The sequence below is a fragment of the Sphaeramia orbicularis genome, chromosome 21, assembly GCF_902148855.1.
Source record: "Sphaeramia orbicularis chromosome 21, fSphaOr1.1, whole genome shotgun sequence".
In the NCBI taxonomy this organism is placed as follows: Eukaryota; Metazoa; Chordata; class Actinopteri; order Kurtiformes; family Apogonidae; genus Sphaeramia; species Sphaeramia orbicularis.
Window position 1 is genome coordinate 48,409,366 of NC_043977.1, and position 144,179 is coordinate 48,553,544.

The following is a 144,179-nucleotide window of genomic DNA, read 5'->3' on the forward strand; positions in this document are numbered from 1 at the left end:
TCTTTAATATATCTTAAAAAAATGGATATACAATCTGAGAAAGAAAAGGTTGTGGATTAGAAGAGAAGAGCAGGTTGTCAATCTTCTCCCCTGGCCCAAAAAGATGGAGCAAGCCCAAGCAAGAGACATTACCCAAGAAAATCCTGGGGAACACCGCTCACTGCCAAACTAAAGGACAACAAACAGTGTGTCCAAAAGGAAGCTCAAATGAGAGTATTAGTAAGGCTGAGATCAGAGACGAGGGCTGGCGTCTCCTGGAGGCGGTTACTACAACCCCAATAACCCACCTGGTTATTACATCAGTTGAATTGTCAGCATTAGCGTTTGAGGGGAAATCAAATGCAGTGGAATACCCATATTCACACTGACTTTTGTCGTGTTATCAGTTCCTTTACTTTGGCAGAGGCAACAGTCGTCTGTTGCCAACTTTACTTTCACAAAGAAAACATTTTAAATCCTGGGCTGAAGAAAGAAACAAAAGAGGTGTAAGAAGAAACAAAAGCATGCTAACAAGTTACACTACATTGACATTTCATACTTTAACTGCCTACACATGTATGCACGCACGCACACACGCACCCACGCACACCTCAGACAGACGACCTGAATCTTCACAAACCACATTTCTGACATCCTTGGTTAAAAAGCACCACTGGCAGATAATAAAGACTACGCCTCATGCAGACGTGTGAACACAAAGCTGAACGCAGTGAGAACAGTCCGAATGTGTTGATGGCTCAAAATACAGCCTAACCCCCCACCCACCCAAAAGACACACAAACATATGCTAATGCCTCAGCTTCCCTGATTCTTTCTTGACCCAACACAACAAACATCATGAGCGTGAGTTATGTCCAATTTACACCAGCTACATTTCACACAGATGTTTTAATGTAATGGGTGTGAATGTCCAGACCGGACCCTCATCATCAACTCCACAACAGAAGAGCTGCCCTATCAACAGCCAAAACCTAGTTTGTTCGATCTACATGCAAAAATGTGGCTACTTCCTGTCAAGTATTTCTAGGCAATTAAGAGTAGTTTCCATGTATAGAGCAGTCAATCATTGGCCATTACCATTATTACCATAAGTGTGGCTAGGCAACTTTATTTCAGTCTGTTTGTAGTGATTCTTCAGACTGTCAGGACTAAGCATGTTCAGTTTGCTCACTTTGTCCTGCAGATCTTTGTGTAAAATGTTTCTGCTGTGAAGTAATGTTGGTCTTAAATGAGTTCAGGTCACGTTCAGTTGTAGATGATTGTGCAACTAGTCTAGACAAGTTGCAGACATTAATCAAACTGTTACGTTCATTTTGCGACATGTCCTATGCTCTGTTCCTTCTTAAAGGAACGTATGACGTTTGTCACTAATTTTTCATCAAATCTGTAAAACCCGAGTGATAGCCTAAGTATCATGAATCCGTTAGTCTTTCCGTGATTATGCACCTGAATCGCTTCCCTCACAGTGAAGAACTTTGAAGTTGACTCCATTACATGCAGTCCATTTGTTTACATACCAAACTGATATGTCACTTTGGACTTTTTGGAAATTTTGTATGTAAACAAACAGATGGCTTGTGATGGAGTCAACTTCGAAGTTGTTCACTGTGAGGAAGTGACTCAGGTGCGTAATCACGGAAAGACTAATGGATTCGTAATACTTAGGCTGTCACTCGGGTTTTACAGATCTGATGAAAAATTGGTGACAAATGTCATACGCTGCTTTAACCATTGAGTGTGCTATCTACATGTATGTTCAATAACTGAATGTGTGGCACTGTGATGCAGGTGTGATTACAAACCTTTAAGTTCACAGACAGGCATGAAAAGGTTAACAGTGAATCTAAACAATGTGGAAAAGACTAGTGCTGGTACTAGTTTTTCTAGAGAAGTTGCCCAACTTAACAGACTGACAGTGAAGATCTTAATTTGCTAGCTCAAGAATGAACTGGTAAACTCTGTAACCAGCATTGCTAATCCACTAGTAATCATGGTCACTAAGTGGGTTTTCTTCATCTTTACATCCAGCTTTTCAGGTTGCACTGAAACATGTTTTCTTATTTCCAAGCCTTCTACAATGTACAGATGTCAGGATCTACACACATCGCTAAGCTCACCAATTAGCTGTTTCTCTGGAGTGGATGATGACTGTTTTTTAGCTCCAGCTAACAGCTCTCACCTCGATCACCAAAAACTACATAAATACACAATTTTGATTTCATGACTGCCCTTTCTTAGCAGTCAACTTTCCCAACACATGTAGAGAACGACCATGTAGTGATAGTGCAAAGTGCAGTCATAACATTAGGGCAGTGACATGTCTTTCATTGTTTTGGCTCTGTTCCCCAAAACACTGAGTGGAAAATGTTTCAGTGATGAAAAGGTTTGTATGGGCGACAAAGGGTGTTCACATCAATACTAGATGAGCAGTGACGGTATTTTAGGAGTCTGTTTTAAAGCCCAATGGTTTGAGGGATTTGCATATAGATCTGTTCAAATATGCATCTAAGTTTTGTTTAGTTAAAGAGTTAATGTCCCATCTTACCTCGGAGCAAACAAAGGTTTTAGAAAACAGAGACTGCATATCTCCGTCTTGCATCCAGCCTTGCACATATGCAGATTTTTTATTATTATTCTTTAATCAACATCCAATTTGATAGACTAGATCACAAAACACACTCAAAACAGGTTTGTCCTGGTACATTCTGATTGCATTGTGAAGATAAAAATCCCTCTGCAACTTCAGTGGGAAAAGGTTCTTGTGTGAAACAGAAAAACAAAGTGGATGGTGAGATACAGAAGAAGTATTTAGGCGAAAAAATCAGTACAATACATTTGGCTGTGGCTTTAATGGTGGTATTTGCAGTACTTTTGGAGCTGAAAACACACGGGGTCAATGTATATGTTGTGTGTTCATGCAAGAAGAATGAGGGCACAATGGGGCAGTGTAGTACTATAGTAGTCATTCACATGCTGTCTCGTGGGGCTTGTCAACAGGACTGTATGTGAGTAATGAATCAGTGTGTGCATACGTGTGTTCACCTTTAACCACAGCAATGGGTGTGTGTGTTTGTCTATATATGTAAACTCACATGCATTTTCTCTTGAGCGACACAAACATGGCAGGCACTGCAACAGAGAACTCAGTAACAGCTATTCTTTCTGCTGATTTGTCAAATTTTAAAAATAACTGCTAAATATGACTATATACCTTTTACACTGAGGTACCACCTCAGCTGAACCATCACCATTGGCTGCCATGGCTGGTTGGGTTTAGGGCCACAATCCAGCAATCTGGCCGCAATCCGGCCGTTGTGACACTCAGATTGATTGGAATAAAATTAAAGCGTACTTTCATTTCATAGGTAAAGTCTCCCTCAAACACGGCATTTTTTCTTTTTTATTACAAGGAAGTGGGGAGGAGTCGGGTGCTGACAGGAAGAGGGTCCAAGTTGGTCGGAGAATCAGCGACGGGATTCACACAGATGGAGGAGTTGGCCAAAATAAGCAGAGGCAAGGTAGAGCTGTTTGGTTGTTTGGTGCAGGCTGATGTGTTAGCCAGTGCTTCTATCATCTGGCGTAATGCTTGATGTAATCTTGAACCTTATTTCGAAAATCCTCCTGGAAGAAGAGACAGAAAGACAAGAGGGGTGACAGTTAGACAGGCCAGGAGGAAGGTGCAGAGGCTGGAATCCTCCAGCAGGTACATTTACCAGAAAGTCACTGGTTCTGATCCAAGACAACAGACAGAAAAGCCATCCCTCTAATACATAAGACGGGCTTCCATGGGTTACCAGTGACCTGAAAAACCTACTGGACATCTTCAGAACCATTATTTTCAGAATTCAGCAACATTCTAAGCATTATACTGTGTGTTTGGTTGCTGTTGCTGCGCACTCCTCACTTCTTTCTATCCAAAATGGCCCTATCCATCACCACAGGGGCCTGGGACGTAAAATCCCATACATTCCATGTGTCCTGTTGGGTGATGTCTATCCCAGGCTGACATCATTTCACTGATTACACCAAAGCACCATTGGTCGGTCCATCATGCACTACAGGGGCTTTAGTAAAACCACCAGGGTATGAATGGAAGACTGAGAACGTGACAAAACACAAGTCAGGGGAAGTGGAAAATGAAGAGAGAAGAAAAATGGTATCTGTGTGGACTTCAGTGAATACTGGGGGTAAATGATGGGAAGAAGGTGAAAGTTTGTGTCAGATTTAAAAAAATTCTATCAAGTTGTTGCTTACTTATTGTAGTAATGAGAATTCCAGACATGAAGTCACTGTGACTGTGACCTCGGGCGACCAAAATAGCCTCACCCTTGTGAACATAAATATTTATACCAAATGTAGTAAAATGTAAAACATCTTATTATGTTGTACAAAGCTAAAGCCTCTTTCCACTTGTCATGGTTAATATTTTTTTTTTAGATTTGATATATATATTTATATTTGATTTCCATTGAGATATTGGCAAAGGAAAGAGAAAGCATCATCTGAAGACAAAACACCAAGAAGACTGGTCCATGGAATATAAAGAACACGGGCCAGGAAAGCATAGCTGTTATCTGTATATACAGTTATGGGGTCTATTAAAAAAAAGGGATAATTACATGAAAACATGACCCACCATCTAATAACACAGCGTCTGCCGGTGCCATTTAAAGATTTTAGAAGGTCACTATTCTGATATGCCATGACTTTAGTGAGAGGAGGGAGGAGAGTGTTTAACCAAAGCAAAGATGCTTTAAAAAATGTGGATTTGTCTCCATTAGGCCAAATAAAAGTTCAACAGGTTCACTAAAAACTGACACAAGAATTAAAAAAAAAAAGATTACTTCCTTGTAAATGCATCATTAACTTGTATACATGCACCTCAGTATGATGGTTATGTGGTTTTTGAAGTCTCTCATCTTTCTTTTTGAGAAACCTGAATATTGTAGCTTAAGTATTCCAGAATTATTCAGGATTCTGGTACATGCATGCATCTTATCCTGGTTTCTGAACCCGGTGCTAAGTAACACAACAGTAACACAAACAATGATGGCACCAATGAAAGTGTTTCACCTTTGGATAAATGCAGAAACTGAGTTTTGTCTTTCAGTGCTGAAATAATTAAATGTATTTGGGAGTATAGATGTTATAGATATAGGTATAGATATTGCAATATTGACCTGTTGACATCCATAGTGAAACAACCAACTTTCCCAGGTGCAACAAGTCAGATCATAGTGGAAAGCTCCAACGTTACTCTGTTCATTAGCATCAAAACCAGTCACTGAACTGTGTATCATCATTCTCTTCCTTGTCTCAAATGAAGACAGTGGTGGAATAACAGGAGAGAAAACCAAAACAGCCAAACATTGTGTGGTCACAGTGTCCGGCAGGACATACTGAAATGTTGATTAAATTAACCTGATTCGGTCTGTGTATTCCATGTAAATGTCTTCCTGAATATGATCAAAACTGGAATAAACCTTCTAACCCATATACTGGTGTGCATGTACATAGCCACATGCAGAAGCACTGTGACAAACCTGTTAACATCATTTCACCTTTTTTTACGCTGCATTTTCTTTACTTCAACATTCACAGTGTAATATAAGTGGCAAAATTGCAGATTGTACCAGTATTCCCACACCTTGAGCCCTGCAGAAAGCATGCACATCCCTTTTTAGAGCCGTGTTTGGCCTTTTTAGGTAAAAGGATGTTAAATCTGGCCCACATTCAGAAGTAGTAGGTGACAATAATACACCTTAATACATGATTTCATCTGTGATAACCCGAGCGGTCTAGGCGCGTTTCAAAAGGAGCATGAGCCCAGGATTGTAGTAAAAAAATCAATTTCCTTTATTTTCTTCAGCATGTCAAAACAACGCAACCTTCACCGACCACCTCCAACACTAAAATGACCCCTATATATACAAAGAGGCACTGTGCATGTGACTCGACCAAACCATTTTTTCCACAGGGGAAACAGAATTTACCTATCCTATCAACAACAGTTTTTTTGTAATTTTAAAAACACCACAAACTCATAAAATACACTATTTACAAAGATTAAGACAAACCAAATATACAAACACCACTATACAAACACATATATACATATTTACATTTATCCCGCCACCAGAACACCCCTCCTTCAACCACCCCATATGTGCTCCCCTCCTGGAACCTTTAAATAGCGTCCAAGCCCCCCGGGGATTCATTTGGCCGGACGCACCGGAAACGGAAGCCCACATGCAGGTAAGTTGGCGTCTACTACTCCCTTTCATATTCTAAAAAAAAGTATCAATACCTTAACTTTATAGCAATTTACTGTTGTTATACACCTTTAATGATTCACCATGCACATACTTCGTAATACACAGGCCCCTACGCACGCCCGGCAAAAGAGGACCGCCGCACACACGGCTCACCCTCCCTCGCTGGACCTGCTCCACCTCCGAATCACCCTCCAAACAATACAATAACCAATAAAACATATTTAACCCGAATGTGCGTCTATTTCTTCATGCTTGCTTACATAAGTTATACAATACACTAATATCATTAACATCCAACGTAACGGTGACCGGATGCAACGACGCCCCACCGTTACAATCGGATATAAAATGGAAACAAGACTCAGAATCACCTTTTTAATTTGGTCTTGTCTTGGTCTCAGACAAAGAGGACTTTAATTTTCCTTTGTTTTATGGCAATGGCTACTGCCACAGTACTGTGGCACAAAATATCAGCTTGTCTATTGCCAAAGAGTCAATCAAATGTTAGCGTTTGTACTAGAGCCAATCATGGATACTGTTACACGAACTCATTAGCCTTTTGTTGCCACAGTACTGTGGTGATATGTGGTGTATAAATCAGTGCATTCTTTGTGCATTTTGCTACCACTGTACTGTGGCAATTGATGGAAGAAATGACAAATTAGCGATAGTATAGAATAGGAATTATTGTTGTAAATGCTCTCTATATGTTGTTGTTTTATGGTGTTCTTTGCTTTGTGCAGTCAGTGATATTGCAGCTGGAGAAGGTGGGCGGAACTGTATGTTAGATGCAGCAGTGTGCTGTGCGGCTTCTTAGTTCTGTCAGTCCTATGTCAGTTGTGTATCGAGTGCTGTGGTCCAAATTTTGCACTCTGAACATTGTCCCAGTGGCTGATTTAAAGCAATGTCTGATTTTATCTGCCTGCACCCTCGGCACTGCGCCCCCCCATTTGAAAATCTGCAGGGGGGGGTGCTACTTTGACCGGGAACTGAACCGGAGTCTTCAGCATTGCAGTTAGAACCATTATTGACTGAGCTAAATCTCCACTGTCTTTAAGCTTGACCTATTTGCCATTCTGATTGCCTTGGTACTTTTCAGGATGTGACAAGTTACCAGTCTAGACATGATATAACGAGGGCACTGATTGGCTGTGATAATAGACAAATTGATATTTCATGCCACAGTACTTTGTCAGTAGCCACTTCATTATCGTGTTTTATTTCAAGACTGGTGGAGACCAAAGTGTAGCAATAGCATCACTACAATTTGAAGAAGACTCATTAGTAGGGACAGAGCTGAAAGGTGAGGCCCTCTCTCTCACAGAGTAAGAGGCCTTGCCTTGAAGCAGGGCCCTATTGTTTTCGTTCGTTTTCATATTATTATTCTGTGATGTTTTAAACTGGATTTTGACCCCTTAACATGCTCAAAAAGTCACCAAAGTCGCCAAAGTCTGGCGAAAAATTTCATAAAATGCAAAAATTAACCCCGTAAATGCCAAAATGTGCTCTCTAGCGCCACCTATGTGAAAACAAACCATAACGGCTCTAGTGGCCAGTAGGAATGTCGTAGAGACATGAAACCAATGGCAAAATGTTTGTTGTATGAACCGCTACAAATGACACACTGACACTCATGACCTAATTCCAGCAAGAAGTTTGCAATATGCCTTTCAAAATAAAATTTCTAAAACAAACTCGTATGACACCGTTTGTCATATTGGCTTCTAAATAGCACCAAAAGATAGAGCAAACCCTTCTCAAAAAAGTGATCTCATAACTTAGTCTTAACTTCCTTAGTTTTTTTTTTTTTTTTTTTTTTTAATAAGCCCGGAAAAATGTGAAGTCTGGAACTCATTTTTGACCTCATACTTTTTCCCCACATGTTATATATTTATCCGTTAACAAGACTCACCATGACCCTCACATGCAAAAATTTTTGAGATAGGATGTATGGTTATGGATTTATTAAATTTTGTTTATTTTCATACTTTTTCGACTTTAAACTGCCATTTGACCCCCTCATCATGCTCAAAAACTCACCAGATTTGGTATACATGTCATGGCTGGTAAACAGATTGATACAATATCAACCAAAATGGACTCTGTGGTGCCACCTATGTACTAAAAGCACACAAAAACTGCCCTAGCGGCCAGTAGGAATGTCACAGTCACATGAAACAAACGCCAAAATGTTGGTCTCATTGAGCCCGACAAATCATACACTGACACCTATGAGCTAAATCCAACAGGAAGTTGATAATCTGCCTTTCAAAGTGACTCCACGTTCCTGCGATTACTGCTTATTCAATTCAGACTTTTTTTACACTTATACATCATTGCATTCACACAAGTCTGCAGAATCCACAAGTGAAAGAATTTTTGAGACAGGACCTACGGTTATGGAATAATCGCGATTTGTTTGAAGAGTACTTTTACTTTCGATTTTAACATTAACAGATTCACCTCTCTGTTAAAAGGCCTAATAATCAGCCCTTGACTGTCTGGCTGGATAGTGTGATTGTTAGAAAACAGCGCTGTCACATTGAGGACTGGGATTCGATTCCCAGGTGGATCTTACTTTTTCCCCTTTATATTCATAATCAGATGTTTGCTGGTTTTCATTGTGGGTATGTGACAATTTGGACACAGAGGAAAGAGTACACACAGTGCAGTTTTTTCCAAAAATAAAAGCCCTATTAAAAATAATAAAAAATGAGTATTAAATAACTTCTTTTCATTTTTATGACCAAATGATCGACTGTTTGAACAATTTTATTCATTAAAAATTATTCTTTCTGAGGTGCAGCTGAGCAGCGACCTGTGAGGATGTGTTCTTGTGAGCTCTGCTTAGATTGAACATTTAATTTAATATTCATCCTTTCCTTCTTGTCTTTCCCGGTGCAAATGTGTATGTAAAGCACCAAGCTCCTCAAATTAGTTGTGTTTTTTCATTCAAAGCTGTCGAAAATGCCTAAATCCCAAAAACTGAAGCAAGGGCCAGAAGCCTCAGACTCGCCTGATGTGGATCTGGCCGCGGAAGCGGGGTCAGGTTCGGATCTTGACGCAATCACGGCTGCTATAAAGCAATCAGAGCAGAGGATCGACTCATCTGTGATGGCGGCTGCAGACAAACTGCACAAGAAAATAGACAACTTGGCCAGTAATTTAAGGACAGATATCCTGAATGTGCGCACAGAGCTCACGATGGTAATTGAAGTGCAGAAAGAAAACACCACATTCTCAACCCGCATTGGTGATCTCGAGGAAGAAGCTAATGGCCACGCTAACTGGGTTGTAGCACTTGAAGCTAAAGTTAATATGCTATCTACACAAGTCATCCGGTTGGCAGATAAGACAGATGATTTGGAATCCTGGCAACTGCAGTCTAGTTGGAGTGGAGGAGGGATTTGGGAATATACGACCGGAGAGAGCTGTGGCTGAATTGTTGAAGGAAGCGCTGGCACTTGACTACACGCCGACCCTGGACTAGGCGCACAGGAGCCTGCAGCCGCGACCAAAGGATGGAGATGCCCCCAGGCCAATAATCGTTAAATTTCACTACTTTCAGGAGAAAGTGGATGTTCTCCGGAAGGCCATGGGTGTGAGCCCCATTACCTACAAAGGCAAGCGCTTCTACATCTACCCTGATTATTCAGCCGCCGTCAGAAAAAAGAGAGCAGCCTTCACCAAGGTAAGAGGAATGCTTCACCGGTGTACGGGCGTGAAATACGGGCTCCTGTATCCAGCCATACTGAAGATCACGGCCCCAGCTGGCGAGCAGGTATCGTTCGAAGACCCGATTAAGGCAAAGCACAACATCGAGACTAATCTGCACCCATGGGAGATGGAGGGAGAGTGACAGTTAATTCACGGGACCATAACAGGTATCACACACTGCGTGTTAACATTGCAATTGTCTGCACATGCGGACTTACATACTGACTGGTAAACATCACCACACTGCAGTTGGATATATTTTATGTTTGGACTATGGACAAGGCTAAGTGACATTTTTCAGCCATCTGAAGTTCCATGATGAACAATTATGTATAATTTACTACAATATGTGAAGGCTTTAAGTAGACACCACGTGGCCTTCATCTTATTTAAATATGTTAATAATATTTGTTTTTCTTTTTCTCTGCCACGTTATTGTGTTTAATCCTCAGTCCCAGCACTATAACCCCAGCAGTACTTTTGTCTTTACCTTTTAATGCTTTTTTTGTCTTTGTTTTGTTTAATTCCCTTACCACCACCATTAATTCTATTTGATTTTACTTTTTTTTTTTCTTGTGGATATATCTTTCAGCTGTACGTGTTATCAGCATGTGACCAAATAAGTTCCAGCATACATGCAGCAATAATAGTATGGAGAGGAAAGTCCTTTTATACTATGTTCTGCCTTTGCAAAGTTCATGTTAGAGTTCAAGTTAGTGTAGACGTGTTATATACTTAGAAGAGAGAGGAGAGTTTTTAGGGCATCCTCAGGTTTACGGAAGACCAGCCCAGGAGTCCAGGATGGTAAGGGGTTTATCTATGTCCACCTGTCTGTCTTTGTCAGTTTCCTTTTGGTTTTATTTGTGGTTTATGGTTCGATTCAAACATGCACTGAAGTAATCAGATATAGCCAACATGTAAGACCTGTTCTTCACAAACTGTTTCACTATGATTGTGGATAATGTAAATAATCAACGAGGAGCAATTTCGTTCATAAGCTGGAATGTCAAAGGGCTGAATAATTTGGTTAAACGAAGTAAAATATTTAGTCATTTGAAATGATTAAAACCTGATGTAATATTACTACAGGAGACACATTTAAATATTAATTCTCAAAAAAGGCTAAGTTGCAAGTGGATTGGACAAATATATCATTCACGTTTCAACTTTAAAGGCAGGGGAACAGCAATTCTAATTAGGAAGGAGATTCCATTTGAACATTCTGAGGTAATATCAGATACTAATGGCAGATACGTTATTGTAGTGGGCAAACTATTTAATACACCATTAATATTGGCTAATATCTATGGACCGAATTGGGAGAATGCACAATTCTTTCTTAATTTTTTTTCAACTCTTCCGGACATTAATTCCTATAAACTAATTCTAGGTGGAGACTTTAACTGCGTCCTTCATGCCCAGCTAGACAGGTCAGGTGTAAGGTCAAACAACACTCTATCGTCAGCTGCAGTGGCTATTAATTCCCTCCTTCACTCTTATGGCTTATCGGACCCCTGGCGTATAAAAAATCCAACTACGAAGCAATTCTCCTTCTTCTCCCCCGTTCATCATTGTTACTCAAGGATTAATTATTTCATTGTCGATAACCAACTAATTCCTCTAATTTCCAACAGTAAATATCACAGTATAGTATTATCAGATCATAGCCCAGTGCAGATGGATCTCATTTTTCCAGACAATGTAGCGCCCCAACGCACTTGGCGGCTAGACCCTCAGTTACTGTTATGTAAAAATTTTAGAACATTTCTCAATAATCAGATTGACCTCTTTTTGGAAATTAATGACACTCAGCATGTATCAAGGGGAGTTCTGTGGGAGTCTATGAAAGCCTTCATTAGGGCCCAAATTATCTCTTATATAGGGACAAGGAGCATTCCAAACAACTTAAAGAGCTTGCTGAAAAAATTGCAGATACTGACAGGTACTATGCTCTTTCGCCTACACCAGATCTTTTTAAAGAGAAAGTACTGTTGCAAAGTGAATTTAATACACTTATGACATGGAAAGTCGAAAAAAATATTTTTAAATCCAGACACGCACATTATGAACATGGAGGTAAAGCGGGGAAGCTCCTTGCACTTCAGCTTAAACAAGTCAGCTGAACAAATGATCCCAGGAATTGATACAGGTGCTGATTCAATATCTCACAATCCCCGAGTCATTAATGACCAATTCAAACAATTTTATTCCACTCTATATAAGTCGGAGGTAGATGGTAACACACCTGAGATTTTTTCATTTCTTGATTCACTGGATATCCCAAGGCTCTCTCCAGATGCTCAGTCATCTTTAGAGCAACTACTGTCAATTGAGGAAATAGCAAATGCCTTCAGGTCATCTCAAACAGGAAGGGCGCCAGGTCCAAATGGATTACCCATAGCCCTTTCTCACAGACACCCACATGCACACTTAATAGAGTTTTTCAAAATAAAAACCCTAAATGTGGTTAATCATGACTTTTATGCTCAATTACTCATTCAGTTTCAATTCATTATTCAAACTGATTCTGTCTCTCTCTCACACACACACAAAGTAGGGTTTTTCAAAATAAAAGCCTCATTAAAAGGTGATGGTGGTTTCAGCAAAGGGCCGCTGGTTTTCTGTAGGGATGTAAGGAGGACGGGCACAAAAGCGTGGGAGCTGATATGGGGACGGAGAGGTGTGAGTGGAGCTGAGGTGTCGACGGCCACAGGAGGTGGAATACATGGTGTGATGTCCCGCCCAATAATGCTTGCAGCTTTAATTATTATTGTTTTTGTTTTTTTCGTTTAAAATGTTTTGCCAAGTCTTGATTTGGCTACAGACTGGAGACTTCAGAGAAAAATACATATTTAGATCTACCACCTTTAGAAGAAGAATCACTGTCACTCTTGTTCTACACACACTCAGTTCATGACTTGTATCTGTTTAGATGGTCTTGACAACATGACCAATCCTTCTGTCATGAAAAATAATTATGACTATAATATTCCATATCTGCAGTTAGAACACCCTAAATCTGAATAGACCTAAGACCTTTAAGACACATTTCTGCAGCACTCTGTTGTCCAAAAGCTGTTTCTTCTGCAGAATACAATGGTGTCACATTGATGTTAACCAAAAAATTGTAATCAGTCCAACCTTAACTCAAAATGCACAGTGGTGTAAAATTTGAGGAAGTTCCCTAAAGGCGTCCCAGCTATACTGCATACTGGATAATGAGAAGGAATACCTGAAAACATCGTGCCTCCTCTGACCATGGCTGGAGGCAGAAAACCTGGATGAAACTACAAATTAATTGTGTTCATTACTGTGAACTCTCAGCAAAACTTTACGTACTTTTTTGGGCTCCATTTCACACATGAAGGTAATTAACTTCCCTTTCCCCAGCATTCAGCACCAGTACATATACAACCATCAGAGGCAAAGGGATGCAAATCAAACCCTGTGGGACAAAGTGCTGGCTTTCAAATCAGCTCAAAGTTTTAAACTAACCAAGAGGAAGCTCCGGGACATACAAAGTAAACAGACCGTAAAAAGAGGAAATGAGAGGAGAGGTGTGAATAGGGGAGGACTTGGAGAAGACATGGAATAGAGTCCAGAGGGATACCGAAAGAAAACCTACAGACTGAACTGTTTCCACACTTGGGTTACCGCGCACACGTGTCCGTGAAAGTACTGGTGGGCTCAAACTCACAACACTAAAGCAGTGGTCACCAACTGTTTAAAGTCCAAGATCTCTGACCTCAAGAACCTGAAAGAGCTGAAAGAGATCTACCTCCTGAAGACCTAAGAAAAACAAAAGAGAGCCCAGATTGTACACCCCACATGAAGGCTTTTATTTAGGCTTAAACACATCAAATAGACACTGACTGTCAATGAAAGACCAACAAGGCAGACAAAGTCTTCAATTTGTCCTGAGATTGAATTAATGCAGGAAAATTTAGGATAGACCACCAGATCACTTCTCAAAGGGTCCAAATAAAAGGACTGAGATTGGAGTGACAATTGGCAGACATTTATTGACACCATATTTTTAGAGAGTTCAGTGTAAAGGCCCATTTATGTTCACTGTACGTACGTAAATAGGTACATCTGCTTCAAATGGTGTAAATGTTACTGCCTTAATACTTCCACACATCCATTGGATTGGAATGAATGTTTAGCGATTAATCCACCACAGGGTGCCACTCTGAATTAACATACTGACCATATACCACAAAGAAGAGTAGAGATTTTTGAGAGAGGAAAAAGAAAGTCAATAATAATAAACATGGCAATGGCACAGGTTTTAACTAATGTTGATATTGTGAATGTTAGTTGTAAATATGTCAGTAGTTTTTCAACAACTCACAGTCGCTCTTTGAAAAGTTCAGTCATTTCTGGAAATTATTCTCATCAAATCTCAACACTGCCCCCCATGGTTCCAGGTGGTACTGCTCTGTTTGCGTTAAACTTGCAGAGGATGAACAGAAATACAAATGAAATGAGCTCTGAGGATGGACATAATGCTTCGTCCATATACGTATGAGTATTTAACATTGAGAATAAATGGGCCTTAAATCTCAGGTAACCAGGTCTCAGCCACAAACAGTGGCTGTCAGTGTAGGACTGCACAATTATTTGATTTTAAATCGAAATTGGATTTTTTTAATTAGGACAACTTTTAAAAAAGGGAAATCATCAAATCGATTTAATCTGTCTCCTGTCTCTAAGCCACGTGCCTCCAGGCTACTGTAGGCTCCTCCTCCTAACTGTGAGAGCGGTCTTTCACAAAAATCTGTGTAATGACCACAGACCTTAAATCTGTGATGGGCCTGCAGTAGTGATACCAATGTAAGCCATGGTCCACGCACAGATCCTCCAATTCAAATATAACTGCATGGGGATCACTCATCTTACGTTGTCCATGCTTCAATCCAGGTCCAGGTCGTGGGGGCAGCAGCCTCAGCAGAGTAGCCCAGACAGCCCTCTCCCCAGCCACATCCACCAGCTCCGGGGAAATCCCAAAGCGTTCCCAGGCCAGCCTAGAGATATAATCCCTCCAGTGCGTCCTGGGTCAGTCTCCTCCACACACTGATCCCACAATTTCAATATAACCGCCTGGGGATTACTCATATTACGTGGTCCCCGCATGCAATGCATGCACACACGATTGATGCCTGTCACGGACTTACATTGGTATAACTTCTGTGGGCCCATCACAAAATTTTCAGGGATTCCATGATGCCATCACAGATTTCAGCTAAGGAGCAGTGCTTTGCACTATGGGCTGCTCATGAAAATGACATGCTGACTTCTGATGTCTTTTGTAATTTTACCCAAAAATTGAAATCAAAATCAAAAATTGAGTTGTTAGAGGAAAAAAAATCAGGATTTTATTTTTGGCCAAAATTGTGCAGCCCTATGTCCGAGGTATTACAACTGTATGTTACATCTACATTGAAGTCATTTTCGAGTTCCTTGCCATTTTAGCTAGAAAAAGCATGGAAACAGTTCAAGGGAAATGGTGCTTGAGAGACTAAGCCTTTATCAGGCATTGTACATTTCCATGTTTATTTGCCTGCCAATATTGGAGGGAAAGTGATAAAGATCTACCAGTTATTCACAACCAATGGGTTGTTACCCTGGAACTAAACGGGTTCTTTCAAATTAGTAACTCTAGTGTTGTCTCTGTGTTTTTGACAGATATCAAAGTTCTTGGTTTCATACTGAATCATATGACTGGTTGAGCAAGTGAATATGGCTTTCATTATATAAATCAGAAAACATGCATCAAGTATTTTAAAAAGTTCAATTTGTCCCATACCTTTGCATCATAAACTAAGCCCAGTTGAAATTTTGTTCCAGCTTTTGAGATATTCTGTCAAGTCATTCTGGAGATGTGAGTTTTGTTTTAAACACACAAAAAAGGAAACTGTTATGAATCGACTGAGTATTGGTGAAAATCTTGATTTTTGGACTGAGCCACAAGTGACTGTATCTGAAGATAGGATGAGAGATGACGGATGATCCCATGCCAAAATGTTCCAATCATTTTGGCACTTGATACACAGAGAAGAAAAAACAAACAGCTCTCCAAACAAACAAACAGAGCCAGTTTCCTCTTATGTCAGTAGTATGAAAAGGAGAGTGCATTTGGTAATAGTAGTGAACTGGAATCATGGGTGTTCCTGTGAAGAAAAGGGAGAATTAAGCGAAATATTACCCTCAACACCAATTAGGACTCTCTCTCTTACTCCAGTGTACTTTAATGGTGTGGATGCCTGTGGCCCATAATTATGAAACTCGCTCAAAACAGATCAGTCTAGATGTTGTCCCACACTACTGTTTAGACTTTAAATGTGAGATTTCTAGATCCTCCAGTTGCTCGGCTTTAGAGAGACAGACTCCGGATCACCCCCTGGGATAAATGTTCACAGACATCAAATCTCTAGCTGAAGTGACCCAGAAATTCCATTCTCTAGTGCAGAGGTAGAGCACAGTTTAGTACGGTGGCAGAGAAAGACTAATTCTCAGGCAAGGTTTACTCTGGGACCTAAGATGTCATTTCTGATTTCAAAGGGATGTTAACAGAGACATAGATCAATTAGACAGACCTACAACCAGTCAGAGCAATGACACAAGGGATGTTAATCAAGCTGGTAGATTTAACTCACAGAAATATAGGAACACATGCCCGTTTTTCAAATAAGGCTTTAAGTGCAGCTGTTCAGTCTTCTTTTATGGATAAATACTAGGGATGCAACAGTACTTGGGAAAACCGTTGGGTACGTCCTGCATCAGACAATCTGCCCTTATATATCGCCATTTTTTGGTTTTGCAATTGATTTTGCGTTGGTTCCTTATATACTGCTTTACAGGCAACTGAGTGTGTGTGTGTGTGCCTGTCCAGGCAGGCGAACCCCCACTAGTTAATGTCCAATCACTGTTGTGCCTCAACAAAAGAGATTGAGGGAGTTTGGCTTTAGAACTCACGAAGGTTTAAATCGTTCCACTGTCTCATCTGTGCAGTAACTACACACTGTAGATACGGCCGCAGCTTGTACCTCTCTCTCTCTCTTTAAACATACATGTAAGCGTGCAATGTGGGGAAGCCCTTGGTGAGAGACCACAGATAGAGAAGGGGCTTTAGACTCAACACACATCCGAGTCCTGCACAGGTCCACTTTTCCAAACCCACACCCACTTCTTTTTTCATGTCCACTCCGTACCCACGTACACTAGACCTACAACCCAACCTGACGTATGATTAAACACATTGTTTACACAGTAACTCACTTTGAAGTGCCTGTGGGTACCCAACCCGGTGCAGGACTCTGACACACATACAACACTGTGACACAATTTGTTCCTACTGTGAAATGTAGTTTTTGCTGACAAGCAAAATAAAAATATAATTTTGGGAGAAAAAACACTGTTCTCTTTACGCACAAAACACGTACAGAATCCGAACCAAAACCGTGGCCCAAAAACCGCTGGAGTGTACCATGTACCTGTACCGTTGCACCCCTAATAAATACAATACCTGAACCAGACAGGAGGATTTGCTCATGTTTCATTTATTTTTTCTTTTTTAGCAATCAGAAAATGCAACAGCACGAGTTTAAGTGATGGTCGTGACCTCATTAAATGCAAAACAATCATGGGGATATATTTTGGCCATTTAAAAATCATAACTCATCTGCATATGATGAATATAGCCAATGACAAACTGTTTTACTGCTGACTTCAGCCTGTTCTCCTGAAGTGAATAAAGATTACAGAGTGGGTAGCATTAATAATAATAATGGATCAGATTTCTATAGCGCTTTTCAAGGCACCGAAAGTGCTTTATATTATTGATCCATTATTCTTTCACTCTAATATTCACACTCTGGTGATGGTAAACTATGTTTGTAGCCCCTGGGGCAGGCTGATGGAAGCATGGCTATCAATTCGCACTAAACGGCTCCTCCGACCACCACTGAACATTCATGCGAGTTCATAGACCAGTGTGAGTGACACTGGAGGCAAGCTGGATGAAGTGTCTTGCCCAAGGTCACAATGGCATATGACTAGGACAGAGCGGGATTCGAACAGCCAAATCTTCGGTTATTGGATGACCCGCTCTAACTCCTGAACCATGGCCGCCCTGAGTTTATGTTGTTACAGAAAACTGCATCCAGGTCCAGCTCCATCCATCCTACTATGAAAGGATCTTCAATACAAACCTAAGTCAACAAAAGCATCAACACCATATAAAACCACAATGGACGTGCCCCATTGGGAGATGTATGGTAGTGATTGTTGGAGAACTTTATGAATGGAAGACCAAAGATGTCAAATTTGTTTAATTTCATAGACTGTCTTAAGCTTTTTGATAGTCTGTATTATGTTTAATGCCTGAATCTCTCTCATTGTCAAACGTTTCTTCCTTCTTTATTTCAATGAGACTCTACAAGGCCAATGTTCAGTGTTCATAGACAGAAAGCAGATCAGAGTACAAGCTGGATCAGAACTATTGATTACTGACTGAAAAGACGTACCAGAGAAAAGAAGAGGGTGAGTTTGAGAGACAAACAGGGAAGGAAATGGGTTTTCTTAAACTGAATAGTAACAAATTGCCAATCAGGAAAACACATAAACAGATGTAGATGTAGATTACAGCTCTGCTTTTAATACTATTCTACCCAGCAGGCTGTTCTTCAAAATGCACAACCTGGGCATACGCCACAACATCTGCCTGTGGGTCAAAGACTTTTTGACAAACAGACCACAGTCAGTCAGGATGGGCACTCATCAGTCCTCCACTCTGACGATGAGCACAGGGGCCCCACAAGGTTGTGTGCTAAGCCCCTTCCTTTACTCCCTGTACACACATGACTGCACCCCATCACACAACACCAATGCCATCATTAAGTTTGCAGATGACACAACAGTGGTGGGGTTGATCAGTAACAACGATGAGTCTGCCTACAGGGGGGATGTACAAGGGCTGACAATGTGGTGTAAAGAACATAATCTCACACTCAATATCAATAAAACCAAAGAACTTGTAATTGACCTTAGGAAGAAAAAGGATGTACACAAGCCAGTGGGCATAGATGGTGAAGATGTGGAGAGGGTGGCAAGTGTCAAATTCCTGGGCACCCACATCACAGAGGACCTCCAATGGACTGTTAACACCAACATGCTGGTAAAAAAGGCACAGAAGAGGCTATACTTCCTAAGAACGCTCAGGAAGATTAGCCTCTCCCAACATCTAGTTGTGTCTTACTACCGCTGCACAGTTGAGAGCGTCCTGTCCTACGGGATCCTGAAATGGTATGGGAGTAGCTCTGCAGCAGACAAGAAGGCTCTGCAGAGGATCATAAAAGCTGCACAGAACATCACTAACTCCCAACTCCCTGCCCTGAGTGACATCTTCTCTTCTCGCTGTATGCAGAAGTCCTGCAACATCCTCAAAGACCCCTTCCACCCTGCCCACCACCTCTTTGAACTCTTGCCATCTGGAAAGAGATACAGATCTATAAAAACATGCACCACACGATTCCGGAGCAGTTTCTACCCCACAGCCATAACTACACTGAACAATGAACTCAACCACTTAAGTACAGACAATTTTTTAATTGCACTATTTTGTACATTGTACTGTATACACTGGCACTGACGGGATGTGTGTGTGACATATTGCTGTGTGATAAAGAAGGAGGTGGATGTGTGAGGAAATGAATGTATGGATGTTGATATGTGAGTGATGCATATTTTATTTTTATATTTTGTTTTTATTATATATTTATATTTTATAGTTATTAATACTATTTATTACTATTGCTATTTTATGAGTCCGTATCCTGATAGTGCACCTGAATTTCATTGTACATTCTGTATAATGACAATAAAGTATATTATCTTATAAGGTTTTAGCATTAACAGACACAACTCTGCCATTCAATGTACTTTCTTGCATACAGCATTTAGACATCTGTGTTTTTAGTGTATCTAACCTTACAATATTCATTTCAGTGACATGCTTAAGGGTTACTGTTACATATAAACCATGTTTAAACCAGTGGCATGCAGTGAGGTTCATAGCTGGTGAGGCACTGACTCTTTCAGAGTCAGCTCTACAGAGATATGAACCCAAAAGAGTATTGTTACAGCTGGCTCGTGAGCTGAACATAATGATGGACACAGGACCACAATTAACTGGCAAAATAAGGTTCATTGAAACAATAGAAAACTGAATCAAACCAAAGCAAAGATCAAACGTCTCGTTACAAGCACCTAAGTGTGCTGGTGAAGGTGGTGGTTTGTAAACTGGAACTGAGAGAGTGACTGAATGAAACAAAGGGCCTGGTTATATAATCCCTGCCCTCAAGGTGGCACAGGTGGACTACCAGGAACCCAACAGAAAGCTTTCAATATAAAGCTGGATGTAACAGTATCTAATTCACCATTTGATTGGCAACAGTTAACAGGCTATGTTTCATACATCATTTCAGCATTCTTTACATAAGTATGTAGCATTCTTTACACATACGTATGTATGTATAAAGAATGCCAATATATTTCATTTAAGGTCAAAATGTAATTTTCAAATTATGTTGGATATGTAATCTTCCATTTTGAGATTAAGGCGGGGTGAGAAGAAAAAATAAACACATCGCTGCACTTGACTTGCAGCTTGCACAGTAGCAAGAACCTGTGGGCTCACGAGCACCTTCTGGCATGAGGCAGGAGTACTGGCTGCTTCACTGAGTGCCTTTTTTATGGAGTTTTATGATTGATCTGCTTGACTGAACAAGTTACACATACATTTTTTACGTTAGCCAGACTATGGAAAGTCAGGGCATATAATCAAAGTGTTTGAAACCATTGTATTGGCAATATACAGAGAGACAGCAACATACTCTAATTGTATGGGATGTCAGCATAGTTTGTGAAGGTTTACACAATCCAAGGGAAGTTAGAGTTCGCTGCTGCCGCACCCCATGTCTCTTCCCTATATTTGAAAATAAATTCTGCAATTTTGAATAGAAAAATGATCAAAACTATTGGAATCACACAGAAAGTAAGTTCATTGTACATATGAGCGGAAAAACATCAACATTTATTTTATTTTTATCATTATTTTTTTTCTCTTCATGATGACAGGTGAGGCTCTGGCTCCTCTCCCTCTCCTGAGCACGTCATTGGTATGAACTGATGGACAATAGATTAGTTTGTATAGTTAAACAGAACAAACAAGAAACTAGAACACTGTCCCTTTTATTATTAAGTGTAAATATGTGGAATTGCCTTCACACTTCCTGTTCTAAGTTATAAATCAGCATGTCTTTGCAAAGTATGAAGCAAGACTATTACTAATTTCCTACATTTAGTTTTATCTTTGTATATTGACCAGATAACAATGATGGTCAAAGTGGAGCTGGATGGGGTGATATAGAGTATGATACGATATTATGATCTGTGGTGCATGGTACACTTCCCTCCATTAATGTTGAATTCTTAATTATAATGGTGTGGCTCCAAAACTGGTGGGAACACAGAATGGTTTGTTCCATTGCAGATTCCAATTTCTAAGTCGGTCTGGGTTTAATCTCTCAAGGAATTATGTCTTTCAAGTCTCAACTTTACCTTCATCCTGATTCAAAGTTGAAATCAGTTTAGTCTTTATGGACAAAATATGACAAACACTTTCCCCTTTCAAATGAAGTCTGACAAATACATTCTGGTCTCACACTACTCCTCTTATAACCCTTATTTTAATCCTAACCTTCAGCAAAACATTGTGGAAGATGATGCAGGTTAATGTTGTTCTCCTTCTGTTGTCAGGGTAACCAAGTCTTTGCTATTCGTGAATTTAAAAAATCTTCATTCACCAGAGACATACATTTTTGCAGTTATAATGATGATGTTCCCGGGGTGAAGCTGTTGTGCTTTTTCCAATGTATTCCCATCCTCACTAACTTCGTTTATAGTACAAGTATTTGTATATACACACACACACTCACAAAACCCACTTTCAACTAACAACGGCACAGTGGGAACAGTCACAGACCATCCATACACACTTTGAATTGCCCATGAGGACGCTGCATTCCAGCCACTCAAAGCAACAAATGTATTCTGAGAAAACAGTCACAGGAGGGGTTCCACTTCAAACCCCAGCGCTCACAAACGTCCACATCCACCATCAGGCTTGGGCTGACACACTCACACTCCCACGACTACACCCACCGGTCGCTCAAGTTGATTACAACAGGCTGTGAAGCAGTAGGAGTGGGTCACGGCTGGATGGCTTTATGTTTTAACTTGTGACAGGAGCAAACACAATAGCACAGTGAAGCAGCAATTAAACTCCTGCACAACTGTGTTGTTCTGCAAAACGTTAACATGCCTGTTCAAAGCTTTCAGAGTCAAAATAAGGCCTGAGAAAATGTTAATTCGGATATATGGTTTGTATGTTACGGCAATTTCGGTGCAGCTCATTCAGGCATCCACTATATTGTCAAAGGGTTGCAGATATAATGCACCCTATAAGTATGTATCTATGGATATATCACACACTCATGCATATTTGTGATTTTTTTAAGTACTCAGGTAATGAATAGGGCCTCTACTATGGGAATGTCATGCAGATGGTTGTGGTTCCTGCCAGGTACGTTTTTATTTTTTAGCAATCCCATCTTTCAGTCTATTCCATCAAATCCAAGACCTTCTCCTTGATAGACCTTTTGGTCTCATGCTTTACCATCCAACAGAACGCAGCAGAAATAAGCTTTTTCATCTTAATTTCTCTTGTCACAAAGTCAGTGAGCTTTTTCAAAATTGGTTTTTAGATTAATAAGAGAAAAAAAGTGTGGAGTGAACCCATGACTAAGAGGATTTAAGGTTGTGCTCACATAACCCAGCCATGAATCTCCAACATTTCACTTTTTTTTTTTTTTTTTAAAGGTGTGCCCAAATGAACCAAAGGTTGTTGGGAACATCAAACTACGACTCACTAGCTAAACTGGGCCATGTTAAGAGGAATGGTCAGCATGGATAGCGTATTTCCAACTTGGAATCTTAGTAGTAGTACTTCCTAACTACACTGCAGTGTAGTTTGTTTATAGATTACTATAAGGATGTAGCCCAGTGGTTTAACTGAATGTCTGTGCACTTTTGGAAACAAATTTGATATTTGGCACAGTTATACATATGACCATTGCGAATCATTCTGGATAAGGAAACACCTCGACAGCTCCCCATGGTGGCAGGTGGCACCACCTACATATACAAAATTGCCTCTAGTGGCCAGTAGGAATGTCAAACAGTCATGAAAGAAACGCGAAAATATTGGTCTCATCGAGCCCGACAAATCATACACTCACATCCATGAGCTAAATCCAACAGGAAGTTGGCAATCTGCCTCTGAATGTATTCTAACATCAAAGAATTAACAAGACAAGACTCTTTCCACCATCACTGCTTATTCAGTTCAAACCTTTATAACACATTTTATATATTAATAAGTTCTGGAGACTCTCTGCTTTCCTCTAGTCCAAGAATTTTTGAGATAGGATGTACGGTTATGGATTAATCACAGTTTGTTTCACAGGATAGCTGTGTTTTTACAGAGGGGATTTTTGTGCGTCTTTTTGCTGAGTCATTCTTTTCAGACTGTGTAATTTGAGCCGGCAGGCTGAGTCTGAAAGCTGATTGGCTGAAATCCTTTCCTGTGGAATGCATACAATGACAATAGCAGATGGTGCTGTAACCACATGAATGGAATTCTCCACACGTGAACATTTTAACAATACAAAAAAAAATATTCTCTACCAGAGGCCTGGGAGCCTGAGGGTTCTGCGCAGGATCTTAGCTGTTCCTAGGACTGCGCTCTTTTGGACAGGGATCTCTGATGTTGTTCCTGGTATCTGCTGGAGCCATCCTCCCAGCTTGGGGGTCACTGTCCCTGGTGTCACTACTGGTACCACTGTTGCCTTCACACTCCACATTTTCTCTATCTCCTCTTTCAGCCCTTGGTACTTCTCAAGCTTCTCGTGGTCTTTCTTTCTGATGTTGCTATCACTTGGGATTGTTACATCTATTACTACTGCTGTCTTTCGATGTTGCATCCTCATAGATCTGACCTTTTACAAAACCCTCGTCTTATGTGTTAAGAACAGCGGGCAGGAAGTGCTCTTTACAACTTCTAACACTTCCCACTGGGACGTCTGTATGCGATTTAGTTTGGATGACTTTAACTCATATTATCTTCTTTATACACAGAGATATGTGTGACAACTACCAAAGAAATGCGGGTTTCTGATGGTACAAATGAGGTCTTCTTTGTATTTGCTAAATGGCAGGTTCCCAAATGACCCCGTCAACATTCACTCTGTCTCTTCAAATCTAAAGGGCTCAGATGGCCATGGTCATTATGACACACTACTGGATCTACCCCACTTCTTCATGAATATGTACATGTGCCAAAGGTCTAACAGTGTCCTTTAAAAAAATGCTTCAGCTGACTACAACTCAGGCTTAACTAATAACTATTTCCCTTGGCAGAATTCTCTATGCATGTTTAGTTTTGTCTGACTGGAAATCCAGGACACGTATTACTGGAGGCAAAACACTGGAAACATTAGTTTCGGAAGACTTCTTGATGCTCCTGGATGTTCTGATAAAAAAAAAATGAACTGACAGAGAGACAGATGACGCAAAAGATGGAAATTAAGTGGAGAGGGTATGCTTTAAAAAATCATTTACCTTGACTATCACTCTCTATGGTATGGTGTTGCCCTCACGCAAGAAACCACTATTTTGACTCACACACTGCCAATTTTTTTTTTTTTTTTTTAAGTAAAACATCACAGGAAAAGTTTGATGATAAGTTTGTGACCAATGAAATCTGAAATTGGTGTGGGTTTGACATTTCATCTGTGGATGGAACAGTCCTTTTTGAGACCAGAGCCGGCTTGGACACACTGCTAGCAGAAGGTAAGACAAATTTCACTTTTTATTATGTTTAAATTTAAATAACTTTATATAAATAATATTAGTGATGTGAACAAATATGTGAAGAAGCATATTTGATTGAGTAGAGACACTTTTGGTTTTTATTTATGTACTAAAATGGTAGTTTTTCATTCGTTGCCAGAAAGAGCAAAACCAGCAAAAATCTGGAGAGTACGAGAGATCGTCCCAGTTCCACAATTGCTGGAGAGTATGAAGAAAAGAGGAGAAGACGATCCACTACACCCATTCCTGTCTGTGATGTGCATTTGGACACCACAGCCCACTGGATGGACATGGATGAAGGCAAAGGGAGATGGAAGGTACCAGGATGCGTAGGTACCCCTAAAGCCAAGTATCGAAAAAGTGATGTCTATCTGTTTCACATCTACCAATAACTGATTTCTGAGGTTCTATACAGAATAATGCAAACTAACAGGAAAAACACTGATTAGGGGCTCGGGGCCATAGGCCTGAGCACCTATTGTTGTTGCTCCCATTTAAACTTATTATTCTCCATCTTCCGGACAAAATTTCGCCGATTAATGTGGCCTAGGGCGCTGGGAGTACCCCTGCAAATAATACATCAAAACGTGTGGTTTCATTGGGAATAGTGTGCTTTTACTTCTGGTAGAGATTCACAAATTTTTCACAGTTATTCGCACAAAACATGCGAAAAAAGTCCCATAGAAATGAATGGGAAGAGGAAAAAAAATCGCCAGAAAAGTCCACTTGTTTCCGACTGCTACTACTTCGCCATACTTTCACCTACAGACTTCATTTAAACTTTACAACACAGGCATTTTTGTTGTCTCCACAGGAATATACGTTGTTTGAGGATGTGGTTTACGGTTTTTGATAGATGGATCTTAGAAAAGTGTCAAATTTGTCAGATCACAGGAAAACGGCACACATTCCTGACATTCCTGTCTCGGCAGAGTGTGAAACCAGTCAAAAATCACCTCAAAATTTTCTGGATCACTCGCCCTCCCGGCCAAACGATACATAGGCAAATTATTTTTTCCAAAAATGTAGCCACCGTTCCTGGGATTCATATGAACCTATGTTTGAAGACCTAGCTCTTTCTAAAGTGAAATGGCAGGCAGTAGTTTAGGGGCACATCTCTCCTGGGCTCCTACTCAAATCAATACAAACGGATCATTGTTCTCCTGATAAGTTGACTGTTTTTACACTGCTGTAACTCGGTCACTTCTCACAGTACAAGCAAGAAAACTACATCTTTGTGTTCCAGAGCTCTTCGTGCCAGTCACGATCATTGTAGTTTTCACCTATCTTTTACGGTTTTCCATAATTAGCAGCTGTTTGGGACCTATTCCAGAGCTCTTTCTCTGCCTTCTGAGCACACTTCTCCCAAACAGCCTGAATGTCACTGTGGCAATGAAAGGTCTACTAAGGGTCACTGGAGTCAAATTACGCTGGTGCAGGGGTATAGGTAGAATTTAAGAGGGCGGGGGGGCAAGCTGTAAATACTGACTGAATGAATACCGGTTGATGGTCCAGACTTGAATGAAATGATAGTACATTAGGCTGATACTGCCACTTAGTGGTCCCCCACGGTAGCTCAGTCATTTTCTGTCCGATCCCCACCAAACTTGACCTGGTTGATGTTAGTCCTTCCTGAATGAAATAATACTGAATCTGGCTGAGCACTGCCACCTAGTGGTCCCGCATGGTAACTCGGTCATTTTTTTGTCCGATCATGACCAAACTTGACGTGGTTAAGGATGTTCCCACACTGAACAAAATACTGAATCTGGCCTACAGTGCCATCTAGTGGTCCCAGAAATTTTCCTCGGCTGTGAGCCGCCTCGGCCTGGACGTGGATGCGACCTTGTGATCGTGAGCGGAACCTGTTGTCGTAAACGACCTCGGAATAGAACCGATGTGTGTCGTCCCCCCCCCCCCCAAGCCCCTCTCACGATTTCCACGTGTGGAAATTGTCTAGTTCAATCAGTACCACACAATAACACACATTCAGAAACACATACTGAAGCTAATTTCTAACTCACTGATTAAGGAACCTGATTAATGAACCCTTTGTGGCTGATGTTTGTTGAAATAAAATGTGTTGAAACGGTTGGTGTTGCTGTACTTATTGCTTATTTATTCGTCATCCCACTTAATATATAATATAGAAAATCATGGCATTTTAGTCCCCTCATTGCATATTGTTGCCCTGTGGCAATAAACCAAACTCTGGTGGGGGGCTGGTGGAGGCACATTTTATGACTGCTATATCATCAGGAACTCCCAATCTCCCAAAAACTAGGGTGTGTCATTCCATCCCTTATCAACCAGATTTCAGAAAGTGCCCCACATGACCCCCTCAGAAAATTTTGAAAAAATTCACACTTGTTCACCTACCAGATGAACAAACACATCCAAAATTTTAATGTCATATCTGTAATAGCTTAGGAGATACAGCCCTTTGAAAATTAATGTTCTTTTTTTGTTTTTTTTTGTTTTTTTTTTAAATTTTGCAAATTTACTTTTCGGCCAACTTTGAGGAGCTCCTCTCCTCTCCTTAGGTATTCAACCCACACAGATGAAACTTACTGTCTGGGGTGAAATCCCCCTGAAAATATCATGTTTTGCATCAAAATAATTGTAGGTGCCTTCATGTTTGGTCCATGAGGCCTTGAAATCAGGCGAAAAGGCTAATTCTTCAAAATGTCCTCTGTCTTCAGGCTTGCACTGTGCCATAATGGATGACTGTAGAGACCTAATTTTTTTGCATGGATTCTTATGGTCAAGATGCAACAATGTACTGCAAAAAGATTACATTTCAATGAAAAGTGTTGCTGTGAGGCAATGAATAAAATGGGTCGATATCAATTTTTCACAAAAATACTCTTTATTTGAGCACCCAAATTACCATGTGGCCAGTTAATGAAAATTTAGAAATTTTTACCATGTCTTCATATATGTTTCAAGGTGTTGTGGACAAAATTTTAGCTTTGGGATAGAACTGGTTCCTATTTTCAATATATTTTTTACTGCATGACTATGTTTTCTTCAAATTGTATACAAACGTAGGTGTAAATGGCATTTTAACAGTATAATGGCATTGATTATTGCACAAGTTATGATAATACTTGAGATATTTGAACTAGGGTGTGGAACTGCATGATGGTTCAGATAGATACACACATACACACACACACACACACACTCACACATTACATATAAGTGCTGTCACACGATTAAAATTCTTAAATCAGATTAATCACAGGGTTGCTGTGACTTAATTTCAATTAATCATGATTAAATATTCATTTTTAATTTATATTAATCACGTTTCATTTTGTGTGAGCAAACAGACTCAAGCAAGAAGGGACTATATAGGTACATCTCAAAAAATTTGAATATCATTAAAAATTTCAATATCTTTTGTCCCTCATTCCAAAAAGTGACACCCATATATTACATAGACTCATTAGACATAGAGTGAAATATTTCAAGTCTTATTTCTTCAAATTTTGACGATTATGCCTTATACAAAATGAAAACCCAAAATTCAGTGTCTCAGAAAATTAGGATATTGCTTAAAACCAATTAAAAAAGGATATTTTAAACAGAAATGTCAGGCTTCTGAAAAGTATGTTCATTTCTATGAACTCAAGACTTGGTTGGGCCTCCTTTTGCATGAATTACCGCATCAATGTGTCGTGGTATGGAGGCGATCAGCCTGTGGCACTGCTCAGATGGAATGGAAGCCCAGGTTGCTTTGATAGCGGCCTTCAGGTCATCTGCATTGCTGGATCTGTTGTCTCTCATCTTCCTCTTGACAATACCCCATAGATTCTTTATGGGATTCAAGTCAGGTGAGTTTTCTGGCCAATGAAGCACAGTAGCACCATGGTCATTGAACCAGCTTTTGGTACCTTTGGCAGTGTGGGCAGGCGCCAAGTTCTGCTAGAAAATGAAATCAGCATCTCCATAAAGCTTGTCAGCAGAAGGAAGCATGAAGCGCTCTAAAATGTACTGGTAAATGGCTGCGCTGACTGTGGACTTCAGAAAACACAGTGGACTAACACCAGCAGATGCCATGGTAGCCCAAATCATCACTGAGTTGGGCTTCACTTTCTGAAATGAGTGACAAAAAATATTGAACTTTTTCATGATATTCAAATTTTTTGAGATGTACCTGTATATGCACTTAACGTGCTTATTAAACACCTTCAACAGTTTCAACAAACCAACTTGAAACAACTGTTCCATCTTGAGTTTTTTTATACTCATATGTCCCATCAAGAGGGCCAACATGCTGTTTAATGTCTTCCATTTTTATCAGCTGGTTTTGCTGCCTGTCACTACCAGACCACCTGCTCATTTGTGCATGCGCAATGCTAACTCAACTTGGGCAAACTGCCTGAAATGCGTTGGCAGAGACGTTCAGAGTCATTCTGCACTGCTGATGGGTTAAAATTTTTAATCAGATTAATCATGATGATGGATTAATCCACAGTAACGCGTTAATTTTGACAGACAGCTGTGCACACAGTACATACATAATAACCAGTAAAATAAAACACAGATAGGGAGTATAGCGAGGGTAATGGAAATTCTGAGACCTTGGTTTAGGCAGCCAATTTGACTTACAAATTTTGGACCCTGATGTCTCCTGTAGAGACACAACATTAAATTATTTGCATGAACAAGTAGAGCTATTCTAAAACCACCATATGCACCTGGTGCCTCTTGACTAGAAGATTTCAGCTCAGAGTACAGTGTGCTCTTTGTCTTCATCCCATTACACATAACTGGGTAAAGTACTCTCCACTGATTATCACATAATACCACCTACTAAGTAAAGTCATGCCACACACACAGACAGACATCTGCTGCACAGCACTTTAGTTTCAGATGGAGCTTCATGTCCACATTTCATTTCCACATACTTACGCAGGTTATGGACAGAACCTCAGGCCTGGATGGAATCAGGGGCATTAACAAGGTTAAGGGTTCACACACATTTTTGTAGACATAATTTCTAAACTTTCCCATTAATATAATTTCTATTACTATTTGCAAAGAGCACTGTATTTCATAAGCAATCTTTTTCTTTTTCTAATTGGAAGCTTTTTTCTTGTTCATTTCAAATACTCAATATACGTTAAAAACAGGCAGCCAATGCATTACTGAAAACATTTTGTAAGCACTGACAGTAATGAAGTCTGTATGTCAACTAGAGATGGACACCAAAGCCTGGTATTAAATAATTAAAGGCCAGAGTTCCAGTAGTCTCAGACGTTATCGGTTTGCCTAACAGTATTAGACAAAGACAAATAGATTTCCAGTGTATTAGGCTACAGGTTTTGACTAAAATGTTCGTCTGTAATGAATTTTTGTGATTTTCAATCCAGATGAGATGCCTGCAGCTCAGTGTCTGCATCTCTGAGAAACTAAAACACACACTCGACTAAACACGAAAGCCTTCCCTTCATTGTCCAACACTCATGTCCAACAAGATTTTACATACAGTACTTGTACAAAAACATAAGCACAACAGCTGCAGTGAAAGTCTGCCAGCTCCATCTTTACTGTATGTACCACTACACCAGAAGCCTGGAGCCCATGTATCAACACCAGTTAATAATTAAAGCTGCAAGCAGCATTGGGCGGGACCTCACACCGCGTGTTCCGCCTCCCCCGACACCTCAGCTCCACTCACACCTCCCTGTCCTGATACCAGCTCCCACTCTTTTGTGTCCATGCTCCTTACATCCCTACAGAACACCAGCGGCCCTCTGCTGAAACCACCATCACCTTTTAATGAGACTTTTATTTTGAAAAACCCTACTGTGTGTGCATTTGTATATGTGAGACAGAATCAGTTTGAATAATGAACTGAAAGTGTATGAATAATTGAGCATAGAAGTCATGATTTACATTTAAGGCTTTTATTTTGAAAAACCCTATTGTGTGTGCATGTGTGTGCCTGTGAGAAACAGTAATTCTTAATGAAGAAAAACTGTACAAACAGTCAAGCGTATGGTCATAAAAATGAAAAGAACTTATTTAATACTCATTATTTATCAATTTTAATAAGGCTTTTATTTTGGAAAAAAATGTACTGTGTGTACTTTTTCTCTGTGTGCAAATTGTCACATACTCACAATGGAATGCAGCAAACCTCTGTTTATGAACATAAAAGGAAAAAAGTCAACTCCCTCTGGGAATTGAACCCCGGTGCTCTGTGTGACAGGCCTATTCACTAACCATTACACTATCCAGTCAGACTGCCACCAACCGATTATTACGTGTTTTAACAGAGATGTGAATCTGTTGAAGTTAAAATCTAAAGTAGAGTACTCTTCAAACAAACTGCGATTATTCCATAACCGTAGGTTGTATCTCAAAAATTCTTTCACTTGTGGATTCTGCAGACTTGTGAATGTATTCACCTATAACGTGTGAAAAAAATCCCTTTTGGCGCTACAGAGTCCATTTTGGCACCCAAGGGGTTAATTTTGATATTGTATCAGACTGTTCACCAGCCATGACATGTCTGCCAAATTTGGTGAGTTTTTGAGCATGTTAAGGGGGTCAAATGACAGTTTAAAGTGGAAAAAGTATGAAAATAAACAAAATTTGAGAAATCCATAACCGTACATCCTATGTCAAAAATTTTAGCACGTGAGAGTTGTGGTGAGTCTTGTAAACGTATATATATATAACATGGGGGCCAAAAGTCCGAAGTGAAAAATGAGTTCCAGACTTCACATTTTTCCAGGTTTATAAAAAAAAAAAAAACTAAGGTAGTTCTGAAAAAGTTGCAAGATCACTTTTTTGAGAAGGGTTTACTCCATCTTTTGGTGCTATTTAGAAGCCAATACGATGACTGGTGTCATACGAGTTAGTTTTAGAATATGTATTTTGAAAGGCAAATTGCGAACTTCATGTCGGAGTTAGGTCATGGGTGTCAGCATATCATTTGTAGTGCTCTATAAACCAAAAATTTTGGCACTGGTTCCATGTCTCTATGACATTCCTATTGGCCACCAGGGCTAGTACCATTTTTTTTTTTTTTTTTTTTTTACATACGTGGTGCTAGAGAGCACATTTTGGCACCTATGGGGTTAATTTTTACATTTTATCAAGTTTTTCACCAGACCTGACGTGTGCCAAATTTGGTGACGTTTTGAGGATGTTTAGGGGATCAAATTCCAATTTAAAGTGGCGACAGTATAATATAAAAAAGAACAAAATACAATAGGGCCTTGCGTTCAAGGCAAGGCCTCTCACTCTGTGAGTGAGAGGGCCTCACCTTTCGGCTCGGTCCCTAATTAGAAGTAACTGGTACCACTGATTGTTTTGCTATAAGACTGTTCAGAAATTTAATCTGAAAAGGTCAGAATATGATTTGAATCCAGCTAAACTACATAATAGTGTAACATAGTATAATTAACATATTTCTTTGTTTCTGTTGTTAGACAGCTGAGCAAATATGAAATGGTCATTTACTTTTGGCTTTTAAAGATTTTATGTGAACCAGTATCCACTTCTAAATCAAGTTAAAAAAAATAATTTTATGTTTATTTTATATATATTCTAATATTCATATAGCTGTAACCAATTTCTAGCAATTATCAAATAGTATTTTTAATTGAAATAGCCTTCCCTACTACTATATTCTTGTAGATGTGTCTTATCTGAATCTCCAGTGGCTCGGTTTGTGCTCTGAACAGGTAGATATGAACACCAAACAGTTGTTCATTTAAATCCAGTTCATTAATATAAGGCTGCCTGCTGACAGGTTCTTCACAACAATATCAGGTGCTCCACTTAAAGAAGAGTCAAAAAGCTGCTGCTCATATTTACAGAATGAAAATGTGGCGCATGTATGGAACATTAGCAATTGTATAAAACTGTAAAACTGTATATAGTAATATTTATCATTACCTGGGCAAGTGTTGTTCCACATAGACACAAAGTAACATAAAGGAGGTTGAATGTGACACACAAGACGGTAATCCTGAATGTAAAAAGTCCAAAATAAAAAGCAAAATATTCAAATGTGATGGTGTTAATTATGGCTGTTACTTGCATTTCTTCGAGTAACAATGGATGAAAATCTGTGATGGGTGTGAGATGACTCTAAATGTGTCATTAACCGTGACATACTGTTTCCATCACGGAAACAGTCGAGATAGCGTTTATATTCCCCCAGTAAGGGTTCGGGCATATTCAACACATTCCTAGGAACCTTTTTCAAGCACTCGTTTCTTGTCAGATCGGTTGGTGATGGACCTACATCCGGCTAATGGAAGCAGAAGCTCCCAATTATGACACACGTAAAAGGAGGCTGTAGAAGTTGAGCAATTTTTGTGCATTAGGTAAGCTGTGCCAAAATAAAAATACTCAGTAGTTTGTGTGCTTCTACAGTGTATGTATTAAAGTAGATTACAAGTGACACATATTTTCAAAGTTATTTTAATGCTTCAGTTTGTAATATATTAGTGACATGCGGCTATAATGAAACAGTGCTATCTGATCAGTGCTATATTTAGATGGCCTTCATCACACACATTTTCTTTAGGAAATGCCGTTGTAGTTCATTTCTATAATCATTATAAACATAAAACTTGCACATTGACCTGTGGAAATCCACGGGTTCTAGAAGCAGTAGAGTTGATAAAATGGGGAGCTGAGCTAAATTTACTGTAATACACAGATTAGGAAAAGTACAACAGAAGTAACAGAAAAGAATGAATTCAGTTACCTTATATATTTGTTTGAAAGGGCTTTACATCATTACTGTATGACTTCATCACATTCACATTACTTGATGACATGACTAAGCTTATTGGTTTAACACATAGACTAGACTAAATTTAGTGGAGTAACACAGACTAAATTTAGCGGTGTAACACAAAGAGTAGGAAGAAATATAATGGCCCTTATTTTTTTTTGTATTGACATGGATGTAGACCATAGAGTTTTACAAAGGACTAAGGTTTAATAATGCGACTCACTCCATTTTGTGATTTGAACTCCTGTCCAATTGTAGTCTGCGCAGTCTGTAACTGCGTTACAGCTGGGGGGGGGGGGGGGGGGGGGGGGGGGTCCAGTGGGAGATGTTAACGGGTCGGGGAGTGGTGGAGCACAACCGGGCCGGCCACAGTAAGAAAAAGACTGACCTTGTTAGTGTGTGATCACAGCCAGATCCAGATCCTCGGTCGTGTCCCGCTGGTGTTTCAGTTAATCCGGATCCGGACCCAACATATCGTATCATATTGATATGCATTTTTCGCCTGTCCCACACCGACCTTGTTATTGTGTGAATGCACCTGGACCTGGTTCTCCTGTGTTTTCCGTTGATCTGAATCCAGCCGCACCCCCCCCAGCGGCAGTGAATGGACTTGCCCACAAGCTGCCTGTAAACCCATTGTAATTTAAAAACTAATAACTCCAAAAGTATCGGTTGTATCAATATGCTATTTTTGGCCCCCCTGATCCTTGACCCACATCACATAAGTACTGCAAAGCGCAAAGGCTCTGTCCAGTTTTTAGTTATAAAGCTGATACACATACACGCATGCACGCACACATGCATGCACAGAGGTCACTTGGCTTTTATAATACAGATGCTAGAATATAAATGCAATTTCTGCCCTTTATTTTTACACAGACCAGAATGAATGCAACAAGGTTTTATGGGAAGCAGATTGGTGGACTTCACACAAGAGTGTCACCGGATGAGAGTGAGGAGACGGGATGGCAGCGATGAATAACATAATCTACCTAAACAAGGGGATGGATATGGCAGTAATAATGCTCTAACTATGTGTAGTTACAGCTTTTTTTGTCAACACAGTGTGTATGTGATGCAATTAAAAATGTCTGCACTTTTCATTCAAAACAGAATTTAACATGTGTAAAGTTGAATGCTATATTTTTCAGTTCCAGATGGCTGTTTCTAAATGGTTTGTGCATTTTCAGATCCACTGTGTTCTGTAAGTTATAATGTACATGTGTAAATGATAAACTGAGGTATATGATTGTTAAAATTGCACTTAAATTGTTCATGGATTTTGAGGTTATTCATATTTTTTATGAAAGGATAGTTGTAAGTGTAAACATTTTTATAATGTAATTTTGCTTTTTTGCACTAAAACAAAGACAAAAATTTGGAGTTATTATTTATAGGTTATTGTGTTATTATTTTACCTTGAGATAAAATTGGTCTGTATGTGGAACCTGAGCTAAAATAAGTTTGACACCAATGTTCCAAATTAAAAGCTTGAGCTCTGTTTGTTTGGATAATAATTGTTAAAATAGTTGGTGCTACAGTCAGGACACTGAAAATAATGTGGCATCAATAAAACCATCTACATGCCTGAGAACGGAAAATATGTGTTTTTAGCTTTATTGCCTGTTGTCGCAAATATGCAACATACCCAAAACTCGATGTATTTTATGTGCTATAGTCAAATTAACAATCCCCACTTAATTTAGCATCTACTAGAAAGCAAAAACACAAAAGAATTTTTGTTTTAAATATACTTGTACATAAATTCAGGTGTTACGGGGTTAATCTTCCTGCTCGATGCCTCGTCTCACCTTATCTCTCAGATGATGTTCTGCTGCATCGATGTTCAAAGGGTCATCGAAGTTCAGAAGGTCCTAAAATCAGAGGCCAAAACAACATCAGTGTAGGAACAAACACAGCAACAAATACAACTGAGCCGTCATGACCAGGAGAGATTTAAAGTTTTAATTGGCTGTGAGAGGACTTGACTGTGCATCTATTGCTATCCTCAACAATAACAAACAACTGCTGACAGAGATATTGCTCATTTCAGCACTATTTGCTGCCTGCAGCCTTACCCTGTATTCAGTAAATAATGTGGCTATCAGACCACTGTCACCTTAGAGGTGTAATATTTAACAAGCCAAGCAATAAGTTAAGTATTAGCGAGATAAAAAGCAGGCTACAGAGGTTGTTACCTGATAAAGAGGTAAGGATTAGGACATGATCATCCATCAATGCAGATTACCATCATTACCATCATATGCACTCATATTTCAGGAGAAATGACACGTTCAAATCGTGATCATCCGACTATTTATACAAGTCTAAAAGCAGCTGTGGAAGCACGTTTTGGTGAAAACTGCATCTACCGCTGTTGTTAATTATCACTGTCTTTGTATTCTATATAAATGATTAATATTCTTTGCTGGCTTAAGGGGACATCAGGGGTTATTTTCCCATCTCAAATTATTCTAGATAACAATGGAGTACGTCATTTTCCCTCAGTCAATAATTATGGTCATATTACAACTGCAAATAATAACAAATAAAATGATTAAAAAAGCAATACTTTACTCACTACGTAATAGTGTCAAATAAGTTTATGAAATACAAAATCATGTTCAAGGTAGCTGTGGATTTTAAACAATGTATTTGAGTTAAGTGAGGAAAAAAGTCAGCACTTACAGTAAACAAGGAGTTCAATCCCCAGACCACATCCTAGGGAAACACAAGAAGGAAATGCATTCAATTTAAAACCAACAAAAAGATGTTTAGTGTTTAGGTATGTCCTTATCACCAGCAGATCCAACTGGAGATATGAACTCTTAACAATAGACATATCATTATGAGCCCATTAACAGTGTGGAAGCAAAGATACATTTACGCAGACAACACATCACACGTCAGTGTTGACACCATTTGGAAATGGTCAAATTGTTCTGTAAACACATAGTGAACAGGAATTTTTTTTTTTTTTTAATTTTTTATCCTATTTGAATTGTGTCATTTACATACATGATGTTTGTCAATCAAAAACACATTTTACCTGCAAAGAAAGTGGCAGTTTGTGGAAAACAAAGTAAAGAGACATTTAATTTTGTGTGTCAATAGACTGCAGCTCATATACATCACCAATACCACAACGACACATACACATACATGTGTTACATTTGACCTCAATCTCTGAGAGCAAGGTGGAAAAGTCTTAAGAGGTGAAAATAACTACAAGTCTGGTCCCATTGATGCTGCAGACAAATCTTCAAACTGTGAACACATATGGACGTATAATGTCTGTGAAGGTTCTCATTTGCCAAGTCATTGTTCTTGGTAGCTCTTCTCGGTTCTACTGGACTGGTTTAGCCCTTTTGAAAATCTTTACTTCTGCACTGAAGAAGTCTCTTGGATAAGAGACTAAATGTTTTCAAAAGAGCTAAACCAGTCCAACTGTACCAAGAAGAGCTACCAAAAATAACATGTATAGTTTTGTGTATGTGCGTATTTATAAAACAAACTGCAACTTTATTGACAATTGAAATCATGTTTTCAATAGACAAACATCACATGTGTAAATGGTGGAATAATTCAAATGAATCAAAACATGACTTGTCCATTGTCACTCACTGTAACACACCTGTTGTCAATACGGGTGTTCTGAGATTTATTTCAAATAGCTTGAAATTGTGGAGTTGCTGTCAGTGTTTTAATCAAGTGGTGAAAACTCCACAGTAGAATTTATTTTTCTGGTCAATGTCATTTACTTCAAGTTTCAAATGCATATGTCTGAAGTGATGTGCCACAACTTGCACAGATCTCGCATTTGTCCCATTTGGATCTGAAAATGCTAAATTTCACCAATGAGTAGGCCAAACACATTCTCATCACTAAAAATAGGACCAGTGGCCTTGTATCTCACCGGCATGTTCTATCAAGAATCAATAACAAGTTGAATTTGCAAGGTTGTCAGGTTCTGCCATTATGTTAGTCCTTTGGTCTTGATGTAGGAGATCAATCTTCCAATAGAAGTGGGTGATCCTTTCACTAGAGAATAACTCAACAAATTAAACTGAAGTCCATATATAGGCCCTTTCCCACCGCAGGAACTTTTGCAGGAACTTTCTGTATTACGCTGAACTTTCAAAGTTCCTGGTGCGTTTCCACCGAAAATTACCCTGGTAACTGACCCTCCCTCGGCCCCGAATTTACCCAGAAGTTCCTGGTAGGGAGGTAGTACTTTCCAGATTACCAGGAACTTTAAGGGGCGGAGCTGTGTGTTGGAGAAGGCTGAGTGGTGGACTAGACTCACAGCGTTTCCGCATTCTGTTCACCGCCAATATTTAACTCATTTAATTTCCACAAGCTTTGTATTTTGATAATTTGGAAAATGGACCAAAAGAGAAGCTACAGCAAGTGGACGGACGACGAGGAAATTCACATGGACTTTGAATCGCCGACACGAAATGAGCGAGTAAAAGCTGTTGGAGCCAAATATAAGACACAAGCCTAAAGAAATACAGAAGAAATTTATGCAGGATTATAAGAAACTAAAGGACCACAACAGTCGCAGTGGATCCGACTGTCGAACAAACCAATTGTATGTATATCAGAAATATTCACTGTTTAGTTCGTTCCATGCTGTAACAGTAGTCAGCGGCATCAGCTGTTTAGACAACAGTGAAGTCCTGTTAACCTAATACTAACGCTAATACTAACTGGTCAACAGTGTGACACTAAACCTAAATCTGAGAACTGGATGTATTCGTGTTGTCACCGTGAGCTGAACACTGATTTATTCAGTATGTTTTGTGACTTCCACCTGAACTGGACCGGATGGACTCGCCTCTTTCTCCAAACCTGCAGCTCATTTGTGCACTGGTCCATCATCTACTGCTGTTTACAACGGCCCAGGTCAGACATGTCACATGTCACATCACACTGGTAGGAATCTGTCATCATATGTTCTGTAATTCATTTTAACATTTTTATTACTTTTCCTGTAGGAAAGCGAAAAAGGGACCAGGACCATGGAGTTCCAGACCGGCTGTCCTGGACCAGCTGGACCAGACCCTGGTCCAAAAGCCTGAACCTTTCACACGTGTTTATTTCCCTTTTAATCTCAAAGCACCTTGTTTTGTTTCAAATTTTAATTAAAAAAAATCTAACCTAATACTGTCTGTTCATTTACAAGGCATCAAAATATGAGTATTAGTACTTTTATCAAGTCATTTGCAGTTGAATTAAATGCAGGCATTTGAGTACAGTAAATCTGCCTGACTTTAGGGTTGAACCTGGACTATCACATCTGTAAACAATAGAAATGAAACAGAACCATCCATCACACATAAAGTTAGATGTGATTTAGTTTAAGGAATGAGAAGTTGAAAATACATGTTCTACCATTTTTAAATACAAATTAAGGATATGTAATGATGGTTAACTTCATTTAAAATGTATTCCAGATGGATTAAGTGATTCAACAACCAGTAAAATGTTAAACCCAACCCGTCCACTTAAGTACTGTGTCATTTCATTGAACTAGAGGTTAGTTTGTGAATGTACATGAACTGGACTACAGTTTCTGTTACTGCTCCCTCATACATCATCAACCTGATTTGAATAAATTACCCTGAACTTTCGGGTGCGGTGGAAACGCAGTTACCAGGAACTCTTTTACCCCAAAAAGTTCCTGGTAAATAAGTTCCTGGTAATAAAGTTCCTGGGCCTTTTGGTGGGAAAGGGCCTTATGACTTTCTATCTCCACTCAATAGTAACTATATTGATATCTCTAACCATTTCCATTTTATAAGCCATCAAAATAGGATCCATTATGAATATTTTGCTGCATATTGATGATTGGGTTCAAATCCAAGAGAATTCATGGAAAAGTACTTCTTACTCAACTAGAGGGAATCTGCATGGAAAAGTGTGGTTCACTTCTTTAAAACACCTGCACAGAGAGGTTCAAATGTGGACACATCTTGTTGGAGGTTATGTGGAATGAATAAGGCTCATCATCATCATGTATTTTGGAGCTGTCCTGAATTTTCTCTTTATTGGAAGAAAATAAAACAAAGCATAGATAAAATGACTGGGGCAAGGTTTCCTCTAAATTTTTAAACTATGTTCTTACGTAAACAAACAGACTGTATAAAAGGATTTTGTAAAAAGAAATATCTGATGAATATTTTGTTGGTTGCTAGCAAGAAAGCAATTAAGACAGCGTATTCGGGCCACACAAGAAAATAAATATGCTTGTCACTACAAGAATAAAGTCGTTATTTCATGAGAATAAAGTTGTAGTTTTAAAAAACTCATTATTTAACAAGAATAAAGTCGTTAAGAATAGAGTCGTTGATTAACGAGAATAAAGTCATTATTTAATGAGAATAAAGTCGTACTGTTATGAGATTAAACTCGTAATATTTTGAAAATTCGACAGAGTTTCCGGTTTAACAGCAAAGACAACAAGCGAAGCAGCAACTTTCCCTTCTGTTGGACTCAAAAACTCGAGAGTAGAATCCCCACAGTTTCTACAGAAACAACAGACCCTCTCTGTATAGCTCTCTGGTGTAACCACTGATAGCCCTACAGCTGACCACTTCATCAGTTTCTCCTCCACAAAAGAGGCAGTTTACTACAAATCAGTTTGGTTCTTACAACAAATCCAAATGTGTGCAAACTCTCTTCAAAGTCCTTATACTAATGTGTTGATGGGGGGATAGACTCAGTATTTGGCCTTTGTGCCTAACCCTCAAATGAAAGGAGAACTTCACAAAATGTTCAAAGTTCTACATCGATGAGTAGGTCCAACTTCTCATTATATTATGATTTTATTCTGGAAATATAACGACTTTATTCTTGTTAGGCAATGAGTTTATTCTCGTTAAATAACGACTTTATTCTCACAGTGACAAGGGTTTTTTCTTTTTTTTTATGTGGCCCTAATACACCGTCGTAAGTAATCACTAGAAAATGGATGTCTGACAAACTACCCACATTGGGTAGAACTTGTTAAAGAAAATTCCCTGATGGAGAAACTCACATTTGCTTTGACACTACAACATGACAAATTTGAGGAATGCTGGAACCCATGGATGGACTTCATGAACACTCAAAAGCAACAAACTGTGACACCCACTGTTGTTTCACTACTATATTACTGTTGTTTGTATTATTATTATTATTTTTATTTTTTTTTATTTATTTTTTTTTTATTAATGTTTTGTTGTTTAACAAAAAAGGGGAAAAGAAATCAAGAAGTGAAAACACTGGAGATATACACAGGAAAACAACTGTACAGATAGATTGTTTTGTTCTTTTCTGAAAAGAAAAGAAATGTAGAAAAAAAATATTGTAAAATGTTATATGTGCATGTAAATGTAAAACATGTAAATTCTCCATTACAAAATCAAACAAAAACTTGAATTAACAAGAAAAACACGGCCCATTATATAAACATTCTCTAAAAACTGTGAACATGCTTTCTAGACATTATCTCAAGGAAGAGACATAAAAAATTTGTAATTAACTCAACATGTGGTTTTGTCAAAGATGTTTTAAGAAATTGCTAACAAAGACGACTATGACAACAAAGACGATGCCTTCACAACAGCTCATGGCCTATTGGGTGGTGACTTAAAAATCATATTTCCAAGGCTCTGTGACTGTTTTGCAGCAGATCACTGTTGCCAATTCCTTTCAACAATGCAAACACACACTAAATAAATGTATGTCCTATTAGCAATGGCCAGCAGGCTGTTTAATGAACCATATAGTGGATGTGCATCAGTGGGAGAGCAAGGCTGTGGCTTATGGAAAAACAAAGCCAGAAACATAATTGCTTTTCATCACTGCAGCTTATAACTTTGATTACCCACTTCTTTTGGTTACAGGAAGAGATCAGTGAAATCAAATTAAGCCCAGCAGTGACATGCTTTCAGCACATAACAAGCATCAGAACAGAGCCATGAAACAGGAAACTTCCTCTGTCCTCCTCATTCCTCTGAGCTTCAGTAAACCGCCGTCTCCTGCTCCTCACATTGACAGTTTCCAATTAATGCTTTCAGGGCCCACTCAATTATCTTTTGCTCAATGCGCACACATTTATTTAATTCAAATAATGAGATGAAGCTGTGAACCATGTAAATCTGTCAATGAACACAGAGGAGCACACTGCCTATATATACCCAGTCTTCATATCATCTGCATGCGCCATTGACTGAAACCACACACACTGTGTACCACATTACATCAACACATTCTATTGTTAATACTGTGTGAATTAAATGTAGACAATTACAAACTTTATTTTTTAAAAGCCATTTCTGATGATGGGTTTCTTCACAGATTGCTTGGAGAAATGAAGCTTAACTCAATTTATTAACCACAGTGGAACAGGTAAAAATAAATTAATCAATTCAAGTTAGAAAGTCTGACATAGTCCATTTCCAGAAAAGTTGAGACATTTTGTAAAATAAAAAAATAGGACCAATCTCTCACCAGCATGTTCTGTCAAGAATCAATAAGTTGAATTTGTGAGGTTGTCAGGTTCTGTCTCGATGTTAGAGCCCTGTGGTCTCGATGCAGGAGGTCAATCTCACAACAGAAGTGGGTGGTACTTTTACTGGATGATAACTCAACAAATTAAATGTAAGTCCATATATGACTTCCTATAAGTGCTTCCTATCAGTAACTATATTGATATCTCTAACCATTTCCATGTTAAAAGCCATCAAAATACAGACCATTACATACAACTTTTAATATTTCAAAAAGTCCTCAAAAATTTAAAAAAATGTAAATTTCTCAAAACCGTTTTTTGATTTGATTTTAAATCTTTATTTCGACCATGTAGACAGTGAAATCACAACAAAACCAACCTACAAAATATCAGTAAGGAAATATATAAGGTTAAGTGAACAAAAGGGAATAGAGAAAAAAAAAAAAATCATAAAATTAAAAACATGCTCAAAAAGGAGTAGAAAGAAGTAAAAACTTATATACTCCTACCCCCAATCTCTTTTGCCTTACTGTGGACAACCTTTGTAGACACTGTCCCAAGGAAGCTACACATAAGATTTGAAATTAATCCGACCAGTAATTACATCAGAGAACATGTTTAAAGAAATTGTTAATGAAGACCTGTTATCCATACTCTGGAACATGGGCATCACAGGCCACGCACACTCCTGGTTTCAATCTTACCTTACTGGTCGGTCCTTCAGTGTGTCCTGGCTAGGGCACACATCAGCAGTTCACTGCCTCACCACGGGGGTCCCCCAAGGCTCTGTGTTGGGCCCCCTCCTCTTTGCCATATACACCACCTCACTCGGTCAGATCATCCACTCACACGGCTTCTCATATCATTGCTATGCTGATGATACCCAGCTCTATCTGTCATTCCCACCTGATGACTCCACAGTCTCAGCGCGGATCTCAGATTGTCTCTCTGACATATCTGCATGGATGAAAGCCCATCACCTTCAGCTGAACCTGTCCAAAACTGAACTGCTGGTCTTCCCAGCTAAGCCAACCATACAGCAGGACATCTCCATCACTATTGACTCTATACCTCTGGCTCCTACCAGTGTAGTACGTAACTTGGGAGTCATGATTGATAATCAGTTGACCTTCACGGATCACGTTGCCTCTGTCACCCGATCATGCCGTTTCACTCTGTTCAACCTAAGAAAGATCAGACCATACCTAACCGAACAGGCCACCCAGCTCCTGGTGCAGACTATGGTTATCTCCCGTCTTGACTACTGCAATGCTCTTGTAACGGGCCTCCCAGCTTGTGTTGTCAAACCACTACAGATGGTCCAGAATGCAGCAGCGCGTCTGGTCTTCAATCAGCCTAAAAGGGCACATGTCACCCCCTTACTCATTGAGTTACACTGGCTACCCATAGCTGCCTGCATCAAATTCAAATCTTTAATCCTAGCCTACAAAATTCTCAGTGGGTCTGCTCCTGTCTACTTAGGTGCACTAATAAAAGCTTATGTTGCCCCACGACCACTCCGCTCGTCTGGGGAACGTAGTCTGGTGGTCCCCAGACCTTGTACAAGACAATCCAGGCTCTTTTCATGGGTCGTTCCACGTTGGTGGAACGCTCTACCAAGTGCTACAAGAACAGAGTCATCCCTGCCTATCTTCAAGAAGCTCCTGAAGACCCAGCTCTTCCGAGAGCACCTCCTATCCTAGCACTTTCGAACATTCCATTTTAAATATTCTAATAAGGTTTTTCCCAGGATAACTACAGATTCTTCCAGGATTTTCTCTGGACCTGCTGCGGTGGTCCGGCCTCTTCCCTGCCCCCATCATCACCACTCACTTATCCTCAACCGCCTCCATGTGTCTCCCCCTACTCCCCCTCTCCCCCAGTCTCTATCTCTATCGCTATCGCTCTCTCTTTTTCCCCTTCTCTACCCTCTCTCTTTAACCCCAACTGGTCAAGGCAGACGGCCATCCTTCAGGAGTCTGGGTCTGCTCGAGGTCTTTGCCTGTTAAAGGGAAGTTTTTCCTCGCCACTGTCACCAGTCACAAGTGTTTGCTCCTGGAGGATTCTGTTGGGTTTCTGTAAATTGACTTAGAGTCTGGTTTTGACCAACTCTATATATAAAATGTCAAGAGATAACTTTTTTTGTCCATCGCCCAGGTAATGAGGTGCCCAGGTGATGGGCGCACGCACTGAACGCGCTGCCTCCATGAATTTTCCGTGACCATTTGAGGTTTCATAGTCCATACATTTATCATCCTACATAATCACTAAGTACACCAAAACACCTAGTATATGTACCTGTATGAGTCCCGCGGTCATAAAAGCTGACCTTTGTGCAGACCTGTCTGTGGAGTCCAGTACACCAGACTTCCGGACTCCTGTTTGTTCCCCTTGGTTGTTGTTTCTGTTAATAAATCTGTTTTTTTTCCATCCACACGTGCATTTCAGTCCTATCCATTAACACCCTAGACAGCAGACTGCAGTCAGTGACAGGAGGAGCAGTGCAAGTGAAGTGTCAGATTCGGAGGTACCCATATGGAATGTGGGACAGCGATAATGGATGATTGACAAGAGGCTTAGCCAGGCTCAGACAATTACTTCATTCGGACCGAATAAAATGATTGGTCAGAATTTTATAAGAAATATGAGCAATATATGAGAATGAAACATTTTTGAGTTTCAATACCTGGTGGATTTCTTTTACATTTTAGTTTGACACACACTTATTAGGAGCATTTTAAGATGACAAATTAAAGTGTAAAAATGCCACATCATACAGTATAGCTTTAACTGTGACCAATGTGGATTTTGATGCTTCCATCATACTCATATATTACCTTCTTCCTTCTTCACCTACCTTTTTATGAGCTATTTCTGTCATTTTTAGCTTACCGGCCAACCGGCCGTAAGCCATTGTCATCATGCGGCATCTGTCATTGTCTGTCGTCCGTTACAAAAATTTCAATCGTCTTCTCTGAAACTACAATTCCAATTGACTTCAAACATGGTATACAGCTTCTTTATGATGATGTCAACAAAAGTAAGTGAAATTATTTGAATCTGGATCTGATTCTGGATTGGATTGGTGCGACTTTGAAAAATTTCCCCATTATAAGCAATAGGAAGTGGATCGATGCAATAACTCAGTAACTATAAATGAAATCCAGTGTAAATTTCTACAGTACAGCCCTGATGGGGAGATGACCAAAACACATGCTGATCAGGATCTTCTTCTGGATCCAGGACCTTACGGAAAATTTAACATGGGCTCTTATGGGGAAAACATTTCAATCATCTTTTTCTCCCAAACTACAGTTCTGATTGACTTCAAACTTGGTATACAGCTTCTTTATGATGATGTCAGCACAAGGTATTGCAATTATTTCGATCCAGATCTGATTCTGGATTTGGTGCAACTTCGAAAAATTTTCCCATGATAACAGATAGGAAGTGGATTGACACAATAAATCACAATAAAGTTTCAATGATATTAAGTTGGAATTTGAATTTTTTACAGATCTGACTGGAATATGACCAAAACATGGGCTATTTCTTTAATACAATAAATACACATAACTGGGTGATAATAAATGGCATCTGGATACATTTCCCAAAGCTTTTAATTTGGCTGGTAAGCTACAGGGCCATTGGTCCTATTTTTGCTATTTTCAAGACTTAAGCTACTGAACAGACCAGGGTGGATATTGTCTGAATGTCCTCTTCCTGATGTCCACACATCTTTAATAGCAGATCAATGATGACTGTAGACAGGACATACCAGCACCAGCCACACTGTTGAACCTGGTTCAGAATGAGGCCTGGCATTGTGCTGCTGCAACAGATATCTGCTTGGTTATATCATCCTTGGTGTCATCTGTCTTTGTAAAATTCCTCGGTACAAGTTGACATAAGTGGTACCATTGCTAGGCTTGCGATAGCCTATCGCCACATCACCATTGGCAATGCATTTTCCTGGTTGGCGAAGTTGTTTTCAACCCGTGTAGCCACAGTGGCGAAGGTATTTTTTAGTAAAATCAACCAACTTATATCTCTGATCGAAAATGTCCGAGCGATAACCAAGGAAAATAACAAATGCGGTCTCCACTACTGAAGAGCGCTGCCGAGAGTGATTGAACTCACCCGAACGTTTCTGATTTTTTACGAATTCACACTGCACAGACAGAGGGAGGTACAGAGCGGTGCAGACCGCTACCAGCGGAAGTGAAAACCAAACTTATGGCTCATTTCTCTTTTCTCTACCTGCTGAAACTTCGCTTTTAAACCTTACTAGCGAAAACGCTGCAATATTAGTATCACATTAGTGTTACCTCTGTCGTCTCCATGTTTGTTATTACTGACTCTCTTCTTCTCAAAAAAACTTTACTCTTCTTCGTGGTATTTGTCCAGTATGGTTAATTCAGAGCAGCGCCCCCTGGTGGATTAATTGACAAACGCTCATTCCAACACATTAAATGTCAGTAGCAGCACTTTGTCCCAGTCAGACTAATGACAACGACAATAAAGCACATTTACAAAAGGAACTAAGAACTAGAATGGGATTATTAAGTACTCGTATCAGTACTCGATATCGGCAAGTACTGAAAAGTAAGTACTCATACTCATACTCAGTCTGGAAAAAAGTGGTATCGGTGCATCCGTAATGTATGGTATCATACTCAGAGGTGTCTCACTGGTAAATTTATTTTATATTGAATCTCATGAACATCAATGGTCAGAATAATTGTATTTATAAGTCTATCATTTATTGTTTTGTTATACATTAGATTAGAAATAAAAATAGTTTAGATGAAAATGTTGACTTAAGTTAATTTTTTATGATTTTTCTTTGTATGAAACTGAAGCCAGATTGAACATATATTTAAGCTCAAAATGCACCAGAATGCAAGAAAAAAGACTTAATTTTTTCCAAAATTTCCCAGGGGAGCTATGGTTGTCGCTGCGGTCCACTACGCACCCCACTGCAGGGACCCAGACTGGACCCAGACTGGCTGTGGCTTTTTGTGGCTACACTCATTTCTACTAATGTAGCCACAGTGGCTGTATCTTTCATTATCTTAGTGCAAGCACAGCATTGCATACGTACAGGTCAACTGTGCAGACAGTGGTGAATCCCTGAGCACCACAGATGCTGCTTCACTGATTTGACTCATGTCTTGATAGTCTTGTTTCATCTTTGACACTTATACTGCCTTCACGTGCTATCTAGTAGATGATTCTTTTCCACTTGTGAATTTGAAATTACAAGTGTGTTATGTTCAAGTGCTTTTGTTGTCGTGGTGAAATGGAAAATGACTGACACAATATATCGTGACCTGCTACCTGGACGTGTTAATTCATCTGCTACGAATTTTTTTTGCGATGTTTTTACAAATTGTACAAACTATAAATGTGCAAAATCATCAGCTAACAGGAGCAGAACGGAAATAAAATCATTGTTTGTCATTCAGGATGAATCCCTCATTGCTCTCAGCCATGTTGAAAAATTCAAAGGTTATTTTCATCTTGGCAGCTCATGCATCAAATTTTTTTTCAGGTTTTCCAGTGGAAGTTACGATATGAGGGGGCATTCATGTGCAATTTTTGAGTTCGTAACTAGTATTTACCATAATTCCCACAGCACGTGAAGGTAGGATTAGAACCTCATCTGTTTGTCCAGAAAACATACTTGAATATAGACTCTCTGACAACAGCACACATCATATAGTCCATCAGAGATGACATCTTGTCCATGAACATGAACTGATATATTTCTTTCTCCTACAACCTTCTGGATGTAGCACCAACCTATTTTAAGTAACAGTGGTCATCCAAATTGCCTGAGAGAAGCCAGCTGAATTGGTTCATGTATCTGGTCAGGATGCCTCCCTGGCCACCTCCCTGGTGAGCTCTTCCGGGCACATCATACTGGGACAAGACCCCGGGGCAGACCCAGGGTATGCTGGAGGGATTACATCTCTTGGCTGGCCTCGGAACACCTTAGAATCCCCCTGAGGAAGTGGAAGAGGTGGCCAGGGAGAGTGAAGTCTGGGCCTCTCTACTCAGGTTGATGCCCACACGACTCGGATAAGCGGAGGAAAATGTATGCATGTCTGTATGTCTGTCTGTATATCTGTATGTCTATATGTATGTATGCATGTATGGATGGATGGATGGACATCCAAATTCCTCCTTAGGCAGGTGTCAATATTTGTTACTTTCTCATTTAAACAAAGGTTTAAGAAAATTAATACATAACTGACATAATAATAACATTTAAGAAAATGTTCCAATTTCTATAGAAATGGGGTTTGTATATGTGTGCTTGGGATGGATGACCAGTAGAGAGGGACGGTATCACCCATTCAACAGTAGAACCCTTTGTGACTCACTGCTTTTGCACATACTGTTTCACATACACTTTTGTATTTGTGCGTGTCACACTCTGACACACATGAAGCCAAACCAAGTCCAAGCATTCACACATATGACCAGATTCACACCTACTCCTACATAATCTATGACACACTGCATTTCAGCTCTAAAATAGTACACAACCCAAACACCTGTCAACTGCCAGACAGAAGCCTGTCATAAAAAGGCACAGGAGCCAAATCAACACACCGTTGACCTCAGTCAGAATGCTGCCATCAAAATAGTCAATTACCATACAATTATGTATTAGATGTAATGTAGAGCAGATCTGAAACCATGTTAAAACTGAGGCATTTTAGGATGAATTTTAAATGCAGTCCCATTCCTTTAGGTTTATGTCCTGTGTCTCCTTCACTTTTCATTTTATCAAAAAGTAAAATGGATCTATCATGACAAATCTTCAATTAAACATATTCTTTATATAAAACATAAGAAAAGAGAAGAACATAAAATAACAGGAATAAGGAAAGTAATTTAAAATTACAACCCTTTTTAGACATGAATCCCCAATTTCTGGGTTTTAGAACTAACTGGATGAGCAATATATCATGAATTAAAGTGCCATTTAGGGCATTTATTTGCAGATTTGAGTTCAGAAGCCCTAGACTTTGTCATATCCTGTGTTTCTGCTCTGCCTAGCTTGTGCTGCAGATGTCAGTCCATCTTGTTTTTGGGGTGTTTTTCCTTCAGCAGTTGAAATGCATGTTGGATTGGTAGCTGACCTTCTACGCTTCAGCAGCCACAGTTACAAGCACATCTTGATTGTTTCCACATGCATTGTGATGTGGTACAGAGCCAGTTTAATGAAAACTGTCTCCAACTATACCAGACTGAAAATAGAATATTTGACCCCAAAGTTTTTATTCTGAAAATCAAATCCATGCTCTGGTGCCTTCTAATCTCAATCAGAGTCCTGCGCAGGTCCACTTTTCCAAACCCGCACCCACCCGTACCCGCAAAGCTGTTTACCACAACCCGACCCGTTACCCACATTTTTTTTTTTCATCTCCAATCCGCATCCACCCGTACCCGTGTACATTAGACCCGCAACCCAACCCGACCCATGATTAAACATATTGTCAACACAGTAACTCACTTTTAAGGGCTATATTTTTTTGCTAAAACGTACGCCATCAATAAATCTCTACTATGTTACATATATGTTGCTCACAAACAGGAGCAAGGATGCACTTGGCAATAAAAACATTTTTAAAAATGCCCAAGTGGCGATAGACAGTCCAAAAGGTATAAGAAAAAATGTAGGTCTCCAACTATATATTTTGTCAAAGAACAGTGCGCTAATTACTGAGAGAACATTGTCACTAAGGGCCGGATCTACTAAGATCCCAATTTGCATGTACGCAATCTAGAATTTTGCATGTGGGGTTGAACCGCGGTTTGCATGTGATTTACTAAGATTGCTTGCGCAAAATCTCAACAGGTTCAAAGTCTTGGAGATCGCCCTATTTAAATGAGGATTTTGTGTGTGCTACTGGAGACAATACGCTGTAAGAACTGCTCTGGGATACACCAGCAGTAATGGTAACAGTGCGCTGAATGATCCAGACACACAGAAATGTAAAGTTGGAGGAGTTTTGTCATAGGAGGTGTTGCATGAGTCATTCATTTATTTTTCGCACTATTTTGCACTTTTGAAAGATGCAACCCTTAGTAAACACTGTTAGTAAATCAGTTTGTACATTTTTTTGCATGTGCAATCAGTTTGAACAAGTTTTAATACACGCAAGGGGGTTCTCGCCCAGGGCGTCATTCAAGCTAGGACTGCCACTGCAGGGGTGATTGAACCCCATGGAGCAATTATCCTCCCTTCAAATTGTAACAAAATTGTAACAGTAACATTAATACACTTGATCTAGCATTACAAAACAAAGAGCTACTTCAAGAAATTTCTGAAAATCATCTCATGACCCCCACTTAGGGAACCCCTGCAATTCTACATTGTTTCAGTATTAGCGTAGGGTGCAAACTCATGAAGAAAATAACACTGCAGAGAAATAAATATCAACACAGAGTAATTTTTAAACTGAATTTGGAGTAAAAATTGCTCTATAAAGTGTAATCATATTACTCTAACAGTGTGAAAGGACCAGTGTTAAATATTTTTAAACGTGTCATTGTTAATTTTGACACTGAATTAAGTAGAATTAACTCTGAAAATTTGACACTGGCCATAGAGTAAATTTTACGCTAATTTTGAGTGGGATCTGAAACAGAGTTAAATTGACACTGTTTTCTGCTGTGTAGTTCAGTCAAAGTGACGCAGTTTGATCTTTAGAAGAACTATACAGTGTGTAGTTCTTACACTTTTGAAACCTAAAAACAAAAACTAAAAATATCATTAGAATGTTTAGAATAAAGAGGTCTGAAATTACACCAAAGACGCCAATGTACTGGATTATAGAGATATGAAGTGGACATCACAAGTGACCACTAGAGAAAATAGTGAGTCACTCTGCCAGTCCCCCACTGGTGAGGAAAACAGATCAGATATCAGAAACTGACCAGATGAGATGAGAACCATTAAGAAACAACTTTTATAGTCAAAGGAATTAACAAAATGATAAAAGCTGAAAGACTGTCATTGCTTTTACCATCGGACACAGCTCTAAATGAAAAGAATGGAGTTTGATCCTGAAATTTCATCTCTACCAATAACAATGAGCATTATTTGATTTCTGGAGTTAAAAGATTATTCAACTGATCGTGTAAACAGTATAACCTCATATGTTTTATCAGATAACAGCGGTAATCTGATTATGAGAAATCAGATTGGCACACCTGAATTTCTCCCCAATACTCCGATGTCTTCCTGCATGTATACACGTTAATCTAATTTATTTTGTTCTTTTACATCTGTGCATGTGTAAACACAATTAAAACTGTAGAAAGCAGAAGTTACATACTCAAATGTGAGCGGAAGACAATAACATGAAGTTTGAGTCCACCATCACTATGTACGTACATACTCTGAAAGAAATCCGATAATGGACTGGAGCGTCTAAACCAGGGTTTTAGATCATCACATTTCTTAAGTGCATGTAAACGCGTCAGATCTGATTATTACAATAATCTGATTACTAACAGGTATTACATTTTTAGGGTCATGTAAACAGGCTCAATGTTATTTGGAACAACTGTCAAAACAACCACCAGTGAGTTATTGGTTGAAGGAAACAGAAAAAAAGAAAAAATGAAATGACACAAAGACAGACTGAATAATTACCTTTAATGTTCTTGTGGGAGCCCAGCCTGTGCCATCAATAGAGTGTTCCCGCAATAAACTGCCAACAAACATAATATAAATTACAACACTGGAAAGTTGCCTGAAAAACATCATGGTGCAGGAATGAGCAAGAAAAAGAGGAAAAAGTGAGGAAGGCAGTAGTACTGTACCTCAAACAGATCTCTCCATTCTCTGTGATGTTGGGATGCCATATTCTGGTCAGACATCTCACTTTAGGAGGCTGGAGGAGTAAGAAATAAAAGAAAAACACATGTTCATTTAGTTGTTTCAAACTATAATAATAGCCAGTGTTCACTGAAAACATTCTCAATGCACCATACACAAATACTGATTTGTAATTATTGTCATATACTTATTTTAAAGGACATTTTTTTCTCAGAACTTGTACTGCTCAACAAATGCTTAAATGTTATTTCAGTCTTGCCTGCAGATTTCTATTATCATCTCATTTATTTTTGTGGGCTAAATGGTGTAGTATCTCCACAAATACCCCCTTGTTGTTTTGCTGTACATAAATTATTGTGCATAATTAGTAGTAATAAGAAGTAGTAGTAGTAGTAATAAACACAAGACCTGCCCCCCCGCCCCAAATGCTATTTCCACATGAAAGAAGTCAATGGATCACCTGAACAGAGGCACAATTAGATGTTTAGAAGTGATTATTCTGTGGAAGCTGTCAAAACATGTTACTGAATACACTCAGTGCTACCTGTGTATGCATGTGTGAGTGTGTGTGTATGTGTGGGGGGATTATAAGTGTGTACATAAAACACACAAACGACAAAAACAAATGTCACACAGATACAAGTGCTTGGACAAACGTGCAATGACAATGACACACATACAAACAAAAGAAATGGATCAATGTGTACTTGAGCACACACACTGGCAAGGTGAGATAACACATAAGCATGAAAAACAAAAGAATGAATGGAAAGACAGACAAAAGGGAAGAAGTGGGCACAACAACACACAAAAGCCAAGAGAAATACCAGAGGGAAAACAACCAAGACCTTTGACAGAAAAAGACATCTCCGCTTAATGCCAGTATTATTATTATTGTTGTTATTACTACTACTACTACTGGTATTATTAATAGTATGTGCACACATAGAGTGAAAGAGGTACTACGCAAACACATTGACCTGACTGAAATGACAGATAACTGAATCACTCACCACCATGTTATAGGCTTCTGGGACATCTATTTCAAACTGAAACCTCCCACTTTGGTAGTAACCCTCATCTGCAAGGAAACAAACAAGGACAGGAAGGTTAAGAGCAAGAACACTGATTTAATGGAAAATACAAATATAATGAAATATGAATTCTCAAGAGCTGGATAATGCAAATATTACGTCAGTGATCCAAATTTAATATTCGAACATTCACTTTATATTTGAATGGTTCAGCTGTAAGGAATAAGTAAACTTGAAATAATCTTTCAAGTCGATCATTATCTGCTTTCTGGAGTTATCAGAGTATTCCAGTGATCAAGTAAACAGTATAATCTCGTATGTTTTATCGGTTAACAGCAGTAATCTTTTGACAAATCAGGTTAACACACCTGGATTTCTCCCAAATAATCTGATGTCTTCCTGCATGTATACCGGTTAATCTGATTTATTCTTATTCTTTTATATCTGCGCATGTGTAAACACAATTTTAGAAAACAGAAATTACGTACTCAAATGTGAGCGGAAAACAATAACAGGAAGTTTGAGTCTACCATCACTATGTATGTACATACTCTGAAAGAAATCTGATAATGGACTGGAACGTCTAAACCAGGGTTTTTGATAATCACATTTCTTATGTGCATGTGAATGCATGTGAATGCTCATCACTTCCACATATTCTGGGACTGTCAGAGTATACAAAACTACTGGTCTGAGATCAATAAAGCAATACAATTAATTTTTAAAAGATACATTCTCTCTGACTACAGAACTATGTATTTAGGACTCAAAACACCTGCTATGAAAACAGATGAATATCTCTGGAGTGTTCTTTTGGCAGCAGGGAAAAAGTAATAACAAAAAATGGATGGTAGAGGTTGGGCCAACTGTTCAGCAATGGGTTCAAATAACCAGGGAAATTTACAAAATGGAAAAAAAAAAAATCACCTTCACCGTTAACCTAAAATTAGAAATATTCATCAAACAAAATGGGAAAATTATTCGAAACAATACATACCAAATATTATCTTTTTGATATAAAAGGAGACTATTTGATTTAATATGTCCTTATTTACCTTTTACTTTCATTCTGTGTTAATATCACTCATACTTTTTCTTTTCTATTGAATATTATACAAAGCTAGATATGGCCATGCTGTTCACTCTCTGGATGTTATCTAATCCCTAAGATAGTGGGACAGAGACAACCAGAAAAGTATTAACCTTACTGTACTTTGTTTGATGGGGAATGTGTGTTTAAATATGTACACTGTGAGGAATATGGAACAGATTAATGGGACTGGAAGATGTTGTGTGTCTTATGCTTCAATAAAAACAAAAGAAAAAAAAAAGAAAAAGAAAAGTGCAGTATCACAAGTGAACAAAACTGACACAGTGTTTCCTGTGGAATTGATCTGTTGGTGTGGCCTGTGTAATGGGGGGGCATGCACGTGCTGTACAGCTGTGGTGGGTGGGGGGGTGCCCACGTGCACGGTTTGGTCGGTCAGGGGCAGGCAGGGCTCAGCCAGTTTCCTACTTATAACACTATGGGGTACGCGATGATGTGGACCATGCCACCAGCGGAAGTGAAAGCGAAACTTATCGCTCATTTATGCAGAGATGATTTTTTTGTATGAAATATATAGTGTGATGGCAACGATTTTGCCGTGGTGTTGCGTCGCTTTCTTTCTTTTTAAACTCAAAGTGCTCCCACACATCTGCTTCTAAGTATGAAGTTGCTGGCTTTATATTCACCACCATTCTCCTGAATCTCTTAGCTACGACTGCGTTAACAGGAAGAGAAAGACGACGGCATCTGTGTGAAGAGAGTATCTAGTCAGGTAAGCTGCTAGAAATGCTCTACAGCGACACTTGTGGCTGGCTGACCTAATCACTCTTCCTGCAAAGCAAATGGGGGAAATGGGCAGTGAATAGAGCGCCAGATGGAACACGAGGGATTCGAATGGGGCTTAATGTATCAATCCTCGTGGCTGAAAAATCAATTCTTTCTGGGGAAACAAAATATCGATACATATCGCAGAATTGATAAAATCACCCAGCCTTAGTGTAAAGTCTTTTTTTTTTGCACATAGTGCTCATTAGTCAAGTCCTGGTTTATGTATCAACATATTGCCAACATTACTGATCTTTAAAATGTATAAATCCTTGACAATTGGAAAAGTGTGTGGTATTTACTTGAGGAATTTATGTGGCGGAACAAACCATCAAAATCTCTTAGGTTTATGCGAACCGTGGACCTTACTTGAAGCAGTCTAAGCAAAAATCTGCCTTTGTGACAGAAAATGAACAAGAAGTTGAAAATGCTAAGTGACTTTAGGATTGTAGGCCTCATGTCAGCAGAACTGACCTGAACATTCAATGACCATTTGATAATGTCAACTTCTGCTGCCAAATTAAACAGACAGTATGAAACATGAAACAAATGTTGGATCATGCTCTACAAATCATCCACTGACACTCATGACCTATCTGCAACAGGAACTTCGCAATATGCCTTTCAAAATAAAATTTCTAAAACTAACTCCGATGACACCGTTTGTGGTATTGACTTCTAAATAGCGCCAAAAGATAGAGTGAACCCTCCTTAATACAACGATTTCACACCTTTTCCATAACTGTCTTAGTTTCTTTTTTACAAGCCTGCAAAGTTGCGATGTTTGGAACTCATTTTTCACTTTGGAGTTTTTCCCCACATGTGACATATCTACGCGTTCACGGGACTCAGCACAACTCTCACATCCAAAAATTTTTGAGATAGGATGTACGGTTATTGATTTATAACAATTTGTTTCTTTTCATACTTTTTCCACTTTAGACTGCCATTTGACCCCCTTAACATGCTCCAAAACTCACCAAATTTGCCATGTATGTCATGACTGGTGAACACTTTCATACAATATCAAAATTAACCCCTTGCATGCTAAAATGGACTCTGTAGCGCCACCTATGTACTAAAAAACACACAAAATCGGCCCTAGCGGCCAGTAGGAATGTCACAGAAACATGAAACAAATGCCAAAATGTTGGTCTGATTGAGCCCGATAAATCATACACTGACACTCATGAGCTAACTCCAACAGGAAGTTGGCAATCTGCCTTTGAAAGTTACTCTACGTTTCTGCAATTAGTACTCAGTCATTCCAGACTTTTGAATAAAAAGTTATACCTCACTCAATTCCCACAAGTCTGCAGAATCCAAAAGTGAAAGAATTTTTCAGATACGAGCTACGGTTATGGAATTATGGCGATTTTTTGAAGACTATGTTTACTTTCACTTTTAACAATGACAAAGTCCCTATAAAATTCTTCTTGGTGGGCAGCTGTCTATGGCTGTCCTTAGTGTAGTGGTTCATGTAGCTGCCTATGGAGCAAGAGGACTTGGGTTCAAGTCCCAGACAATCCAAACTTTTTTTTTTTTTTTTTTTTTTCTCCATCTTAAAACAGGTTTTACTGCATTGTATTTTGGATACTGGAAATTTTGCACACATTCAAAAGTACACAGAGTACATTTTTTCAAAATAAAACCCCAAATACCAATAATACAAAATTTCTATTACATAACTTCTTTTCATTTTTATGATCAAACGCTCAACTCTTTGTACAATGTTTCTTCATTCAAAAGTACTCTTTCTCACAGACACACATGCTCACACAATAGGGTTTTTCCAAAATAAAAGCCTTAAATGTGAGACATCATCACTTTTATGCTCAATTATTCATACAATTTCAATTCATTTTTCAAACTGATTCTTTCTCTCACATACAAAACAAATGCACATACACACAGTAGGTTTTCCAAAATAAAAGTGTCATTTTAAAGGTGATGGTGGTTTCAGCAGAGGGTCGCTGGTGTTCTGTACAGATGTAAGGAGGACGGACACTAAAGGGTGGGAACTGGTATGGGGACACAGAGGTGTGAGTGGAGCTGAGGTGTGGACGGTCACGGGAGGCGGATCGCGGGGGAGGCGGAACGCCCGGTGCGAGGTCCCGCCCAATGCTGCTTGCAGCTTTAATTATTATTATTATTCTTACTCCGCCACTTTGACCTGGATTTTGACCCCCTAAACATACTCCAAAACTCACCAAATTTGGCACACATGTCAGGCCTGGTGAAAAATTTGATAAAATGAAAAAAATTAACCCTATAGGTGCCTAAATGGACTCTCTAGCGCCACCTATTTGAAAAAAATGGCAACTTCCCTAGTGGCCAGTAGGAAAGTCGTACAGACATGCAACCAACGCCAAAATGTTGGTTGGACAATGCTCTACAAATCATCCACTGACACTGATGACCTATCTGCAACAGGAAGTTCACAATATTCCTTTCAAAATAAAATTTCTAAAACTAACTCCCATGACACTGTTAGTCATATTGACTTCTAAACAGCACCAAAAGATAGAGTGAACCCTCCTCAAACAAACGATTTCACACCTTTTCCATAACTATCTTAGTTTTTTTTTTTACGAGCCTACAAAGTTGCGATGTTTGGAACTCATTTTTCACTTTGGAGTTTTTCCCCACATGTGACATATCTACGCGTTCATGGGACTCACCACAATGCTCACACGCAAAAAATCTTGAGATAGGATGTACGGTTATTGATTTATAACAATTTGTTTATTTTCATACTTTTCCCACTTTAGACTGCCATTTGACCCCCTTAACATGCTCCAAAACTCACCAAATTTGCCATGTATGTCATGGCTGGTGAACACTTTGATTCAATATAAAAATTAACCCCTTGGGTGCCAAAATGGACTCTGTGGCGCCACCTATGTACTAAAAAACACGCAAAATCTGCCCTAGCGGCCAGTAGGAATGTCGCAGAAACATGAAACAAATGCCAAAATGTTGGTCTGATTGAGCCCGACAAATCATACACTGACACTCATGAGCTAACTCCAACAGGAAGTTGGCAATCTGCCTTTGAAAGTTACTCTATGTTTCTGCAATTACTGCTTATTCATTTCAGACTTTTGACAGAAAAGTTCCTACCTCATTGAATTGCCATGAGTCTGCAGAATCCAAAACTGAAAGAATTTTTCAGATACGACCTACGGTTCTAGAATAATCACAATTTTTTGAAGAGCATGTGTAGTTTCACTTTCCACAATGACAAAATCCCTATTTAAAGAACACTACTGCCATCTGGTGGCTGTCTGACAATTTACCAGGGGTTAGAGCAGTGTTCTGTTATACAGGAGTCCTGGGTTCAAACCCCAGACAGGGAAATGGCTTTTTTTTTTTGTTTGTTTGTTTTTTTTGTTTTTCTTCCCTTCATCACATTTTAAAACATGTTTTTACTGCATAATATTGTGGATATTGAACATTTTGCACACATTACAAAGTACACACAGTACATTTTTTTCTAAATAAAACCCTTATTAAAAAAAATACATAGTGTCTGTTACATAACTTCTTTTCACTTTTATGACCAAACACTCAACTGTTTGTACAATGTTTCTTCATTCAAAAGTACTCTTTCTCACAGACACACATGCTCACACAATAGGGTTTTTCCAAAAAAATAGCCTTAAATCTGATAAATCATCACTTTTATACTCACTTATTCATACAATTTCAATTCATTTTTCTAACTGATTCTTTCTCTCACATACAAAACAAATGCACATACACACAGTAGGGTTTCCAAAATAAAAGTCTCATTTAAAGGTGATGGTGGTTTCAGCAGAGGGTCGCTGGTGTTCTGTACAGATGTAAGGAGGACAGACACTAAAGGGTGGGAACTGGTATGGGGACACAGAGGTGTGAGTGGAGCTGAGGCGTCCATGGTCACGGGAGGCGGATCGTGGGGGAGGCGGAATGCCCGGTGCGAGGTCCCGCCCAATGCTGCTTGCAGCTTTAATTATTATTATTATTATTATTATTATTTGTATTATTCATTCTATTTTTTTAATGAAATATATAACCATTTAAACAAGCATAAAAAATACAAAAGTAGAAACTTGTATTTCTTTTAACTCAAAATATCATCATAAACCAAGAGATGTTTAATGAACTCTGGCTTCAATATTATTGGTACTGGGGTCATTCCATCCCTAATCAACCAGATTTCAGAAGTGCCCCACATGACCCCCTCAGAAAATTCTGAAAAAATTCACACTTGTTCACCTACCAGATGAGCGAACACATCCAAAATTTTAATGTCATATCAACCATTTAAACAAGCATAAAAAATACAAAAGAAGAAACTTGTATTTCTTTTAACTCAAAATATCATCATAAACCAAGAGCTGATCACATCATGTATATTTCAGCTGCTGGACTCTCACAGTGTTAAATGAATCAATCAACTGAACATTTGATTTTAATGCTGATGTTGATGTTTAATGAACTCTGGCTTCAATATTATTGGTATTGGGGTCATTCCATCCCTAATCAACCAGATTTCAGAAGTGCTCCACATGACCCCCTCAGAAAATTCTGAAAAAAAATTCACACTTGTTCACCTACCAGATGAGCGAACACATCCAAAATTTTAATGTCATATCTGTAATAGTTAAGGAGATACAGCCCTTTGAAAATTAATGTGTTTTTTTTTTAATTTTGCAAATTTGAACTGCATGATGGTTCAGATAGAATAATTATAGATTTCCCAGAACTGGCTCAGGTTGATGCCTGCAGTAGACACTTCTCGGAAATTGGATGGAGCTGGTCAGTTGACCCAAATTCACCAGGGTCAATGACCTAAATGTAGCTAAGATTTCCCAGAATTTTTATGATGCTGGCCAGCCTAATTTTGGGAATTCTATTCATAATCCTGAACAAAGTTATTCATCATGGAGGAAAAATGTGTTGTTGGATTGATCTTAAAGGACGAATGTCACAGAAAGACATTATCAAGACAAACAGGCTTTCTGAAAATTGGTGATCTCAGTGAGGATAATAAGGAATTGATACAGTTGAAATGTGGACTTTCTCTGCAAAATGCAGACACCATCAACCTGAGCCAGTTCTAGGAAATCTATAATTATTCTATCTGAACCATCATGCAGTTCCACACCCTAGTTCAAATATCTAAAGTATTATCATAACTGTTGCAATAATCAATGCCAATATACTGTTAAAAATGCCATTTACACCTACATTTATATACAATTTGAAGAAAATATAGTCATGCAGTAAAAAAAAAAAATATTAAAAAAGAACTAGCTCTATCCCAAAGCTAAAACTTTGTCCACAACATCTTGAAACATATATGAAGACATGGTAAAAATTTCTAAACTTTCATTAACTCGCCACATGGTAATTTGGGTGCTCAAATAGAGTATTTTCCTGAAAAATTGAAATCGACCCATTTTATTCATTGCCTCACAGCAACACTTTTCATTGAAATGTAGTCTTTTTGCAGTATATTGTTGCACCTTGGCCATAAGAATCCATGCAAAAAAAATTAGGTCTCTACATTCATCCATTATGGCACAATGCAAGCCTGAAGAGAGAGGACATTTTGAAGAATTAGCCTTTTTGCCTGATTTCAAGGCCTCATGGACCAAACATGAAGGCACCTACAATTATTTTGATGCAAAATATGGTCTTTTCAGGGGGATTTCACCCCAGACAAAAAGTTTCAGCAGCGTGGCTTGAATACCTAAGGAAATATAGCTCCTCAAAGTTGGCTGAAAAGCAAATTTGCAAAATTTAAAGAAAAATCATTAATTTTAAAAGGGCTGTATCTCCTAAACTATTACAGATATGACATTAAAATTTTGGATGTGTTCATTTATCTGGTAGATGAACAAGTGTGAGTTTTTTCTGAATTTTCTGAGGGGGTCATGTGGGGACCATTGGTTAAATTGCCATGGAATGACCCATTGGCAGATATACAAATATCAGTAATACTGACGTTGAAATGTGATAAGTAGTAAAAGTACATATCTTCTGGTATCTTTTTTCATTCTTTTTTTTTTTTTTTTTAATCATTGAAATCATTCTTTTTCCAAACTGCTAAGTCCTGATAAGGGTTGTGGTGGTGCTGGAGTCTATCCCAGCCATCAACAGGCAAACACTGGGTAAACCCTCAACATGTCACTAGTTGATTGCAGCCCTGACATATACAGACATACAGTTCACACCTACAGGTCGTTTACATTGACCAGTTAACCTTTTAGTGCATGTGTTTGGACAATGGGAGGAAGCTGGAGAATCCAGAGAAAACCCACACAGATACAGGGAGAACATGTGAACTCCACAAAGAAAGGCCCAGTCAGTAAGTGGGATCAAACCAAAACTATATCTGCGATGCTGCAACCATAGGTTCACAGTCATACTCACACAGTTCTCTTAGTTACTACCAGCTGTGGCAGGGCTCGTGACTGCGACTGAATTACGGTCGCATGCGCCTGAGAATTTCGGTAGTGCGACTGTTTTTGAGATTACGATCGCACGGTGCGCCAATATTAAAATGAGCGAAAATTAATACGTGCGCCTAGAATTATGGCTGCAGAAGTAACTCGTCAGCTGAAAATAAACAAGCTCCACGCCCCGCTGACTGAAGCGGAAAATCTAGTCCCCGCCCCCTCGCATGCGCATCTCTGCGGATGGTCCAACACTGCATGACTTCGATGCACTGCCAGCGGTCAGGAAGTACCTACACTCTGGCACCAGGTCAAGGAGGCCTGACTTCAGGCGTCGTAGTGCAGACCACAGTGACTAAGGGGCACCAGGTCAAGGAGACTTGACTTCAGGCGTGGTGTAGACCACAGTGACTAAGGGCCTTTAAGCCATGAAATAAAAAAGTTGGTTGTTGCAAATAATGGTGTGATTCGTCTTTCTTCTCCAAGAACCAACTAAAGTATATACCACACATTGACAATTGTTTTGCACCTGTGTCAATGTAAGCTTTTTCTTTCATACTCTATTCAAATACTTTATTCTAGGTTGTTAACATTGCTTAAATACATATAGGAATATTACTTGGTATGGCCAAGAGTTTTGCTTGTTCTCCAAATTTTTTATATAATAGTGGTGCGCCTAGATTTTAGCCTGTGCTCCTAACTTTTTAGGGTTAGGAGCACAGTGCTCCTAGGTCAAAAAGTTAATTTTGAGCCCTGTGTGGCCAAAAATGTATTTTGTGAGGTGACAACAAGCTTGACCCTTGACCTTTAACCACTAAAATCTAACCAGGACCAGGTCAGTGACTTCTGACTGGTAGAATCTCACATTTTGTGACTCTCTGTCAAGCCATTCCTGAGGTATCGTGTTTAAACATAATGGGAACAGATGGACACATGTTATACAGATGTGTCATGGATTGATGATGTTAAACAGCTGGTCCTTAAGGTGTATATGTATTATAGGTATTATATACAGTACCGGTCCAAAGTTTTAGAACACCCCAGTCGTTCCAATTTTGTATTAAAATTCAAGCAGTTCAAGTCCAATGAACAGCTTGAAATGGTACAAGGGAAGCGGTGAACTGCCAGAGGTAAAAAAAAAAAAAAAAGGTCAGGTAAGGTTAAACGAAACTGAAAAATAATATACATTTCAGAATTATACAAAAAGGCCTTTTTCAGCAAACAACAAATGGGTTCACAACCTAAAGCAGGTCTGCAGCAATGGAGGTTGATCAAGCCTCAAAAGTTGGTGCAACCAATTCCTACAGGTGTCCCAACATTTCTTAATTACTTACAACCCCCTCTGTCTGCATAAAAGTAGTGTTGGAACACACTTTGGTACCATACCATTGTAAGCATTATTTGAACAGTATTGTACTGCATAAAGTAGTGTGTTACTATAAAAATGGGGAGGAAAAGGCAATTAACAACAGGAGAGAGACAGACCATCACATCATAACACTTCACACACTAGGTCTTTCCTACAGAGAAATTGCCAAGAAAGTCAAGGTGTCAGTAAGTACAGTTTCCTTCACCACCAAAAGGCACTCAGAAACTGGGGGAAATGCTGACAGGAAGAGGTCTGGCAGACCCAATGCCACAACAGGATCAGAAGACAAGTTTCTGAGAGTCAACAGCTTGCGTGATAGGCAACTCACAGGACAACAGTTTCAAGCACAGTTCAATAGTGGTCGTAGTAAGCAAGTCTCAGTTTCAACTGTGAAGAGAAGACTTCGAGTTACAGGTTTGATAGGGCAAGTTGCAGCAAGAAAGCCATTGCTGAGACTTCAGAATAAGAAAGAGGCTTGCCTGGGCCATGAAACACCACCAGTGGACTACTGAAGACTGGAAGAAGGTGTTATGGACTGATGAATCAAAATTTGAAATCTTCGGTTCATCCCGCAAGACTTATGTCCGCTGTCGAGTAGGTGAAAGGATGGTTCCTCAGTATGTGACATCAACTGTCAAACATAGAGGAGGAAGTGTGATGGTCTGGGGCTGTTTTGCTGGATCCAGGGTCGGTGACTTGTACAGAGTGAAAGGCACCCTGAACCAAAACGGCTACCACAGCATTCTGCAGCGCCACGCAGTACCCTCTGGGATGTGCCTAGTTGGTCAGGGGCTCATTCTACAGCAAGATAATGACCCAAACATAAGTCCAAGCTATGCCAGAACTACCTTAAGAAAAAAAGAACAAGATGGTACACTTGAAAACATGGAGTGGCCAGCACATTCTCCAGACTTAAACCCCATCAAGCTGGTTTGGGATGAACTGGACAGAAGAGTGAAAGCAAAGCAACCTACAGGTGCTACACATTTATGGGAACTTCTGCAACAGAGTTGGGAAGAACTTTCCGAAGAATATTTGATTTCCATTGTAGAAAGAATGCCACAAGTGTGTTCAACTGTTGTATCTGCCAAAGGTGGCTACTTTGATGAGTCAAAGTATACATTTTGGCTTCTAAATTGATTCCATGATTTCTTTTTTCACTTCAATCGTGTATTTGTTCTATGCTTTAATTTCAGAGTACACTGAGACATTAAACTGCATCATTTTAAATGAAATTCTGGAAAAACTGGGGTGTTCTAAAACTTTTGACCGGTAGTGCGCATATATATATATATATATATATATATATATATATATATATATATATGTATGTATACACATACACACACACACACACACACACACTATATTGCCAAAAGTATTTGCTCACCTGCCTTGACTCACATATGAATTTCAGTTTCAGTGACATCCCATTCCTAGTCTATGGGGTTCAATATGACGTGGGTCCACCCTTTGCAGCTATAACAGCTTCAACTCTTCTGGGAAGGCTGTCCACAAGGTTTAGGAGTGTGTTCATGGGAATTTTTGACCATTCTTTCAGAAGCGCATTTGTGAGGTCAAACACTGATGTTGGACAGAAGGCCTGGCTCTCAGTCTCTGCTCTAATTCATCCCAAAGATGTTCTATGGGGTTGAGGTCAGGACTCTGTGCAGGCCAGTCAAGTTCATCTACACCAGACTCTGTCATCCATGTCTTTATGGACCTTGCTTTGTGCACTGGTGCACAGTCATGTTGGAAGAGGAAGGGGCCAGCTCCAAACTGTTCCCACAAAATTGGGAGCATGGAATTGTCCAAAATGTCTTGGTATGCTGAAGCATTCACAGTTCCTTTCACTGGAACTAAGGGGCCAAACCCAGTTCCTGAAAAACAACCCCACACCATAATCCCCCCTCCACCAAACTTTACACTTGGCACAATGTGGTCCAACAAGTATTGTTCTCCTGGCAACTGCCAAACCCAGACCCGTCCATCAGATTGCCAGATGGACAAGTGCAATTGGTCACTCCGGAGAACGCGCCTCCACTGCTCTAGAGTCCAGTGGCGGCGTGCTTTACACCACAGCGCTTTGCATTGCACTTGGTGATGTATGGCTTGGATGCAGCTGCTCGGCCACGGAAACCCATTCCATGAAACTCTCTGCGCACTGTTCTTGAGCTAATCTGAAGGCCACATGAAGTTTGGAGGTCTGTAGCGACTGACTCTGCAGAAAGTTGGCGACCTCTTCACACTATGCGCCTCAGCATCCGCTGACCCCACTCTGTCAGTTTACGTGGCCTACCACTTCGTGGCTGAGTTGTTGTTGTTCCCAAACACTTCCACTTTCTTATAATACAGCTGACAGTTGACTGTGGAATATTCAGGAGCGAGGAAATTTCACGACTGGATTTGTTGCACAGGTGGCATCCTATCACAGTTCCATGCTGGAATTCACTGAGCTCCTGAGAGTAACCCATTCTTTCACAAATGTTTGTAAAAGCAGTCTGCATGCCTAGGTGCTTGATTTTATACACCTGTGGCCATGGAAGTGATTGGAACACCTGATTCTGATTATTGGGATGGATGAGCGAATACACACACACACACACACATATATATATATATATATATATATATATATATAGTTATAATAATTACTATTACATCTATCATATGTATTATATGCATTATATGCATTATGTATCACAGGTATTACATGTATTCTATGTATCGCGGAGTTGCAGAACAAAGTATTAGACCATCGAAAGTCATCAAAAACAATGGTTATGCAATCAAGTACTAATTCCTGTGTATATCATGTGATTAAAACAGAAAAGAAAACATGGAATGCCTAAAAGCACTGTTTTTGGCAGTACAATGCCATAGCTATTGATGCAAGAACATAAGTGATTTTGGTTATTATCAAGAAAACCATGGAAATGGATAGATATCAGCTCTTAAATTAAACTCTTATGAGCCATTATTGTTGTTACTATATTTCTCCAAACAAATGTACCTTTAGTTGTACCAGGCATTAAAATGAACAAAAAACTGAAGAAAACAAGGGGTGGTCCAATAATTTTTTTTATGTGACTATATGTAGTGTATATATGTATTATATGTGTTAGTGAAATATCTCTATTATTCTCCCAGTCCAAACAGATGGGTTTAAATTGCCTATTTTGTGATACAAATTAGTGTACTATTGTATGTAAATATAATGCCCTTGGTACTTCAACGCTACCTTTGGCTTTATGCTTAAACTCTGACCAACTGGAGATGAAGCTTTTTAAAAAGCCCTATGTGAACCTGACCCCTTCCATTCACTGCCACAAAGGAAGAGGTACAGTTTTTTCAGACCACATTAAACACAAAGAGTCTCTGCTATATAATAAATGAGAGGAGACACAGGAGGAGGGAAATGGTGTGCAACAAGGAAACAGCTCAAACCAGAGGGAGGTGGAAGAAGAAACACGTCATCAGAAACAATGAACGCATGGATAAAAAAAGGAAGCATGAGAGAATAACAAAAAGGAGAAAAACATGGAAAAATTAAAGAAATGAGGGTGAGAAAAAGGGAAGAAATCCATCTAAAAAAAACAGCTGCAGTCACAGGCCATAAATAAGCGTGTTCAGAGGACTGAACAATCTGACACTGTACTTGCACACATACACACTTAAATTCACACTGAAAACATCCTTTCAACAGCATCTCATTAGCTGGTTACAAGGTCAAAGGTAATGCACGACTGGGTTGAAACACATTCAGCACAAAGCCATTGTTTAGTTATTAAGACCTGGTACAATTTACAACTCCAATAGAAAAAAAGTTGGGACTGTATGGAAAATGGAAGTAATCAGCCTTGATGTGAGGTATGTAGATTTACAAGGGATATGAGGTTGACCACAGAAGACATGAAATATGTCAAAGGGCATTCAATATTATTGGTTTCTTTTGGAATTCACCTTTTCCACAACTCACGTTTTTCTAGTTGGAGTCCCAATATCCAGTTCAGTTACATCATAAAACACAGACTTAGAATGAAATCTTGTATTCTTTATTACTGTATTGGCAACATTTTCCCTTTATCACTAGACATGTTTCCATCAAATGTCAGCAAATTTAAAACACAAGAAAACATGACTCGTGTGCATTTCCATAACCTAGTTTGGAGAGAATAAATAAAGATGCATCATATGGTCAGAAAGTCATGATATAAGCTACATTACACATAACTGAAATAAGCATAGAAGAAGAAGCACCGGAGTATTCTGGTCCGTTTTCCATCTAAAATAATTTATGATGTACTGTGTTCTTTGCGTTTGACACCTTTCATGAACATGTGCAAACAGCAGATCAGTCATGTGACTTGTGTGTATAGAGGGTATGTACGTGATGTCACCGCTAGCGGAAGTCACCACGGTTACGCCCACTGAGTGGCAGAAAGAGGGAGATGAGTGGCAGCGTTGGCTTCAATACTGTCTAAACTGAAGAACAATATTCAGTAAAGAATGGGGAAAAGCTGTTGTGCCATTGATTGTGTGAGCAGGTTCGAAAAGCAGTCGGAGCTATCGTTTTACAGGCACCGAAAGCCAAAGAAAAGAGAAGTAGACGCATCCAATAATCCAAGAAACCAAACCTGGATTTGTGGATCCTGTTTTGTGCCAGGTAACATAATGTTAATTTATGCTGTATTTTTGGGTAAAGTCATACCTTAAATTATGTATTGTTTTGGCTAACGTTACTTCATAGTAAAGCTCTTGGTTTCATGATCAGATCTTTCATGGTTTTTGTCTTCATTTTGTGATTTTGAACCTTGTGCTCTACACATGATTTATAAACTAACTTAAACTGAGGCTAACCCAGTTTTACAAATACAGGGGTGATCCAGCACAAAGCTACGATGGTGTATTAGGGCCACATAAGAAAATGAAAACACTGGTCACTACGAGTATAGTCATAAAATATCAATATAAAACCCACAATTTTATGATAATAAAGTCAAATGCAAAAAGAATCACAATGTTATGAGAATAAATTCGTAGTTATAAAAAAAAAAAAAATCATAATTTAACAAACATGTCATTCATTTATGAGAGTAAAGTCATCCTATTCCAGCAATAAAGCCATAATATTATGAGAATAATATCATAATTTAAAAACAGGTGGGAAAAATATCATAATTTACAAGAATAAAGTCGTATCCTGCTCGTACAAAGCAGTTGTAGCTATGTTGTATAAAGTGCTTGCTATTAATTAGACATAAATATCCTCAGTACCAATATATCATGCATATATTCACTGAGGTCAGTACACTGTCTACTGTAAATGGACTTTGGATCAGTTGGTTCTGGGCCGTAGTTTTGGACCCTGGTTGTCAGTAATGATGAAACCATGTATATTTGTTTCAGTTAAAATAGCGATGATCCCCTACACCCTGGATGTCAGGATATGCAATTTCAGTTCACATGTCAATGTTCGTGGACCACTTGTTCTTTGGTAGCTCATACGGATCCATGTCGAGTCCATTGTCCTTAATTTAATTTCCTATTTCACATTTTCCCGGTCTTGCTGTATTTACTGCTATACTCTGTCATGTTGAGCAGGTTGGTTTTTGCCACTCAGTCTGACTTACAGGGGCGTGGCCCGGGGGGTGTATGTGCATACCCTCTATACACCACCAGAACAAATTAAAAAAGGCACAAAAAAAATTTAAAGAAAGTAAAGGTGTTTGTGAGATTTAATTTTTTCAAATTTTCCTCATTTTCACAAAACTTTGAAAGCCTTTTTTGAGAGAATTTGCATTTATCGCGACAGTGCCATTGAGGGGTTATTATCTGCAGTGGAAAACTAACCACATACCAAAGGTAATTAGAGAGTACACTCAAGCTGACACCATGCATACGGGGAGTTAAAGGAGGACAAAATGATACGACAGGATGGAAAAAAGAAATAATCAAGTATGAATATGAGACCAGCCGTGACTCACTGATAACCTGTGGAATAGCAGTTAACATATACCGTACTTTCCGGACTATAAGCCACTACTTTTTTCTCGTTTTGAACCCTGCAGCTTATACAGCGATGCAGATCAAGTATAGATTTATATGGGCTAACAGCCACCAGGGGGCGCTCTAGCAGGAAGCACAAAAGTGAGACAGACAGGTGGAAGAGGTGATGTGAAAAGGAGAAGTTTTAAGCTTAACTTTTAACAGTCATTTTGCGTGTCACCCACAAACCCTCATCATGGAAAACACACGAAGAAATGTATATTTTGCAGCTTTTAAGTTAAAAGCAATCAATGTGTCTGTCTAAGAAGGAAATAGAGCTGCTGCACGCAAGTGCCATTGAGCAACAACAGAGGAGAGATGTAGAAGGTGTGTGACGGAGCCTTTGAACTCCAACACTGAAGAAGACGACTGCAGTGGTTTCAATGTGCAGAAGAAAGATGAAGATAGAGATCAATGACTTTTCCGGGTTTTTGAACCAGCCTGTTCCTGACGTTTTACTGCCATGTTACAGGTACGGTTTGGAAAAAAGCAGTTAAAGTATGGAAATAAATATTTAAATAATCTTTCTGTTTACCATCTTTCTATGTAAATATCTCATGTCACAATGTGGACACCTGCGGATTATAGTCCGGTGCGACTCAAAATCAGGTGCGGCTTATATTCTGGTGCGCCTTATAGCCCGGAAAGTACGGAAATTAAATGGAGCAAAGAAACACATAGAGGAGACCGAATGAAGGAAAACATCATAATCATGCTGACTGTAAGGTGCAACTGCGATAGCTTGAAAAGGGGGAGCAACTATATAAATGACTATACATTACAAAAGTATATGCACTACATATGGCTAAATAAAAGTATGGAATTACCCTGTCAATCACAGGCCATTCATAAGGAAAAAACACGCTCATTCAGATGGTTTTTAAAACTAACATGGGCTACATATTTCTTATTCATATTGAAGGGAGAAAGAAAAGTACACATGAAGTGTAAAGAGCAACTGCACGTCATTTTGTCTTACAGTGACATGTGTTCATCTTTGAGAGTTGTTTTTGTGTCTTTTCCTCAGAGACACTGGGTCAGAGGCTACGAGGCCATAGCATTCAACTGCTGCTCCAAACTAAACAGACATTCACACTGAGGCTCTGGCATCATTTTACTGGAACACTATTGTTTTTGATAACATTTTTTCCTCACAGTTATTATAATCATTACTATTATTCTGACCTGGTACTGGGGCTAAAGGGGACATGATACAAAGGTCAACTATTCTAGCATGAAAATAAAATCCAACACTTTTCCTCAAGTGACATCATTTGATACATGACATTAGGGCTGCACGATTAATCAATATTAAATCAAAATCGGATTTTTTTATTAGGGCAATTTTAAAAAAAGGGAAATTGTAAAATCAAATTCATTTCTCTCATGTCTCCAGGCTGTGTGCTTCCGAGCTGCGCACCTCCAGGCTACTGTAGACTCCTCCTAAATTTGAGAGTGGTCTTTCACAGAAGTCCGTGTAATGACCACAGACCTTAAATCTGTGATGGGCTGGCAGTAGTGATACCAATGGAAGCCATGGTCCACGCACAGATCCCCAAATTCAAACATAACTGCATGAGGATCACTCATCTTATATTGTTCATGCACGGATCTGTAACGTATGGTCTTCTTCCGATCAGGGTTCGGGTTGCGGGGTCAGCAGCCTCAGCAAAGTAGCCCAGACAGCTAGTGATGTCCCACTTTGGATTTTTTTGCTTCCGATCCAATTTCTTTTAGGATTAGTTTTGCCAATACCGATTCAATATCAATCTGATACAGACTTCTTACAATGAAATTTTCTTTTAATTTTGAAGTCATTATTTATAGGTTATTATGCTATTATTTTACTTGAGATCACAATTGGGCTGAATGTGAAACCTGAACTAAAACAAGTATGACACCTTTGACTTTTAATGACTTAAGTATAATTTTTGCACTTTCCAAATTCATACTGTGGTCCAACTTAGAACCTTTGGCAGGCCGGTTTTGGCCCACGGGCTCTATGTTTGCTCCTGTAGCGCAACTATGGACAGATCCGTCCAGGTATTATATGGGGGTGCGTTCCATGCTGTGTGTTACTGATGTGTGGATCAATGGGTTACTCACGGGTCAGGTTGGGGCAAGTCAAAAGAATGTCAGTTTATTTGCGAGGTGGGTTGGGTCGGGTCAAATAATTCCACAAAAGCCCCAAGGGTTGAAAAAAACCTGACTCGCACATCACTACCGGACCTGAAAGTGAAACTCATAGAAGCTTTACCTATGCTAACCCTAACCCTTATATATACAGTCAAAAAAATTATTAGACCATCAAAAACAATGGCTATGCAATTAAGAAAAGAAAAGAAAACATAGAATGCCAAAAAAGCACTGTTTTTGGCAGTACAATGCTGTAACTATTGATGTAAGAACTTAAGTGATTTTGGTTATTATCAAGAAAACCATGGAAAATGGCTAGATATCAGCTCTTAAATTAAACTCTTATGCGCTATTTTTGTTATCATTATGTGTCAAAAAAATGTACCTTTAATGGTACCAGGCATTAAAATGATCACGAAATTAAAGAATACAAGGGTGGTGTAATAACTTTTTCCGCAACTGTTGAGTAGTGCAGACTTCAACTGCACAACTGCAACACATGCCACCAATTAAACAGAAATATCCTGCTGTCAACACAAACAGTAATGGCTTTACAAACCATGTGGGTAGAGTTCAGTTAAGGATCTACTGGACTGAACACACAGAAAAGAAAACGGACCAAAAAAGGTTGAAAGATTATTAAAAAAAAAAAAAAAATTAAAAATTAAAAAAAAAAAAAAAAAGATAAAATAAACTACGTAGCTTACGTAGAATACATAGAATATGTCAAATACATAAAACTGGGGTAATATTATCTAATACTGGTTTGGGTAAAAGGGATATCAGAAATATCGTAATTCCCGAGGTTAGATCACTTGGGATTTTTCATTTTCTGTCTGAATTATGCACACTGCAATGCAAATTAAACAGTCTGTATATACAATAACAAGCTAATATATTTTAAATACATCTTCACAACACTAATTAGAGAAGAAGAAAGGAAGCAGGAGAAAAGTTAGAGAGAAGGAAGGAAGAAAGGAGGAAGGAGGGAAAGGAAGGAACATAATGACGGAAAGAAAGGAAAAGAGGCGGCAAAGACTGAACAGAAAGGGAGAGAAGACGAAAGAGATGATGGAAGGAATATGGACTGAGAATGGGAAGGAAGGCAGGAAGAAAGTAAGGAAAGTGGGAAATAAGTGAAAATGGAGTGAATGTGTGTATGTGGTGAACAATAGGAGAGACAAAAATTTTGAATAATTAATCACTTTGTCCCCAGAGAACACAATCTGCCTATCGGGTCCTCTTAAACACAGCACCGAAGTGTCTAATTGCTGATCTTTGCTTTTCTGTGCACACTCTGCTTACAGAGGCATTTGTGTGAACCAAACTGAAGTTACAGCACTTATTTGGAGCCAGAGATGGATGAGTCACACATGTTTACACACAGAAGCTCCAGAGCCATTATTTTATCGGGCCACTGCATTCCCTCAAAAAGATAAAGGAGTTTAAAGGCCATTATTAAAACTAGAGTTTGCAAGTGAAAGACAACTGATCAATCAGTCAATGTCATCAATTACCTTGTCTGTTGTATGTCATGGAGGTGTGGAAATCTCTCAATTCTAAGATGCATTGTGATGCAGACTTCTTAATCAATGCAGAGCTCCACTGCTGCAGCGAGAATCTGCGTGGAATTCAAATAAAAAAACAGACTAACAGACATTTCTACGTCTTTGATCTCATTGAGTGGGTTTCATTTTTCCATTGGCGCTGCAGATCACCTGATTTCAGATGCTGCTGGTTCTGGGTCTCATTCTACTCTTGGTTTCAGTTGCTGCCCATTATGATTCCACTCTCTTGGTGTCAGATGCTGTTTGTTCTGGTTCTACTCCCTTGGTTTCAGATATTGCTGGTTCTGGGTCTGGTTGCACTGTCCGGATTTCAGATGCTACACGGTCTGGTTCTACTCTCCTGGTTTCAGAGACTGTGCATTCGCTTCAATAAGCTTTTACAACATCACAACATTTATTTCCATTCAGAGTTGAATGAATTTTTTCAGCAAATCAATTCCCCATCCAAACTGTAATAGGGGATAAGGGCTTAATGCATAAGTTAGTAAAGATGGGGAACCCTTGGTTGACCCATACTCTCCAAGTTTGGCAGAAGGTGATTAATTCTTGTGGAATATATAGAATGTTAAGAATGTTCAGATGGTTTGTTTACGAGTCAGACTTCACTCCAGACACAACTCTAGCTTTAAATCCTGGACGATGTATGGACTTAAAACTCTCCGGACAGAATTTCACCTCATTCTGAACAAAGCCATGTCCATGACCCCCTCTAACTCCATTTCAAAGCTCTACACTGCTCTTTCCCATGCCAATAAGAATAACACTCTTCACTTTAAAGGTAAATGGGAAAGTGAATTAGGAATTGAGATTTCTGAGGAGACGTGGGAAAATATCTGGTCCTTTCAGTGGACAACATCCAGCTGTATGGCCTGGAGAGAGCATTGTTGGAAGCATACCGTTAGATTTTTCAAGACACCATATCAAGAGAAGTATAAAGATGCACACATGACATGCTAGGGAAAACGTGGCTCAACTGTTGCCAATCACTATCATATCCTTTGGGATTGTCCTAAGAGGAAGGTTTTCTGGAGGGGTATCCAGGCTTCATTGAGCACAGTTTTTAACACACAAATACCCTTCAGTTTTAACACTCTGTACCAGGGTCATGTTTCTTTTCTGAAAAGCAAGAGAGACATAAAGGTGTTACAGTCACTCTTGGTGGCAAGTAAGAAAGCAATTACAAGGAAATAGTTAAGCCCGATTCTGCCCACCTTAGGGGATTGGATTGGAATTATTCTTGAGATATACAGGATGGAAAAATTGACTTATCAATTAAGAATCCAAATGGACAAATTTTACCAACCCCTTGATTTCTGCACACAGAACCATATATGTTGTTCAATCTTTAATTAACATGTATCAGAGTGTTTTTTAAGTGAGTGTATGAGCCCCATCTGGCTATGTTTATTCTGGGCAAACCAAATGATCCTTTGGAGGATAATATATATCCATTGTGATTACCTGAGTGCAATTACTGTGAAATTTAAGATATCGGAGAATGGTCATAACAAGGATGAACAAACTTTGTTCCACGATCTGAGGCTTTTCAATTTTGGGACTCATTTGCCTTATGGGCTGGTGAAGTGCATCTTCTGGACGCAAAACGAAAACTGGAATGACATTTGTCTTTTTTTTACCAATGTCGATCTGATGAATTTACCTGTTCATTCCAAATAAAGATGCAATTTTTTTAAAAAACATTAATTTTCTGCAAGACCTTGTACTGATGATTAAACACCCCTTGTTTGTCAATTCAGTAAATAATAATATCTGGAGATTTGCTCATACAATCTGGAAATCACCATCATCCAATCTGCTGTGCATGCAAAGTCAAAGGAACCTTACATAACAAAGTCTTACATTATAGATTTAACACCGTTTAACGCTGACAAACATTATGCAGTTGTCCTTGAGAAAGCAGAGAAGTTGCTGTTAGATCGTCTCCCATTTCACATGTATAACTTAGTAAGTCTGACAACAGCTGACTTGGACTTCAGAATGTAGAAAGGAGGCAACAAGCTTTTACAGACTTATTTAGTCACAGATTAAGTGGAGACAGTTTATTGTAATCCCATCCATCCAGGAAAAATTGATTGGTATAGCTGGATGATCATTATAAAGGAACCTTCCATATGTCTGCCACCTGTACAATTATGACATTCTGTTCTATTAAAATTAATAAGCAGCATTTAGCTGTTCCACTGTTAGCAACCAAACTAGCAGCAGAGCTTAGATTTACCTGCTTAAATTGATATAGTGATTTTATACAATCTTGAGTTCACAATTAATGTTTTTTTTTGGGCAACAATGCTAAGGACACTGCTTGCAGCCCCAGACCATCACAGATGTTGCTTTTGAACCTCTCACTAATAACAGCGTGGATGGTCTTCTTCCATCTTTTACACATAAAATGCATCTGTTCTTCCTGAAACAAGCTGGAAAATGGACTCATCTGACCACAGCAGTCGTTTCCACTGTTTTCAGCTGAGATGAGATTGTTTTTCATTTTCCTCTGGGTTTTCTTTTTGTTCAAAGCAGACTGAATGCAAATATGAAATGCTTGCCTTAACATTGATAAAGTCACTGTAAACACCACTAGTTACTGCACTCTTGACATGGTAACTGTCACATCCTTTTAAAATAAACATGATCAAGATACTGGCTCATTTTGAATCATGAACAGCTCCATCTCTGGGCTACTCTCCCACACACTTTGTGAATTTCTTCAAAGACAAAATGAAGTTACGCTGCTAGACACTATAAATAAAGGAAATGAGAAGGTGACATTGGACAGATAAAGTGTATAAATGTGACAGTGGGAGAAGAGGAAGTATGAAGTAATAGTGCCTGTAGAGAGTTGGGGAACTGTGCTCTTGTCTCTTTGGTTTGTACAGTATTGGACAAGTAGCCCACTGAGACTGGAACACTGCTGAGCAAGCAGCATGGACTTACTGGGACAATGACAGAGCAGCACATCCACACAGCACCAGGCTGATAAAACCAATATTTCATCACATATTTTATCACAAATATTTGCAAATATTTATTTATTCTCCTGCTCTATCTCACTCAGACATTTACTTCAGCTCCAGTCTGACTTCAAATATATGGCACTGAGACTATTTAAAGGAAGAAAAAAAAAAAAATTGCTTTAAATACATAAGCATTTGAAAATACAGTTTATACGAGATTAGAACTGCTAAAGTGCCGGTCAAAATTACATTGTTTTCTTCAATTCCACATGGATTCAATGAGTGAAAGCAGCAGGAGTTGTTCTCTTACCAGGAGAAACTGCCAACTGAAAATGATGCAGCTTGTCCTCATCTGGAAAACTGGCTTTGCATGTACCTGGAACAAGTGGAATGAGAAATGTATTAGTGCATTACTTCTTGTGACTAAAGGGTTGCAGCCTGTATCAGCTGGATGAACGCATTCTTCCTTTGCTTTAGTGTCAAACAATAACTTTTGTGCCTTTTAATGTAACCTTTCCTAAGTTAACGGCATATTGTCAGTGTTCATAGTGAAATGCAGAATGTGTATGCTGCACAAACTGGAGCCTTGGGAATCCCTGTAGCACCACATCCCCCCCTGCTGTTCAAAGGCGGGTACTGCAGTACATTGCACCCAGACACGGACTTCTATCTGAAGGAGAAGTCTCACCCTCAACAAACTTATGATGGAAGAGTTTCAGTAAAACCTTTGATTTGTTTCTTTTTCCTCACAGAATCTTCTTTTGTCTCACACTGTTCTCTGGACCTGTGTGCCCTATCATTTACAGCTCAGACTTTGACACAGAATTGGTTTGAGGCAGCTCGTAACTCGCAACAGGTTTCATCCATCAAACTCTCCCATACACTTTACAAGTCACTGAACCATCGAAGTTTGTCTCACACTCCACAGATTGTGTTGCACAGGAACAAGCCACCCAAAAGACAAAGCTGACTCTTTGTCTTTAACTGCCATAGATTTCAGTGTCTCCTCCGTCTTGCACTTGTGACTTTTGTCTTCCACTTGCTGCCATAAAAGGTGGAAATACATTACATCAATGTACGGCTGATGTAACAGACATGCAGTGAGGATAACTTCTACCCAAACTTCAGAACAAGTGTTTACATGCACATTGATCACACCAACATTTGGCATAACCCCACCATTTCACTTGGAGGAAAATTTTGATCCGTAGGAACATGATCACATCAGAATCTTTTGATGGTTGTGTTTAAATAAAGCATTTTTATTCTAGTCAGTCTTTCAATTCAATTATTTGTGTCCATGTAAACATGTGCATTTGTCTACAGTACATATGCTAATGTTAAGGGTGATAATAACAAGCAAATGTTCCTTTTGTCTACTCAATAGTGCTTCAGGAATTAAACAGAGGGTAGGATTCGGCCAAGGCCTCAAGGACACTCCGAGTCTAAAGCAGAAGAGAGAGCAGCCTGACTCAGTTCTAGCCAAGGCAAGGCAAATTTATTTATATAGCACCATTCATACACAAGGCAATTCAAAGTGCTTTACAGAGGCATAAAATTACATTAAAATTATAGAGAATAAAACATTAAACAAAAGGAAAAGATAAAAAACAAGGAAGGTAATTAAAACAGGAATAAGAGATAGTTAAAACAAAAGCTAAAAACAATTATACACAAAATACAACTGCTCATTAATGCAGCCACATATCACATATTCCCTCCTCTGTTTCCCTTTAAACTCTTATGCATGTCTGCCCATGAGAATGTTAATGTATCAGTGTCAAATACCCATTCCAGAGATACTGCACAAAAATCAAACAAGAAAAGCACTCGGAGAGCGCAGACCTCCGCCAAGACAGACCCCCCCCCCCCCCCCCCCCCACCCATCCATCACCACCAAATTTTTATAATTTCTTCCTTGTGCCAGTATCAACATTTCCTGAAAATTTCATGAAAATCCGTCCATGACTTTTTGAGTTATCTTGCTAACAAACACGCACACACAAAAACACACAAAGCAAAGTGATTACAACAAAGATAGAAGAAATATATTTACATATAACACTGTATGTCCTACATATAAAGATTTCATTAGAATTAGGATGAGTGATCTGACAAAATGATCATATGTCTTTGAGGTAAAGCCATCATCTGAATCACAATTTTCGCACTTTTTTAAAAAATGTAGCTGAGTCGCAAAAAAAAATTATGGTAAGCTTTTCCTCAAGTCTTCTCTGGTTTCTGGAGACTTAGGCTATTTCTCCAGTCACAGCCAAAATAAAAGTTAAAATAATCTCCTGAGCCTAGTGACATATGATATCGACATTATTAATTGATTGATTGATTTTTAAAATGGGATATTTCATATTAATGAACATTTACACATAAATACTACAGATTATAGCCATACGGCTAATTTCTATCTCAAGTCCCATTGGCAGGTAAAAAAAAAAAAAAACTTACAAATAGCATAACACCATAACTAAACTAAAACATACAGAAAAAAAAAAAAAAAGCAACACCACATAGTGCACACAGACAAAAACTGGGGGACCAAAGCAACCCACCAAGCATTAATGAATTAAGGTTTGCACATGATTATATTGCAAATATCCCACTGTTGCTATTACACATATCCCTCTACCACTATTGCACGCTGTTTTACTACACATAACCCTCTGACACTATTACACATATTGCACATTTCCCATTGTCGCTATTGCACATGATAATATTGCAAATTTCTTTTAATCACAATTGCATATTTCTAGGACTAGACGATATGAAAAAAATCATATCAGGATAATTTTTTTCATAGACGATACTGATATGTATCATGATTAGGAATGCAAATTATCGATTAATCTATTAATCATTAACTGGTTGACCTTATCGATCAATTAACGATTAATTGATAAGCGGCAATTTTCCTGAGAACCTGAATTTCTCTTTCAATAGGGTCTATAAGAATAAAAATAGGACCAATGGCCCTGTAGCTTACCGGCCAAATTAAAAGCTTTGGGAAATGTATCCAGATGCCATTTATTATCACCCAGTTATGTGTATTTATTATATTACAGAAATAGCCCATGTTTTGGTCATATTCCAATCAGATCTGTAAAAAATTCAAATTCCAACTTGATATCATTGATACTTATTGACTGATTGTATCAATCCACTTCCTATCTCTTATGATGGAGAAATTTTTCAAAGTCGCTCCAAATCCAGAATCAGATCTGGATGGAAATAATTTCAATACCTTGTGTTGACATCATCATAAAGAAGCTGTATACCAAGTTTGAAGTCAATCAGAACTGGAGTTTGGGAGAAAAAGACGATTGAAATTTTTCCCCCATAAGAGCCCATGTTAAATTTTCCGTAAGTTCCCGGATCCAGAAGAAGATCCTGATCAGCATGTGGCCATTATTTTTTGGTCATCTCCCCATCATGGCTGTACTGTAGAAATTTCAACTTGATATCATTTATATTTACTGAGTTACTGCATTGATCCACTTCCTATCTCTTATAATGGGGAAATTTTTCAAAGTCATTGATACTTACTGACTGATTGTATCAATCCACTTCCTATCTCTTATAATGGAGAAATTTTTCAGTCGCTCCAAATCCAGAATCAGATCCGGATCCAAATAATTTCCCTAACTTTTGTTGACATCATCATAAAGAAGCTGTATACCAAGTTTGAAGTCAATCGGAATTGTAGTTTCGGAGAAGACGACGACTGAAATTTTTGTAACGGACGACAGACGACAACACTGGACGCTGCATGACGACAATAGCTTACGGCCTGTCGGCTGGTAAGGTAAAAATGACTTAAGGTAACAATATTTCTCTTTGGTTTAGTACAAAAAAGTTAAATTCCATGAAAATGTTTAAATTTGCAAAGTATCTTTTGGCAAAAAAATGTGAAGAAATTGAACAACCATACATTTCTTGTGAACAGTAAGTGCCATTTAAAAAATATTCCACCTCAGTTTATCATTTACACATGTGCATTACAACTTACAGATCACAGTGGATCTACAATGACACAAAACATTTAGTAACTTGCAAAATATTGTTAAAAATTTGGAGTTTGCAACTAAAAAGACTTTAACACCCTTGACAGTTAATGTCTTCAGTGTCATTTTTGCACTTTGCTAACTTATACCATGGGCAAAATTGGACCCTTCAGAGGGCCGGTTTGGCCCACAGGTTGTATGTTTGACACCCCTGGGCTAAATGTTCCTTTTGTTTACAACCATCATACTTAACATGTCCATATCACCACACTTACTTGTTCCACTGAGAAATAATGGGAATACGTAATCAGGTGCAGGTCTATAAATAACCTAATATAATTCACTGGGGTGGTGTGGTGATGGTTTATGTTGCACATGCAGAGTGGGATAGCATCGTCACTAGTGTATGTGTTAATTAACAGGCGTTCTGCTTTTCTACAGTAAAGTGAGACATGCCGTTTACTCCTTTGGTCTCAGCATCCTCAGCTGTGACAGCAATATCATTAGTTCTCTAATCATAATGTATTCTGCACACATGCTCAACAACAACTAGACGACTGACAACCAAACAGCAGATATACTTCAGGACATCATTAAATCACAGAAGGAAAAAAATCATGCTCAGTCATACGAGTAGATATTACTGAGAAAGTCACCTTTTCCACAATATGTATCAGCTGTAATTCATGAGACTAAAACAGTATACATACTGTATAGCACTGTTTATGGTCTTAAATAAGAGACGGTTTCACAATGCATTGTTTCATCATCCAACCACAAGTCTATTCTATCAACAGGCTACGAGCGCCATCTATTTTCTTTCCTATCCATTCCTCGTTATTAATTGGAGATACACTTTGCCATTTGGCTGATTCTACCCAATTTAAACATTTTTTCCAGAGAGTTATGGACAGTATTTTGTTTGAAAAGACTTTCTCCATCGTAAAAGTGTACTGAGATATGTGTACAGTTTGGGATCAGTTATAAAAGCTAATACATATTTTGGAAAAAGCCACTGTTGTTTGTTTCCTTCTGATAAACAAACCAATAAAAGAGTCTTTAAAGTGGAACTATGTAACATTTTTACCTTAATTAAACAGCTTCACAGTAATTGTGATGGTTAAATGGCTTGTCAGGGGGTAAATGGAAGCCCTCTCCCTTCCCACTAGGGTCTCTAGGGCCAAATATGCCACTTGCAACTTCTCTGTCACCAACCTAGTGGCCTAGATCTCGTGTCTTGTGAGAAACGGCACGGTGTCTCTGCACCCACAACCAGCATGTCAATGTGACCCGTCCATCTGGATGGCCAGGGTGTTCCTGTCAGCACGTCCCCCTGCCGCAGCCCCCTGTTCTCCAACTTCATTCGAGAAGTGAAAACAAATATCTGAAACTTCAATGTCTGGCTAAAGTTTCCCACTCTGCTCCGCTCCAGTAGCGCCTTTGATCACCATTTTTTGCCTTTTCATCACTGGCTTCATTGAAAACAAATGCACATGGTCAGAGTGGGAGGGTTCAGTGTGGGTTTTATAATAGTGAATATGTATTTCAAAACTGTATGGGGAGCTCCATAGAGAAAAATGTTATAAAAACAGCTATCCCATATTCAGGGTTTCTGTGCATTTTTACAACCTGAATTTCACTTTTCCATTACTTTTTAAGAATTAATAGACCAATAAAAGCACACGAACAGACGTGAGCAGTAGTTTATTCTTGTATGAAAAAAATATGCATTTGAACAGTATTTCCAGTTAGAAAATGTCAATAAAAAGCCATCCAAGCACATTAACCTCCACAAACTGGAAAACCTTGAAATCCCTCTCTTCTAAATCCGACATTTCTACCTCTTGATTTGTAAATTTCCTGACAGAAAAAAAAGATGCAATTGTGGATTTAAAGACACAAAACCTGGCCTATTTTGATCTTAAAATGCAGATTATTAAAGCAACAGAATGGACTTCTTCAGCCTTCAAACTATATTTTCAAGGTCATTTTGGTGGTACAACACACAATAGGTTCAATTACATTTTTGTCATCACTTCAGAGCATCTGTATCACCTGCACTGGCACTATGCAACTTCTGGTTTCAGGTACGAACCCCTACACAAAAAGAACTACAAAATTTGACTGCTTAGCAGCATACATCACATCCCCCTTCCACCTTCAGAAGATGAGGCAGGTAAAAAAAGTTACGAGTGACAGAAAGCTACAAATGGGCTAACAGTCATGGCTGAAGCAGCAAGAAAAACAAAGAGGGTGAGGGTGTTGCCCAAAGAGACAAAGAAAAGAAAGCGTGAGAGTAATAAAAATAAGAAGCCAGACTAGGATGAATACGGGCGCAGCTTTCTCTTGCTGACGTGAGCTGAAAGAGGAGGAGGAATGCCTCAAAGATGGAGACCTGGTGGTGTTACTGTTGGAGTAAAGCTTACTATATTTCAGGCTAATGTAAAATGAATTTACAAAATTATAAATCCATCTTCGATTCTTTGTATTATAATATGAATATGATGACCATGCAAACAGCGTTGTATTACAGTAAAGCTATGTTCCCACAATGAGCAATCGGTTATAGGCTGTTATTTAGTATGACAGTGTATTAGGGCCACATAAGAAAATAAAAACACTTATCACTACAAGAATAAAGTCAAAAAATATCAAGATAAAACCCATAACTTTATGAGAATAAAGTTGAATACAAAAAGAGTCATAATTTTATGAGAATGAAGTTGTAATATTATGAGAATAATGTCATCATATTTCGAGAATAAAGCCATAATATTAAAAGAGTAAAGTCGGACCCACTCATCCCATAATGGAGAATTTGGAATATTTTGTGAGGTTATACTTTCATTTGGGGTTTACGCATGGCAAAATACTGAGCCTATTAGCCCACCATCGACACATTACCATTAGTCTAAGGACTTCGAAGCAAGTTTGCACATGTTTTGGTTTGCTTCGTTGTCAGACTCGACTGGATTTGAAGCAAATTGCCTCTTACACGGAAGAGGAACGGACTGAGTTTTTAAATTACGACGTTATTCTCATAATATTATGGCTTTATTCTTGTACTGTCAAGTGTTATTTTTCCTATGTGGCCCTAGTATGCCGTTGTAATACAGATCTGTTCATTTGTAGTTTATTTTCGTTTATGATATTTTTAAAAAACATAAAATGCTGTAAGGCTACTTTACCTGGCCTGAAGCAATGGTTAAACTGACATTAACTGTCTTGCCTCCAGAAGTTTGCTGGCATTTATGGCTTGTCAACAAATGCACAAGTATTACCAAGATACAGATTTTTGCAATAGTTGTTACAGACATACAGTTTCTTGACTTTCGGGGGACCCTGCAAGCAAAAGTTCCATTGTGCTGCTTTAAAAAGGTAAGGAGTTTGTAATCCTAAATATGACATTCCATAACTGTTCCAACCCTTGATTGATGATTTTACTTAATTTTATTACAGTTCCAGGACTGAATATGACAATTAACAGGTATTTCATGACTGTGGGATCTCTGCACATTTAGGGCAAAAAAAAATGTTTTAACAACCATTACATGTTAATACCAGTGGTGGGCCATCAGGGCCAGCAAGGCTTTCTCTGATGGCCAAAACACAATCAGAAACACTAACTTATATTTACAACCTAAAATATAATGTTTGTTCTGTGAAACTGTATTAATTTATTCCCAATAGACTATTCTCTTCATTTCATAGCATTTCTCTCGGCTGTACTGCTTCCAGTATGTGAATGTAAGACATTTTGTCCGATCAGATTTCAGTCTATGTGCTGCCACAGTAAATTTAAGCTGCCCAGGGCCTTCAGAATCAGAATCAGTAATGCTGGCTGATGTAACTTAAACTGTATATCATCGAGGGTATCTCTAACCAATCAGATTTCAGTGTCACAATTAGCTGGCCCACAATATTGTCAGTATTTTCCCTTCCTCTGATTGGATGGTAAGAGCAAAACTATTATTTGATATAGCTTTGTCAATATTCAGTTTAATTCATGCCAACAAAGCTCATTTGAACTTAACTGAACTGAACTATTAATACATTTGAGGTACAATTTTTTTACTTCCACAATGGCTGACGGAGGAAAAGAAAATGATTAGTCTCGAACATACTTAAAAATCCATTTTCAAGGTGGACTTTTCCAGAAATGCTGCACATCGTGAGGAGAGGTCGGCCAACCCTGATGCTACCTAGCTTGTTGAGCGGACATTCTCTGCCCTCAAGAGAAAAAAAACCTATGCAAGGAATACGACTGGAGAGAGGAGACTCACAGCCTTGGCCTCCATGGCCATAAAAAAGTAATTATTGATGGAACTGAAATACACAGATCACCTCCATGAGACATTAAAGTTTTCCTGTGCAAAGAAAAGAGAGTGGATTTTGTATAGAAATAATGAATGTCTCTCGTGAGTATAATGTTTTTTATTTTTATGTTTTTGTCATGTTATTAGATAAATATTGTCCTTTATACCCACAACTCTCCAAATCAATTAACTACTGCTTAAAGCTAATGAAGTTTTTGGCAAATTTTGACAACTTGCTTTTTTTGGTTCTCTTGCAGAAACAAGACACAAGCTACACTAAATGAAGACCTGGTTTCCTCTTCAACTGGAAAATTAATAGATAAGTGTTACAAAAACTGTATTAGTATATATAGCAATTGTTTGATGTAAATGGGTTGTTGTGGCTCAAATGCTCATGTAAACATTGTGCTGTGACTGTGACTCAACAGTGTGTGATGACTATAGATGTGTGCAGATTTGGTACTTACTAGGGAGATTGGCTTCAAGTTCTGCAACTTCTGTTGAGAGAAGAAAACGGTGAATAAGTGAAGAGATTTACACACAAACACATTTAAACTGAAGCACTGATTCACAGGACTGACCAAAACCCGTCATCTTGAAAACTGAATTATCCTCTACACCAAACAAAGAAGCAGGCAAAAAAGACAGTGTTACCTCTGGATGAAGTCAAGTTGGACCTACATTACATCTCAGTGATGATGCACTTTTCACTACTCATTTATATCAGATAACAGATTAACACCTCTGATGTCCTCGAGCCACCCAGGGCAGTGTTTCTGGGCTAACTTGCCCAGAGTTTTATTTTGGAAAAAACAAATAAAATAACACACACAATGTACTTTCTGTTGGCAGAAACATTAAAATATTAACATGTAAACATCAAAAATACAAATGTGCATTAAAGATGGCACCTTATGGCCATAAGAGGTAACTGCACTTTATGCAAATTGTAGATAAGAACCAAGAATACTTTTCTTTACATTCAGTGCTCAAGACTAGATCTCGTCGTACAGATTTAAGAACTGGTACAGAAAGAACACTTTCACTGTTTCATGTACCTTATCTAGAAATCAAATGTGCATATAAAGGTAACAGTACCATTTTAAGCAAAGTATTGTGGCAGAAACATTATCCACATTAAAACTTTTAGTGTGTGTGTGTGTGTGGGGGGGGACGGGGGGGACGGGACTCCAGAGCACCGTCAGTGCGGGTACCTTCTGCCATGTACTGCACGTGTGTGCCTGGAGTGCTGCTGCTTCTCCAGGAAATGACCAGTATCACCGTGATTTTTTCCAAGTGTGTTAATTAAACACAGTTTTAATGATATTACAATTTGAAGTAGTAATACTAACCGTCAAGAATTTTACCATGGTTTATCATTAAACCAGTAATCGTTACATTTGAAATTTCTACTGTTGGAACCATTGGAATCCTGTTGTTCCCATGGAAACCCACTGCCATCTCCCCACATCATTCATGGGATGGCCACACAATGTACTGTTGGCAGTTTACAGTTAGGAATCTTGAAACCTGCATACAAATGCATACAAATGAACAGCTGACGTGCTGTGCTCTATCAGCAAGAACTCAGTAAAGTCCTCCTGATGAATAATAGCGCAATGCTAAACACATCGGAAAGTAAATTGAAATAATTTAATGTATTTCTCTAAAGTTTGCAGCATTTTAAAATATCTCTCCCCAAAATTAATGAATCTGTCAGCATTATGGTTAAAATTAACAATTATTATATTCACATAAATTTTTTTTAGTATAACTTACCTTTTCTGCACATGGAAGGGCGTGCCCAGTATTGTCAACACTCACATCATAAGGACTCTAGTTCTTGTACTATGTCCTAAAGTAATCTATATCTGGCCGTAGATCGACACAGAGAATAAAATTCCGTGAGTGGATCAATTACATGATAAATTCGGGGGGTTTGTCAGCAAGGGGAAAAATCTGATATTATCAAAGATATTATCAAAATTGTGTTAGAAATCTTTTTTTTCAAATATAAATAAAATATCAAAGGAAATACATTACAGAAATAAAGTGAAATAAAGCTACAAGAATATATCCTCATTCTAATGCAGATCCCCTGATGTCTGCGTTAAAATCAGCCCTTTAACAGGGAACTAAAAGGCACTTAATGAGTGCACACTTTTCACCACCTAGCCCACAAACAAGATAATACGAAATGCGTTAAATTTTCATTTTTCACACTTTTTTCATAATGTTTTGAGTTAACACATTAACGAGCAAGCCCAGAAACAAGCCCCAGATTAGTAGAAGGTTCAGCGGCCAAGATACTATTAATGAGAATAAACTGAGAACTAACTCAACTCATCTTCCAGGGTTCTACACATACACATGTTCATGCAGTTCTTTAAGTGATACAGGTTTGTCTCCATTATGTATAACACATAATGGGGGGGCAGGGGCACCTTTCTGTCTGGAGTTTGCATGTTCTTCCCATGTTTGTGTGGCTTCCATCCACCGTCCAAAGACATGCCCTAATAGGTTAATTGGTTAATCAAGATTCAACATGTGTGAATGTGAGAGTAATTGGTTGTCCATCTCTATATGTCGTCCTGCGAAGAACTGGGGATACGTCCAGGGTGAACTCCACCTTTGCCTGAAACATAGTTGAGATAGGCTCGACCCACATGATGATAAAGCAGTTCAAAAGGTGAATGAATGTCTTGGGTTTTCCCATGGTTTCTGCAGAGCTTAGAGTCTGTGGTTCATATTGATTGGGTGATAGTATTTTATTATGACTGCGATTATTATTGTTATTATTATTATTATTATTGTTATTATTATTATTATTATTATTATTATTATTATTATTATTTAGGGATGCACTGATACCACTTTTTTCCAGACTGAGTACAAGTACAAGTACTTACATTTGAGTACTTGCTGATACCAAGTACCGATATGAGTACTTAATACCATAACTGTTCTTTTGAAAATGTGCTTTATTGTCGTTGTCATTAGTCTGACTGTAACAAAGTACTGCTACTGACATCTACTGCGTTGGAATGAGCCTTTCTCAATCAATCCACATGACAACATAGAGTACAACAGAGGCACAGAACCCGGATCAGATGTTCGAAGCGTGTTAAGTGTTTCATTTTCAGTTTTCAGTGGTTATGGAGTGCACCCCCCCATACCCCATGAACATATATGATGGAAGGACTGTTTGACAAGTGTGAATGATCCTGGGGTTCACAGTTGAAAACACCAAGTCATGTTGTTGCATTTGTGTGAGCAATTAAAGCTGGCGTTCATTATGTAATATTTATGTGCACTTGAGGCTGAAGTGCAGTTTGTGTTTGAATCTGTTTTGAGCTAACCATTCTACTTTGAGGGCTGGGGTCTGATTTTTCCATAGACTACTTATGAAGTGGACAACTTCACTTGGACCTCACCCAGTGGGGGTTGAAATGCCATTTAATCTGACTGCCCATTTGACAGCGGCATTAGTGTTACAGTAGAGCCTCTAAGGTGGTTCAGGCATCTGGTCAGGATGCCTCCTGGACACCAAATTTCAGGCCCGTCCACCCCAGGACAGACCAAGGACACACTGGAGGACCAAATAATACTTACGGAAGTCTTGGACTTTTACACCATACTCTATTTATTTGGGGAGCCACGGTACACAGACATCCACGTTTGGTATATACCTTTGAGTTTGGGTCACAAGTCATAATACAAAATAGTAAAAATGCAGATGTACCACCACCTGCTCCATTGGAGTGTTCCTACATTTGTGCAAACAGCTATCCTGTGACTGTCAGTCTGACGCATTTGTCATATTTGTCATGATCATACTGTGTACAGAACTGTGAATCCTACACCATTACACTCCTATTATTCATCGTGCCGGAATCCAAAATGGCTCCAGAGACATACTGGACGTTTAAACTGAAGCTTTTAAAGGTTATACAATTACGTACGTAGATCTAGAGACTGAGACAATAAAAACAGATGAAAAAAGAAAAAGAGACTTCAGAGGTGTGCGTGTCTCAATAATCAATAAAAACTAATCTGGATCATTATTTTGGCTTTAGTCATGTTTCATCCATCAGTGTGTTACAGTGTGTAGACAGTGTGTACAGGTGGGGAGATGTGGGTACCTTTGGTAAGTAGGCGGTCCCTGATGGAGACCCTGTGGGTGGAGTCGGAGGCTCCGGAGGCACGGCCTGTCTTTCCTCCATCGTCCCTCTTCAGCTTACTGGCCAATGTAAGCATGGCTTGGTTGCTGTGATCTGCCTTGGTCTGGCCCCCAATGCACTGCTGCTCAAATGCCTGAGAGTTAAACACAGAAAAAAAGACCATTATCACATGTCATTTGGTAAAAAAAAAGGAAAAAGGACCCAAATGCCCAGAGGTCATTGGTGACATACAGGCAGTAAAGAGGTAAAAGTCTGTTCTGTGCAGCAATAAAGCAGCTGCTACTCTGATGCCAGTTCATTATAGTGGAACACTAAAAGTTCTGAACAACAGTTTAAGGAGCCCAGAGCCATTAGAGTCCCCACTGTGGACGGACACGTGGTGCCACAGGTTGACTTCTGATTTACATTCAAACTGCAGTAAATGGAGGGGACTCAGTTCACAGACTCTTGAGTTAATGTGGACTAAACCTGAACACTTTCATGTGGACAGATACAGGGCTGAAATAAACTCATTAGCTTAGCAACCTGTGCTAGAGTAATGTTTTGTAAAATACTATAAATTATACCCATCAACAGGCCTTTAAAAACACACATAAGCTTAGTAGAACAAGTTTGACTGTACCACCATGCACTATGGGTAAATTATGATGGCATGTTGATGGCATATCCTCCAACGCCCTTAAAATCCAAAAGCAGAGTTTACTCATGGACACCAGAGGACTTTAAACAACTTAATGAAGACTGCACTGAAAATCATTGGATTTGATTTTATAGTTGCAGGGGTGATTGCAAAAAAAAAAATTCTCAAGCCTGAAAATTTTTCTTCAGGTCAGGTCATGATGAATGGGTCATTGGTGGGCCTACATCCAGCAAATCACAGGTCTGCATAGGAGCAGAGACAGAAAAATATGTAGAGTATCATGTATAAATTTCCCATAGCAGGTTAAAATATTGTGCCATATATAGATGGCACCAATGTGCCATACATTGGCACATTGGTGTACCAAGGAGGGAGAGGGAGAGAGAGAAAGAGAGAGAGAGAGAGAGAGAGAGAGAGAGAGAGAGAGAGAGAGTGAGTGTGAGAGAGAGAGAGAGAGAGAGAGAGAGAGATGAACAACCCCCCCATGCGTGTACATTTTTGTCCACATTGGTGACCAAAGGGTGTATCTGACACTACAGAAAAAATACTAATGCAATCAAATCAATTTTGTTGATAATCTTTGACATATCCAAGGCTCTAATCACCACTAATGTTTCATCCACCTACTATTTATTTTATGGAAAATATTCTGTTTTTTTATGGGGTTTTTTGTAATAAATCGCTTAGAATTCAAATGATCAAACTGTTTTTTAAAGGGTTAAAATCCTGAAAACTGTTGAATGTTTGGCAGTTTTGAGCAGCACTGAAGTTGCTTAAGAGATTTATTTTTTTTAAAAAAGCAACAAAAAATGTTGACATATGATTATTTTAAAGTAGTTTTGTGTGTGTTGTCCACGAAGGTCACTAGAGTATAGTAAATTTGAGGAGGGCATGACGGTTAAACTCCAAGGAGGTAAAAAAAGGCTTGGGTAGAACAGCACTTGATAGCATTATAGGTAGGATTGAGATAGGGGTTTTCTTCATCATAGTATCGAATGGTATCATGAGCGTCGGTTCTCATGACATCCCTAGACTCAATATATCGGAGAAGTAATGAAGACACACCAGAGAACTGCTCCAACACTGCAGCTAAAACCCCATCTACAGTACACTACTGTTGAAGTCACACAGGAAAAACATCACACTTTATCTTTTCAACTTCCAACAGTCGGCTTGACAGGGCTCTTGTCTTTACTCTTCTTACTTCTACTTCTAGAATGTTTCTCATCTTTGTGCTGCTTTCAATGATGATCATTTATATATATATATATATATATATATATATATATATATATATATATATATATTTTTTTTTTTTTTTTATTTTTATTTATTTATTTTTTTTCCAAGCTTTTGCCAGGGCTGACTGATTCAATGCATTTTCACAGTCAGCACAATGCAAATATGTGCAATATCACAAATGTCTGCCTGAATGACCAATCCCAAATGAAGGTGAGGTGGCAGAGTGGCTGAGGCAGGAGAGAGGAGCAATGCTCAGGCAATGCAGAAACTGGTGGATGCAGCTAAAGTTCTAATGAGAAACAGTTTCATATCAGTTGATATCAGTAACTATCATGATAAACAGTGAATCATATTTTAAAGGGTGATTTTTTTTTTTATCCTGTAAGATAATTGACAGTGATCTGGTGAAATGCAAAAAAAAGAAAAATTGGCTACATATGTACAGAGTGTCCTAAAAAAAAATGTATACACATTTCAGCAGCTAATAACTCAATTGTTTGTTTTTTCTTTGCAGATTAAACCCATGGGAATTAATGAAGGCAGCCAGACTAAACTTTGAAGAAAGAAAATTCATTCTAAAATGCTACTGGAAGTATGAAAAGGCAGAAGTGCAGAGAAAATTTCAGAGTAATTTTACTCTGTGCGATTACATTGCTCCGCGTTGTCAGCAGTGTCTGGACCAGAACGGACGTCAGATTGACAACAGGCGGTGACAAAACAATAAAATGATGTTTGTAAATTCTATTACATTTTGAAAATGAAACGAATTTTAATAAACACCTACTTTACAATTATTGAAAGTAGAGCCCAACTGATTAATCGGGCCGATTATACCTTATCACCGATTAATCAACATCGGTCAATAAGTAACTGATATATTAATTTAAGATTTTTGCTGCGCAGCGATTCTGTTGCTCCGTTCCTGTGTCTGTGTGCTGCACACTGCCCGAATACCTGGCCCTTCCCCCTCACACAGACCAGCGAAGTACACCAACACGTTTCGCACTCACTCGGCTGCAACAGAGAAGACGATGAGAGAAATGGTGAAAGAAACTGCATTTATTTGACTCCATGGTAAGCTGTGACTTTGTAAAACAATATAACACTACACTTTAGTGCCCCATGAGAAAAACGTCTTTGCAGAAACACGCTGTCAGGGTACGCCAAAGAGAACATTCTAGTAATTTTTCACGCAAGTTTTAGAGAGCGTATGACAGCGTTTTAACATCGTGTAAGTTGCATCTCTGTAAAATAAACAAAGACATACACAACTGTTAATTCTCATGTCCATCATTATCTAATATCAAACAATTATACAGCATTTTAAAGTTGTGTAAATTATCTTTGTGAAATACACAAAGATGCAACTGTTAATCAACATGTCCACCATTATCTAATATCAGATTATTATACAGTGTTTTAAAGTTGTGTAAATTATCTTTGTGAGATAAACAAAGATGCAACTGTTAATTAACATGTCCACCATTATCTAATATAAGACCATTATACAGCGTTTTAAAGTTATGCAAGTTGCATCTTTGTGAAATAAAGATATATGCAACTGTTAACTCCCATGTCCAACATTAATATAAGACTTCTCTACAGCGTTCCACGTCACTTCATACTGTCATGCAGGATTTACCGGGGCTCATAAATTCACAAGTCCTCATTAAAATAATTTTGAAAAGGTTCCAAGTAATGTATTTAGTTGTAATTTTATGTTTGGCATGTTTTGAAAGCAGCTACATTGTTACATAAAATGTACACTGAACAAAAATATAAATGCCCCACTTTTGTTTTTGCTCCCATTTTTCATGAGCTGAACTCAAAGATCTAAAACTTTTTCTATGTACACAAAAGGCCTATTTCTCTCAAATATTGTTCATAAATTTGTCTAAATCTGTGTTAGTGAGCACTTCTCCTTTGTCCTTTGCTGAGATAATCCATCCACCTCACAAGTGTGGCATATCAAGATGCCGATTGCATGATTATTGCACATGTGTGACTTAGGCTGGCCACAATAAAAGGCCACTCTAAAATGTGCACTTTTACTGTATTAGGTGGTCCAGGGGGGTCAGAAAACCAGTCAGTATTTGGTGTGACCACCATTTTCCTCGCACAGTCTTCTTCATGAATTCTCTGAAACAGCTTTGAAGATGGCTTATGGTAGAGAAATGAACATTCAATTCACAGGCAAAAGCTCTGGTGGAGATTCCTGAAGTCAGCATGCCAATTGCATATTCCCTCAAAACTTGTGACATCTGTGGTGTTGTGCTGTGTGATAAAACTGCACATTTTGGAGTGACCTTTTATTGTGGCCAGCCTAAGGCACACCTGTGCAAAAATCATGCTGTCTAATCAGCATCTTGATATGCCACACCTGTGAGGTGGATGGATTATCTCAGCAAAGAAGAAGTGTTCACTAACACAAATTTAGACAGATTTGTGAACAATATTTGAGAGAAATAAACCTTGTGTGTACACAGAAAAAGTTTTAGATCTTTGAGTTCAGCTCATGCAAAATGGGAGCAAAAACAAAAGTGGGGCATTTATATTTTTGTTCAGTGTAGTTTAGTCCCTTGTATTAAGTCTAATAATATTGATGCATGTTTTGATTATTTCTTATTTTGTTTGTGAACAACTTTTTTTTTTTTCCCACTTTTTAATGTTTGCTTCAGGATTTATTTTTGAGCTGTTTGCAAATACCCAGTGGCTGCAGATGGAACTTTTCATTAGCGAGTAAATATGACTACTTGATATTGGTAAGATGTTTTTGTGAATTAGCCTTTTAAAAACACATAATGTATTAGTTTAAAAACACCTCACATTAGCCTATGTATTATCACTTTCAGCTAAATGCAGCCACTTGTTTTTATTTTAAAATGGCCAACTATAGAATCAAATTCTATGCTAATAACCAAAACGCATTAAATGTATATATTTTCATTTCACAGGCAGAGGGGAAGAGTAAGGTGTGGAGCCACTTCACAAAAGACTACACAGGCACTATATGCAACATCTGCAGTGCGCAAGTTAGCCAGGGCTCCAGCACCAGCAAAGCAAAGAACAATACAATTTTTCTTATATCATTGTGTTTACAGTTTGCTTTTCTTATTTATCATTGTTTACAGTTTGCCTTTTCTTATCTATCAGTGGGTTTACAGTCCTTATGTTGACAGTGTTACTAATTAAAGTTCCTTATTTAATTTTAGTAGTCTTCTGCTTCTTTGTGTTGAATCATATTTTGGGTATTATAAGAATTTATGTTCATGTACAGTACATATCCTGTGTATATCAATGCTCTTATTTCATATATCGGCCAATATATCGGTTATCGGCTGACCTGACATATCAGCTGATATATCAGAAGTCAGCTTTTTTTTTTTACCCCCAATATCAGTACCGGCATCGGCCCCAAAAATCCCATATTGATCGGGCTCTAATAGAAAGTGTGTATAAATTTTTTTGGGACACCCTGTAGTTTACCACCACCAGAGTGTGAATGTGTGAGTGAATGAATAATGGATCTACTGTATGCGCTTTGAGTATGTGAGTATGTATTCATAGAAAAGCGCTGTATAAATCTAGCTAATCCATTGTTGTTATTATTATTATTATTATTATTATTATTATTATTATTATTATTATCATGTTCAGCCGACTGTCTCCAAGGATGTCTTGAGGAGGTTTATATGAAAAAAATAATGGTGGACATTATTAGGACTGGCTGATACGGACAAAGCATCCCGTGATGATTTGTTGAGGGAGCATAATGATGCATGATCTGAATCATAATTTTCTCATGTCTTCTATAAGGCAGGTGAATTCCACCCAAACTATAACCAGTTGTTCTCTAGTTTTTGCAGGTTTGTGTGGGATGGCTTTTTGTTGCTTGTTGTGCTCAGACTAGAAACTTTGCATTTTTTAAAAATTATTTTAGACTAACATTAGTACATAATGACAATATTTACATAAAATAAATACTTGTCCACATTTTCCTCTACATGCAGCTGAACAGTTTCCATTCACTACATAAACTGTGGCCTAATTTGTCCCACTGGACTTTTATTATGAATCACAATCATTTCTACATTCTAATGTAACTCATAAAACATCTGTGACTCACTGCATATTGAGCTCAGAAGACAGACCTGCAGTTGACAGACTGACTGTAATTTTTATCATTATTCACTCAACAGGAAAACAAAGCATTACATTATTTCTGTAAGTTAGTGTGACCTGTTTCAACAGGACCATCTGAAATGAATGTTCCCTGAGTCTGAGAGTTTTGATGAGGCCAGGTCGTCATTGTACATGAGAACTGGTTCTCAATTGACCTACCAAAAAAGACCCTGGGATTCATTACTTCAATGGCATGATCTGTTTGATCCCTCTGAAAAGTAGCAATCTTAAGATCAATCATGATCTAACACTGCAAGATAATCCAGCCCTATTACAAAATATGACAATATTCTGAATTTGACAGGTTTTAGGTATACAGCATGTTCTGTCAGAAAAAGAAAAAGCATTTTCTGACTAAGACATACAGGATGCAAGGCCATTATTACCAATTTTTGAGCACTCTTTAGACATGAAACAGTGCATCTGTCTAATTTGCGATGAAATCCAGACTTGGTTTACAGTCAAAGATCCTCCCTGGTAGAGATGCCTGCTCTAAAATCAGACCACGCAATTAATCGAATCAGAATCATAGTGGTAACCATATCAGTGTGTGTAATTATGTAAATGCAATAGGTTGATTCAAAATTCCAGATTTAGTAGGATTAAGCGTGATCAAAGTGCAGAAATGGGAAAAATATATTGATATATTAACAGTCTCAGCTGTATGGGGATATTTTGGATTTGCTGACACTCAGCTAAGTAGTTTTTGTTTGGTTGGTTGTTTTTTTTTTTTTTACATTATTTTATTGTCATCTGCCTTTTTCATTAATATCCAAACAAGAAAACTTAAATCAAAACTGCAACAGGATACATCATGCACCTCTACTCCACAAGAGTTGACAATTCAGCTCTGAAGGAGAAACACACCTACCTCAAAACATGACAGAGAAAATCATGGATATGAGCAAATATCCAAAAGCCAATCTTATCAAGGCGTTCTTTGGAGGAATGAAAATGGTACAATGTTAAAGAAATACACATTTTAATTACTCATGTAAAGATGTTAAAAGGAATTTTGTCTTTATAAGAATAAGGGGGTAAACACCGTTTTTTGCATGTAAACATAGTCACAGAAATTTAAATACCTGCTTTTGTTTTGATGAGTTCTCCCTCTTTATCAGTTGCCTTTACACATTTTGCCAAGCTGTGAGATTCTTTGGAGTCTAAATAGTTTCATTATGTTTTTCCCACAGGTCAATAGAGCCTTTCTGAAAAACCCTGCCATCTACACCAACACACGACATGTACACATATCCACTGTTTTCGGCCAAAAAAATCCACACAGCAACCAAAAAATGACATCTTTGGAAGAGAAGATGACCCTATATTCTAACACAACACTGGCTATTCACAGCTAAGATCACAGCTGAGTAACTACAGATGCATTCAGACTTTAGTTCATTCTGGCATAGTATGGTATGAACCAGGGATCAGCAACCCTGGCCCTCGAGAGCCACTATCCTGCATGTTTTAGATGTTTCCCGCTTCCAACGCACCTAACGGTCGTTATCAGGCTTCTGCAGAGCTTGATGATAGGCTTATCATTTCAATCAGGTGTGTTGGAGGAGGGATACATCTAAAACATGCAGGATAGTGGCTCTCGAGGATCAGGGTTGCTGACCCCTGGTATAAACCAATAACCACGCCATAACACACTCAGTGTGACAGCTGTATGAGTCTTGATGGTGTTGCATTCCCACTATTGAACTGCTGTAACACTGCTCTGTGCTGCTGTGACCTGTCTCTCTAGAAGTTGACTGTAGTACTGCCTGTGTCCTGTAAAGACACACTGTGTCCTGTATTTGGTAGGCAGCAGTAGGAGAAACTACAAGTATCAGATATCAGCCAGTCCGAGTAAAGTGTGTCAGTGAATCTGCCTCAACGTCCACCTGCCCCGACTGTCATTCACCACAGCTCGGCGTTAAACACAGTACCTGGATGTAGGTGTCGGGGGCTCGTCTAAATACAGAGTTAAGCAGTAATGGTAGACAACAGAGCGAAATAGCAGTGACAGCGGAAGGGTTCAAAGAGTTAGACAGCTAAGTTCGCCTGTGCAACAGTCGCATAGTTGATTTAATAACTAAGATTTGACCAGAAAAGAAATCCCTTGACAAAAGCTAGATGATCATCAGGAAGAAGTGCCATTAAGTATGAGCTCCACGACAAAATATGGGCAACGTTGAGAGGAAAACAACACCCCTCCGTTGAGTGAAGTAGCTCTATAAATGGCCACACAGCACAGTTAGCCCATTACCTATGACAACTGACCGCTGACATTGCTAATAACAGCTAGTTAGCTTGGTGCAAAGCCCATTCCCACCCATTTTGCTCGTGTTTATTTCACGACAATGTAGCGCCACTATACGAGAAACTGCCAGTGATTTCCTCATCGAAACCTCAAGTTAAAAATATTTTTTTTTAAAAGAAAAAAAAAAACTATTACTCCGTTGCCAAAGTTCGCAGTTACCTTTGGGTGTCATCACAGCGCTGTTTTATTACCTGCTGTCTCAGAGCTAGCGCTTTGTGCTACACCATAATCAGCCACGCTCCTCCGTCTGCGTCCGGCTCCGACTCCACACACAGAGCACAGCAGGCACTTTCTACACTAAATAAGCCCCAAAAGGACGCTGAAGGGAAACCGAGAAGATTTACACTGATTAAAGAATCAGCTGTCCCAACTTTGGTCCGGTGTCATGAACGGAAGTGCAGCGAGGATCGTCCGTTTTTGTTATCCGGAAAAACACGACCACAGATAAATAGTTCCGGTGCGAAAAGGTCCGGCGGGTCATATCTGTTATTACCATATAATGCCATTAACCACAAATAAATAAATAAATAAATAAATAAATAAATACCTGTTATGTTTTTGCTAATTCTTCTTCTTCTTCTAATTACTATTATTACCCCGCCACCCGAAAGGAGGCAAGTGGTATTGTTTTTGGTTCGGTTTGTTTGTTTATTTGTTTGTTAACACTCTAGTAGCAAAACTATTGGTTGAATTCAAACCAAATTTGGTTTATAGATTGCCAGTGACCCAGAATAGATGTCAGCACCTTTTGGGAAAAATAGGTCAAAGTTGAAATTCCTTTTGAATTTTTAAATTCTTTTTTCTTCTCCCATTTACTTTTAATGGGCGAAATTTCAAATGTCTGTAGCAGCAAAACTATTGGTTAAATTCAATCAAATTGAGTTTATTGACTGCCAGTGACCCAGAATAGATGTGGTTACATTTTGGGGAAAAGTATATCAAAGTTCAAATTTTGTAAGAATTTTTATGAATTTTTTCAATCTTATGTTATAATGGGCGAAATTTTAAATAATTATAAAAGCATCAATTTTGTTTCAATTTACTTCAAACTTGGCACATGTGTAGAAGCAGTTTATATGCTGATATCACCATACGTATAGACATGACATCAGCTGGATCAATGCCATAATAAGCTACAATACGTGTGAATGGTGGGATTTGGGTTTATATATTGCCAGTGACCCAGAATAGATAATAGTATTCTGGGTAGTAAAAGTAATAGTAATCAGAATAGATCTGATTACATTTTGGGAAGACTAGGTCAAAGTTAATTTTTTTTTTTTTAAATTTTTAAAATCTTTCATTTCCCCCATTTACTTATAATGAGAGAAATTTCAAATGTCTGTGGCTGCAAAACTACTGGTTGAATTCATTCCAAATTGGGTTTATAGATCACCAGTGGCCCAGAATGGATGTCATTACATTTTGGGAAAGTAGGTCAAAGTTAAATTTTTTTATGAATTGTAAAAATTTATTTATTTTTTATTTTTTCCAATTTACTTATAATGGGCAGAATTTTACATGTTTGTAGCAGCAAAACTTATGGTTGAATTCATACCAAATTGGGTTTCTAGATTGCCAGTGATCCAGAATAGATGTAGTTACAGTTTGGGAAAAGTACAACAAAGTTCAAAATTTTTATGAATTTTTAAAATCTTTTTTTTCCCATTTGCTTCCAATGGGCGAAATTTCAAATGTCTATATAAACATCAGTTTTGTTTCAATTTACTTGAAAGAGGCAACTGATAGGCAGACATTACTACATGCATAGACATGATGCCATCAGCTGGATCGATGCCAAACTAACCTACAATACGTGCGAGGGGTGGAGTTTGTTGTGCCTGGCACCACCGGTTCACACTGTCTTTGCTTAATCGTTTTCTTTTTTTTTTTTTTTTTTTTAATTTCAAATTATACATTTACACAAACATGTACGCATACACAGGGAACTACACAGACACAACATACACAAACAAACCATACAACAAACATACCACCCCCCACCCCCCCACCCCAAAAAAAAAAAAAAAAAAGCAACAAGATAAATATTAAACTATCTAAATTATCAAATTATCAACTACACTAAATTATCAACTCCTCTTTACAATACTCAGGGCTGAGTCAATACCATGCAAACCAACAACACATTTCTCCATCAAAAGGAAGTAGGTGACAGCAGGACACTCTTGTTGACAGTAGAGAAAAAAGGATTCCATTGTTGATAAAACAAATTAATTTGTCCACGAACAGAAAACTTAATCTTTCCCAGCTTTAAAAAGAAAAGTAAATCATGCACCCATTGCACAAAAGTGGGTGACAGAGGTTCCTTCCACTTAAACAGAATCATACGACGGGCTAATAGTGTACAAAAAGCTATCGAGTTACTTTAGGCTTTGGATAATCCCAGTGCAGGAGAGGAAACTCCAAAAATTGCCAGTAGGGGGCATGGTTGCACTGATTTACCCAAAGCAGTGCTAATCAAAGCAAAAATATCATTCCAAAAAGTATTAAGTTTTGAGCAAGACCAAAACATGTGAACATGATTAGCAGGAGAAGCGCCACACCGGTTACGTCAGAGAAAATCTTTGCCATCTTTGATTGGTCCAAAAACAGCGATGTAAAAATTTACACTGCATAAATGACTGTTTAGCGCAGACGGAAGATGGGTGAACCCTCTTTAAAATGCTAAACCATAGACTTTCACAAATTGTTAAATTTAACTCTGTTTCCCATTCTCCTTTTAAAACTGAGGAAAATGAATTTTGAATATTTAGAAATTTATTATATAGCATTGAAATGATTCCCTTCAGTGCTTGGGGACGTTCTAAAATTGAGTCATATGGATTTATTTCTGGGGCATTAGGGAACTGAGGTGTCATTTTAGACAAAAAGTCACGAATCTGTAAGTAGCGGAAAAAGTCTCTGTTTTGGATCTGACATTATCAATAAGATTGGTAAAAGACATGAATATGCCATTGTCATACAGATCAGCAAATGTCTTAATCCCCCTGTCCTCCCAAACAGAATAGGCTTTGTCCAATAGAGGTGGTTTAAAGAGATGGTTTAATTGGATAGGCGCTTTTAGAGAAATTGATGTCCAATTAAAATGATGCTTGAACTGAATCCAAATTTTAACAGTACATTTTACAATAATGTTTTTAGTATAATCAGTTGGAGGAATTGTATTTGAAAAAATTAGAGCTGAAAGAGAGGATGGGTGACAAGATGCTGCCTCCAGTTGTAACCGTGATGGCGCATCAGCTCCTGGATGTTCATAAAGCCAGTGAACAATTGGTCATATATTTACAGCCCAATAATAATAGATAAAATTTGGAGCACCCATTCCTCCCAACTTTTTAGGCTGTTGCAGCATAGACCATGAAAGCCGTGGTGGCTTGCCATTCCAAATGAAAGTTGATAAGATGCCGTTCAGTTTATTGAAAAATATTTTGGGGATAAAAACGGGTAAACATTGGAAAAGATAAGTAAATTTAGGTAAAATGTTCATTTGGACAGAATTTATATGACCAGCAACAGATAAAGGAAGAGAGGACCAACGATGTAGGGTGGACTTTGTCTGATCTAGTAAAGTTTGAAAATTAATGGAAAAAAGATCGAAATATTTTTGAGTAACAGTAATGCCCAAATAATCAAACTGGTTGGTTGTTTTAAAAGGAAGTGAGTCGGGTGGATAATTACAAGCTGCAGCATTAACTGGAAATAACTCACTTTTCTCAAGGTTTAACTTGTATCCTGAAAATCTTTCAAATTTTTTGAGAATATTAAAAACATGTGGAAAACTGGTATCTGGGTCGGATATGAACAAAAGCAAATCGTCAGTATAAAGAGACGCGCGTTGTTCTTGGCCCTCTCTTGTGATCCCTTTAATTCCAGTATTTTGACGCAAAGCTAATGCTAGCAGCTCGATAGCTAACACAAAAAGAAGGGGTGAGAGGGGGCAGCCCTGCCTCGTTCCTCTGTTGACAGGAAATTGATTGGAAAAAGTATTATTTGTGTGAACTGAAGAGACAGGAGCAGTGTATAATAGTTTGACCCAAGAAATAAAGATCGTACCAAACCCAAATTTTTGAAGTGTGGAAAATAAATATTTCCATTCCATACGCAGTGAAATGCTTTTTCGCAACCAAAGAGATAACCATTTCAGGAACAGCAGAATTATATGGATGATAAATTATGTTGAACAAATGTCTTAGATTAAAAAAGAAAACCTGTTTTTAATGAAACCAGTTTGATCAGGAGATATAATTTCAGGCATTACTGTTTCCAAACGAGTAGCAAGGATTTTAGCTAGTATTTTGATGTCAACATTTAGCAATGAAATAGGGCGATAGGAAGTACAGAGCTGAGAGTTTTTAATTTTCTTCAGTAAGAGGGATATTTTAGCTTCACGTAATGTGAGAGGAGTATGAATCATTGTACATATTCAAAAGAAGAGGAGCTAATTGGTCTGAAAATTTTTTATAGATTTCAGTACAAAATCCATCTCTACCTGGACTTTTTCCACTTTGCATGTTAAAGATGGCCTTTTGAATTTCTTGAAGAGTAATTGGGCTTTCCAGAAAATTAGCCGTATCAGTATTAATTTGGGGAACGTTAAGATCATTGAAAAAGCCTTGTAATTCCTCTTTATCATAGATTGCTTCAGATGAATACAATGAATTATAAAATAACATAAAGGCGTTATTGATTTCACCAGGGTGACAGGTAAGTGTGTCACCCACCTGAATTTCATGTATCATTTTCGAAGCCATGGACTTTCTCAGCTGTTGTGCCAGCAGTTGACTTGGTTTGTCCCCATATTCATAATAGGCATGTCTAGACTTCGAGAGCATGTCTTCTGCTTGCACTGTAGAATAATTATCAAATTCTGTTTGGAGAAGAAGCCTCTGTTTACACAGATCATCAGATGGGGCAATAGAATATAACTGGTCTAACTCTGAGATCTTATCTGTTATATTTCTAATAGAAGTTAGGTATATTTTCCTTTGCATAGAAACATATGAAATAATTTGTCCTTTCAGGTAGAACTTCAGAGATTTCCATAGTAGACTATGACTTATGTCTGGTGTGCTATTAGTATTAACGAAGAAGTCAATTTCTTTTCCAATTAACAACAGGAAATCTGAGTCCGACAAGAGGCGAGTATTTAGTCTCCATGGAGGATGACAAACTGACTGTGATGAGAGAAAATCCATGGTAAGAGGCGAATTATCAGAAATGACCCTAGCTTGATAATTGCAGTTCTGAATTAAAGATAATAATTTGTTGTCAACCAAAAAATAGTCAATCCGTGAGAATGTATGGTGAACAGAAGAAAAAAAAAGAATATTCACAACTATTTGGATTAAACCTACGCCAAATGTCTGATACCCCATAATCCTGGATAAAGGAATTAATTGTTGAAGTAGATTTAGAAGTATACTGTTTAGCTGAAGATCTGTCTAATGTATCATTCAGACAACGATTAAAGTCTCCACCAATAATAAGACAATGTGATTCAATATTAGGGATTGCGGAGAAAATTTTCACAAAAAATCCCTCGTCGTCCACATTAGGGGCATAGACATTTGCTGAGGTTAGAGCCATGTAATTAATCAAGCCTGAAATTATTACATAACGACCATTGTGATCAGTAACTACTTTCTCACATTTAAATGGAACAGAATGGTGAATGAGAATAGCAACACCACATGAATTACTACTAAATGATGAATAAAACAGCTGTGATACCCAATTTTTGTGCAATTTTTTAACATTTACTTCATTTAAGTGGGTCTCCTGTATAAAAGCCACTTTTACATTCAGATCCCTGAGATGGAGGAGAACCTGGTTAATCTTCGACGATTTCCCCAAACCTCTGACATTCCAGGTTGTAAATCGAATCTTAGTGCCTGCATTGGTAACACTTTTAACTATCATAGAAGTTCAAAAACAGAAAAAAAAAAAAAAAGAAAAGGACAATGAAAGAACAAGGGGAGAAAGAGAAAACAACCCTGAATACAGTACAAAAACAGTACAAGTATTACAGTACAAGTATTATTAGTTACAGTAGAAAAAACTAAAACTAAACAAACAAAGGTAAAAGAAAGCCAAAAACACACACACACAACAGACCAACAGACATAAGACACACACATATACACAGAACTATCCCCAACCCCCTCCACCCAGAAAATAAAACCACAGCTTCTAGATCCATCACTTTTGGAGAAAAAAAAACAAAGAGAAAAAGAAAAAAACCTAGTTAACACCAGGTCTGTCTGAAATTGGAACTGACACCTATTAAAGCTTACAGAGCAGATTCTTTTGTGGCTTGAATTTAACCAGTCATCTGTAGAGCACTGGTAGTTACACGTCCAACCTGCAGGGGACAGTGTGTCTCAGTCTTTGTAAATCCTTGACAGCGAGACGTGCCAAGGCCGAAGAAGAGAAGGAAAATGTAAACAAAAATCAGCTGGACATCCTACACGTTGTGACAAGTTTTAACAGGAATTAAATTCACAGGAAAGAAAAAAAAAATTAAATAAACAAAATCATCCAGCGTATCCCTTATGCAAAGAAAATATATTTTTCTATATATTGACTGTCAATATATTACTGACTGAAAAATATATTACTGTATAATATATATTCATATTTAAAATATACAGAATAATATATTGTGTCAATATATTTTGTACTATATTACAATATATTGAAAAATACATAAGGAATTGCCGCTTTCCATATATTGAAACATATATGACAATATATTTACTTATGTATGTAAATATATGTCATTATATATTTAGTAATACACTTCATAATGTATGTATGCATATATACATACATATATTGTCTAGTGTATTACTAAATAAATATAATTATATTTTTTGTAAAACACTTCAAAATATATACAAGTATATATATATATGTACAATTTTTTCATCCTATGTTGCCAAAATGACTAAGAAGGCATCTTATTGAGCTTTTTTTTTTTTTTCAGTTAACACTTTTTTCATGTATATCACGATGCATATTTTCATGAAATATGTTATTATGCATACCAAGTAATGTAAGTGTTGATAAATATCTGCTTTATGTAAACTTGTGTCAATGGAAAGATTTGAGTTTCAATAAAACTATATGTAAAAAATATAGGGCCGTTTTTGTCTTCATTGCAGTATATGTTTTACATGTATCAATATATGATTAAAGCACATATTGCAGTATACTGGAACATATATGCACTACTTTCCCATATATGGAAATGTATTTTTTAATATAATGCATTATATTTTTAAGTATATTGCTATATATTTTTGTTTCATATGGGTACTCAGGAATCCTGCAACATAGTTCAATTATCCGCTCCCAAAGGAAAATGACAACAGTCGCTTTTATACTTTTATATCAATAATCTGGCCAGAGCTACATGTGTGGATTTGTGAGAGACATGAAAGCCGTTTCAGCTGCTTTGTGACAGGTGAACTGTTGAAGTTTACCGTCAACCATGACACTCAGTGTGGACGGGTACCGGAGTGAGTATTTCATGTTTAGTTCACGAAGTTTACGCTTTACAGCAGGCATGTCCAAAGTCCGGCCCGGGGGCCAATCACGGCCAACGGTCAGATTTTATACGGCCCACAGCTTGGGTTTTAGAATGTATTATTTATGGCCCGCTTGGACTGTTGAACCGAGTACATGAATCATAAAAGGTTCAAAATGCAGTTTCTCCTTTCACCTCATGGTGGCAGCACCACTCTAACTCTATCTGGCTCTGTGACCTCGCCGTGAACCTTTTTTCGCTAATTTCTAACCACGGCGCCTGTAAATTAAAAAAAAACAAAGTTGACAGTGAGGGCCACCGCTTCCAGGAGAGATGGGAATTACAATTTTTTTCACTGAAAATCGAGGCAATTATGTTTGCCTAATTTGTCAAGAGACTGTTGCCTTGTTTAAGGAATTCAATGTAAAGAGACACTAGCAGACAAAACATGCTAACGCATACGACAAGCTAGCAGGGAGTGAGCGCTCCGAAAAAGTGAAGCAAATTCAAGCTGCTTTAAACTCAACAGTGACTCTTCATGTGAACCTGGGAGTTCAATGAATTCACCACCAAGGCAGGCTACCAAGTTGCCAGGTTAGTTGCCTCTAACTGCTGGTGTTATGTACTTGTAGATGTGACACAAAATATTACTTTCTGAATGATTTTGTGAAAGACGAGAGTAAGAGTCATATGTTTTCATCTTAAACGCTAACAGACTTTACATTACTGAGTAATATATGAGTAATGATTACTCATACAAGTCATGTTTAAAATGAATGTGGGGTTAAGATTTTTATCAACTTCTTGGACGTCTAAGATACTCCACACAGTTTGTTCTATGTTATCTGACTCCAGATGTGAAAGGAAGGCAGAATTGTTTTTTTTTTTTTTTTTTTTTAATTTGTTCACACCTGAGTGGCTTAGATTTGGTTACATTGCCATTTAATAAAATGATATTGTGACAATGAAAATAAAAATGTTGTAGAACAGCGCATTTATATGTAATTTTTACTGTTTAAAAAATGTCTGAAGGGACCACTGGCCCCTGGCAATGTCCACATTATCAGATCTGGCCCTCTTTAAAAAAAGTTTGGACACCCCTGCTTTACAGCGTCAAAACTGCGCCGCTTCTTCGTAAGCCCGGCACTAAAATCTGGATAGATGTGGATACGAGTACCTTTAAAGCGCAGCTCCTTCTCCTTGGCCAAATGAAGGATTTTGATTTTATCCTGGAAATTGAGCAGTTTGATCAGGATAGGTCTCAGCCTGACGCTGTTGTGTTCGCTGGCGCTCCGAACAACGGTGGGACTGCGGTGGCATCTCTCAATGGTTGGCGGAAAAGAAAAGTTTTCCCGTCCCAGGAGCTCCAGAATCAGCTGGATCATGAAGCCGAGGATATCACGGCCCTCCGTGGATTCTGGGACGCCGATGAAGCGCAGGTTGGACGCTCGACTCCGGTTTTCCAGTTCCTCCACTTTGTCCATGAGGTATACATTTTGTTGTTGTAGTTCCTTATTTTTTGTTTGGAGATCATGGATATCATCTTCGGTCTTCCCGACTCTTTGATCAAAAATTCCAACATGATCACCGAGCGTGTCCAGAGAGCGTTCAATGGAATTGAGCTGTGAATGAATGGGATCCACCTTGGCGAAGATGTGGGACCGCATTTCCCACTTGAGTTGCTCCAGGCCATCCAGTACAGTTTTTATCGAAAGCTGGTTTATCTGATCTTCCGCCATTCTTATAATAAACAAGTACAATCGGTATTGGTGTCAGAGATAATGAGGATTAGAAGATATTACATAATTCAGATAGGCCTGAGCTGCACACACTCAGGCTGCGGCCATCTTGCCTCCATCCCGCTTAATCTTTTTCAAAATCACTCTGATCAGTGAATTGAATTCTGACAGATGTGTTTGTTCTATTCAAATACTGAATTAATATTCCTATCACTGATCATTTCATCTGGATCATATCAAATAATGTCAAGCTTTCATTTGTAGGTGACATACATACCTGTAAAACTACCGCCATTGTTCACATTAATGGAGTTGTCATTATAGGTTATTAGGATAGTATGTTGCTGATCTCAGCCACTTGATATTGAATTGGATTGAATTTGGTGCCTAAACTAAAATGATTGTTAATATCTGAAGTGTAATTTTTTGCATTTACAAGTTTATTCCACAGACCTCTGATGGGCTGGTTTTGGCCTTATGTTTGACACCTGGGGGTTGGAAGGTGCTTCCTGGGATGTTCAGACACCAATGGGTTTGCCCTGTCGATAGAATTATGTTAGAGTTCACATGGTGAGTTTTACACATCCCTATTGTTACTAACTGGATGTCATGTGGGGACAGTGGTCGTCTATGTTTATATGAGGTACATGTGGATAAAATAACAGAACTTTAGGGAGGACAATTTTCTGAGCATTGTGAAGATATTTCTGCCACTTTCTCAAGCAACCCATTAAAAATGCACCTGACAGAGCATTAGTGACATGAATGATAATGGAATTAACTTTGATGTCAAAGGTGTCTGTTGCTTCATTTCCACAGGCTCAACAAAAGAATGAAGAGTGGATAAATCAGTGTGTGTTCCTGTTTTACCCAGCGGGGGCAATTATCTGGCAGAGGAGGCACCTCAAGGAATTTCAGACTCGTTCATCTTTTCAGGAGCCTCTTGAAAGAAATTAATGAACTTCTGTCGACTTTGATGTGACCCGACAGCAATTTACCAAATGGTCACCCCTCGACAAAAAGCATCATCTGTAAATGTCTTCAATTACAAACGTTTAAGGTTTGTTTCCTTCGGCTGTGTTTGGTGTATATTTCACAGTATTATTATAATTTTCCTTTACTTTCATCCACATCTGCTCTTCATCATCTGCATTTAGTTTTGTCTGCCAATCATTCTTACATTTTTAGGGTTTATTCTGCACACATACTCATTTTAACATGAAACTACTTGTTTTACTTTTTTTTTAGCCATGTTGTTTTTCTTTTTCATTACACTAAAATGAAATCTGTATTTTTTTATATAGCTCAATAGTTTAATAAAAAAACAAATATTTTTCTGGCTCTTCTGGGCAGTGCCTCCTTCAGACTCGGGTCCTCTGCCAGAGGCCTGGAAGCCTGAGGGTTCTGCACAGGCTCTTAGCTGTTCCTAGGACTGCACTCTTGTGGACAGAGATCTCTGATGTTGTTCCTGGTATCTGCTGGAGCCATCCTCTCATTTTGTTACTGCCCCTCGTGCCCTGATCACTACTGGTACCACTGCTGCCTTTGAACCCCACATTTCCTCTGTCTCCTCTTTCAGCCCTTGGTATTTCTCAAGCTTCTCGCGTTCTTTCTCTCTGATGTTGCTATCACTTGGGATTGCTACATCTGTCACAACCACTGTCCTCTGATGTTTATCCACCACCACTATGTCAGGCTGATTGGTCATCACCATCTTGTTTGTTTCTCTCTCTCTCTCTCTCTCTTTCTCTCTCTCTCTCTCTCCCACACCACAACACAGGTGTTTTTATGCACCAGTGTTAATTAAGAGAGTGGTCAGGGGAGGTGTGAAACTAGAGTTGTGTTCACTCTACACAGGAGTACTACTCACCACAGTTATCTATGAGAAAGGATGAAACAAGAACATCATCACCATTTAAGGTACTGGTTTGATTTGAGACACTAAATGTGTGCACTATTTAAGTCAGTTCACTATTTGTTCAGTTAAGTGCATGTAAGTGAAGCAATGACAGTATCTGACACCTTGTTGACACTGTTATCTTAGAAATGCTGCACTGTGGGTGGTAGAGAAGAAAATTTTCAATCCTCTGTATGTGCTGTACATGGTTTGACTGACAATAAAATAGACTTTAACATTGACTTTGGAATGGATGAATTATTCCAGGAGACATCCTGCCCCAGATAACAGTGATCCCAGGACAAACTTTACATAAGAACACAAAGAGCATGTCTTTGTTGGACCACAATTATAAGTTATTCTATTATCTATATTACATATTACAGATGATTAAGAGACAGGAAATGGTGATGGTTGGCACTGACAATGTGGTGGGCTTCCACAAAAACATTAATGCAAGGAAACACTGCTGAAATTACACAAGCTTCAGTAAGTTTCTCTATTAAAGCTTCAGCTAATAGTAGCTAGTGTCGGAGAGTATTTGTGTGGGTGAAAACCAACCAATGATTCATATTTTCATCCATTTCATATTGTTTGCTATTTTCAGCATTTTCATTAACCCATAAAGACCCTAACAGCTGCTGGCGACCAAAAACATCTCTGATCTAAAATGATTAATAACTTCTGAACCACTGAACTTATCAATACATGTAAATAATTGGTGTAAAATGCAGTACGTCATCTTTTCATGGTCTTCAGATATGACCCATTTGGACATTCAGAGGCTCTGTAGTGAATGTGGAAACACCATCATCTTCTACTACAGTCACTTTTTCTTCAGTTTTCTCTGTTTCTGATATAATAATCCTCAACTTTAAATATGTGATTTTCACTGATAAAACACAAAATACAGAGGATAATAGTAAAATAAATGGTGATAAACCACTTAAGAAAGGTTCAATCCAGAGAAAAAAATATTTGAGAACTGCCACAAAAGTAGCACTGGGTCTTTATGGGTTAAGGATGTGGTGATTTGGAATGTCAATAACTTCATAACTCATTTTAAAAATCACATTTATCACAAAGTCACAAGTGTGCATTGAAGCAGCAGTGAGTATTTTTTAGAATCGTCGTGTGAAATATCAGCTCAAGTTCTAGCAGTGCACAGGGGTGTAGACAACTGGAACCGTTACATTATAAAGGGAGCTAATAACCACAAAAGCCTAACCCTAACCCTACCCAGTGAAAAGGAAACCAGTTCTTATAAAATCTGCATGTTGAACCAACTTCGAACTGGTAATAGCAGCGGTGTTTGTACTGGTAGATAAGGGGTAACAACTGAATTTAATTTTATGGCATTTTATTTGTAAAGAATTCCAACTGATAGCCACTTTTTGCCATTTTTACAAATAATAGAGAAGCATTTAAAATAACCCTTTAAGACCTCTTCTTAAAATCCTGGTTTTCAGCGGGTATTTTACTGCAAATTACAGTGACATGTTGCTGTCAGAGTAGATCAGACTGCGACAGACTCTAGTAACATTGACTGCAGCCCCTGTGGCTTTAATATTAATGTTGAGTTGAACACCAGGGGCTTCACTGTCTCTGCTGAACCAGATGACCCCCATATGAGCACAGCATTGACTCATTTCAACCACAACAACATGACCAAGATCAGGACTGATGCACATGTCAGCATTATACAAATATTCATCCTGCAGGCAGTTCTGCTGCTTCTGCTGCTCTGTATCGTAGGTTACTTAACCAAATGAGCTTAATTACAAAACTTTATGTAAGTCTGAGACACTGAATGAGATCGATCAATCAGGGCTGATTCTAGGATCAACCCACTAATAAATGGTCCATTTCACTACCAATTAGAAAATCCTTTTCTCTATATATTAAACATAACATCCCTACATTCTGTGCATTTTTCTTAATATTGGATTTGTTTTGGGTGTGTGTGTGTGTGTGTGTGTGTGTGTGTGGTGGTGGTGGTGGTGGTGGTGGGGGGGTCCAAGTTTGATTGTACAGTTGTATTTTTACAATGACATTAAAGCCTATTCTATTCTATTCTATTCTATTCTATTCTATTCTATATTTTAAGTTAAAATGAAAATAGTGAATGAATTACTAGTAAATAATATGAGTATTATGTCACAACATACTGTAGTTTTAGAGGATAAACTAACATATTATCAATAATGTAAAATTGAAAAATTAATGGCAGATTCTTTTATATTTAGGCCCGAGCCGAGTAAAGCCGGCGCAGGGCCTATTGAGTCTGCAGTGGGTGCATGGGGACGAAATCGCCAGTGACGCGGTCGCCTTTCGCCACTGTCGCCACTCACACATATTCACATTCACGGCACTGAGACCTTTCCGACGATGTACATGACATGTGCACAAATCGCATATTTACACCTGCTCAGAATGAATGGGAGTCAATGGGACACGCCCAGTCGCGGTCAGTCATGTGGGTGTAAGTGCACGACACGTGACCTCTGACCCCACAGACATGTGGGGGACCTCGAGAGCTTTGACATAAGGCCAAATACGTGGTTGCCATAGAAACGGCTATATTGTTCTTGCTCAGATTCTTATTATTTTTCTTTCTTTCTTTATTTTTTTTTTAGGCCCGAGCCGAGTAAAGCCGGCGCAGGGCCTATTGAGTCTGCAGTGGGCGCATGGGGACAAAATCGCCAGTGACGCGGTCGCCTTTCACCACTGTCGCCACTCTCACACACATTCACATTCATGGCACTGAGACCTTCCCGAAGATGTACATGACCTGTGCACAAATCGCATATTCACACCTGCTCAGAATGAATGGGAGTCAATGGGACACGCCCACTCGGGGTCAGTCACGTGGGTGTAAGTGCATGACACGTGACATCTGACCCCACAGACATGTGGGGGACCTCGAGAGCTTTCAAATAAGGCCAAATATGTGGTTGCCATAGAAACGGCTATATTGTTCTTGCTCAGATTATTAGGCCCGAGCCGAGTAAAGCCGGCGCAGGGCCTATTGAGTCTGCAGTGGGCGCATGGGGACGAAATCGCCAGTGACACGGTCGCCTTTCGCCACTGTCGCCACTCTCACACATATTCACATTCACGGCACTGAGACCTTTCCGACGATGTATATGACATGTGCAGAAATCGCATATTTACACCTGCTCAGAATGAATGGGAGTCAATGGGACACGCGCACTCGGGGTTAGTCACATGGGTGTAAGTGCACGACACGTGACATCTGACCCCACAGACATGTGGGGGACCTCGAGAACTTTCAAAAAAGGGCAAATACGTGGTTGCCATAGAAACGGCTATATTGTTCTTGCTCAGATTATTATTATTTTTATTAGGCCCGAGCCGAGTAAAGCCGGCGCAGGGCCTATTGAGTCTGCAGTGGGCGCATGGGGACGAAATCGCCAGTGACGCGGTCGCCTTTTGCCACTGTCGCCACTCTCACACATATTCACATTCACGGCACTGAGACCTTTCTGACGATGTACATGACATGTGCACAAATCGCATATTTACACCTGCTCAGAACGAATGGGAGTCAATGGGACACGCCCACTCGGGGTCAGTCATGTGGGTGTAAGTGCACGACACGTGACCTCTGACCCCACAGACATGTGGGGGAGCTCGAGAACTTTCAAAAAAGGGCAAATACGTGGTTGCCATAGAAACGGCTATATTGTTCTTGCTCAGATTATTATTTTTATTTTTATTAGGCCCGAGCCGAGGAAAGCCGGCGCAGGGCCTATTGAGTCTGCAGTGGGCGCATGGGGACGAAATCGCCAGTGACGCGGTCGCCTTTCGCCACTGTCACCACTCTCACACATATTCACATTCACGGCACTGAGACCTTTCCGACGATGTGTATGACATGTGCACAAATCACATATTTACACCTGCTCAGAATGAATGGGAGTCAATGGGACACGCCCACTCGGGGTCAGTCACATGTGTGTAAGTGCACGACAGGTGACATCTGACCCCACACACATGTGGGGGACCTCGAGAACTTTCAAAAAAGGGCAAATACGTGGTTGCCATAGAAACGGCTATATTGTTCTTGCTCAGATTATTATTATTTTTATTTTTTTATTATTTTTTTTTTTTTGTCTTATTTTTCTTTCTCCTGCGCTTTGAGCTCAATTTTGACCCTCTGAACATTTACGAAAACTCACCAAATTTCGCCTAAAATTCAGAAGTGTGAGAAATTGAATTTACATATAGGTTTCGTAGATGTCGGTAAAGAAACGTTGCGGCAGCGCCCCCTTGAAAAGTGGAAATGCATTGCGCCAATGGGAGCGCGTCCAACATAAAGTTTGTCGTAGAGCCACGAAAATCGATAGACAGATTCATCATGAGGAGACAAACAAAAAATATTATTATGGCCACGCCCCTAAACCAACCCTTAGTCGGCCATATTGGATTGAAATTTCCAAAATGCTGAGTCAGCGTTTTCGCTGAAGTTGTATTTTAACTATCTCCAACTAAGCCGTTTGGCCGAATGAGCTCAAAATCAGTGTACAGTATCTAGAGAAGTGGGGCATCAAAAATTAGCCGAATTTTTTGAATCGGCATCACCATTTTTGTGTGACGAGGTTGCAAACTTTGCGAAGTTTTTTCGAAAATTTACCATCATAAAAATTGCTTCAGCTCAGACATACGAACAGCGATTTGGCTGAAATTTGACTCAGACGTCCATCTCCCAGGCCTACACCCATTTATTAAAAGAAATTGAAATTTCGCACTATAGCGCCCCCTACAAATGTACATTTACAAAAATGACATCAGTTCGGACATACGAACACCGATTTGGCTCAAATTTGACTCAGACATCTGTCTCAAAGGCCTACACCTATTTATCAAAAGAAACTGAAATTTTGCACTACAGCGCCCCCTACAAAAATGTTTAATATTTTTTATTAAAATTGCTTCAGGTTCGGACATATGAACACCGATTTGGCTCAAATTTGAGTCAGACGTCTATATCCCAGGCCTACACCCATTTATCAGAAAAATTTTAAATTCGGCGCCATAGCGCCCCCTACAATGTTACCTTTACGAAAATTACTTCACGTTAGACATGCGAACACCAATTTGGCTCAAATTTGAATCAGTTGTCAATCTCCCAGGCCTACACCCATTTATCAAAACAAATTGCCACTTCGCTCAGTAGCGCCCCCTACAAATTTACCTTCACGAACATTGCATTAATTCAGACATATGAACACCGATTTGGCTCAAATTTGACTCAGTGGTACATCTCACAGGCCTACACCCATTCAATGGTAGAAATTTATTTTTAGCTGCATAGCGCCCCCTACAGATTTACTTATACAAAACTTTCTTTAGTTCGGACATACAAACAAAGATTTGCCTCAAATTTGAATCAGTTGTCGATCTCCCAGGCCTACACCCATTCATCAGAAGACATTGAAATTTGGTGCTAGAGTGCCACCTGCTGAACGATGGACATACTTCTACTGGACGTGCCCATGGCGAGGGCCTTTAGATGCCACTTGCGGCTTTAATTTTTTTTTTTTTTTTCTCCTGCTCTTTGAGCTCAAATTTGACCCCCTGAACATTTACGAAAACTCACCAAATTTTGCCGAAAATTCAGGAGTGCGAGAAATTGAATTTACATATAGGTTTCGTAGATGTCGGTAAAGAAATGTTGCTGCAGTGCCCCCTTGAAAAGTGAAAATGCATTGCGCCAATGGGAGCACGTCCTACATAAAGTTTTTCATAGAGCCACGAAAATCGGTACACAGATTCATCATGAGGAGACAAACAAAAAATGTTATTATGGCCACGCCCCTAAACCCACCCTTAGTCGGCCATATTGGATTGAAATTTCCAAAATGCTGAGTCAGCGTTTTCGCTGACGTTGTATTTTAACTATCTCTTACTAAGCCGTTTGGCCAAATGAGCTCAAAATCGTTGTACAGTATCTAGACAAGTGGGGCATCAAAAGTTAGCCGAATTTTTTGAATCGGTGTCACCGTTTTTGTGCGACGAGGTTGCAAATTTTGCAAAGTTTTTTCGAAAATTTACCATCACAAAAATTGCTTCAGCTAAGACATACAAACACCGATTTGGCTGAAATTTGACTCAGACGTCCATCTCCCAGGCCTACACCCATTTATTAAAAGAAATTGAAATTTCGCACTATAGCGCCCCCTACAAATGTACATTTACAAAAATGACATCAGTTCGGACATACGAACACTGATTTGGCTGAAATTTGACTCAGACATCTGTCTCCCAGGCCTACACCTATCTGTCAAAAGAAACTGAAATTTTGCACTACAGCACCCCCTACAAAAATTTTTTATATTTTTTATTAAAATTGCTTCAGTTCGGACATACGAACACCGATTTGGCTCAGATTTGACTCAGATGTCTATCTCCCAGGCCTACACCCATTTATCAGAAAAATTTGAAATTTGGTGCCATAGCGCCCCCTACAAATTTACCTTTACGAAAATTACTTCACTTCAGATATACGAACACCAATTTGGCTCAAATTTGAATCAGTTGTCAATCTCCCAGGCCTAAACCCATTTATCAGAAGAAATTGCCATGTCGCTCAGTAGCGCCCCCTACAAACTTACCTTCACGAAAATTGCATTAATTCAGACATATGAACACCGATTTGGCTCAAATTTGAATCAATTGTAAATCTACCAGGCCTACGCCCATTCATCAGAATCAGTATCTAGAGAAGTGGGGCATCAAAAGTTAGCCAAATTTTTTGGATAGGTGTCACAGTTTTTGTGTGACGACGTCGCAAACTTTGCAAAGTTTCTTCGCGAATTTAACATTACAAAAATTGCTTCAGCTCAGACATACAAACACCGATTTGGCTCAAATTTGACTCAGACGTCCATCTCCCAGGCCTACACCCATTTTATAAAAAAAATTGAAATTTCGCACTATAGCGCCTCCTACAAGTGTACATTTAAAAAAATGACATCAGTTCGGAGATACGAACACCAATTTGGCTCACATTTGACTCAGACATCTGTCTCCCAGGCCTACACCTATTTGTCAAAAGAAACTGAAATTTCGCAATACAGCGCCCCCTACAAGTTTTTTAAAATATTTTTTTAGTAACATTGCTTCAGTTTGGACATATGAACACCGATTTGGCTCAAATTTGACTCAGATGTCGATCTCTCAGGCCTACACCCATATATCAGAAAAAAATGCCATTTGGCGCTATAGTGCCCCCTACAATTTTACCTTTACGAAAATTACTTTACTTCAGACATACAAACACATATTTGGCTCAAATTTGCCTCAGTGGTACATCTCGCAGGCCTACACCCATTCAATGGAACAAATTGAATTTTGGCTCCATAACGCCTCCTACAGATTTATTTATACAAAAATTTGTTCAGTTCGGACATACTAACACTGATTTGTCTCAAATTTGAGTCAATTGTCAATCTCCCAGGCCTACACCCATTCATCAGAAGACATTGAAATTTGGTGCTAGAGCGCCACCTGCTGAACGATGGCCATACTTCTACTGGATGTGCCCTTGGCGAGGGCCTTTAGATGCCGCTTGCGGCTTTAATTTGTCTTATTTTTCTTTCTCCTGCGCTTTGAGCTCAATTTTGACCCCCTTAACATTTACGAAAACTCACCAAAACTTGCACAAAATTCAGAAATGTGAGAAATTGCATTTACATATAGGTTTCGTAGATGTCGGTACAGAAATGTTACTGCAGCGCCCCCTTGAAAAGTGGAAATGCATTGTGCCAATGGGAGCGCGTCCAACATAAAGTTTGTCATAGAGCCACGAAAATCGGTACACAGATTCATCATGAGGAGACAAACAAAAAATGTTATTATGGCCACGCCCCTAAACCAACCCTTAGTCGGCCATATTGGATTGAAATTTCCAAAATGCTGAGTCAGCGTTTTCGCTGATGTTGTATTTTAACTATCTCCTACTAAGCCGTTTGGCCAAATGAGCTCAAAATCGGTGTACAGTATCTAGACAAGTGGGGCATCAAAAGTTAGCCGAATTTTTTGAATCGGTGTCACCGTTTTTGTGCGACGAGGTTGCAAACTTTGCGAAGTTTTTTTGAAAATTTACCATCACAAAAATTGCTTCAGCTAAGACATACAAACACCGATTTGGCTGAAATTTGACTCAGACGTCCATCTCCCAGGCCTACACCCATTTACTAAAAGAAATTGGAATTTCGCACTATAGCGCCCCCTACAAATGTACATTTACAAAAATGACATCAGTTCGGACATACAGATACCGATTTGGCTCAAATTTGACTCAGACATCTGTCTCCCAGGCCTACACCTATTTATCAAAAGAAACTGAAATTTTGCAATACAGCGCCCCCTACAAAAATTTTTAATATTTTTTTATTAAAATTGCTTCAGTTCGGACATACGAACACCGATTTGGCTCAAATTTGACTCAGATGTCTATCTCCCAGGCCTACACCCATTTATCAGAAAAATTTGAAATTTGGTGCCATAGCGCCCCCTACAAATTTACCTTTATGAAAATTACTTCACTTCAGATATACGAACACCAATTTGGCTCAAATTTGAATCAGTTGTCAATCTCCCAGGCCTACACCCATTTATCAAAAGAAATTTCCATGTCGCTCAATAGCGCCCCCTACAAATTTTCACGAACATTGCATTAATTCAGACATGTGAACACCGATTTGGCTCAAATTTGAATCAGTGGTACATCTCCCAGGCCTACACCCAATCAGTTGAAGAAATTTAATTTTAGCTGCATAGCGCCCCCTACAGATTTACTTATACAAAAATGTATTTACTTCGGACATACGAGCAATGATTTCCCTCAAATTTCAATCAGTTGTCAATCTCTCAGGCCTACACCCATTCATCAGAAGAAACTGAAATTTGGTGCTAGAGCGCCACCTGCTGAGCGATGGGCATACTTTCACTGGACGTTCCCTTGGCGAGGGCCTTTAGATGCCGCTTGCGGCTTTAATTCCTGTTTTTGCTCTTGAATGTTTCTTCCTGTCTTTCTGCACTCTTTTTTTGTATTTTTGCCGCTGTAAACACTGTAATTTCCCCACGATGAGATCAAAAAAGTCATATCTTGTCTTGTCTTCTATCTGCACAGGTATTTGGCCTGCTTCATCATGGTGAGATTCAATTCAGTGTTGAGGTTTTCCTTTGGTGTCTGCACAGCAAATTCTGATCTTTGGAATAAACTCCATGGGAGTTAAAATCAAGTCATTTTAAGTGTACATGTAAGACCATCGAATACACTCTAGGGCAGGGTTAAGGTAACTCTTTTTCAGGAGTTAATACTGAACACTTCTGGGAGTTAAAAAACTAATCTCATGTAGAGTAATATACAACTCTTGCTCGGAGTTCATTTTATGTGAAGTGTGTCATGGAGTTAACATATCTATTTAATCTTTTTTTGGGGGGTTGAAAATGATTACATGGGCAACACAATGGTACAGTGGATAGCACTGTCACCTCACAGCAAGAAGGTCCTGGGTTCAATTTCAACCAGGGACCTACCTTTCTGTGTGGAGTTTGCATGTTCCCCTCTTATTTTGCAAGGATTCTCTCTGGGTACCCCGGTTTTCTCCCAGCATCCAAAGACATGCGCTTGTAGGTTAAATGGTCAATCTAAAATTGCCCGTGGTTGGGAATGTGAGAGTGACTGGTCATTCGTCTCTATATGTCGGCCCTGCGATGAACTGGCGACTCATCCAGGGTTAACCCTGCCTTTGCCCTGGGATAGGCTCTAGCACCCTCCATGACCCTCGTGAGGGTAAAGCAGATTCAGAAGATGAATGAATGAAAATGACTACAAAAACACCATATTGATGATCAGTTGTTTTTTTTGTTTTTTTTTATTGAAAAGTGTGTTCCAGCACAAATGCATGCCATATAGATGTTTATAAAGTGCTCTGGCAGAAGTGCTTATAAATGGCACCAACTGCTAAATGCACAATAATCAAACATAATAAGCAACTTAAACAACTTCATTCACATAAACCTTTCCATAAAAGCAAGGACAGCTTCCATTTCAATATTAAGCCAACAATTTTGACAAATTAAATACAACTCTCTGACACAACATAAAAATGTGAATCACATCCATTTGAGATTTGAACATCAAAACATTTGAAATGTCGAAATTTATCCCTTTCCAGAACTAGTATCTTTGTCAGGATGCTTTCACGTATTGGAAAAGCATGGAAATGGTCATGGAAATGTTTCATGCTCGACCATAACAAAAACAACTTTGCCCTCATGCAAAATGATATAAGTTGTTTTACTGAACACTGGCATGTTTTTATCAGTTGGACTTGAGGATGAACTCCCGTCACCATCTTGCTGCTTGACAATTAAATCTGAGGGTCACAAATAAACATAAGTATACATGGCACATATAATAATAATAAAAAAAACAACTCGAAGCAACCACATACATGATGCAACAAATACAAAATACGAAGTACAAACATATGAGGTTTTTCACTGTTGTATATTGTCATTAGAAATGATGTGGCCAATATGTGTGCTGTGACATTCATATGTTGTGAGCAGTGTTCCCTTCAACACCATGCATTTGTTAACCATTTTTATTTTGGATGTGGAAAACAATCTTCAATCTGTGGTCTTCTGAAGTCTGTCATGCTGAAATTGAGAAATAAAAGTAACCCCAAAAGTGTAATTTGTTTAGAACAACTAAAATACTACTGTGTTTTAGCAGAAACCTAGTGAAGTGTCATATGAAGATATTTTATAAATTTGCTTGATCAGGATAGGTACACCAGCAAAATGTGGAGGTTTAGTTTACCCACATCACAACTTGACTCATTAGAGAAGATGGCCATTTTATATTTTATTATGAACATCTACTATAATCTTGCTTACCAAGTGTCACTAATTCTGTGGAGTTGGAGTCACCAAGTTCTGTAAGATCTGATATATATATATATATGTGTGTGTGTTACAGTTTGACCTCTAAAGCTCAAAAGCCAAATGGATTTTTATCAAATGTTAAACTTAACTATACCACTACACCACAACAATCAGCACTTCATCCACAATTATAACTTCCTCTTTAATGTTTTATCCCAGGGGTGTCCAGTCCTGGTCCCCGAGGGCCGGGATCCTGAATCTTTTAGATTGCTCCCTCTTCCAACACACCTGGTGGTCGTTATCAGGCTTCTGCAGAGCTTGATAGTAGACATATCATGTGAATCAGGTGTGCTGGAAGAGGGATACACCTAAAACATGCAGGATACCAGCCCTCGAGGACCAGGATTGGACACCCCTGACTCATTCCAAACACACACTCACCTGCACTGATTAATTCTGAGAAGCTGATGTCTTTTATTTTCACACATTTCTTTGTCCGTTGTCTCACCCTGAGCAACATCTTGGCCACTTAAAGAAAAAAAAGATTAATTTTAGTAATAATAATAGCAATGTCTGGGCTGTCACAAAATAGTCTTCATAGTACAATGGGGTTAATGCACAGCCCCCTACTTCCTGAAGTTAAACCAGTTCCTTTATTTCTTGTCTTTCGTTATTGGACACACTGATTAATCCAGGTATGCCTGCTACTTCTTGTTGTGACTACTGTGGTCAGGCCAGTGGCGGTTCTAGCTTGAATGACGCCCTGGGCAAGAACCCTCTCAAGCCCCCCCCCCCCCCCCAAAAAAAAAAAAAAAACACATCAAAGTTTAGCAAACTGTGATGTTTTACTATATGTCCACAAGGACATCTAAAAATACATAAAAACTAACAGGGTCTGTGTGAAAAAAAAAAAAAAAAAAATTAAATAGACAATACCCTGACAAGAGCTTACTGTCATGTGGTGTGAGTAAAGGGCTCTCATGTTTCCAATTTACCATTCCTGAACTTGTTAAATGAACGATCTGTTTAAAAACAATTTGCAACAGAAGCAAAAAAAAAAAAAAAAAAAAAGGCTGTTGTTCTCTAAATATATCAGTCAACTCAGGCCTTTAGATTACACCTTGGCTGGGCCGACTAACGGTGTGCCCAAATTAAATGTCCCCAAATTAGTGTCCCCAAATTAAAAATAAAAAAAGGCCAGAGCAGAGTGTAAACGAAAGTATTGACTCACTCGCCCCTGCTTTTTTCCTCCCGTAAAACACATCGGTTATAATATACAAGGCTTGTTCATAACGACAGAGAAAACATTGACAACAACACATATGTACCGAACAGGAAAGCACAAGTATTCATGCTTCCCGCAGAAGTCATATTTTGTGATAACGTTAGCACAAACACAGAATCCAAATGCAGAACTCCGACAACAAAAGTTAGTTCCAAAAGGTTTATTGTTCACACACAGGTGAAAAAATATAATGAGTGACAGAATCTTGAGGATAATGGTTGGGGATTTTCTCCTCTGATTCGTCCTCCGGATCGAGGGCAGCAGCCCGTCTCCCCGAGCGGTGTTAGGAGTCTTTTCCCCGACTGGGGAAAAGCAAAGGGAGGTCAGGGACGGAAACAGGTCATACACAGGCAGGCTAACAATCGAGCAACAGGACATAAGGACTAGGCAAACTCACGTACCGGTAGTCAGGGCGAGAAGGTCAAAACCAGATCAGATGAGGCAGACAAAAACCGACAGGGATCAGGCAGAAGAAGAAAAACCGAGGAATCCAAAACAGGTCAAAAAACAGGCAAACAAACGAGGTCAAGTACGCTGGTCTGAACTACTGGAGTTACAAACTGGCGACTGACAAGGGGAAAAAGACAGGGTTTAAATACACAAAAGGGAGGGAAGACAACTAGACACAGGTGAAGCAAATTAGGGCGGAGACAGGTAATCAGGACAGAGGTCAGGATGAGCGGGGAACAGGAAGTAAAGACGACAGACAAGACACATGAGGGAAAACTTAACAAAATAAAACAGGAAGTGACACACAAAACATAAAAGACAGACAAGACCAGACTATTGTCTGGCAGCAGGTATGACATATTTGCGCCGTTTGATTGGTCTAAATCACCCGTTTCGGCCAATGAGAGGTGATGAGAGCTTGGAGATTGACTCGTACGTTGTACGCCAAAGGTTTTCTCTCAAAAACCATGCCTCGTGGGCGACCTATAAGTTCAGGCCGCTCACATAACAAACGCAGTGAAACATATGACATATGAATTATCTGCCTGCATGCAGTCCTGTGATTTTGGAATTAAAATCAGCTGGCCATATGCTGATCAATACTTCTGGAAATTAGACTTGTGGAATCCATGCCTTCATACTCTTGAATATATCTGAAATAGTCTGAGAAAACAGGAATTACTGTTGAAAAATCTAATCCCGCACCCACCCCCTCCGCCGATTCCAGCATCTGATGTGCCCAAATTAAGGTAATCTAAAGCCCTGCAACTTCTAACTATTTTTTTCTTCTAAACAATCACACACACACACACACACACACACACACACACACACATTTGCAAAAACCGACCTGAAGGATCTTCCTGCCGGGGAGAAGTAGGAGCAAAAGTAGGAGCAGTCTTCATCCTCAGTATCAGACATTAGTGGAGACACTGTCTTTGAGGACACAGATGGTGGCTGTCCCTGAAGTGTCCAGCTCATTCCAGAGGCCTGTGTATCTGAGGAGGTAGATGGCAGCTCCTCATCCTGAGACACTGAGAACATTCCACAAGCTGAGGGGGTAGATGGCTCATCACAGCTCATCTTGTAATACAAATTCCATTAGCTAATCACAGGACAGGACCTGGTGACATTAACCCAAATGATCAATATAAATAATAACTGAACTTGTAGCACTAACAGTCTTATTGCATGACACATTATGGTGAAATTATATATTATGTTTGTCAGTTCAGTTCATCCAAAATATTGCTGTCATAGAGCAGAGCAATCATCACAGATAAAGCTAACAAATGTAAGAGTTAGAACCTGCCTGATTAACCTTAGCCCTGTTTTCATAACATGCACAGTAATATGGACAGAGCATCTGCATACCTTTATCTTTTGCCTGTTTCTCCTCCTCTTCTTTTTCTAAACTGGACACCTGACAGACCCACAGGTGAACTGTCCCACCCTCCTCCTCCCCTTTCTCCTCCTCCTCTTGCTGCTTCTGTGTATGCGCTGCACTGCACCACCAAAGTAAGCCTGCACAACAGAGGGGGTGCTATTGTGCCAATTCCCTGGTACACTGTGATAGATTGACTCAATTTTTTTAAGAGCTCGTGGCACGGTGTCCCTCATGAAATGCCGCCCTTGGCAATTGCCTACTTTGCCCATATGAGACACCGCTCCTGGGTCAGGCACACCTGGATTAATCAGTATGTCCAGTAGACCCCGACCGATTAATCGGCCAGCTGATTAATCGGGCCAATTATAGCATATCACCAATTAATCAACATCAGCCAATATGTAGCCGATATATTAACTTTTATTTTTTTGCTGCGTGGAGATTCTGTCACTCACTGCTCCTGTGTGTGTGTGTGTGCTGCCCGGAGAATAAGAGGAACTTTAAAGCAAGTTAGTTTCACTTTCACTCCTGCTCGGACAATGACGCTATCACCCCCCCACACACAATCACATAATCACCCCCCCACTCGCACACTCTGACAAGGATGGACTGCTGATTCCCTGCCCCGCTCTTACCCCCCACCCCGGCAAAAATCATGGAGCGCTACCGCGCGCTCTGACAAGGATGGACCGCTAACCCCCCCCCCCCCCCCCCCCAGCGTCTTATGAAGTATTCACTCCCCCACACACACCCATGTCCTTGCACTTCCTGTCTACCTCACAGTTTCATTCTGCCAGCAGGCCTGGGTGTTAATCATGTAGGGGAGACTGGAGACAGCTGTAACACAGGTCAGTTGTAACTCTTGCAATTTCTCCAATCAGGAACAACTTATGACTCACCTAATTCACTCTGCACATGCTCAGTTTAGTCCTTAGTCCACATAAGAAGTTGTAGTGCCGTGAGGCAGACACATCAAAATTTGTGAGGGAAACGTAATTGTGTGGTAAGTAATATTTTTTGCTCTTATTATTTTTGTGATTGCATAGTTTGCATTTGAAAGTTGTGTAAATTATATTTGTGAGATAAACAAAGATTTATGCAACTGTTTATCCACCTGTCCACAATTATCTAATATAAGATTATTATATCCTGTGTAGATCAGTGTTCTTATTTCATATATCGGTCAATATATCGGTTATTGGCCAATATCGGATATTGGCTGATATATCGGATATCGGCATTTTTAGCCCCCAATATCAGTATCGGCCCCAAAAATCCCTTATCGGTCGGGCTCTAAGTGTCCAGTAATGAAAGACAGGAATAAAAGGAGCTGGTTTAACTTCAGGAAGTAAATTGCTCAGTGTTTCCTGTGGAAGTGATCTCTTGGTGTGGTGGTCTGACTAGCCATTTCCCTCTGTGCATTACATCCTAAAGATGGCAGTGACAACAAAAAAGTCACATGATTCAAAGGTGATACTTTTTTGTACCAAATGTATGGTGTAGTGGCAAGGATTTTGCTGTTGTGGTGAGCTACAGCAAAACCTTACACGCGGAAATACCTTTTCCACGTTCCCTTCTTTGCAAGCTGCAGTTTAATCTACACATATCAGGTTACATTGTGTGGTACTAACCACACTGTAAGCTTACGTTAACTTGTATATAAACACAGAAAAGCAGACGTAACGTTAACTATAATGTTAATGTTAAGTTTGCAGCAAGAGCTGACTTTAGCAGCTGGTTAGCAAGTTAGTCCGAGCAGAAATATGCACATGAAATATGATACTGACAGAGCTGACAGAAAAGTCACTTACAGCCTAATAAACAGCCTTGTTTGAGAAGTAAAATGGTACTTTTACCTGCCTCACACGACGTCCATAAGCACACTGATTTTCTCTGTTGCTCTGCCCAGCAATCAACACTAACTATGGTGTTCAATCATGCTCCTCAACACTTGCTGAATGTACCCCGAAAAATGACAGTCAAAAAGTATCCTTGAAACTTACAGAATAAACTCCAGAAATGTAACTCTTTCACTCTTTTTCACTCCTGCATAGGTGTGACTGGCAAAGGATAAAAAAGCAGGACAATATACAACGCACCTACTAGGGGTACAACGATACGGGTAGCCCACGGTATGGTCCGTACTGCAGTGTTGGCCCACGGTTTCGGTACGTGTTTTGTGAGAACTGTTTTTTTTTTTTCTCCCAAAATTATATTTTTATTTTGCTCGTCAGCAAAAACTGAATTTCACAGTAGGAACAATTTATATTACTGTACTGAATAAAATTACATTTTCTGTACATAACACTTTCTTATTCCTTGATTACTTGTATACAGTCATATAAAACAGGCACATGCACGCATAGGCCCCAAAGGGTGCTTGAGCCCCCCCTGCCCTTTATGCCTCATTGGAAAAAGTGCCCTTTTTTTGTTAATGAATAATTTCCTGTTCTGCACTGGGATGTAAAAGAAAATGGCGGTATAAAAACACCACGGTTACCTACCATACGCATTTCCTTGTAATAGCGCCTCATGGTGTTGTATGTGTGTTGAGTCTAAAGGCGCTTCTCTGTCTGCTGTCTGTCACTGAGGGGCGGAGCTTCCTTGCGCTGCGCCCTTACATGCATGTCCAGAGAGACAGGAAGAGTTCCACGTGTAAAGTTAATAAATAAATGAGATGAGACAGTGGAGCAACTTAAACCTTCGTGAGTTATGAAGCCAAACCTCCCCAATCATTACTTACATTAACTTGCGGGGGCAAGCTTTCACCTGCCTGGACAGGCACACACACACTCAGTGGCCTGTAAAGCAGTATATAAAGCACCAACACAAAATCAATTGCAAAACCAAAAACCTGCGGTACATAAGGGCCAATTGACCCAACTAGGGTGGACCAAACAGTCCAGTATTTTCCCGAGTACCGTTGCATCTCTTCTACACGTCCAAAATTCTTAGAACACATCATATAACCTTCCACAATGATTGCAGGGTCTTTGGTGGAGCTTGTGACAAATTAATGGACCACTTGCTGAGTCACATGAAGACATGAATCAGAGACATCGGTGAGCCCCCACACACACACACAAAGCGGATTTGCATAATTCACGAGAGCCTCATTTTCAGGTCGGAAAAACAGATTTTTTCAGAAAATCACCCCTGTCCAGATTATTGTACTCTACAAATTTGCTGTGTGAGATTTGAAATACTGGGTATCAGTCTCACAACACATCATCACCGGTAGGAGTCGAAATCAGGAGGAAAAAAATACCAGAATATGAAGATACGCAACTTTCTTCTCAGCCTAAATCACCACAACAAATGTAAAGATCTGTGATAATAAAGAGCTGATCAGTGGTGTTTCTGACATTCTGATCCACTTGCCGGAACATAACCTCCTCAGGTTCAGGTTATATAAGTTATCAAACCACCACTGTGATCCTCATGAGCTGTACCAGACAATGGCCCTTTAACCTCTGACTCCCACTTCATGACACACGATGTTTCTAAAACTGTTCTGTCTGTAGAAGAATAAATGAATGAAAAACTGAGGAGAACTCCAAATATTTTCTTAGGATGAAAGCAACAGAGACAGAGTTTAGCTTAGTCAGAAAAGTCACTAAATAACCAACTCCCAGTATAAAACAGATTCCAACACAAACTTCACATAAGTCCATAAGCATTTACCAATCTTACATACACAGTCTAGAAACAGATTTTTGAAATAGAAAAGAAATTTGCTATTTGTATTACTTTACATAATTATTTCATCTCATATTAATAAATAAATGTATCCTCTAAAACTACAGTATTTTGTGGCATAATATTCATATTATTATAGAATAGAATAGAATAGAATAGAATAGAATAGAATAGAATAGAATAGAATAGAATAGAATAGAATAAACTTTATCGTCATTACAAAAATACTACTGTACAGCGCAATGAAATTTCAGATAAAGTATATTTTGCTTCTGCTATTTTTTTCTTTTTCAAAGATGGGTGTTTAATAATATCTTTTCATGAAACATAACTATTCTGGCTGTATACAGATCTTAATGTTCAGAGAATATCAAAGTAACTTGTAATGACACTACTATACAGTGTCTTATGAATGGCCACTGACATGAGGAAATTGGGCCACATTATCCTGTCACTGACTTACAGTGGGAGGTGACATGGATTTACTTATGGAAGTAAGTCCCTTCTGCCATGGGGTTGCGTTGAAAAATGACGAAATCATCCACATCCAGTCATGAGAGCATTTCTTACTGAACAGTATGGCTTTGAGTTATAGTACAGATCCTCTGAGTGGAGTCATAAACATGTAGATCAGATTTTTATTTGAATGAAAACACAGGACATGAAGCATAAGGGGGATTTTTCATGTGTACTCTGATAATCTAATTAAACTGACTAGAGTTCCAGACATTTTTCCCTCTCTGAGATATTGAAGCAGCTTAATTTATGGTAAAAAGATTTAAACTAACAACACATGAAAGGTTAAGTTCAGTGGCAGTGAAATGTCGAATAAAATGACAAAGTATGTAATACTGCAACAGGGTGGCCAAGGCTCAGAAGGTAGAGCAATATAGCAATAACTGAAGGGTCATGTGCCGTTGTGTCCTTGGGCAAGACACTTCACCCACCTTGCCTCCAGTGTCACTCACACTGGTGTATGAATGTGTGTGAATGTTTGATGGTGGTTGGAGGGGCCGTTTGGCGTGAATTAGCAGCCACACTTCAATCAGCCTGCCCCAGGGCAGCTGTGGTTACGAATGTAGTTTACCACCACCAGAGTGTGAATGTGAGAGTGAACGAATGATGGATCAATGATGTAAAGTGCTTTGGGTGCCTTGAAAAGTGCTATAGAAATCTAATCCATTACTATCATTATTATTATTATTATTATTATTATTATTATTATTATTATTATTACTACAAGACTGGAGTCAAACATTTCTACATTAAAAGACACAACACTTTTACCAAGAACAAAAAATAAAGGGTATTGAGTCAAATTTGCATTACATTAAAATTATCTGCAAAATTATGTGGTTAAAAGTGACTTAATTCATGTGTGTTATCTTTTTCATTCAATTTTTCTATGTGGACATAATTCAGCTGGATCATCAGTTTGATTTAATTCATTGACACTAAATTTAGCTCCAAATATTTTGGCCATGAAAAAGAAAAACTGGTAAATGGTATGAAAGATTTCATTTTGGAATTTGGTATTTTAACATGACAGTCAAATGGGTTTTTATTTTTTAATTTCTGTTTAGGAAAAGATAAAGGTGTAAAGACACAATGACCTAAACTAGAACCAATAGTAACTATAATGATAATTTGTTAAGTTTAGTTGTGGAAAACATATGACATGAAAGAGAAAAGACATGAAGAGCAAAAGAAACTGAATGAAAACATCATCTCCTCTGCTGGGACATTTTCTCTAAACACAGAGAAGGAAACTTACACATTATTTACTGCACATTTCACATCCTCCCAGTAAACACACACTGGATTCCAGAGATACAGAAATCTGATTGTGAAATGATCCCAGTGCGGGTTCACTGTTCAGCTTCAGTTATGAGTTTAATGGTTTGTCCAGGCTTAGTTTCCAAAGGAAGTTTATTTATAGCCACACATAGATTAATAACAAAATACAGGGATTCAATCCAGAGGCAGATGCACCAAGCCACTGCTGTGAATATGAGTTTGGATGATGTTCAGCTTCTGGTGCAGTGGACGTTTCAGTGTGAAGGAGGAGAAGATGAAAGTTACATTATTTTCAACAGGGTTGCTGAACCTTTATTGAACCAGGCATTTCATATGTGGAGGGGATCTTTAACACTATAATCAGATTGGGACAGTAACAACACTTTCAATAGCAGTGAAAAGAGTACTTCATTAAAGGGAATAAAAAGAAAAACAGTTTTAACAAACTGAAATGATCTTTAACACTATAATCAGATTGGGACAGTAACAACACTTTCAATAGCAGTGAAAAGAGTACTTCATTAAAGGGAATAAAAAGAAAAACAGTTTTAACAAACTGAAATGAAAATTAAATCATAAGTCAGGTTTTATTTGCTTCTAGCATCAACAGTTCATGAGTAACAGCAGTGTGATCATCTTAATTTTTTCTCAAAATCAACTGAAAAAACTCCAGGTGAATCTAAATCTACAGAAAAAACTTTAGCAAGGTCAATTATTTTAAACTAAAACTACTCAAACACCAGATTAAACTCTGAACATTTATCCAATGGCGTCACAGTCCCTGAGACTTCTGATCAAATGTCTCTCTCTAGTGGTGTGTTGTAAAACTACAAACAACTGATTTCTACTGACACTTGGGTTTAGAGTCTGGTTTCGACCAGCTCTATACGTAAAGTGTCTTGAGAGAACTTACGTTATGATTTGGCGCTATATAAATAAAAATTGATTGATTGACTGACTGATTAATTATTCTAAATTTAGTTAATGCTTATTAAGACAGAAATTTGGACATTATTGATTACACAAAGCAGAATATTTAAAAGGAGTGTCTGATCACATATAAGATGTTAAAAGTTACTTAAATCTCATTTGATGAATTCATCACATGACAGAAGTACTGAGTTTTTCATGTCCTCTTGTCTCACTGTGGAGGGTTCTGGTGCTTTGGAGGCAAGTAGGTAGAAGTAATTGACCCCAAAAGCCAAGGCCACTTCAACAATATGTTTCACAATCGTTTCAGCACAGAAAAAAACTTCAGATTGCATCACTTCTTTCCAGGGCAGTTTATTTTTAAAATTTTTAATTTTTTTTTTTTTTTTTTTCATTTGGAGAGATACTTTACAACAGACATCTAAGCACATTTGTATACCATGTTGTCGTGAAAAATTTACTGCTGCAGGTGGGAGATGTCTTTGGTCCCCTTTGGAATTCTTCCACACTATATTTTAGAAACTTATATCTTTATAGCTCTGTCTAGGTTGTGAAGCTCCGTTGAATAAATGCACACAGAGTCAAGGCAAAAGTTGAAGATCATGCAGAATTCGAGCCACATGAAATGTTTATTCTTACAAAATAAACACTGAGTTTTTCATATATATACATACATATACATACACACACACACACACACACACACACACACACACACACACACACACACACACACACACTATATTGCCAAAAGTATTCGCTCACCCATCCAAATAATCAGAATCAGGTGTTCCAATCACTTCCATGGCCACAGATGTATAAAATCAAGCACCTAGGCATGCAGACTGCTTTTACAAACATTTGTGAAAGAATGGGTCGCTCTCAGGAGCTCAGTGAATTCCAGCGTGGAACTGTGATAGGATGCCACCTGTGCAACAAATCCAGTCGTGAAATTTCCACAGTCAACTGTCAGCTGTATTACAAGAAAGTGGAAGTGTTTGGGAATGACAGCAACTCAGCCACGAAGTGGTAGGCCACGTAAACTGATGGAGCGGGGTCAGCGGATGCTGAGGCGCATAGTGCGAAGAGGTTGCCAACCTTCTGCAGAGTCAATCGCTACAGACCTCCAAACTTCATGTGGCCTTCAGATTAGCTCAAGAACAGTGCACAGAGAGCTTCATGGAATGGGTTTCCATGGCCGAGCAGCTGCATCCAAGCCATACATCACCAAGTGCAATGCAAAGCGCTGTGGTGTAAAGCACACCGCCACTGGACTCTAGAGCAGCGGAGGCGCGCTCTCCGGAGTGACCAATCACGCTTGTCCATCTGGCAATCTGACGGATGGGTCTGGGTTTGGCAGTCGCCATGAGAACAATACTTGTTGGACCGCATTGTGCCAAGTGTAAAGTTTGGAGGAGGGGGGATTATGGTGTGGGGTTGTTTTTCAGGAGCTGGGCTTGGCCCCTTAGTTCCAGTGAAAGGAACTGTGAATGCTTCAGCATACCAAGACATTTTGGACAATTCCATGCTCCCAACTTTGTGGGAACAATTTGGAGCTGGCCCCTTCCTCTTCCAACATGACTGTGCACCAGTGCACAAAGCAAGGTCCATAAAGACATGGATGACTGTCGGCCGGTAAGCTAAAACCAGTAATTCAACCACACAGAACACAGAGATGTTGGTTTGGTTTGGATCTGAGCCAAGGTGTTAATACGAAGTCACAAAATAACCGGCACTGGGGACTCTTTTCCATATTTGAACTGGTTTGCATCTGGTTACCCATTACCAGTCAGGAAGGATATGCTTCTAGTGCATCACATAAGAGAAAAAAATAGCAGATAACTGACTGCTGTTGTTGTTCTGCTTTCTGTTACATCATCAGGTCAGTAGTTAATGCATTTCTATACTTTCATCTACAAATCTTGGTTGATGTTTGTCAGAACTTGTTCATTCTGTTGACCATTTACTACTCAAAACATCCTTGTTTGATGTAGTTACCCAGGATTTCCCACGAGGGTGGCCACACATGAATAATTGCTCTCCAGAGATAATGGCACTAATGACCTGTTGACCATTTCATCATAATTATTCTACAATTACAAGCTTTGGCAACATGAAAGATCCAGTCCCATGGGCTCCAATTACCATCTATGTCCCATCAAACACTGCATCACTAGACTTTAAGTATATTTGTTTGTTCTCTTGGTAAAGCCTAACTCACTCCAGTCTACAGTGTCATTAATCCCCCAAGCTCAATGTTACATGACGCTGTGTAAATATACACTTGGGATATGGTGGCTTTGCATCACTCAGGTGTGTACAACAGGTTGTTTTGAGAATCTAGGTGAACAAGTCAAAACAGTGACAAAAAGTAATTTCATTCTAAGCACCCATTTTATTTTTACCTTTACTAAGTTCTTTAGGATGTTTTCACACCCCAGCAGAAAATCCATGAATTAAAAAAATATGTGGACTGAGCACAATAATTTGACCAATTTGACCTTTGATTGAGCTGATGTTAGTAATTATTATATATCAGCCTGTACACAAAAACACATTGTGGTGTCAGTAATTATGGATATATTTGAGTTTATTGAATTTACATTATACAATACTTTATCAACAAGTTAAATTAATGCAATGTCACATTTATTTCCACTGCGTTTTGGAATCGTGACATTACTGAGCCTAGACCTGACCAACTTAACCAACCCCAGATCAGAACACTGACCCCAAGGCTCGGACTGTAGGCACTAGGCATGATGGGTAATCACTTCATCTATCACTGAAATAGGGTTAATCTGGACTCATCAGACCACATGACCTGTATCTATTGAAACACAGTCCAATCTTTATGCATCAATTAAAGGGTTAAAGAACATGTAGCTGAAACATATTAATAGCTGCAGTGATTATCCAATGGAAGAATCCGAAGTGACGTTTTTAAAATTTAATCTATGATGCTACTGCTACGAGTGTGCCGTAATGCTTTTTCCTGTCTAAGGTTATGTTATTACATTGAAACTGTTGACCTGTTACTGGAAACCACCCATCCACTGTTATTTCTACAGCAGTTTGCTTTGAAATGTCAAAACATATTAAATTCACATTTCTGTTTGGGCACATAATTATCCACACCTGCTTATTCAAAATGGTTTCTGATATGTATTATGTTGGAGGATGCTTGTCAATACACAACCCTAATTAATATACATCTTTTGCCACAAATGGGGTATCTCTGAGCCATAATATGACCACTATAAGACCACATGCCAATATGAAAAGCAGAAGTTTAGAGTAAGTATGAATTGCTAAGGACACATGGGGGGTTCAGAGTTAATGTGTTCTATCTGTTGTCTCTGCTATTAAACAATTGTTCTTTCTAGTCCAAATATGTTCCTATGTATGTGTCTGTTTATGTGTGGAATAGTAATGGGGACGGGACCGCCTATGTTGAGACTGAGACTGTTGGTTTTCAAATGCAGTTGAGACCAAGTCAAGACCGAGTCTTTGAGTAAGCAAAACCGAGTTGAGACTGACTCTTTCAAGAGTCAAGACCAAGTTGAGACCAAGACCATAAAAACAAGTCAGCTTTCATAACCATGATTTAATATCCCCCCAGTTGATAATCAACAGTTAGGCCTACAGACTAAGCGAGACTGGGAATTGTTTATAGGAGCAGTCTTCATTAGATATCGCTACAAATACTGAATATCATAATTTTTTGAATGAATGCTTTGTTTTGAACATGTTAATTTAAATAATTCAACAAAACAATTGCAAATAAGTTACAAATCAAGAATATTTAGTTAACAGTAAACAAAAATATATGTATTTACAACACATCAGCAGGGATACACTCTCAACCAAGTACTGGGTTTCTAACCTTTGCTCATACTACAGTATATTCCAGAGAGATTTGTTTTCTGCAGGAGATTTCACACTGCATTGTCTTGAACACACAGAAGAGGCAGCACCATGGCTCTTCAACCAGGTCCCTGTATACTTTCTAGGATTAAACTTGGAAGTAGGTGGGCCATTGATATTAATCATCATCAAGGTGAAAAACGTTTATTCTGCCTTTCTCGTTCACATTCATGAATCTTTCAACGAGTCGTGCAGTGACCTGTCAATCAACTGGGGTAGCACTAGCACCTGAGGTCTCCAATCAGGTTCCAGAGGTAGCCAGCGCTAGTTAGCAATATTTTCCTTGGCATGGCCTGCCCTACTCTGCCTCTGATTGGTTCATCAGTCCTCATGCCTAAAGTTAGCCTCCCACTGTGGTCCGAGATTGAGTCCTTGAAGGGTCAAGTTTGAGATGAGAAAGCAGAAAATAGTCTTGAGACAGACTCGAGTACTGCAATTGTAGCAAGATGATTTTATTATTAATTTTTTTTGTTTGAACATTCTCAAAACAGTTCAGTATGACACATATTTTACTTTTCTGTAATATATTTTCAGACCATCAGTTGTTTGGTTCCACTTTCATTTGTTGCGTGGGGGTAGTAATTAGTGAGGCACACCTCCTCCTCCATGTGCGCAGCTCTCTCTCCTCCTCAGTTGGAGCTGAGCAGTGTGCGTGCTGGGAGCTGTATCAAGAGCTGTGTCATTAATACATGCCTCCGCTGATCTGTTTTAAGGTTTGTGTTTAAAAGCATTAAAAGCTGTGAGTACTGCAGTCTTGTCCGGTGTCTTCATACTCGTATGATGGTGACTGAATGAGCCATGCTACACAACACTAGCGTGGATTGCTGAGATATGAAACATGCTGAATAGTGAATAAGGTCCTCTTTTGGCTTACTTCAATGGCAGGTCTGTGCTCCTAATGTGCTAATGCTAGGTCCTGTTTGTATATTAGGATGGGTCCAATGTAGAAGATGAATTTCTCTACAGGGATAATAAAGCAAGTCAACTGTCAACACTCATGTCTCTGAAACTAGCAGAAAGGAGGTGAACATCTTTTGGAAACCTGCTTGATGGAACACTGACACTGTTGGAATATAGTGTAACATTACTTAAAGCATTAGACAATGGCCCTGTCACACCATGATGATTTAGGCAGCGCATGTCAAAATTTCTCTAAAACACTGGCTTCACCTGAACTATCAGTGTTTTTGTTTTTTGTTTTATTTTGGGCATATGCATAGCTAACATACAACATTTTGATAACTTATAGATAACTTATACGAAGAAAGATCAGCATGTTGTCTGTGTCGTAGTCAATAAAAAGGCTGCCATGAGGACAAAACAAACAAAACTCTGAAGAATGCTGCCAAGAAGTCTTTTGGCTGTGGTCATGGACACAAGGACAACCTGTTATCACCCTCATGGTCCGGATGGCTCCAGAGCCCCATGTGGCTCTTTCATTCCTCTGCAGCAGCTGACTGTGGCTTTGGAAAATTAATAATGAGTATGTAATTCAAATTTATTTGAGTTTAGTTTGTTAGTTTTTTAAATGTAATTCTAAGTTTGAAGGTTATGGTGATACTAGGTATTACAGGTATTATCTCCTTTTACGTAACAAAGTCGAGTGGCTGTCCAGAGGGGAGGTGCTGAAATGCTTTGCCGTGTGTCTGGAAGGGATGAAAATAGGTCCTCCAGAACACATCAAATACATCTATATACATCAATATGCATTGGAGATAAGTTTGTTATAAGTTACATATAATGATGCCGGTAACACGTTACTTAGTAATGCGTTACTCCAATCTGACCACTTTTTTTCAGCAACAAGTAATCTAACGTGTTTCCAAACCAGGAATCAGATTAAAGTTACTCATTCAAGTCACTGTGCGTTGCTATTATTTTTGTCATTTTTGATAATAGAAATATATTTTTTTGCTTTCTTGCATCTCAGGGAGTGGCGTTTTGTCTTTAACAAGTCACATTTTCAGCACGCGGTTACAAAGAACAACTCACGTATACCACCACATGGCTCCCCAAACATAAAAACCACAGATTCCTAAAGGAAGGAGATTCCAAACTCCGGCTAAGATAGGAATCTCTGAAACAACTATGGAGGGAGGAGAGAGATACGTGTTTCCTAGCTGGAAATATAATCACTGCTTTGAGTTTATGTCAGCTAAAGATGACAACATTAAGGTTCGTTGTATACTCTGTCCTGGTAACAAAGAGGATCAGCTTCAAAAACACAATGTCTAATTTGAAGAAACATTTGGAATCTCAGCACTGCACAGTCAAGCTTACAGAGCAAGTCCCACCAGGTGGTGCTAAGCAGAGAACAGCAAGCAAAGCCATGGCCTTGACTTCTTCAGGAGGTCCCCCACCTACCAAACAACAAAAGCTGGACTTTGGTGCAAAACCAGTAAGTGGGGGAGAGTTGAAAAAGTTGGCAGTGTGTTGTAGAAGAAATGTTTCCCTTAAACACGGTTGACTGGCCCTCATTCTGTGCCATAATAAACAAGATCCCCACTACTACCAATGCTGAGCTGCCTCACAGAACATTTTTTTCTTCTTACTTGGTGGAAGAGTATGCAGAGATGGAGAGAAATCTGACAGCCATGCAGAACGAGGTCGACTTTGTGTCAACTACCGTGGACATTTGGCCTGCTAGCAATAGAAGCTATGAGGGAGTAATGCTCCACAGAATCAGTAGATCCACATTAGTAGATCCCGCACCACAGGGGTGCTTCACATACCATCAACATCATTCCCACAAGTGATGTGGAGAAATACTTAGCTTCCAATGCAGAGAGCAAGGCTGTGTATAGGAGGAGAAGCATAGCAAAATGCACAGCTCTTTGGACCAAAGCAAGTAGATCACCCCTTAAAATAGTGAAGAAACTACTGGTACTGACATCCACAAGGTGGAATTCCTTTTATAATGCTGTAAAGAGAATCACCAAAATCCCCATGAATGAGCTGAATACTCTGTGAGCCTAGCTGGGAGGCAAGTTCTTTAAAGACAAGGAGTACCAGCTCCTGCATGTGTACTGCACCGCTATGAAGCCTCTGACTACAGCACTGAACATCTTACAAGGTGACAGACCTTATGAGATGTTACTACCCACACTTGAAGTTCTGATGCAGAAGACTCGAGCTTTGAAAGATACCCTCTCCAGGATGATTGTAGGCCTTCCAGATGCCATAGTGCAGGTTCTATCTTTAAGCTTGTTACAATTTCTTGCATCACACTATTCATGGAAATAAAACAGAATATTCATTATCACTGCCAAAAAAGACTAAAACAAATAAAAATGTCAGTAACAGTGGCGGCTGCTCGTCTTTCAGACAGGGGAAGCTCATTGTCGGCTTACATAAAAAAAAAAAAAAATTGTCAAATTATTTAAACATACATTCGACCCTCCGTTCCTTTTTAAGAAAATGGTCAGTGACCTTATCGTACCAAGTAGGCATCTTTTCCAGGGACTTGACCAGTGTCTTCTCAATGTCCAGCAGAGCTAGGCTGCTTAGATTGCCTTGGCCCATTGTGTTGTGGGTGTAAGACTTCAGCCTTTTTAAACAAGAGATGCTCCTTTCACTCCGACCTAGCCGACAGTATGATTGATTTAATTATCTACAAAACGATATTAAACTCGAACAAGAAATGATTAAATTATGTAACTGAAACAAGAAAACGCTGAAACTATGTTAAATTGAAACAAGGAAGTCCAATGAGTGTGTTTTATTTACAGTGCAAGAAATGAACGGGTAATTTCGTAGTGGTTTCTCTCTCGATTTCACAGCAGAAGGTGCAACGGTATTAAACTGAACTGTGTCAGTGAAGGAGGAGATCTGAAAATAGCTGTCAATCAAACGGGATTCAGCCTTTCGACTGATCCTCCAATCAGTGTGTGGGATTCTGGCGTCCAGCCCGGCCGAGCTCCACCCACAGCTCCATTCACCCCCAGAGACACCTGGCGTCGAGGGGCGGGACAACATTGTGGCATTTATCCAATTACCGTCCAGTTTTGAGGCAATGAAAAAAAACTGTTCAACTCAGTCCCATTGAAGCCCATAGACACCCGTAGTCTATGGACAAATGCACTGAGCAGAGATCGAATGAGAAAACAGCGCAACGGGAATGGATGAGAAGTGAACATCACTTCCGTTGATTTGTGACAAAGCTGATTCTGAACAAACTCGTCTTTGAGATGAACGTGTTCTAACACATTTGTAGTCAATGAAATGTCAACACAACCGTACATATTTAACCATTTAATTTTCATATTTTTAGGGGAAGCCGGGCTTCCCTTGCAGTCTATGAGAAATCGCCACTGGTCAGTAAGTTACCTAAAATAAAAATTACATCTATAATATTGATCCCACATTAGGCATGGTTTGCAAGTAATTCAATCACATAATAAATAGTAGGCCTTGCAGGTTACAACAACATAATAATGATAATAATAAACATCAGTTACAGTTTTCAGTCTATCCAGACTCATTTTGCCAGTGTGCTGTGCTGAACAACAAAGATGCCCTTCTTGCAGCTGTCAGTTGTTCAGAGTTCAAACACCAATGGCTAAGGGAAGGTAGGAGGGAGCAAATAAAGGAGCTTCTGACAGCAGACTGTCACGCAGCTGCTCCTGCAGCCCAGTGCCCTGCCAGTGTGCTCACCACATCTGCCAGCCAAGGTGAGATGGACTTTTTTGCTTCTGAGGCAGAGCAAGAGGAGACCTACTTGGCAGAAAAGGAAGTCATGGACTACTTGAGATCAGGCTATGACCTTTGGATTCTAGGTCAGTTTTCAAACATAAAGAACATTTTCAAGCAGAACATTTGAAGTATAACACTCCAACCCCATCAAGCGCTCCTGTGGAGGTCTGGGAGGTTTGGTGCTCACACTTAGAAGAAATAGATTTTCTGATTCTGATTTCTGATTCTGATTTAGTGATTTATTCCCAACATGCAATGAAATTTAACATATATGCGAACTAGCAAAACATACATAATAATATAAATATCAAGAAGCATAACAATCTTAGACAGAAGAACAGCACAATAGTTCCATTTATATGCCCGAAAAGGGGTGGGAAGAAGTGCAATTTATTTAATCCCACCCCCTCTCCCCAAATTATTATTAATAATATATGTGTCCTTTTACATTACTCTTTAATATTTAAATATCTATTCAAACACACACACACATTCATTCATTCATCCATATACACATACATAAGTTTATACATATACACACAACATAGAAGTACACATACACGCATACAAATACACGTATATGTCTTTTACCAATGCGTTTCTTAGTTGTGCTGGCAAATAAATAAACAAATAATAAGTAGCTCAAAGAAAGAAATATATACATAAACAGCAGTGAACATATGGTGACAATTAATTACCCTCATCCCTATATCTTGTGAAAACATGTTCTTGTAAGTGTTTTTGAATTGGCTTATGTTTGAACATTCCTTGTGCTCCTCCCTCAATCTATTCCATACTTTAACACCACACACAGATATACTTTTCCTGTAGTACGCACCCTCTGAATTTTGAAATTAAATCAACCCCTTAAATTATAACTCTCTTCCCTTTTAGTGAATAACTTCTGTATGTTTGTTTTTGGCTTTGAATATGATTTGTGTTATTTCTACCTCTATGATGTCTTTGAGTTTTAGTAACTTTGACTGTAAAAAATAATGCGTTTGTGTGATCTGTGTAACCTGCCTTGTGATCGATTTTCTGTCAAGAGGTTTGAGTAGCTTCTGTTAATGAGAGAAAACCATTGGCTTACTTGCCTCACTCCACTGTTTGACTTCTAACATTAGGACCATATCTGAATGCAGGGGCGGAGTGGGCCCCCTTTCAGCCCAGGAATTTCCTGCTTAAACCGGCCCACTTTTGCTGTGTAGGAGGAATTTGAATAAATGAAACTGCAGCTAGCTCTTACAATGAATTTTTATAGGTTATAAGTTCAGGTATATGTTGGTTAGTTAACAGAAAACACTTCACTTTAACAATAAGGTCAATTCAAATTTAAATCAGATAAAGGTTTATAAGGTAAAAAATATGATAAAGATGAAAACATATTTGCCTTTGTACAGGAGCAATAAAAAATTCAAATAATCTAAAATTGCATTTTTCTTCCCAACAGAGGTGCTCTATTGTTAGGTTGTGGCAGATCCAAAAAAATCAAAGGGGGTGTGGCTATACATACATACATATATGATATGCGTCTCTGAATTGTCATATTCCCGCTTGATTTACACTAAACTCTTCAGTAGCTTCATTTTCTTTAACCTGGCCTCTTCCTGCCCTCCATCACCACCCACTGTGTTGCACTACTGCTCTAGAAAAGATGACTCCTGGGCCAAACCAAATTACCGTAAATTCCGGACTATAAGCTGCTACTTTTTTCCCACGCTTTAAACACTGCGGCTTATACTCCGACGCGGCTTATACGACGATTTTCCCTTATTGCCTGTTACACCCCAGGGAAGAATCTGTCTATTGTTACCAGGTATGCAGGAATGGATAACATTAACAACTTAACCTTTATAAAGTTAATATTAACACACACAAAAGGGGAACTTTTAAGGAAAAATAGTAAACCTTCAAATGTTAATATTGTTTCACAAATACACAAAACAAAACTCTGAATGAAAACACCCAATAAAGCTCTCCAGAGACCGTCATAAATTTAAAGCATATCAGAATTAATGCGCACGTCATGAGAGACAGTGAGTGCATATTGAGGCACAGACAGCGCCAGTGGCTCACTTCCGGTACCACAGCTCGGTGCTGCGGCACCTCGGCTCGAGGTGCTGGTGGTGCCACGGCACCTCGGTGGCACCGCAGTGCCGCGGCACCTCCTCGGTGCGCCGCCGCGGCACCTCCGTGCCACAGCTCGGTGCCAGGTGCCATAGCGCCGTGGGACCATGGCTCGGTAACACAGCTCAGCTCGGTACCACGGGTCGGTACCAGGTACCACAGCACAGTGCCAAGTACTGTGGCATCTCGTCCCTACTGCACGTCGTGCGTAATGTTAAATGAAAATGATATTACAACAGACGTAATTACTTGTTTTTAATCTTTATATTTTAAAAATAAATTAAAAGTCCTACTCTAACGAAAAACAAAAATTTGTTCACTTTCAAGTGTCTTTCAAGTCATTTTAAGTCCGTGAATCCACAGCCGGCGCAAAAGCAAGTCAATCCCGTATCGGCATGAATCCAAAGGAAACCCAGATAAGTCCACCGACAAAAAAAAAAAAAAGAAAGAGAAAATGTGCTTTTATTACTATCCTTTTATTGCCTTGTTGTTTGTCTTTTGTTTTTTAATCATCATATTAACAACGAATCAACCTATAGATATGACAGCAAGCTCACACATATCATACCCATTTACATACAGGGAAGAATTTCATTTGAACTCAAAGAAAACCTTTATCCAATTACCGTCCAGTTTTGACACAATGAAAAAAAAGGTTCCACTCGGTCCCATAGACTCCCATAGAAGCCAGGCTTCAACGGGGAAATGCATCGACCATAGATCATATGAGGAAACAGCGCAACGGGAATGTATGAGAAGTGAACAACATCGAGTCTGATGATTTGTGATAAAGCTGATTCTGAACGAACTCGTCTGTGAGATGAACGTGTTCTAACACATGTGTAGTCAATGAAATGTCAACACAACCGAACATATTTAACCATTTAATTTTCGTAATGATAGGGGAAGCCGGGCTTCTCTTGCAGTCTATGAGAAATCACCACTGGTGGACACCCGCGGCTTATAAACCGGCGCGGCTTATACGTGTACAAAATTGATTTTCTTTCTAAAATTAGGGTCTGCGGCTTATATTCAGGTGCGGTCTATAGTCCGGAATTTACAATAAACATTTGGGAGGGAATTCCCTCAGATGGTTTAACCCATTGAATCTACTGTGATGTAGGGGCTGTGCTGTCAGATGAATGGAGAATGGATGCACAGTTGAACAAGAAAAGCACTCGGAGAACGCAGACCTCTGCTAAGAGAGATCTGGCCCCCCCCCCAATCACCACCAAAATTTAATCATTTCTTCCTTGTGCTAGTATCAACATTTCCTGAAAATTTCCTGAAAATCCATCCATAACTTTTTAAGTTATCTTGCTAACAAACAAACAAACAAACACACACGCATGCATACAAAGCGAAGTGATCACAATACCTCCTGGCAGAGGTAATGAAGAGTGAATGCAAGAATAAGAATAGAAAAGTGACAAAATTATTTTTCCCATCCAACCGGCCCAAAGTCCAGATTGACATGAGCCAGCCCATCAGGAATCCTCCCGATGCTCCCAATTAGCCACCCCACCATTGTCTGAATATGTGGGCAGGCAGATTAGGCCAAAGTAACAAAGGTAGACTTGATATCACCCTACATGTGGTGTTATACACTGTTTTGTTTTGTATAACCACTCTGCTGCTCTAATGCTGTGAACATCAAGTTCAGGTTCATAGTTCATAAAACTTGTTAAAAAGAATTTAATATTTACATTTATAAACAATGTAATAGTAAGTGTCACTGTGCAGTGTTAACCGTTAAATATGTGAGGTTAAGAAAGACTGGCTTTATTTCATTTTTTTCTCAAAAAAATAATTTATGTTACGCAAAGTCAAGAAAGACTGGCGTTTTTTTATGTTTTAGTGAAAAATTAATTTATTTCACAAAATAGTAATATGTTAAACTTAAAATGTCAGGAGATACACTGTTAACTTTATTTTTCGTATCAAAATCTTCAGAAGTAGCCTACAGTTGATGTCACAGTTAATAATGCACTTTAAATAAAATGAGTATTGGCCAAACCCTTTGTCATTTTTATGTTGAGGTGGGGGGTCGATGTTGGTAGCTGCAAAAAGTAACTAATAAAGTAACCAGCACTCTAACTTGATTACTTTTAAAATCAAGTAATTAGTAAAGTAACTGAGTTATTTTTTAAAGGTGTTATCAGTAATCAGGTTACTTTTTTGAGGTAACTATGGCAATACTGGTTACATATAGGTCCAAAGCATGTTACTCATAGGTCAGAAATAAGTTTTGGATATGATAGACATTATGATGTATTTTGACTTATGAGTAACTTACATGTAATGTGTGAACATGTGTCATGATCCCATAACTTACCTACAACTTATGGCCTGCATAAGAGACATACACTGGCAAATGTCAAAAAATGTTGTGCATGCACAACATTTTTTGCTATACTACGTGCACTGCACAGCAACAATTCTGTCCGAGGCTCTGCTCTGTCCCCTGGCTCTGGCCCCGGCTTGGGCTCCGACGCCATCTACACTCCGGCCGCCCCGGCCCCAGCTCTGTCTCCAACACCGGCTGAGGCTACGACTACAGCCCTAGCTCCGGCTCCGACCCCGCCTGAGGCTCCGTCCCCAGCTCCGGTCCCGTACGGCCCCGCCTCAGGCTCCGACTACAGCCCCGGCTGAAGCTCCGGCTCGCATATCCATGCATACCTCATTCAGTCTTCTCTAACACCCCCACTCTTACAGAACAGCCCCAGGTCATACCTATCTGACTAACATAACATTTCCTAGTGATTTATGTTAGTGACAAAACAGTTTGCCAGTGAACTTTCCATCTTAATATAACTAATATAACCAGGTTCTGGATTTGCTTCCTGTATAAGCGCTTCCAGCCTCTGGGAATGCGCGATTCATGCTCGAAGAGGGGTACGCGCAGAGGGGGGAAGGGGTGAGGGGCGAATGGCAGTTGAGTTTGATAGACATATCACCGTTCAATCATTTCGAGTGGGCGCTCAAAATGATTGGATGGTGTTTTTTCAGTCCTGTCCGTTCCACAGGTGACTAATTTTTTTAATTTTTGTGTTAGAGCATTTAATTAATTAGTTGTACTCAGGGTGTGAAGGGGATTTTAAGGAATATAGTAAAAATGCTCCAGGAAAACATCTCAGACCCCACCTTTAATGTGTAATTAATTGTGGCTACACTCAAAGGATCTGCATTACTGCTGTTGAGAGGAACTAGCATCAAATGGTTTCTAAGATAGTCTATGGAGCAATTGGGAAACAGTACCACTCCCCCTTTTTTTTTAACCTTACCATGCTTGTTAACATAAGCAACCACCGCTATGTTGCATTTGGTATGTGTCTCCTCTTGTTTGTTGTTATTGTCTCTGCAAACCTTGTCATAATACTGGTCATATCACGAGAGAAAAGCCTCCACGAGCCTATGTATATTTTTATTTGGTGCCTCTCTGTTAACTCTCTCTATGGCTCGCTTGGATTTTAAGTCAGATTTCCTCAAGACCTCTTGTCTGATAACTCATTTAATCTCCAGACCAGCTTGTTTTGTTCAGATCTATGTCATTTACATGTATGCGTCATATGACCTCACTCTTTTAGGAATTAAATCTTGGGATCAAACCCAGATTAACCATATGGGCAACTGGGCAATTGCCCAGGGGTCCGCGATCTCTGAAGGGCCCTGGGTAGCTCGGGCATAACGAAAATATCTGGTTATCTTTTGCTTATAAATGAAACTGTCTGCTGCCCGGAGCCATTGCACTGCACAGAAACCCTGCTCCTGCTGTCTGTGACTGTGAGCTGAGACCCTTTCCTCATTGGTCAGCCCAAAAAGTGAATCAGCGGTGACACAAATCAACGTGCGTGCACTGAGCGGGATGTGAGACGTCAAGAACTACACGACGTATGCAAATCAAAACATTGCAAACATGGAGAAGCAGCTAAGTGGGAGCACCAAACGAAAATTAAAAAAGGAGAGGGACATTAAAAAAGCTGAAAATTTAAAGAACATACCCAAAATAGGTAATTTCTTTACTGAAATTGTCGTTTTTCCAGATGTTTATAGTATTTAGTATATGTACTATTTAGTATTAAAATGTTTAACCCTTGCCTTGACATGCCTTGAATTGTGATGAGTTTTCTGTTTAAAACTTAAACTGGGACCAAAATGTTTATTTTAGCAGATTATACTGCATTATATTTATTTTTTCCTGGTGGTGGCTCCATGAAAATGTTGAGGTATGTTTATTGTTGAGAGAAAGCAGATTTCAAGATGTTTACATTGCACTTACTTTAACTCTCTCGTTGAATTCTGAGGTGACAAGGGGATTTCTGTTTAAAATTCATATCTGATTCTATCAGATTATGTTTGTGTTTTGTCTGTGGGCTTTTTCTGATGATTCAATACATCTGTGTTGGCAAAAAGTGTTCTTAAATAAATACTGGATACTTTGGAAATGGTTTCTTATTTATTTTTTGTGAAAATGGAGGACACATCCCTCTCTTTCTAATGTAGTGGATCAATTTTAGATTATACTGATGCTGATGTGTTTTGTTTTCATATCATCATATGCAAGTGAGTGGCCTTGACAAGAGGCTACAGTGGTGCACTTGTAGTTCTACGAGCATTTACACATTTGTACATCAAAATGTATTTGATGATAGTTAGATATTGAAGTATGGGGCTATATTTACATATATTCCTGGAACTTACTCTGTATTTTGCCAGATTATAGGGATCCTGGGGTTGTGATGATGGGGCCTTTCAATATTGTTGCCCAGGGTACAATGAAGTGTTAATCTGGCCCTACTTATGATTGATATGTTGCTGTCTGTCAACCCTTACATTACCACAATAAACTAACCTCCAAAGTCATCTGGAAGTTGGTTGCCTTAGCATGGATTTATCCTATTTTTTCTGTTGCAGCCTGTGTTTATCTAGCATCCACACTCCCTCTGTGTGGTAATAATATACATAAATTATTCTGTGCAAACTGGCCTGTTGTAAAACTCTTGTGTGTTTCTACTGTGATCAATAACCTCGTGGGTATGTTAGTGTCCTGCACCACTGTTTTTCTCCCCCTGGCTTTTGTCTTGTACACATATGTTCGGATTTTCCTTGTTTGTAGGAAATGCTCAGCCCAGTTCAGAGATAAAGTCATTCAGAGTTGTCTATCACACATTGTCACTTTTGCAAATTACTCATTTACTGTGTTTTGTGATGTGGCCCTCAGCCATTTTAATGTGGAAGAGCTCAATCCTTTTCTGGCTATCATTCTGTCATTTAAGTTTGTTGTGATCCCTCCAATTCTTAATCCTCTAGTGTATGGCCTTA

At 39.0% G+C, this 144,179-nt stretch overlaps 1 protein-coding gene and 1 pseudogene across 2 annotated transcripts; one reads left to right on the plus strand and one right to left on the minus strand.

The window, feature by feature from the left end:
- Window positions 1-2,159: 2,159 nt before the first annotated feature.
- ube2f (ubiquitin-conjugating enzyme E2F (putative)) lies at window positions 2,160-96,874 on the minus strand. 2 transcript variants are annotated; one of them, XM_030125095.1, is made up of 10 exons: window positions 96,644-96,874; window positions 88,042-88,213; window positions 84,367-84,396; window positions 75,875-75,940; window positions 53,132-53,199; window positions 52,103-52,173; window positions 51,933-51,990; window positions 36,445-36,477; window positions 35,568-35,630; window positions 2,160-3,621 (listed from the first exon to the last, which is right to left on the minus strand). In XM_030125095.1, exons 2-10 carry the CDS (start codon window positions 88,154-88,156, stop codon window positions 3,571-3,573), a joined length of 555 nt encoding a protein of 184 aa, XP_029980955.1. In that variant the 5' UTR covers window positions 88,157-88,213; window positions 96,644-96,874; the 3' UTR covers window positions 2,160-3,570. The 2 variants fall into 2 exon arrangements, with proteins under 2 accessions (XP_029980955.1, XP_029980956.1); XM_030125096.1 differs by having other exon boundaries at window positions 96,612-96,874.
- Window positions 96,875-142,073: 45,199 nt separating this feature from the next.
- Window positions 142,074-144,179, plus strand: part of LOC115412062 (olfactory receptor 10J4-like) — a 2,165-nt pseudogene continuing 59 nt past the window's right edge.

Bases quoted from the DNA above. Each gene is read 5' to 3' on its own strand.
- ube2f (XM_030125095.1), bottom strand. From the start codon at position 88,156: ATGCTTACATTGGCCAGTAAGCTGAAGAGGGACGATGGAGGAAAGACA. The intron at 75,941-84,366 runs GTAAGTACCAAA...CACTTGTTCCAG, and splicing joins ACTTGAAGCCAATCTCCCTA to GTACATGCAAAGCCAGTTTT. The intron at 53,200-75,874 runs GTAAGAGAACAA...GTTTCCTTGCAG, and splicing joins TCAGTTGGCAGTTTCTCCTG to ATGAGGGTTACTACCAAAGT.